Below are 143,607 nucleotides of genomic sequence, written 5' to 3'. Positions count from 1 at the left end.
ATGATTACATGAACTCCTCATCACGAGTACAACCAAGAAAGATTAAGTAATAACAAACTGGACTTCGATCTCTCCCTGGTTGTGTTTGAATCGTCGTTGGTGGGTCTCTTCAAATCCTGAAACTTAAAGAAGACGATGAAGCAGAGATAATCAGGCCTCAAACATCTACAATGGGCATCGTTAAATTGGTATTTACGCATGGTCATTCTCATACATGGTGCTACAAAGAAATTCAAGGCCAGAATCAGTACATACAAAATTAAGGTTATTAAAAAAGTAAGACAAAATTAAAATAAGAAATAAAACAGGAATAACTTTAAAAAAAAAAAAAAATGAGAAGTGAAGAAGGGTTGGCATGTGTTGAGCTCCCTTCACTACAAGTACGAAAATATGGAAGGAGGGCTCGTCTCCCAGGTCATGCAAACCCTTAGACTGCGCATGAAGAGAGCGCAGGCAAGGGGTATTCATGAACTGGCAGCCGTGTTTGCCGTCACATCCTTTCGAACTTGCAGTAGAAGAGAGCTCTCCATTTGAGCCTCACCAAATTAACCTTCTTAAAAGATTAGATTAGGTTATTTGTGTTTTTTTGTGTGTTTAGGTGAAGAGAAGAGGTGTTTATATAGGGTGAGGCATGAGTGTTTTAGATGTATTTTCAGACCTAGTCCAGTCCACTGAATTTGAAAGATGTAATTAATCTGTGGGGATTCTCTTCTTCTAATTAATTGGTGCAACGTTGCATACCATGGCGAAATTATTGCCGGTGAGCATCTTTCCTTTTCTGCTTTCCATTAAAAGACTAATATTCTTTAAATAAAAACAATATCTCTCTCTTCTTTTTATTTAGTTAATTACTATAAATTTCTCATCGAAATTAATTAAGAAAAAAGAGGTTACAAATGTAGAGGTGGTAATGATTTTAATCAGTAATGAATCAGATATTTAAATGACTAATAATATATATAATGAAGGGACGTTTTGATCAATTGAACGAATACAGAATCAAATATTAAGTGATTAATAAATAAAAGAAAAATTATAACTTAAATATGATATTTGATGAATATATGAATAAAATATTATAATTGTGAAACTAGCTATCAACTATTGACAGTTGCTTTCATAAACTTAATGAGTATGAAATGAATATAAAAAATAAACCAGATTGGGTGGCTGGGTGGGATGATAGGGACTTTTGGGTATATTACTCAAGAAGTCTTGAGTTTGATTCCCCTCGGTTACTAATATGAGAGGTCACTAGGGAGTTTATCCTGTCCCTATCTTTAGGAGGTGGTCAATGGGGGTTTACTCAGTTCCTAACTTTAGGACCATCTGAGACTACTAGAAGTGTATGCAAACTGGCCTGGACATCTCTGGTGACAAAATAACAATATTAATAATGAAAGAGTGAACGATAATAAACTACTTTGATCAAAATGAAATATGACTTCAAAACATTCGTTATTCGAATTACTTAGTAATTGTGAGTGACATCAACAAATTCTTTCAACTTTTAATTATTTTATATTAAGATATAATTCGAGATAAACGGAATCTGATCAGCTTTATGATTAAGTTGAAGAATCTTATATTTTTATTTAATTATTTTTTGAATATTAAAACATGAAACAAATAAATGGTAAGAAAATATTCGAGATGAGGTAATTTATTCTTAATAAAAGAATCGATTTCTATATACAACTTAGTTTATATTTTATAGAATAGATGATGGTCATAGACTCATAGTCATAGGATTAATGAGGAATCAGCATCCAGCAACTATCCGATTCTTCTCACAAAGAACCCACTTTTGAACAAATTAAGTGGGTCCTGGGCTCATGTCACTTTGATATTATCGGCTCTTACCATAAAATGAAAATAGCTCCATTCATATGTATAATCAATCTGCAAACAAATAATTGTTCTTTGAATCAGACAGTGTTGGAGTAAAATGAAGATGGGTTCAGGATTACGCTTCTGCGAGTAAAGAAGAGTGAAGAGATCCTTTTTATAAATAACAATATATATGATTATCTTTATATCCTGCGTTGTACATAATCAATTAACAATAGTAACTCATTTCCTCGTTATATCCCACAAGATTAATAATAAATTCAGATAAATTATTCAACTTCCTTGTAAAACGATTGTGCTGTTTCAATAATGGCTTTTGAATCATATCACAATATATCAAGCTTGACTTTATATATATGGTAATGGTACCACTTATATCCTGAATGTTGACCACAAAATCAAACCACGATAATGGCTAGATGAAGACTAAAATATTATTTGGAAAAGAAAGTGGAAATCATTGTTTATCTTTATCAAATAAACTATACATTTCGGTGCATAGCTTAATTCCTCTCACTAAAGAGATAAAAGGTAGAAACTAAATGAAAAAAATGTCTGTGGGGGCGACATCCCATTAAAAGCACCAAAATCTATATTTCAATACTAAGGAAGTTGGAGCAATATATATGAAATGGACTGGTCCATAACTCTCAGCAGAACTGGAACAAGCCGACCTTGTCAACCATCCGACCAGCTCAGTATGAGATTAGCGGCAACAGTCTTGTTTTCCTGTGGAAACAATTTTATAACATTATCTTAGCGTGATGAAATAGTAATGAATCCACATAAAGAAAGCCTAACAATGAAGGACAGAAAACTATAATGTTAATTTAACCAATCAATGCAGTTAAGTTTTGAGGATCTTGAAATCTTAAACAAAAAAATTGATTAATGATTTCACCAGACATGCAACTGAAAGTTCAGCCCCGGTAACAAAAATATATCCTTTGTGAAAAATCTGAAAGTAAATAAAAGCAAAAAAAGGTTAGAAGTATTGGAAACAAACGGAGCTCACTTCACTCCAATACCAAAAAGATCAAAGTAAACACGTCTCCCAGGTCATGCAAACCCTTAGCCTGTGCATCCCATGAATCTGCGCAGAGCCAGGGGTGTTCATGAACTAGCAGCCGTGATTTACTATCACCTCCTTTCAGAGTTGGAGTTAAGAGAGCTCCGTTCTAACTCTTAAAAACATTTTAACTACTATTAAACAAAACTCGACTTATAATAGAGCTGCAAGTACAAAACATATATGTAATACACTGATAAAGATAGAGAAACAAGTTTGTTTTGTGTTATGAGAGCTGGTGAACATGAGGGTCCTTTTATAGCCTCACATATGGGTTTTAGATGTAGTTTTGCTCGTTGGATGTGAAACGTATCAAAATATCTGATGGGATTTTCTTGCCAAAAATGGGTGAATGTTGCACAGCACATTGAAAATAGTGAAAGAACAATGATTTCAACAACATATATGATTATATGGCAACAAGCATGATGAAATCAGTGTTGATGAGGATTTTTACTTTTCAACTTCTTATAATAATCATAATTATTTTAATTATTAATTATCATAATAATTATAATAATATGTCAGAGAAAAAAGACTAATTATCAACTGTAATAGCAAATAACAAGTTTTGTTATACTAAGAGTTTATAGAAATTTGGTGTTTTTTGCTTAGTGGTACAGTACAATTTAACTTAAAATTAGGTCATAATTATAATGATCAAAATAGTTAATAATTAATAATTAATGATTAAAATAGTTAATTCATAATCATAACGAATAACGGTTAACAGTCATAATGATTATTTCATAATGTTAATAGTCATAATAGTTAATTTATAATAATAACGAATACCGGTTAACAGTCAAAATGATTACTTCATAATGTTAAAATCATGATAGTTAATTCATAATCATAATAAATAACGGTTAACTGTCATAATGTTAACAGTCATGATAATTAATTCATAGTCATAACGAACAATGGTTAACAGTCATAATTATTAATTCATAATCATAACGACTAACGGTTAACGGTCATAACAATTAATTCATAATCATAATAACTAAAAGTTAACTATCATAACAGTTAATTCATAATTATAACCAATAACGGTTAACGGTCATAATAGTAATTATTATGAAGATTTTCAATATTATTGGATAACAACTGATTTTATTTTTGTTGGTTTGATAACAAATTAATGATTAACAATATTATAACCTTGAATATCATAAACTCTTTTTTCTTCACATTATAAAAAATAAAAATAATTTAAAAAATGTAAAATTATTTCGAATATAAGATCCTTAAACTTGATTTGAAAAATCTCAATCAAACAATATATAATAATACTGTAATGACAACAAAAATAAATCATGGTCAACAATCGTCATATTAATTTTATTGCAATCTGTTAGAGAGTTGACAGTGATGTGGTTTTGTTAGCTTTCCCCACGTTAAGACAAGAAACAATTTTTTTTATAATATTCGGAATCACTATTTTATTTGTTTCCTAGTAAAGTGGAAATCCTTTTTATCATATATTGGTTTCTAGAAATATGCCCCGTTCATTGTATAATTAATAATGTTCTTAAACATGTATTCGAACAAATTTCCGGTTAGAAATTGAAAGGGACACCGCAACAAATAGAACAAAGAGCAATTCCAACACGACAAAGAAAATTTTTGAAGCCTCAGCGCTGTCATTCGTCGAATCAACCAGAGAATACACAGATGTTTTCATAAGTGATATATTCAACAAAACAAATTAAAATAAGAAAAATGAACAGATCGAGGGTATCATGTATGACTAATTGATTGCATCAACTCCTCATCACGAGTACAACCTAGAAAATTAAGTAATAACAAACTGGACTTCGATCTCTCCCTGGTTGTGTTTGAATCGTCACTCGTGGGTCTCTTCAAATTCTGAAACTTAAAGAAGACGATGAATTAGAGATAAGCAGGCCTCAAACATCTACAATGGCCATGGTTAAATTGGTATTTACCCTTGGTCATTCTCATACATGGTGCTACAAAGAAATTCAAGGCCAGAATCAGTACATACAAATATAGATCTTAACTAAGGTTATTAAAAAGTAAGAATAAAATTAAAATAAGAAAAACAGGAAAAACTTTAAAAAAAAAAAAAAAAAATGAGAAGCTAAAAAGGGTTGGCATGCGTTGAGCTCCCTTCACTACAAGTACGAAAATATGGAAGGCGGCCTCGTCTCCCAGGTCATGCAAACCCTTAGACTGCGCATGAAGAGAGCGCAGGCAGGGGGTACTCATGAACTGGCAGCCGTGTTTGCCGTCACCTCCTTTCGAACTTGCAGTGGAAGAGAGCTCTCCATTTGAGCCTCACCAAATTAATCCTCTCAATAGATTAGATTAGGTTATTTGTGTTTTGTTGTGTGTTTAGGTGAATAAAAGAGGTGTTTATGCTTTGTATAGGGTGAGGCATGAGTGTTTTAGATGTATTTTCAGACCTAGTCCAGTCCACTGAATTTGAAAGCTGTAAATACTAAAATATTTAATCTGTGGGTATTCTCTTCTTCCAATTATTTTGTGCAACGTTGCATACCATGGCGAAATTATTGCCGGTGAGCATCTTTCCTTTTCTGCTGTCATTTAATATTCTTTAATTAAAACAATATCTCTCTCTTCTTTTTATTTAGTTAATTACTATAAATTTCTCGTCGAAATTAATGAAGAAAAAAGAGGTTAAAAACTGTAGAGGTGGTGATGATTTTAATCAGTAATGAATCAGATATTTAAATGACTAGTAATATATATAATGGAGGGACGTTTTGATCAATTGAACGAATGCGAATCAAATGTTAAGTGATTAATAAATAAAAGAAAAAATATAATTTAAATCAGATAGTTGATGAATTGATGAATAAAATATTACAATTGTGTAGTAGCGACTGTAGGCAGCTGTGTTTTTTTTGTTTTCTTGTCTGTTTTTGCTGCCCCTCTACTGGGACTGGTTGTCTTTTTTGCAGGAGCCTGGATGGTTTTCTTTGTGCATATCAGGTTGCTTATTTTGAGCATAAGGATAGGTGTTCTTTCCTTTTGCTTTTTGTCCTGTCCAAGAGTTAGGAATGTGTATATTAATCTTTAAATAGTTACCAAGTTCCCCCCCCCCCCCCCCCACACCCCCCCCCCCCCCCCCCCCCAAAAAAAAAAAAAAAAAAAAAAACTACAATTGTGAGCTAGCTATCAACTATGGACGGTTGCTTTGATCAACTTAATGAGTATGAAATTATCAATATAAAAAATAAACCACTCTAAGTGGCTGGGTGAGGCAATAAGGATCCTTAGGTATATTACTCAAGATGTCTTAAATTAGATTCCTCACCATTGCTTATAGGGATGATCACTGTAAGATTTATCTGATCCATAACTTTAGGACCCTGCGGGGTTATTGGCTACTACGAGATTTATTCAATCCCTAACTTTAGAAGGTAACAAATGGAAGGTTTATCCGATCCCTAACTTTAGAACCCTGTGAGATTAATAAGTGTGCACAAGCTGACTCAAATTTCCCTGATCACCAAAATAATAATAATAATAATGAAAGAGTGGACAAAAATAAACTACTTTGATCAAAATAAAACATGAATTCAAAACATTCATTATTCGAATTACTTAATAATTGCGAGTGACATCAACTTTCAATTATTTTATATTAAGATATAATTTGAGATAAACAGTATATTTTCATCTGATTTTAGCTTTATGTTAATGAATAGTTAAAGAATCTTATATTTTTATTTGATTATTTAATGAATATTAAAACCTGAAACAAATAAATGGTAAGAAAATATTCGAAATGAGGTAATTTATTCTTAATAAAAGAATCGAGTTCTACATAACACAACTTATTTTATATTTTATAGAATAGATGATGGTCATAGTCATAGGATTAATAGGGAATCAGCATCCATCAACTATCCGATTCTTCCGACAAAGAATCCAATTTTGAACAAATTAAGTGGGTCATGGGCTCATGTCACTTTGATATTATCGGCTCTTACCATAAAAAGAAAATAGCTCCATTCCTATATAATCAATCTGCAGACAAATAATTGTCTTTAAATCAGACACTGTTGAAGTAAAATGAAGATGGGTTCAGGAGTAGGCTTATGCTAATAAAGAAGAGATCCTTTTTATAAATAACAATAGATATGATTATATTTATATCCCGCGTTGTACATAATCACTTAACAATAGTAACTCATTTCCTCGCTCTATCCACAGGATTAATAATAAATTCAAAAAAATTATTCAACTTCCTTGTAAAACGATTGGGCTGTTTCAATAATGCCTTTTGAATCATATCACAATCAAGCTTGACTATGTATATATGGTAATGGTACCACTTATATCCTGAATGTTGACCACAAAATCAAACCACGATAATGGGTAGATGAAGACTAAAATATTATTTGGAAAGGAAAGCGGAAATCGTTGTTTATCTTTATCAAATAAACTATACATTTCGGTGCATTGCTTATTCCTCTCACTACAGAGAAAAAAGGTAGAAACTAAATGAAAAAAAATGTCTGTGGGGGCGACATCCCATTAAAAGCACCAAAATCTATATTTCAATACTAAGGAAGTTGGAGCAATATATATGGAATGGACTGGTCCATAAACTCTCAGCAGAACTGGAACAAGCCGACTTTGTCAACCATCCGATCGGCTCAGTATGCAATCAGCGGCAACAGTCTTGTTTTCCTGTGGACACAATTTTATAACATTATCTTAGCGTGATGAAATAGTAATCAATCCACATAAAGAAAGCCTAACAATGAAGGATAGAAAACTATAATGTTAATTGATCGAGTCAATGCAATTAAGTTTTGAAGATTTTGAAATCTTAAACAAAAAATTGATTTAGGATTTCACCAGACATGCAACTGCAAGTTCAGCCCTGGTAACAAAAATATATCCTTTGTAAAAAATCTGAAAGCAAATAAAAGCAAAAAAGGGCTAGAAGTATTGTAAACAAACGGAGCTCACTTCACTCCAATACCAAAAAGATCAAAGTAAACACGTCTCCCAGGTCATGCAAACCCTTAGCCTGTGCATCCCATGAATCTGCGCAGAGCCAGGGGTGTTCATGAACTAGCAGCCGTGATTTACTATCACCTCCTTTCAGAGTTGGAGTTAAGAGAGCTCCGTTCTAACACTTAACACATTTTAACTACTATTAAACAAGACTCAACTTATAATAGAGCTGCAAGTACAAAACATATATGCAATACACTGTTACAAAGATAAAGAAACAAGTTTGTTTTGTGTTATGAGAGCTGGTGAACATGAGGGTCCTTTTATAGCCTCACATATGGGTTTTAGATGTAATTTTGCTTGTTGGATGTGAAACGTATCAAAATATCTGATGGGATTTTCTTGCCAAAAATTGGTGAATGTTGCACCGCACATTGAATTTAGTGAAAGAACAATGATTTCAACTACATATATGATTATATGGTAACAAGCATGATGAAATCAGTGTTGATGAGAATTTTCACTTTTCAGCTTCTTATAATAATCATAATTATTTTAATTATTAATTATCATAATAATTATAATAATAAGTCAAAGAACAAAGAATAATTATCAACTGTAATAGCAAAGACAATTTTTTGTTATACCAAGAGTTTATAGAAATTTTGTGTTTTGGCTTAGTGGCAAAGTATTATTATACAATTAACTTAAAATTAGTTCATAATTATAACGGTTATAATTGTTAATTAATAATCATAATAATTAATGATTAATGAGCATAATAATTAGTTCATAATCATAATGACTAATCGTTAATGACCATAATAGTTAATCATGATTAACAGTTATAATAATTACTTCATAATTATAATGACTAACGGTTAACAATACGACTAATTGTTAACAGTCATAATGATTACTTCATAATCTTAACGACTACCGGTTAACAGTCATAATAATTACTTCATAATCTTAACGACTAACGGTTAACAGTCATAATAGTTAATTCATAATCATGATAAATAACGGTTAACAGTCATGATGATTATTTCATAATCATAACCAATAACGGTTAATGGTCAAAATAATAATTATTAAGAGTTCCAATATTATTGGATAATAACTGATTTTTTTTTTTATAACAAATTAATGATTAACAATATTATAACCTTGAATATCATAATCTTTTTTTTCTTCACATTATAAAAAATAATAATAATTTTTAAAATGTACAATTATTTCAAATATAATATCCTTAAACTTGATTAAAAAATCTCAATCAAACAATATATAATAATAATAACAGCGAAAATAAATCATGGTCAACAAACATCATATTAATTTTATTGGAATTTATTAGACAGTGATGTGGTTTTGTTAGCTTCCTCATATTAACACAAGAAACAATTTTTTTTATAATGTTTGCAATCACTATTTTATTTTTTTCATAGTAAAGTGGAAATCCTTTTTATCATGTAATAGTTTCTAGAAGTATACCTCTTTCATTGTTTAATTAATAATATCTTCTTAAACACGTATTCGATCAAATTTACGGTTAGAAATTGAACGGGACACCGCAACAAATAGAATAAAGAGCAATTCCAACACGACAAAGAAAATGTTTGAAGCCTCAGCGCTGTCATTCGTCGAATTAACCAGAGAATACACAGATGTTTTCATAAGTGATATATTCAACAAAACAAATTAAAATCAGAAAAATGAACAGATCCAGGTATCATGTATATGATTACACGAACTCTTTCTCATCACGAGTACAACCTAGAAAATTAAGTAACAACAAACTAGACTTCGATCTCTCCCTGTTTGTGTTTGAATTGTCGCTTTTGGGTCTCCAAATCCTGAAACTTAAAGAAGACGATGAAGCAGAGATAATCAGGCCTCAAACATCCACAATGGGCATCGTTAAATTGGTATTTACGCTTCGTCATTCTCACACATGGTGCTACAAAGAAATACAAGGCCAGAATCAATACATACAAATATAGATCTTAATTAAGGTAATTAAAAAAGTAAGACAAAATTAAAATAAGAAATAAAACAGGAATAACTTAAAAAAAAAAAAAAAATGAGAAGTTAAAAAGGGTTGGCATGCGTTGAGCTCCCTTCACTACAAGTACGAAAATACGGAAGGCGGGCTCGTCTCCCAGGTCATGCAAACCCCTAGACTGCGCATGAAGAAAGCGCAGGCAGGGGGTATTCATGAACTGGCAGCCGTGTTTGCCGTCACCTCCTTTCGAACTTGCAGTAAAAGAGAGCTTTCCATTTGAGCCTCACCAAATTAACCCTCTTAATAGATTAGATTAGGTTATTTGTGTTTTGTTGTGTGTTTAGGTGAAGAAAAGAGGTGTTTATATAGGGTGAGGCATGAGTGTTTTAGATGTATTTTCAGACCTAGTCCAGTCCACTGAATTTGAAAGATGTTTAATACTAAATAATTAATCTGTGGGGATTCTCTTCTTCCAATTAATTGGTGCAACGTTGCATACCATGGCGAAATTATTGCCAGTTAGCATCTTTCCTTTTCTGCTTTCTAATATTCTTTAATTAAATCAATATCTCTCTCTTCTTTTTATTTAGTTAATTACTATAAATTTCTCGTCCAAATTAATTTAAGAAAAAAGAGGTTAAAAATTGCAGAGGTGGTGATGATTTTAATCAGTATGACTCAGATATTTAAACGACTAATAATATAATAATTCTCAATCTATATAAAATGGATGGACGTTTCGATCAATTTAACGAACACGAATCTAATATTTAAGTGATTAATAAATAAATTTGATGAATTGATGAATAAAATATTATAATTCTGAAACTAGCTATCAACTATGGATAGTTGCTTTGATCAAGTTAATGAGTATGAAATAAATATAAAAAATAAACCATCCTAGGTGAGACGATAGAGACTCTTGGGTATATTACTCAAGAGGTTTTAAGTTTGATTTCCCTCAGTTACTAATAAGGGTGACCATTAGAGGGTTTATCTGATCCCTAACTCTACGACCGAACGAGATTATGCTAATGGGGGTGACCACTACCGGGTTTATCCTATCCCTAACTTTAGGAGGTGACCACTACCGAGTTTATCCCATCCCTAACTTTAGGACCCTCCGGGATTGGTGGAAGTGCACACAAGCTGGCTTGGATGCCCTGGTGACAAAAAAAAATCTTTCAACTTTTAATTATTTTATATTAAGATATAATTTGAGATAAACAATATATTTTCGTCTGATTAGCTTTATAATTTTATATTTATGTTTATGAACAGTTGAAGAATCTTATATTTCTAGTTAATTATTTAATGAATATTAAAACCTGAAGCAAAAAAATGGTAAGAAAATATTCGAGATGAGGTAATTTATTCTTAATAAAAGAATCGAGCTCTATATAATACAACTTAGTTTATATTTTATAGAATAGATGATGGTCATAGTCAAGGATTGAGACACCAGCATCCATCAACTATCCGATTCTTCCGACAAAGAGTCCAATTTTGAACAATTAAGTGGGTCCTGGGCTCATGTCACTTTGATATTATCGGCTCTTTCCATAAAAAGAAATGAATCAGACAGTGTTGGAGTAAAATGAAAATGGGTTCAGGAGAGATCCTTTTATATATATGATTATATTTATCTCCCGCGTTGTACATAATCAATTAACAATGGTAACTCATTTCCTCACTCTATCCACAAGATTAATAATAAATTCAGATAAATTATTCAACTTCCTTGTAAAACGATTGAGCTGTTTCAATAATGCCTTTTGAATCATATCACAATTAAGCTTGACTTTGTAAATATGGTAATGGTACCACTTATATCCTGAATGTTGACCACAAAATCAAACAACGATAATGGGTAGAGGAAGACTAAAATATTATTTGGAAAGGAAAGTGAAAATCATTGTTTATCTTGATCAAATAAACTATACATTTCGGTGCATTGCTTAATCCCTCTCACTAGAAAGAAAAAAGGTAGGAACTAAATGAAAAAAATGTCTTGCGGCGACATCCCATTAAAAGCACCAAAATCTATATTTCAATAATAAGGAAGTTGAAGCAATATATCTTGGGAATGGACTAGTCCATAAACTTTCAGCAGAACTGGAACAGACAACTATGTCAACCATCCGACCGGCTCAATATGCGATTAGCGGCAACAATCTTGTTTTCCTGTGGAAACAACTTTAAAACATTATCTTAGCGTGATGAAATAGTAATGAATCGACATAAAGAAAGCCAAACAATGCAGGATAGAAAACTATAATGTTAATTTATCGAGTCAATGCAGTTAAGTCTTGAGGATCTTAAAATCTTAAACAAAAAATTGATTAATGATTTCACCAGACATGCAACTGCAAGTTCACCCCCATAACAAAATTATATTCTTTGTAAAAAATCTGAAAGTAAATAAAAGCTAAAAAAGGTTAGAATTATTGGGAACAAACGGAGCTCCCTTCACTCCAATACCAAAAAGATCAAAGTAAACACGTCTCCCAGGTCATGCAAACCCTTAGCCTGTGCATCTCATGAATGCGCACAGAGCCAGGGGTGTTCATGAACTAGCAGCCGTGCTTTACTATCACCTCCTTTCAGAGTTGGAGTTAAGAGAGCTCCGTTCAAACCATAACACATTTTAACTATAATTAAACAAAACTCAACTTATAATAGAGCTACAAGTACAAAACATATATATAATACACTGTTATACAGATCGAGAAACAAGTTTGTTTTGTGTTGTGAGAGGTGGTGAACATGAGGTTCCTTTTATAGCCTCACATATGGGTTTTAGATGTAATTTTGCTCGTTGGATGTGAAACATATCAAAATATCTGATGGGATTTTCTTGCCAAAAATTGGTGAATATTGCACCGCACATTAAAATTAGTGCTGATGATGGGTATCCTTTCGCAACTTTCCATTTATGAGTATTTATTGGTTGCCTTTAATATATTTATGAACAATTAAGTTGCTGCTAATCTCAGTTCCTGATTTTCTAGTATGCTGCTTGAATTGGCTCAGCCATTTGATTGGTGGATTTCTCCTTTGAACGAGACCATAGAGTTTTAAACTACTGAGTGGAATCGGTGTCATGTAATTATTCTCCACTTCATCAAGAAAAGATGCTTAAGATTTGAAAATTGTTTCACTTTAATGCGGGCCAACTTAAGCACCATTAAAAGGCATTTAATCAATAGTTATTAAAGTTTCACTCTCAAAGTTTGACCTAAAAACTAAAAAGAAAACCCTGAAACTTAAAAATATTTTTTTCCCAGAATTTTGCCCCGATTATATAACGGAGATTTGATATATCTGTTCAAACAAATGGGTGTCAACTAACTTAGTAAAATCTTCAATTATTTTGTAATAGAATCTGATTATACCTAACTTGCTTAGCGAAGTTAAAAGGAAAATAAAAAGGGAAGAAATCAAGCACAAAATTAGCATTACCATCAGAACGAGGAATTTGTACCAGATGCAGATGTTCTGTCACTTCACCAACAATATTAAAAAGGCAAAGTATTTATAGATTAATTAAATGTGCAATAAAACACTTTCTGTCAACCCAATTCGGTGATGGTGGATTGTGGGTCAGTGCTCACGTAAAAGTCTTTGATTAATAATATTGAAAATATTGTGAAGCCAACACGGGTAGTTTCATTTAAGTTAAATGAAGGAATCTTGGTCGTCAGATCAAGACAGATTCAAGGGTTGATATTTGCTAATATAGGCTTATATAAAACGAGTAGCAACAGTGTGGTTACAGTCGCATTTTTCTAATCTGTAACAGTTAGGGTTCATGCAAAATTAGAGAGCAATTAGGTTGGGTATTTTTGCTGAGGCTTTCTGGGAATAATCTGGGTAGATTAGAGAGGGTTGTGTTTCCTTCTTGAGGCTGGTTTAGTCCTCTGTTTCTTGCAGATTGTAGAGAGTTCGTTGAGCGAATAGGTCTGAGTAGAGTGTTGCTCTGTTTCGACAGATTGGGTGTATTCTTCTTGTAATTGTTGGATAATCTTTTAGTGCTGTGAGTATCCATATTTCGGAGCTCAACGTGGATGTAGTCTTTCCAATATTGGATAGACGAACCATGGTAAATTCGTGTCTTGATTGTGTGTGTATGTGTTTTGGTCTTGAATCTTGATTGTGGTTTGTTTGTGTTGCGAATTGATTAATTAGGCTTGGGTTATAACAGTGGTATAAGAGCCAAAGTTCTAAGGTGTATCTAGGTCTAGAAATCGATTAATTCTTGACGAATTCGAAAATTAGGGTTTGTCAGATTTTGGGGGTTTTTTCGATTTAAAGGTTCCTAGATCATTAAGACTTCGAATCTTGCTGAGTCTTGGGATTAATTCGTGAGATTAGGTTACAAACACAAGGGATCAATGAAATTCATGCAAAATCGAAATTAGGGTTTTGTTAGGATTTGGGCGTTTTTCGAATTTAAGGCTTCTAGAGCTTTAGGGCTTCGAATCATTCTGAATCTGGTCAAATTGGTTAGTCTGAGTTACAAACACGAGTCAGGGATAGAAATCTTGGTTATTGCCTAGGGGTTGTAGCAGTACTGTTCACTTTCGTCTTATTTGCTAAGTTTAAGGGTATCTCGGCTGGAAACCAGTAACTGCCTTAAAAACTGTCTGGCAGTACTTGGCGACCTCTGGTATAACAACGCCACATACACCTTAGACTATCCTGCCCTGCTGTTACAGTACGATGAGTGCTACCCGTATAAAGATCTCCCAATACGATGGGAAGATCGATTTCAACACATGGAAGAAAAAGATGAAGGCCCTCCTTTCACATAATAAGGTTGGGCTTGCTCTGGAGAAAGACACCACCAAGTGGTCTGAAGAGAAACTAAAAAAGAAGACTGAAGTTGACGAGGAAGCCTATAATCTAATCATAATGAACATGTCCGACGCAGTCCTGCGAAAGGTAGATGGCATGGAAACACCGCTCACACTCTAGGGTAAACTTGAATCCCTCTATTCCTTATGGTCTGCTCCTAACTTAGCATTTTTTAAAGGAGCTTTATTCTCTTATAAAATGGATGTTAGTAAGTCTGTAGAAGAAAACCTTGATGAGTTTCTTAAGATGACATTAGTGTTGAAAGGTACAGATGAGGAGTTAGGAGATTCTAGTTTAGCGATGATACTGTTAAATTCATTGCCTGATGAGTACTTAGTGGTGAAAAATGCTTTACAATACACTGGGACAGTTCCCAGTGTTGACCTGATTATAGCTGGCCTGAAATCTAGGGAATTAGAGTTGAAAATCCATAAAAGGAATGGAAATAACTTGTTTGTCAAAAGTAGGACAGATCCTGTACAACTAGGAAATGATAGTAACAAGAATTTCCAACAACACATGAACTCTAAGAATAAGAAAAAAGGGAAGAATAACAAGTCTAAGGGAGAAACTAGGAAGTGCTTTCACTGTAATAAACCAGACCACCTTAAGAAGAACTGCTATAATTGGATAAAGAAACAAAAACAGCACAATACAGAGAGTAATTTAGCTAGCACTGCACTAACATTGAAATTTCAAAGGCCCTCACTATTTCAAACCAAGCTAGCAATAAAGAATGGGTTCTAGATTCAGGATGCACCTTTCATATGAGCCCAAACATCCAATGGTTCCAGAACCTTAGGAAAGGAGAGTTAGAAACTATTTTCATGGGTAATAATCACTCTTGTAAGGTTCAAAGTATAGGAAACATAACCATTAGGTTAAATAATGGTAAAGTCATAATGTTAACCAGAGTAAGGTATATACCTGACCTTAAACGAAACCTGATTTCCTTAGGAACATTGGATGAAGCTGGATGTAGTTATAAGGTAGAAAAGGGGTCCATAGTTGTGTATAAGAATAATAAAATTTTGCTTGAAGGGGTCAAACAAAATGGGTTGTACATTTTGTGTGGTCAACATTGTGCATTCACTGTAAATTCTGCCTTATCATCTACTAATCTGACTGCTGCAGAGAAATGAAATTTGAGACTTGGCCACATAGGCTAAAAAGGTATGACAGTGTTAAGCCAGCAAGCTATTTTGGTAAGGAATCCATATCTGAATTAACTTTCTGTGAAGTTTGTGTGTTGGGAAAACAACACAGAATGAGTTTCCAAAAGGGAACTCAACTGGCTAAAAAAGGGTTGGATTATATGCATGCAGACCTTTGGGGTCCTAAAAGGGTTAGGACACATGGAGGGAATTGCTATTTCCTCTCCATAGTGGATGATTATAGCAGGAAGTTATGGGTGTACCTTCTTAGGTCCAAGGATGAAGCCTTAACTAAGTTTAAAGGCTAGAAAAACCTGGTTGAAAACCAAGTTAATAGGAAGGTGAAAACCTTTAGGATAAACAACGGCTTAGAATTCTGTAACCTGGAGTTTGACTCTTACTGTGTAGAAGAATGAATTTTGAGGCATAGGACAGTTAGGGGAACCCCTTCGCAGAATGGGGTTACTGAGAGAATGAATAGAACCCTTCTAGAGAGGGTTAGATGCCTCTTATTTACAGCTGGTCTACCAAAAACCTTTTGGAGGGAAGCACTAGGTACAGCAACCTATCTAATAAATAGAAGTCCTTCTAGCTCAATAGACTTTAAGTGCCCTGAAGAGAGGTGGTCAGGGAGGAGACCATCTCTTGAACACCTAAGAGTCTTTGGATGTGCTGCATATGCACATACCAGAGATGGAAAGTTAGAGCCAAGATCTCTTAAGTGTGTTTTTTTAGGATATCAAGAGGGAACTAAGGGTTATAGGCTATAGGAAAGGGCTGCCCCAAGGGTTAGGGTAATTCTTAGTAAGGATGTGATTTTCAATGAAACTGTTTTTCCTTGCAAATCTGGTACTAACAGTGCAGGTAGCTCACAAGAAGATTCTGAAACTTTTGGACAAACTGGGACAACTCAGTTTGAGGTGGAGCCTACAACAAATCCTGACCATTACATCCAAACAGATGAGACTGATCTACTTGAAGACCAGCCACAGCAAACTCAAGAGCAAGAGGATGAAGATAACCCTCCTGACAATGCTGAAGTGGATCAGCATGGTAATCTGGCCCAATACCAGTTAGCTAGAGACAGAGTCAAGAGGGAGATCAGACCTCCTACAAGGGACAGCTATGCTAACCTGATCTATACAGTACTCTTGGCTGGTTCAGAGGTACATCAATCAAAACCTAACACTTATGATGAGGCAATGAGCTCAAGGGATAAAAAAGAATGGGTGGCTGCTATGGAAGAGGAGATGGAGTCACTGCACTTAAACAACACCTGGACACTAGTTCCAAAGCCAAAGAATCAGAAGTTGGTGGAATGCAGATGGCTGTACAAACTGAAAGAAGGGATAAATGAATCTGATCCACCAAGATTCAAAGCAAGGTTAGTGGCTAAGGGCTTCACTCAGAGGGCAGGTATTGATTTCACTGAAATATTTTCTCCAGTAGTTAAATTTAAAACTATTAGAATCATGCTAGCAATTGTTGTTCAACATGACTTAGAGATAGAACAATTGGATGTTAAAACTGCTTTCTTGCATGGTGAATTGGATGAAAAAATATTCATGAGTCAACCCTTAAGTTTTAAGGATAAAAAACTGCCTGATTATGTATGCTTACTGAATAAATCCCTGTATGGACTTAAATAGTCCCCTAGACAATGGTATAAGAGGTTTGATGCATTCATAATAGGAAATGGATTCACTAGAAGCATGTATGACAACTGTTTCTATTTTGCCTGTATGAATAACATGCCAATTTATCTTCTGTTATATGTTGATGACATGTTAATTAATTAGTAAGTCCATGTCTCAAATTAATGTTTTAAAGGCCAAATTAAATACTAAATTTGACATGAAAGACTTAGGGAAGGCAAAGAAAATCCTAGGAATGATGATTGATAGAGAGAGAAGTGCAAATACCCTTAAACTCCATCAATCCTCATACTTACAGAAACTGGTTTCAAAATTTGGTATGGTTGAATCCAAAGCAGTGACAATGCCCTTAGCAAACCATTTCATACTTAGCAAGTCACAATCCCCAAAAACAGATTCGGATAGGCTGAAAATGGAGAATGTCCCTGATTCTAATGCCATAGGTTCTGTAATGTATCCCATGATATCCACCAGACCTGACTTAGCATATGCAATATCTCTATTAAGCAGGTTCATGTCAAATCCTGGAAATGAATATTGGAATGCTTTAAAATGGTTGTTGAGATACATTAATGGCACTGTTCAGATTGGTTTAATTTTCTGTAAAAGATATGCGTCACTTGATCTGGTTGGGTATGTAGATGCACATTTTGCAGGTGATCGGGACTCTAGGAAGTCCACAACTGCATATTACTTTACACTGGGAGGCAACTGTGTTAGCTGGAAAGCACAGTTGCAACCACTGGTTGCACTTTCCACTACTGAAGCACAGTACGTGGCAGTTTCAGATGCATTCAAGGAAGCAACATGGTTGTAAGGAATTCTGAAAGAAGCAGATTTGTGGAATGGCACAGCGACAGTTTACTCTGACAATCAGAGTGTCATCCACTTGAGTAAGAACCCGGTGTATCACGAACAAACAAAACATGTGGATGTCAGGCATCACTTCATCAGAGACCTGATTGCAAAAGGAGAAATCAATCTTCTGAAGGTACCTACTGAAGAGAATCCAGCAGACATGGGAACCAAAGTAGTGACCACAGCCAAGTTCAAGCACTGCTTGAACTTGCTTCACATCAGATAGACATTGTCTCTTAGAGCTAAGAAGAAATATGGGATAGCTTACTGCACTAAAAAGAAGTTCAGCAATGGAAAAGAAGAAAGGAAAATAAATGGAAGGAAGAGTGTTGGCTTCAAGGTGGAGACTAAAAATATTGTGAAGCCAAAACGAGGTCGTTTCATTTAAGTTAAGTAAAGGAATCCTGGTCGTCAGATCAAGACAGATCCAAGGGCTGATATTTGCTAATATGGGCATATATAACACGAGTAGCAACAGTGTGGTGACAACCGCATTTTTCTAATCTGTAACAATTAGGGTTCATGCAAAATTAGAGAGCAATTAGGTTAGGTATTTTTGCTGAGGCTTTATGGGAATAATCTGGGTAGATTAGAGAGGGTTGCGTTTCCTTCTTGAGGCTGGTTTAGTCCTCTGTTTCTTGCAGATTGTAGAGAGTTCGTTGAGCGAATAGGCCTGAGTAGAGTGTTGCTCTGTTTCGACAGATTGGGTGTATTCTTCTTGTAATTGTTAGATAATCTTTTAGTGTTGTGAGTATCCGTATTTTGGAGCTCAACGTGGATATAGTCTATCCAATATTGGATAGACGAACCTCAGTAAATTCGTGTTTCGATTGTGTGTGTGTGTTTTGGTCTTGAATCTTGATTGTGGTTTGTTTGTGTTGCCAATTGATTAATTAGGCTTGGGTTATAACAAATATTATGCTCACTTCTTTATTATACCTGGAAAGTATGATAACTATCCTAGTCACCAACTAAGTTCAACTGTTCAATTTCTGGTTTGCTTTTGGTTTTTAAAATCGTGCAATTAGATTAAGTACAATCTTGTGTATATTACATTATTTCTTTAAATGGGTCAAAAGCAACTTAATGCATCACACAAGCTTTTTATGCATTGCTCCTCTGAAATGATCCCCACAGAGACACGGAGCAAATATCAAGGACTTTAACAGGATCTGCACAACACAATCATTAGCAATGCCTTTGTCCCCTTGTAACCGTACTCTCGTTTTCAATTTTCCTATTTCTGAGTGGGTTGAAAATTTTCATGAATCAGTGAAAAATAACAGTCATGTGGGCGCGCTCATCATAGAGATGAATAGTAATTACTTGAGATTTCTGGCACAAATAGTGGACACAATCATACGGTGTTTTGAAAAAAAAAAATTGCACCTGGTGACCTCTGCTACGCAGAACAGCATGGTTTGGTGGGACGGAAATTCAAGATTACCAGTATGATTGTGTACATAAGAAACTGGAAGAGTTCGAACAAAAAATATTTGAAACATTGCACATTACAATCTCAGTAACTTGAATTCTCGACCGGAAAGTTAGTACTTCAAGTGAATCCATCATTCTTGACAAACTAAAAGGGACCTTTTGAGGGTTTTGCACGAGACTGCTGGCTCTCTAACCTTGCTTCTAGTAATTTTTCTTTAAGGGTACTCTCCTTTATCATCCGAGGCAATTTCAGAGAAGATTCAGATTTTTCAAAATCTGGGGATGTTAATTTTGACATCCACTTTTGGACGGGACTAGCATGACCTTTGTATAATGATTGAACACAAGCATCTTCCCTGATATCACTCTCAGGATGAATCTTATCGCCTTCAGATGACAAGGAATGACTTCTAATTAATTCATCAAGCACATGATTTGAGTCCATTCCACCCCGTTTGTTTTTGGTTTCCTGTAAACTTGCTTGGTTAAACCCACAGACATCTCCTTGTACTTCACCCGGTTGCCAATCTGAAAATTGGTTCTTTTTTCTGGCTGTATGTACGTTGGATTGAGCATGCAAACTGAGCAGGTTACGACCCTGAACTTTTTCCCTTGACCCAGACTTCTTCATGGAATTTGAATTTACCAATTCTTGAAGATGGCCTTTGATTTGTTTCCTTGCTGCACTATTGTCTAGCTCCAAACATTGTGAATCAGTATCACTTGAATATTCTTCATCAGCAACATCTTGAGGAGCACTTACAGCTTCGTTCAATGGAAAGGACTCTAAAGATTGACGATGTGAAAAGCTTTTCTTTAGCTCATTTGTAGACAGGTTACCATGTTTCCTTGATCCAGAGAAGCGTTTAGCATGAAGAAAGTTTTCTATATCAAGACTTAACTTGTCCACGATTGTATTCTTTTCTGCAAGATTATTTTGTGCTTCTGCTATCTTCATTTGCATCCGCTCATCAAGCCATGCTTCCGAAATATGAAGAATTAACCTGTCAGCATTTTCCATATGAACATGATCAGTCTCTGGCTTGTATCTTAGTGACCGCACCTCTTCTTCATAATTTCTAATTCCTTTGGCAAATTCATCGCACAAGTTCTCCAATAGAATCCTTGCTTTTCTCTCTCTTTCAAACTCTTTCAAAACATTAGAGAAAGAGGATTTCATTTTAGAAAGATCTCTAGCTAGCTTCCGGTGCAGGCTTTCCGAGTGTTTTCTTAATTTCCTCTCATCTTCAAGCTCATCTCTCACTGACTGAACAACAGCTTTGAGTCGATCTTGCTCCTTATTCTTCCTGATAAGTTTTTCCTCAGTAACTTGCTTCATCAAGTTATCCATTTCTTGCTCATTCGTTTCTTTCTCTTGTAGCAACTCTTTTATTTTGGCCCGAGAATGATCGAGTTCCATTTTCAAAGCTTTCACCAATGACATATTTGATACATGCTGTTCTTCAAGACTCCAGATTCGATTAAGAACCTTGAGCAATTCTGTGGATGTTTTAAGGTTAAAACTTGACCCACCCAGCTTATCCTTAAAATCTAACGAACTAGAGGGAGTGACTGCTGGGTTATAAGGAGCCACCTGCAAAGAGGGGAAACAAAAATCTTTGAAACCAGTATCAACTGAAACAGAGAATGGTGAACTTATAAGAATCCATCATGAAGATCATAATCTGAGTCTTCTGAGATGTATATTGTCTAGCGTTGTAACCAAAATCTTACATGGAAGATAAAAAAAGGAGTTTGATTTTCCAGTTTATTTCATAGGTATGAGAACAAAATGTCATGGTTTACAGATAAAAAGAGTTTTACAAAGATAAGTAGATGCTAATTTCACGATGGAGAAAATTCAATTTTCTAACATTGCCGGAGATAATATATCATAGAGATTATTAAGATAGATAAGTTTAGTTCTTCACCTGGATGGATTAAAATTGAACACATTTTAAAACCAAACCCATACTTCAATGACTTGAATTTATAGTCAAACCCAGAGGATCTTCAACTTCCGTCAAGTGTTTAAAAGAAAGCTATCTACACAACAATATGGAGAAAACAGACGCAGGTATTACCTCCAATGAGCTATCATAACTTGCAGGAGATACAGGCTGTAAAGCACAGCGATTCCTTTCAACTGATTGACGGTGTTGCATAAGTGATGTAGCAATATGCTTGCTCGAGCTACTCGCACTCTCTGGCTGGAATGAGTTTCAGGGTAATGATCAGTTCTAGGGAAAAAAGATTAAATTTCTATTCTTTCATCATTAGCAAACTCCAAGGACTATTTTAGACAGTTAATCAAAGTTCTAGATTCTAATGGTCACAGCCGCAGTGAAATCGTACACCACATACATAACACCTTTCTTTCAAAAACAAAGATGCTGCACTTTGTCTGCACAGACGATTTCTATTTTCCTAGATTAAGTTCTGCTTTTTGATCATATTCTGATGGTATCAAAGTAATAAACCTATAAAAGGAAGCTCAAAAATTAACAATGCTAAGAGATACATAGTGAATGTTGTTACACGGTCTCTGAATTGGTAATTTATGACCAGCAGAATTTTAAAACTCTCTACACAACAGAGTACTGAGAGACTTGGAGGAATGAATATGATAATTTTACTTCTGATTATCTTATCCACTCATTACTTCTTCCACTTCTATCTTATAACTCTTTTTTTTTTTTTTTTTTTTTTTTTTCCTTTTTTTCCGATTTGGATTGCTAAACACGCTATAAATGAATAAGCCTCCATTACTTTAAACCCATAATCCGTAAAGAAATATAGACATTATGAATCCAATTATGAAGAAATCCAGCTCCAACTGAAACCTTTGGATTTAAGATGTAATCCTACTCATGAAAGTAAAAATCTTTCTGCTGACAAACAAAAATGTGTTAGAACAGCAAATGATAAGACAAATCATCGAATACAAAAGAAAACAAGGAAAAGGGCAAAAATAGCACAGGTGACGCTGATTAAATCATCCAAGAATAAGTAGAATCCGAAAGATTAAAATTTAATAATACCCCCCAAAAAATAATAATAAATTAAGTGAGTTATGAAGCCCATCAATTTTAAAAATAAAAAGAAAGAGAGAAAAAAGTACCTGGTGAGGGAGAGTAGTAGGAGGGTGGTGAACCAGATGAGTTGGAAGATCAAAACCCTTGTGTTTGTTTTAAACTTGGCTTTGGCATTGAGGAAGTGAGAGGGGGTGGGGCTGAATCTCCCAGAGACTGGCACAAAGTTTTCTAGCAGAAACTGCTGATGTAGGATGATTAGTAACAAATTCTGAGCAATGGAGTTTTTTACATTTGGAGAGTAACTCAAGTCTCCAAGTGGGTGAAGGAGTAGAGGGGCCTGCTCTTTTCCTACCAAAATCCCGCGTTTCAACTTTTTCACCATTAATTCTTGCTTTTTTTCCCCTCTCTCCACTCTTTTTCTTTCTCTCCATATTCGTTCTCTCTATCACACATCAGTACTCACACAAACTCTCTCTCTCTCTCTCTCTCTCTCTTCAAATTTCAAATTGTGTGGACTTCTTTTTACTTTCTCATCGAGTACAATACTCATCCTTCCACCACAAAATATGGGTTCTTCTTCTTCCTCTCGAACAATCTGTTCACTCTCTGAAACTGAATCTCTAGGTAGGAGTTTATTCCTGTTTATAAAGTCGTCTTGGCTTCACTAACTTCAAATGTCAGAGTCAGCACTGCACAATTTTTGTGGTAAGTTTGAAACTTAAAATTTGCATAAAATGCATAGACCCACCTCCTCTTTGCCTCTTTCCATGCTACTCTATGTATATTTCCTTTGATTTAGGCATAGACTTAAGTATCACTTTATTTATAGAGTATAATGTAGCTTTAATTTTTCCCTTTGGAAGGATTAGAAGGGCGTTTTAACCATAACCATGCCAATTCAGATACGTAATGATTGCTTACTCAGATATTTCTTAAAAAAAAGATTTTATTGTTCAAAATAAAAGCTTTATTATTTCATGACCATGTGGCTTATAAATGTTGCATTGCATGACACCGACACGCAAACACAAACTCTTCGACACTGATTGGTTGTCCTCGTATTGCTGTTTTAAACACCTCCATCTATCAAATCTATGCCCAAATGAACAGACAACATTCGTCCAAATATCACAACTTCTACTCCTTGTTTATTATACTTGGTTAGGACAAATACTTTGCGTCAGTTTCCCTTTTTTTTTTTCAAGCATCCAGTAGAAATGTTATTATATTAGTGCATGATTTCAAATTCTACAATGCTTCTTCCTAAGAGTAAGAGGTCATATAAAATATATTATTCAAAAGTGTGCAGGTCAAGTGACAAAACATTTCTTATGTACTTGCCTACACTTTGTAATATATTAATTGTAATAAAATTTAAAAAAATGTTATAAATAACTGGATAAGAAATAATAGTCGTTACTAAGTGAAGTGCACGAGCATGAGAGCATACAAGGACCACAAACATGGAATCATGGACCACTTAAAAGTAGTTGCATCTTAATCAAAAGTGGTCCAGTCCAACATTCTTCCTTCCATAAACCATTAATATTTACTAAATCTCAAATAACTCATCTGCTCTACTCGTCCATTAATTCGTATTCACTCCCCTTATATTTATGTTCCGTCGGGCGTAAATTTCAGTTCTCTATGGTTGTCGCTGCAGTTTTTAACGGCTAGTGGGCCTTTTTTATTTATTGGGTTAAATCGCGTCCATTTATTCTTTTGAATGCCAATAATACATGGATCCCTAATTCTCCCACCAGGCCCTAAATTGACAAAAGTTGATTCTAGTTGCATGTGGTATGGGGAGTGTTGACAATCTCTATATCGAGTGAAAAAAATTATTAAAAAAATGCACATGTCTCATACTGCATGATATATAAAAATCAAGGGACATGTAAATTTGTGTATAATAATTAGGTTTGCGCACTGTTGCATGGATTTTTGGGTTCTCAAATTTTGATGGCGTGGTCCATGTCCATGATTGGAGCTTTTTATGCACATGAATTTTTATTGGGCTGCGGGCCTTGAGGAAAGATTTTGTTAGTGCTTGAATTACACATTGGGCTTGGGCTTGGACTGGACTTGTAGACTATTTTATGGATTCATAAACTGCTACTAAATACACCTTAATAAATTAAAAAGGGCCTGGGTACATTCAATAGCCCTCTTTAATATACTTTCGAACAAAAGGAAGACTGGACATGTCAGGCCCAATTGGACTACCCAAATATTATGAATCTGCTTTCTATTCAGACTCTAACCCCGCATATATTAGAGAAAATAGAACTTTAAGAAGAAGAAAATATCGAGCAATAAGAATGAAATCTAATTTGGTAACAGCAAAAAGGAAAGCCCAAATCAACTTTTCCAGCTCAATTAAAACGAAGAGTGTTCACCGATAATAACTTGAAATTTAGTATATTTATGGCCTCAAACAAAACCATTGAAAAGACATTAATCAATAGCCGAAAAGTAAAGTATATAACTTAAAAAACACCAGGAAAGGGAACGTAAATTGCAGATACAGGTAGGATGGGCATTTGGGACGGGCCCAAATGCTCAGCATCAAAACCGGTCATTGGGACCGGGCCCAAATGCTCAGCATCAAAACCCGGTCCTCTAGGAGAAGTAAAGTATATTAACTTAAAAAACACAGGAAAAGGAACGTAAATATGCAGATACAGGTAGAGCTGGGCATTTGGGACCGGGCCCAAAAGCCCAGCATCAAAACCCGGTCCTCTAGGAGACCTGGTCCAAAACGGGACCAGACCTAAGGAGGAGGGCCCGGGCCTCCACTAGGCCCTCCTCCAGGTCTGTGCCTGGGCCCAATTTTTTTTTGTATTTTTACCATTTTAGTCATTTGTAAAATTATTTAAAGCCCCTAAAATAAGTATAAATTAAATGACTAAAATAAAATTTACAAAATTTATTTTTTTTTTAAAAAAATTTTAACTTTTTAAACGTTGGCTGCTGCACCGGTCCACGAGCAGCCAACGGTTATAAACTTATAATTATTTATTAATTATAAGTTTTTTTTTATCCCCCCCCCCCCCCCCCCCCCCCCCCCCCCAACTACATTATAAATAACCCTAAAACCTTTAATTTTTTTCACACCAATCAATCTCTCATTCTTTCATTCTCTCAATCTCTCTACTCAAATCTCCAATCAATTTCTCATTCAATTTATATTTATAATTTATTCATATTATTTATTATATTATTCAAATTTTTTTATATTTTTCAAATCATCATAATTTCATATATTATTTAATTCTTTTCATTTTAATTATTATTATTTTATCATAAATTTATAATGTCTTCCCCAAATGAGTTTTAGTTCCATCCACCAAAGAAATTGAAGCGTTCAATCCATTTTCACCATTTCCTCCAAAGGAACCACTGTAATTCCACAACCACATTCGGTCGGGACGAGATGTAGCCAAACACATGCGAGCTGCGAGTCAACGGGCACGGACATAGCCCAACCCCCTGACCGTCAAAAGGGTCGTGTCTGATGTTTGGCGAACTTCACCAAATCAAAACGGCCAAAGACAAATGGGGGAGGGGGAAGAATCGTGTGTGATGTGTAATTTATGTGGAACTATTATTGGGGCTGAGAAGGAGACTTCGACGATGCGACGACACATAGAGAAGAAGCATCCCTAAATAAATGCATCTTCAAGCGGATCAGGTAGACAAATCAAACTCAACTTAATTTTATCCACATCCTCAACTCTCTCAACATGGCAATAAATAACACATGTTGCAGGAGAGAAATATCAAGATATATAGTTGCTACGGACTCTCCATTGTTTATGAAAATTCTTTTTTTAATATGGTTAAAACTGCATTTTGTCCAGCATATACCATGTTGGTTGAAGTAAAGTAGAAGAGATATACTAAAACTTTATAACAAAATAAATAATAACTTAAAAACGAATTTCAAAATTTTAGGAATATATCTATTGCACACATTAGACATATAGGCTTGTAGATCAAAAACCAATTTTTTAACTGTCACAGTACATTTCTGGATCATAATTGGGGTTTACAACAAAAATTGATAGGTTTTAAACCATTATATGAAAAAAATAGTGCTGAAACTATTTATTTTACAATTCTTGAAGTTTTGCAAGAATATTTATAAATGATAGAGTTATAACGCTAACGCTTGATAATGCAGCTGTTAACATCGCGACAATCTCTTCATTTGAAAAGATAGTGCTTGTCACATCATCAATTTGATAGTTAAGCAGGTTTAGATGCTATACATTCAAAGATGGAGAGGGTGCGTAGAGCTATGGATTTATCGTTGACGGTAGCAATAAAGATGGCAAGAGTACGTCAAATATGTAAGCAGAGGAGCCACGGTTGACCTTCGAAGTTATGTACAAGATGCCTATCCGTTGGAACTCTAGCTACTTGATTGTTAAAAAGCTTTGTCAACCGCGAAACAAATTACAGATTTCGTCAACCGGAAGAACAAATTACAAATTACAAATTACAATTACAGCTTTGTGAACTTTTTTATTCAGTTCTTAAAATTTTTATGATGCTACCATACATTAAGTGATATTTATTATCCAACTACTAATTTAGTGTTGGATATTTTAGTTCAAATTGCTAAAACTTTTGCTCAATATAGATATGATAACATTTTAATTGAAATTGTTTCAAGTATGGAAGAAAAATACAAGAGATATTGGTTAGATTTCCATTCTTATATGGATTAGGCCTTTTTCTAGATCCTAGGTTTAAATTATTCATAGTTAACGATGTAATTACGAGTTAGGCCATTATTTAGGACATGATTATACGTCTTATTTGACTGACTTTAAACACAAATTGGATAGGCTTTTTTCTTATATGAGAACAGGTACAATGGAAGTGGAAGTGGAAGTGGAATGGCTAGGAGAGGCGATCAGGACCTTGATGCAGCCCCCCTCAAGGATCGAGCAATGGGCGTGTGGAACGTGGCGGAAGCTCCAGCTCCAGCTCGTACATACATAGACCAAATGAGATGACTCGCTACCTACAGGTGGACTTGACCTTTAGACGATGAAGAAGCAACTTGACATGGATATTCTTCAATGATGGAACCAACATGAAAGTCGATTCCCATTAATCCCAAATGGCACGTGATATTTTATCTGTGCCGGTTTCTACAATTGCATCGAATCAAGTTTCAACGAGTGGTCGGATTGTTGAAGACAGAAGATGTTCTTTAACCGATGAGATGATTGAAGTGATAACGTGTTTATGGGATTAGACTCCATGCAGAAAGAAGACTACAACAGCACCCTGAAGATCCTGAACTACTCGAACTCTTTAGGAATACAGATTTGAATAATGTAACTAGTGTTGACGATGAAATTGAAGATGAATAATTTAATAAAAAAAAAATTATTTAATTGTTTATTTGTGAAGCGTGAATGTGAAATGTGAATATTACATTTATGTAAAAATTAAAATTAACTCTTAATTTATTATTTTTTAACATTAATTAAATTTTTAGAAACTTATAATCAACCCTAAAAAATACTAAAAACCCCTACAAAATTTTGTTTTGCCCCCAAAATAATAAATTTGAGGGGGGAAAAAAAATATCCAGACCCACGGGACCAGTCCTAGGACCGATCATGAGCCATGGGACAGTCGACCAGGCCTAAAGCCTGGTCGAGTCCTGGTTTTTCTTATGGGCTTGGGACCGGTCCCAGGCCCATGAGTGACTGGTCCCATTTGGGGCCAGTCCCAAATGGGCCCAGGCCTGGGTCCGCAAGGGACCAGTCCCTTGCCCACCTCTAGATACATGCATACAACTTGTCAATAGCTATCATTAGAGTTTCAAGACTTATGGCTCTTCTGCAGAGAATTAAAGTAGGGGATCCTTTTTTATCAATCTCAAGATTTTGCATTTTGTGCATAAATGATTCCTCCACCTTTCTATTGGCGCCACTTTTATTTGAGTAATGCTACAGTTACCGAAGAGTGTTACCAAATGACGTGACGAAATCCTGACCATTGATTCATTATAAGTTAATATTAATCAAAGTCATGATTTACCATGTCATTCGGTGCACAAATTCGGTGTGTAACTTTCGGTAACTCTATCATTGTTCCTTTTATTTGTTAAAGGTTCGTGTGGGGTATCTGAGAAGGGGACGTTTACAAAAGAGTAAAACGACATGTTCCCACCCAAGGTTTCACAAAACGACAAGTTTGTGGGGTATCTGAGAGAGTGACGTTTACGAAAGAGTAACGACACATGTTAGCACCCAAGGTTTCACAAAACGACAAGTTACCATCTTTGGTTTCATAAATTCTAGATTCTCACCCAAAAACCAACATCATTAAAGTTTTTTTAGGATCTGACACAAGTACGGAAGAACATTACCATATTGCCCTCAATAAATAAATTAATAAATTGTTCTTTAACTCCTACATATGACCCATCACCAAATTGCCCACAAAACACGACCAACGATGGAACTCCACAGCCCAACCAACAACTAGAAATCCCCAAGAAAACAACCAAAGCCATTGCGCTTCGGCGACGGCGTTGACCAAACAATCTACTAGAATCCAACCTTGAGAACGAAGCAAGAAGTGACGACGATGCAATCAATCCTAGCGGTGTCATGTCGGTGGTTTTTGCCGCCTTTTCGATGCCAAATCGCAGTCGTCACCTTCCTTGTTCATGAACAACCATAAACTGCAAAGCACTCCTGTTTACGCCGCTGATCTACCACCAAGACTTTAGTGCACTGCCCTTACAAAGCCAAATCGGACCACCTCAATCTAATGATAATCTACATAAGTTTAACTTTAATTGGGCCCTAATATTAGAAAGTTAATTACATGGAAAATATAATAATATTTCTTTTGTTGGTCCTGAAATCAAAAATGGGACTAACCCTATAGTTGCTCTTAGAGTAAGTGCCCTAGGCCAGTCCATTAGTGTAAAATTGATTTTGTAATAAATATTTATTTATCAATAAAAGGCATATTCTTGTATATCATGTAAATCATAGTTTATGTAATGTATATGCCCTCATGATGGTAGAGTCGTGACAAGGGTATCAACTATTTCAAATTTTGGTAGTGAGAACCCTATGTCCATGGTGGCCATTCTAAAAATGTACGTAGCCCCAGTATTATTCTGACCAAGGGCACAGATAATATAATAAGGTTATCATAGCGTTGAACGACCTTGTCGAAAGGCAGTGACTGATCTCACTGTCAAGGTTTGTTTCCGACAACTGATGCAACGCATAGGGTGCTTGCTAGAGGCAAGTTCATTGGACAGACCCATCAGAGGATTCCATATAGATGGTAACCCTGTCAAGGAATAAATTCTCTAACGGCTGGTGGTGCATGTGATCCTTAGACTTGAGATCACTGGAGCGCTTGTGCACCCAATTGGTGTAGTTTGACACTAGCCCAACGTAGTTCTATTCAGAGCTATCAATACGGTAGTGATGGCTCATTAGAAGTGTATCGAGACTATGATGGATCGACAAAGGATTCATCACTCCTCGGTACGGGGAGAAGTTATCTCATTGGGTAATTCAATAAATGGCAATGACACTAAATATGTAGTCACATTGGGATTGAGTTGATGTTCAATCCAATTTATTATTCTGGTCATTGGTCCATTAACTGAATACAAAACATGTCGAGGATATCGAGGTTGACATTATTTCTGTACCTCAGTCTCGATGAGATAACGGATGATGAAATTATTTGATTGCACGGAACCATACCGTTGACAGACTACGGTTTTGTTGAATAGATGTATCGGGTGGCCATGATGTCTTGCTAGGGGTCAATCTTGATCTGTGTATAGTGAGACGATTATTGTGTTAATCGCAATACTACACTGCCGATATGATGAGGAGCCTACGGGTCACAACTTAAATAATAATAAGAATCAATTGTGAGAAATGTATTTTTGTCTTTCAAGATGAAAATGTATTTTGGTAATCTTACAGTGCAATATAAATTTGCTGAGGTTGTTGCCTGTATTAATTTGAATATTACAATTAAATTAGTGAGATTATATTTAAATAATCTATGTATATATTTAAATGAATTTATTATTAATTAAATGTTAATATATTATTATATATTAATTGATTTTAATAATAAAAATAATTAATTAATTAAAATACCATAAATGGTGTGCTCGGTTGCAAGGGTGAATTAGGGTTGGAGCCCATGTCTATTCTTAAGTGGAATAGGGTTTTAATTCTGCACTACATGAGTGCAACTTAAAATTAAAACAATGAGAATTATCAATAATCAAAAACCCTAGCACCACTCTCTCTCTCTCTCTATCTCTCTCTCTCTCTCCTCTCTCTCTCTCTCTCACCGCTCACATTACACTCTTGTGTGAGAAGAAAAATTTTTCTTGTTTTCTTCTTGATTCTTTAAGCCTTGATTGTTTAGTAAAATAATCAAGGGTTCTGCGGATTATCTTCGTGTGGACTTGGTGAGTGTGATCCTACTTGGATCGGTTAGCGAAGAATCACGTGAACGTATCCAGGAAGAGTCGATAACAGTATCTGGTGATGATAGTCCAATGAACAGTATCATCTCCGAAGTCAGAGATATTTGGAGGAGCCTCCAAACGTCGGTATGAACTAAATCCTTATATGGATTGTTTTTAATACAGTTTTTTTTTACGTTTCAGTTTATGCATGAAAACGTTATAATTTGTATCGATCATGTTCATGTAATTGATCGATTCGTTTTAAATATTACGTTTTTCCATGCGCAAATCTGATCAGTTACTAACATGCATACTTGCATTGTGATTGACAGATTGAGGCTTGTCTTGGTGAATTGTATAAAACAATACTACATTAAATATGAATATGCTTATCTTTAAAGACATACAAATAATACGAACATTAAATTTTTGCAATTACATGAATAAATTATGAAAAAAATAAAATAAAGGGAATAATTTGAAAAAGGGCAGGGCGGGGGCCTACCATGATGGGTTTAGGTTTTATGACTTTTATCTTCTTCAATTTCATGAGCCAATCTACATAAAGTTGACCATGAACACGGTTGAAACCACTATTATATAAAATTAATCAAAAAATAAATATGGGAATGTGTTGGATGGAGTGAAATGCACAATTATTTAATGAAATGCATGGTGCATCGCATCTAGGTATATATTTTTGCATTAAGTATGATTTGATATTTCAAACCAACAAATATATCAGGAACCCATTTGTTCAATTTTCGTGGTAGAAATGTTACATCACTTTTAAAAATATTCATCTATCTATAGGTTTAGAGAGAGTGGAAATCTAACATTAATTAAAATGTGTCTCTATAATTCATCATACTTTTTAGCCAGTCAGGATTAATAGTAACTCTTTCTTTCTTTTTCTAAATAATTGAAGGGATGGAAAAGATATTTTTTTTATTTAACGCAACATATGAAAAGGGTGTTATTTTGAGAGACGAATAATGAATTAGGTTGGAAATGGAAGCGTTAAGTCATAGTAAAAAATAATTTTCTAATTTACTTATCAAGGGCAATATGGTAATAATAGATTCTATATTTGTGTCAACGTCTGAAATTGCTAACATTTCTCCATTCTCCTCAACTTGAAATCGAGTGGGAACTTGACATTTAGCTTTACCTTGGGTGGGAACATGTTGTTGCTCAATGTAAAAGTAAACCACGGGTCCACAGTAATGGAATTAGCTTTACCTTGGGTGGGAACATGTTTGCGCAATGTAAAAGTAAAACCACGTGTCCACACGTAATGGAAACTTTGGTTACCGTAGCCGCGTTTAAATTTAGAAGATAATTGTTTAGACTTTGACTTTCCTTGTGGACTTCCATTTTATACGCATCTTATGTTTTGGGCCAAACATTTTTCCGTTCTCCTCAAACTTGTAACCAGCGTTTTTAATTGACCTTAAATAGAATTTGTACTGAAATTAAAAGTGTTTAACCAAAAATTTGGATTGAAATAATTATAATTAGAAAAGAAAATCAATTTTTTTTTGTTAAATAAAAAATGCATAAAAATATTTAGGGCCTAAGCAATTTTTCAAGTCTCAGTTGTCTAGAGTTATGGTGGACGAACGGATCAGAATCTTTCAATAGCAATATGTCGATTAAATTTAGCCCAATGTATATTTGAAAAGTCTTTCGAAGACTACTCAATTGGAGGACTTTCTAACCTTCAAGACACGTTTAATAAATATTAATTAACAACCATAACTTGAGTGTACGGGCTAAAACGAAGGCATTGTTACATGCTAATCTATATAAGAATGTGTTTCTCAATGAATGTTCACCAAGCAGTAGACTACCACCTACCCAATGGCTCATCAATATCTGAACACTATAGCCCTATCTGCCTCATGCTAGCTGCCTTCATCAGCGGCTCTAATGCCGGTGTGATCTCCGTGTATGGGGTCAGAATGGAAATGAAGGAAGCATGCAGATGCTTGTGCCACTGGCAATTATGGAATTGTGAACATAGCTTTCTTATCCACCTTGGTAATGGCCAGACCCCGTCACTCAATCTCGCTGCGCACTGTGATCCTGCCTCTAATGGTTGCACTGGTTTGAGCTCCGACATTAAAGCTTGCCAGAACCAAGGAATTAGGTCTTGCTCTCTATTGGAGGTGGTTCAGGAGCTATTTGCTTTCCTCAGCTGATGATGCCAGGCATGCTCTATTATTATTATTTTTCATTGGTTAGCTCCTTATTGACAAATGAGAAATTAATTAATGTATTTAATGTCGTGCAGGCAAGTTGCGATTACTTGTGGGACAATTTTCTTGGTGGTCAGTAAGCTCACGTCCATTAGGTGACGCAGTTTTAGATGGTATTGATTTTGATATTGAGGGAGGCACTACACAGAAATGGGACGAACTGGCAAAGACCTTATAGGATTTAACCAGAAAGTGTATTATCAGCAGCTCCTCAATGTCCGTACCCTGATGCATGGGTGGGTGGTGCATTAAGACTGGACCTATTTGATTACATTTTGGTCCAATTCTATAACAAACATCCTTGTGAATATTCTGGTAACGGAGACAGCCTTAAGAACAGTTGGAATCAGTGGACATAAATCAACCTTCAAGCCAAGTATTTTTGGGACTGCCTGCGTCTCCTGAAGCAGCTGGGAGTGGTATATTGCTCCTGATGTGCTTAACTCTCAGATTTTACCGTCTATTAAGAACTCTTCAAACTATGGAGGTGTCATGCTTTGGTAAGGTATCATGACAAAGACTATAGCTCCGCTATTAAGCCAAACGTTTGTAAACTACTGCTTTTTCTTCTTCCACTTAATTTCGCTTAAACAAAAAGGTTCTACCTTAGTACTCTGATGATGTAATAATACTAAGGACTCCGAATTTCAATAAAATATACCACGCAAAGGATTCTATTATAAATAGTTAAAAGATCAATATCTATCAATCCCATGTTATAATGTGTTATCAACTTCTCTACAAGTAAGAATCCAAGAACATAAAAAGATGTTATCATCTACATAATACTTGCTCCTGTTATTCTTGCACGCAATATCAAATTAAGATTTCAAATTCGTAAACTTATACAAAGAGAATATTTTATGCATACTTAGATCATAAATAATAAAACAAAGACGAAGAGGATGTGTAAGGTAAACCAGAGAAATGGTTCCTTTCACATGTGACGGAATCCAGAAACAAGGTAATTACCTTGTTTCTTCCTTCGTGCATGTAGAAGTCAAGAAACGGGCACCCTTTTGTTTTCCGATTGGGAATTATGAGATGCATTATTAGCCACAATTATGTATTTCCTTGGTCCTAACATAACAACTTGCAGCCTACGGATTCGAAACATCTTTCTGACCTTGATTCAAAATGCGTATAAGAGGGATTCGTCCATAACCTTTTGCATATCAAGAACTTCATATTCTCAATCTGGTTTAAACATGGTTTCTCTTTCTCAACAATTTCATTTGCAATTCTCTCCTTCTAACATTACTTGCTTAGTTTCTATAAAACGCCGGAGTCATTGTGGATACTGGGGCCAAACTCACAACAACATGGCCACAGGAAATAAGAAATCGTAACATAGCTTTCCTCTCACAATTTGGCAATGGCCAAAAGCCGCAAATCAACTTAGCTGGTCACTGTAACCCAGCATTAAAGGTTGCCAAAGCGTGAGTACAGACATTAGATATTGCCAAAGCGAGGAATTAAGGTGCTGCTTTAATCGGAGGTGGTGCCGGCAGCTACTCCTTGTATCAGATGATGATGCTAGGAGTGTCGCAGCTTATTTATGGAACAACTCTTAGGGGGAAAATCAATTCGAGACCCACTTGGTGATGCCGTATTGGATGGTATAGATTTGACATTGAGATGGTAAGTGGTGCTCACTATCCTGCGCTTGCCATGGCTTTGTCGCAATACAGTCAAGGAGGAAAAAATATACTTGGGTGCAGCCCACAGTGTCCATTCCTGACCAATATCTCATGCATGCGGACTTAACGGGACTATTTGACTATGTCGGGTCCAGTTTTACAATGATCCTCCTGTGTGAGTTTAGCTCTAGCAGTCCAAACAACTTTCAGAACTCCTGGAACAAAGGACGTCGTCAATTAAGCTGGTAAATTCTTTGTGGGCTTCCAGCTTCGGCTTCTAGTGGAGTGCTAGCAGGTTATGTTTCACCAATGACCTCATACGCAAGTTAAAAATAAAAAGAAAGAGAGAAAAAGTACCTGGCGAGGGAGAATAGTAGGAGGGTGGTGAACCAGATGAGTTGGAAGATCAAAACCCTTGTGTTTGTTTTTAAAACTTGGCTTTGGCATTTGAGGAAGTGAGAGGCGGTGGGGCTGAATCTCCCAGAGACTGGCACAAAGTTTTCTAGCAGAAACTGCTGATGTAGGATGATTAGTAACAAATTCTTGAGCAATGGAGTTTTTTACATTTGGAGATGTAAACTCAAGTCTCCAAGTGGGTGAAGGAGTAGAGGGGCCTGCTCTTTTCCCTACCAAAATCCCGCGTTTCAACTTTTTCACCATTAATTCTTGCTTTTTTTCCCCTCTCGTCACTTCTTTTTCTTTTCTCTCCATATTTCCTTCTCTCTACTCACCACTCAGTACTCACACACAAACCCTCTCTCTCTCTCTTCAAATTTCAAATTGTGTCAGCTTCTTTTTACTTCTCATCGTGTACAATACTCATCTCTCTCCACCCCAAAATATGGGTTCTTCTTCTTCTCTCTCGAACAATCTGTTCACTCTCTGAGACTGAATCTCTAGGTAGGAGTTGTTTCCTGTTTATAAAGTCGTCTTTGGTTTCACTAACTTCAAATGTCAAGAGTCAGCACCGCACAATTTTTGTGGTTAGTTTGAAACTTAAAATTTGCATTAAAATGCATAGATCCACCTCCTCTTTGCCTCTTTCCATGCTACTCTATGCTATATTTCCTTTGATTTAGGCATAGACTTAAGTATCACTTTATTTATAAGAGTATAATTATAGCTTTAATTTTTCCCTTTGGAAGAATTAGAAGGGTATTAAACCTTAACCATGCCGATTCAGATATGCTAACCAATTTATTATACTTTGCGTCAGCTTCTCCCTCTTTTTTTTCAAGCATCAACGTAGAAATGTTATTTATATTATTGTATGATTTCAAATTCTTACAATGCTTCTTCCTAAGAGTAAGAGGTCATATAAAACAATATTTATTCAAAAGTGTGCAGGTCAAAGTGACAAAACATTTCTTATGTACTTGCCTACACTTTATGTAATATATTAATTGTAATAAAAATTAAAAAAAGTTGTAAATACATGGATAAGAATATAGTAGTCGTTACTATGTGAAGCCAAGTGCACGAGCACAAGAGCATACAAGGACCACAGCATGGAGTCATGGACCACTTAAAAGTAGTTGCATCTTATTCAAGAAGTGGTCCAGTCCAACATTCATTCCATCCATAAACCATTAATATTTACTAAATCCCACATAACTCATCTGCTCTACTCTTGTCCATTAATTCATATTCACTCACCTTATATTTCTGTTCCCATCGGGTGTAAATTTCAGTTCAATCTGTGACTATCGCTGCAATTTTTAAGGGCCAGTGTGGGCCTTTTTTTTATTTAATTGGGTTAACTCACGTCCATTTATTCTTCTGAATACCAATAATACATGGATCCCTAATTGTACCCGCTAGGCTCTAAATTGACAAAAGTTGATTCTAGTTGCATGTGATATGGGGAGTGTTGACAATCTCTATAACCGAGTGATAAAAAAATATTAAAAAAATGCACATGTCTCATACTTGCATGATATATAAAATTCAAGGGACAATGTAAATTTGTATGTATAATAATTAGGTTTCGCACATGTTGCATGGATTTTTGGGTTCTCAAATTTTGATGGCGTGGTCCATGTCCATGATTGGAGCTTTTTATGCACATGATGTTTTATTGGGCTGCGGGCCTTGAGGAAAGATTTTGTTAGTGCTTGAATTACACATTGGGCTTAGGCTTGGGCTGGACTTGTGGACTATTTTATGGATTCATAAACTGCTACTAAATACACCTTAATAAATTAAAAAGGGCCTGGGTTACATTCAATAGCCCTCTTTTAATAAACTTTCAAACAAAAGGAAGACTGGACATGTCAGGCCCAGTTGGACTACCCAAATATTATGAATCTGCTTTCTATTCAGACTCTAACCCCGCATATATTAGAGAAAATAGAACTTTAAGAAGAAGAAAATATCGAGCAATAATGAATGAAATCTAATTTGGTAACAGCAAAAAGGAAAGCCCAAATCAACTTTTCCAGCTCAATTAAAACGAAGAGTGTTCACCGATAATAACTTGAAATTTAGTATATTTATGGCCTCAAACAAAACCATTGAAAAGACATAAATCAATAGCCGAAAAGTAAAGTATATTAACTTAAAAAACACCAGGAAAGGGAACGTAAATATGCAGATACAGGTAGAGCTGGGCATTTGGGACCGGGCCCAAATGCTCAGCATCAAAACCCGGTCATTGGGACCGGGCCCAAATGCTCAGCATCAAAACCCGGTCCTCTAGGAGGAAGTAAAGTATATTAACTTAAAAAACACCAGGAAAAGGAACGTAAATATGCAGATACAGGTAGAGCTGGGCATTTGGGACCGGGCCCAAAAGCCCAGCATCAAAACCCGGTCCTCTAGGAGACCTGGTCCCAAAACGGGACCAGACCTAAGGAGGAGGGCCCGGGCCCTCCACTAGGCCCTCCTCCAAGGTCTGTGCCTGGGCCCAATTTTTTTTTGTATTTTACCATTTTAGTCATTTGTAAAATTATTTAAAGCCCCTAAAATAAGTATAAATTAAATGACTAAAATAAAATTTTACAAAATTTATTTTTTTTTTAAAAAAATTTTAACTTTTTATAACCGTTGGCTGCTGCCAACGGTCACAAGAGCAGCCAACGGTTATAAACTTATAATTATTTATTAATTATAAGTTTTTTTTTTTTTTTCCCCCCCCCCCCCCCCCAACTACATTATAAATAACCCTAAAACCTTTAATTTTTTTCACACCAATCAATCTCTCATTCTTTCATTCTCTCAATCTCTCTACTCCAAATCTCCAATCAATTTCTCATTCAATTTATATTTATAATTTATTCATATTATTTATTTATATTATTCAAATTTTTTTATATTTTTCAATATCATCATAATTTCATATTATTATTTAATTTCTTTTCATTTTAATTATTTATTATTTTATCATAAATTTATAATGTCTTCCCCAAATGAGTTTTACGTTCCATCCACCAAAGAAATTGAAGCGTTCAATCCATTTTCACCATTTCCTCCAAAGGAACCACTGTAATTCCACAACCACATTCGGTCGGGACGAGATGTAGCCAAACACATGCGAGCTGCGAGTCAACGGGCACGGACATAGCCCAACCCCCCTGACCGTCAAAGAGGGTCGTGTCTGATGTTTGGCGATACTTCACCAAATCAAAACGGCCAAAGACAAATGGGGAGGGGGAAGAATCGTGTGTGATGTGTAATTTATGTGGAACTATTATTGGGGCTGAGAAGGAGACTTCGACGATGCGACGACACATAGAGAAGAAGCATCCCTAAATAAATGCATCTTCAAGCGGATCAGGTAGACAAATTCAAACTCAACTTAATTTTAATCCACAATCCTCAACTCTCTCAACATGGCAATATAATACACATGTTGCAGGAGAGGAAATATCAAGATATATAGTTGCTACGGACTCTCCCATTTGTTTATCTGAAAATTCTTTTTTTGTTAATATGGTTAAAACTGCATTTTGTCCAGCATATACCACTGTTGGTAGAAGTACAAGTAGAAGAGATATACTAAAACTTTATAACAAAATAAATAATAAACTTAAAAACGAATTTCAAAATTTTAGGAATATATCTATTGCACTTACATTAGACATATAGGCTTGTAGATCAAAAACCAATTTTTTAACTGTCACAGTACATTTCTTGGATCATAATTGGGGTTTACAACAAAAATTGATAGGTTTTAAACCATTATATGAAAAACATAGTGCTGAAACTATTTATTTTACAATTCTTGAAGTTTTGCAAGAATATTTATTAACTGATAGAGTTATAACGCTAACGCTTGATAATGCAGCTGTTAACATCGCGACAATCTCTTCATTTGAAAAGATATGTGCTTGTCACATCATCAATTTGATAGTTAAAGCAGGTTTAGATGCTATACATTCAAAGATGGAGAGGGTGCGTAGAGCTATCGGATTTATCGTTGACGGTAGCAATAAAAGATGGCAAGAGTACGTCAAATATTGTAAGCAAGAGGAGCCACCGGTTCGACCTTCGAAGTTATGTACAGACATGCCTATCCGTTGGAACTCTAGCTACTTGATGTTGGAAAAAGCTTTGTCAACCGCGAAACAAATTACAGATTTCGTCAACCGGAAGAACAAATTACAAATTACAAATTACAAATTACAGCTTTGTGAACTTTTTTATTCAGTTCTTAAAATTTTTTATGATGCTACCAATACATTAAGTGATATTTATTATCCAACTACTAATTTAGTGTTGGATATTTTAGTTCAAATTGCTAAAACTTTTGCTCAATATAGATATGATAACATTTTAATTGAAATTGTTTCAAGTATGGAAGAAAAATACAAGAGATATTGGTTAGATATTCCATTCTTATATGGATTAGGCCTTTTTCTAGATCCTAGGTTTAAATTATTCATAGTTAACGATGTAATTACTGAGTTAGGCCATTATTTAGGACATGATTATACGTCTTATTTGACTGACTTTAAACACAAATTGGATAGGCTTTTTTCTTTATATGAGAACAGGTACAATGGAAGTGGAAGTGGAAGTGGAATGGCTAGGAGAGGCGATCAGGACCTTGATGCAGCCCCCCCTCAAGGATCGAGCAAGTGGGCGTATGTGGAACGTGGCGGAAGCTCCAGCTCCAGCTCGTACATACATAGACCAAATGAGATGACTCGCTACCTACAGGTGGACTTGACCTTTATGACGATGAAGAAGCAACTTGACATGGATATTCTTCAATGATGGAACCAACATGAAAGTCGATTCCCCATTATATCCCAAATGGCACGTGATATTTTATCTGTGCCGGTTTCTACAATTGCATCCGAATCAACGTTTTCAACGAGTGGTCGGATTGTTGAAGACAGAAGATGTTCTTTAACCGATGAGATGATTGAAGTGATAACGTGTTTATGGGATTAGACTCATGCAGAAAGAAGACTACAACAGCACCCTGAAGATCCTGAACTACTCGAACTCTTTAGGAATACAGATTTGAATAATGTAACTAGTGTTGACGATGAAATTGAAGATGAATAATTTAATAAAAAAAAAATTATTTAATTGTTTATTTGTGAAGCGTGAATGTGTGAAATGTGAATATTACATTTATGTTAAAAATTAAAATTAACTCTTAATTTATTATTTTTTAACATTAATTAAATTTTTAGAAACTTACTAATCAACCCCTAAAAAATACTAAAAACCCCCTACAAAATTTTGTTTTGCCCCCAAAATATAATAAAATTTGAGGGGGGAAAATAAAATTATCCAAGCCCCACGGGACCAGTCCTAGGACCGATCATGAGCCCATGGGACCAGTCCCGACCAGGCCTAAAGCCTGGTCCGAGTCCTGGTTTTTCTTATGGGCTTGGGACCGGTCCCAGGCCCATGAGTGACTGGTCCCATTTGGGGCCAGTCCCAAATGGGCCCAGGCCTGGGTCCGCAAGGGACCAGTCCCTTGCCCACCTCTAGATACATGCATACAACTTGTCAATAGCTATCATTTAGAGTTTCAAGAACTTATGGCTCTTCTGCAGAGAATTAAAGTAGGGGATCCTTTTTTATCAATCTCAAGATTTTGCATTTTGTGCATAAATTGATTCCTCCACATTTCTATTGGCGCCACTTTTATTTGAGTAATGCTACAGTTACCGAAGAGTGTGTACCAAATGACGTGACGAAATCCTGACCATTGATTCATTATAAGTTAATATTAATCAACAGTCATGATTTTACCATGTCATTCGGTGCACAAATTCGGTGTGTAACTTTCGGTAACTCTATCATTGTTCCTTTTATTTTGTTAAAGGTTCGTGTGGGGTATCTGAGAAGGTGACGTTTACAAAAGAGTAAACGACATGTTCCCACCCAAGGTTTCACAAAACGACAAGTTTGTGGGGTATCTGAGAGAGTGACGTTTACGAAAGAGTAAACGACATGTTAGCACCCAAGGTTTCACAAAACGACAAGTTACCATCTTTGGTTTCATAAATTCTAGATTCTCACCCAAAAACCAACATCATTAAAGTTTTTTTTAGGATCTGACACAAGTACGGAAGAACTATTACCATATTGCCCTCAATAAATAAATTAATAAATTGTTCTTTAACTCCTACATATGACCCATCACCAAATTGCCCACCAAAACACGACCAACGATGGAACTCCACAGCCCAAACCAACAACTAGAAATCCCCAAGAAAACCAACCAAAGCCATTGCGCTTCGGCGACGGCGTTGACCAAACTAAATCTACTAGAATCCAACCTTGAGAACGAAGCAAGAAGTGACGACGATGGCAATCAATCCTAGCGGTGTCATGTCGGTGGTTTTTGCCGCCTTTTCGATGCCAAATCGCAGTCGTCACCTTCCTTGTTCATGAACCAACCATAAACTGCAAAGCACTCCTGTTTACGCCGCTGATCTACCACCAAGACTTTAGTTGCACTGCCCTTCACAAAGCCAAATCGGACCACCTTCAATCTAATGATAATCTAACATAAGTTTAACTTTAATTGGGCCCTTAATATTAGAAAGAAAGTTAATTACATGGAAAATATAATAATATTTCTTTTGTTGGTCCTGAAATCAAAAAATGGGACCTAACCCTATAGTTGCTCTTAGAGTAAGTGCCCTAGAGCCAGTCAATTAGTGTAAAATTGATTTTGTAATAAATATTTATTTATCAATAAAAGGCATATTCTTGTATATCATGTAAATCATAGTTATATGTAATGATATATGCCCTCATGATGGTAGAGTCGTGACAAGGGTATCAACTATTTCAAATTTTGGTAGTGAGAACCCTATGTCACATATGGTGGCCATTCTAAAAATGTACGTAGCCCCAGTATTATTCTGACCAAGGGCACAGATAATATAATAAGGTTATCATAGCGTTGAACGACCTTGTCGAAAGGCAGTGACTGATCTCACTTGTCAAGGTTGTTTGCCGACAACCTGATGCAACGCATAGGTGCTTGCTAGAGGCAAGTTCATTGGACAGACCCATCAGAGGATTCCATATAGATGGTAACCCTAATGTCTAAGGAATAAATTCTCTAACGGCTGGTGGTGCATGTGATCCTTAGACTTGAGATCACTGGAGCGCCTTGTGCACCAATTGGTGTAGTTTGACACTAGCCCAACGTAGTTCTATTCAGAGCTATCAATACGGTAGTGATTGGCTACATTAAGAAGTGTATCGAGACTATGATGGATCGACAAAGGATTCATCACTCCTCGGTACGGGAGAAGTTATCTCATTGGGTAATTCAATAAATGGCAATGACACTAAATATGTAGTCACATTGGGATTGAGTTGATGTTCAATCCAATTTATTATTCTGGTCATTGGTCCATTAACTGAATACAAACATGTCGAGGATATCTGAGGTTGACATTATTTCTGTACCTCAGTCTCGATGAGATAACGGATGATGAAATTATTTGATTGCACGGTAACCATACCGTTGACAGACTACGGTTTTGTTGAATCCGAATGTATCGGGTGGCCATGATGTCTTGCTAGGGGTCAATCTTGATCTGTGTATAGTGAGACGATTAATTGGTGTTAATCGCAATACTACACACTGCCGATATGATGAGGAGCCTACGGGTCACACACTTAAATAATAATTTAAGAATCAATTTGTGAGAAATGTATTTTTGTCTTTCAAGATGAAAATGTATTTTGGTAATCTTACAGTGCAATTAAATTTGCTGAGGTTGTTGCCTGTATTTAATTTGAATATTACAATTAAATTAGTGAGATTATATTTAAATATATCTATGTATATATTTAAATGAATTATTATTATTAATTAAATGTTAATATATTATTATATATTAATTGATTTTAATAATAAAAATAATTAATTAATTAAAATACCATAAATGGTGTGCTCGGTTGCAAGGGTGAATTAGGGTTGGAGCCCATGTCTATTCTTAAGTGGAATAGGGTTTTAATTCTTGCACTACATGAGTGCAACTTAAAATTAAAACAAATGAGAATTATTCAATAATCAAAAACCCTAGCCACCATCTCTCTCTCTCTCTCTCTCTCTCTCTCTCTCTCTCTCTCTCTCTCTCTCTCACGCTCACATTACACTCTTGTGTGAAGAAGAAAATTTTTCTTGTTTTCTTTCTTGATTCTTTAAGCCCTTGATTGTTCTAGTAAAATAATCAAGGGTTCTGCGGATTATCTTCGTGTGGACTTTGGTGAGTGTGATCCTACATTGGATCGGTTAGCGAAGAATCACGTGAACAGTATCCAGTGAAGAGTCGATAAACAGTATCTGGTGAATAGTACCCAATGAACAGTATTCATATCCGAAGTCAGAGATATTTGGAGGAGCCTCCAAACGTCGGTATGAACTAAATCCTTATATGGATTTGTTTTTAATACAGTTTTATTTTACGTTTCAGTTTATGCATGAAAACGTTATAATTTGTATTCGGATCATGGTTCATGTAATTGATCGATTCGTTTTAAATATTACGTTTTTCCACTGCGCAAATCTGATCAGTTACTAACAATTGCATACTTGCATTGTGATTGACAGATTGAGGCTTGTCTTGGTGAATTGTATAAAACAATACATACATTAAATATGAATAATGCTTATCTTTAAAGACATACAAATAATACGAACATTAAATTTTTGCAATTTACATGAAATAAATTATGAAAATAAATAAAATAAAGTGAATAATTTGAAAAAGGGCAGGGCGGGGGCCTACCATGATGGGTTTAGGTTTTATGACTTTTATCTTCTTCAATTTCATGAGCCAATCTACATAAAAGTTGACCATGAACACGGTTGAAACCACTATTTATATATAAATTAATCAAAAAATAAATATGGGAATGTGTTGGATGGAGTGAAATGCACAATTATTTAATGAAATGCATGTGCCATCGCATCTAGGTAATATATTTTTGCATTAAGTATGATTTGATATTTTCCAAACCAACAAATTATATCACGGAACCCATTTGTTCAATTTTCTCGTGGTAGAAATGTTACATCACTTTTAAAAATATTCATCTATCTATAGGTTTAGAGAGAGTGGAAATCTTAACATTAATTAAAATGTGTCTCTATAATTCATCATACTTTTTAGCCCATGTCAGGAATTAATAGTAACTCTTTCTTTCTTTTTCTAAATAATTGAAGGGATGGAAAAGATATTTTTTTTATTTAACGCAACATATGAAAAGGGTGTTATTTTGAGAGACGAATAATTGAATTAGGTTGGAAATGGAAGCGTTAAGTCATAGTAAAAAATAATTTTCTAATTTACTTATCAAGGGCAATATGGTAATAATAGATTCTATATTTGTGTCAACGTCTGAAATTGCTAACATTTCTCCATTCTCCTCAAACTTGAAATCAGAAGTGGGAACTTGACATTTAGCTTTACCTTGGGTGGGAACATGTTGTTTGCTCCAATGTAAAAGTAAACCACGGGTCCACACGTAATGGAAATTAGCTTTACCTTGGGTGGGAACATGTTGTTTGCGCCAATGTAAAAGTAAAACCACGTGTCCACACGTAATGGAAACTTTGGTTACCGTAGCCGCGTTTAAATTTAGAAGATAAATTGTTTAGACTTTGACTTTCCTTGTGGACTTCCATTTTATACGCATCTTATGTTTTGGGCCAAACATTTTTCCGTTCTCCTCAAACTTGTAACCAGCTGTTTTTAATTGACCTTAAATAGAATTTGATACTGAAATTAAAAGTTGTTTAACCAAAAATTTGGATTCGAAATAATTATAATTAGAAAAGAAAATCAATTTTTTTTTTGTTTAAATAAAAAATGCATAAAAATATTTATGGGCCTAAGCAATTTTCTCAAGTCTCAGTTGTCTAGAGTTATGGTGGACGAACTGGATCAGAAATCTTTTCAATAGCAATATGTCTAGATTAAATTTAGCCCAATGTATATTTTGAAAAGTCTTTCGAAGACTACTCAATTGGAGGACTTTCTAACCTTCAAGACACGTTTAATAAAATATTAATTAAACAACCATAACTTGGAGTGTAAACTGGGCTAAAACGAAGGCATTGTTACATGCTAATCTATATAAGAATGTGTTTCTCAATGAATGTTCAACCAAGCAGTAGACTAGCCCACCTCACCACAATGGCTCATCAATATCTGAACACTATAGCCCTACTCTGCCTCATGCTAGCTGCCTTCATCAGCGGCTCTAATGCCGGTGTGATCTCCGTGTACTGGGGTCAGAATGGAAATGAAGGAAGCCTAGCAGATGCTTGTGCCACTGGCAATTATGGAATTGTGAACATAGCTTTCTTATCCACCTTTGGTAATGGCCAGACCCCGTCACTCAATCTCGCTGGCCACTGTGATCCTGCCTCTAATGGTTGCACTGGTTTGAGCTCCGACATTAAAGCTTGCCAGAACCAAGGAATTAAGGTCATGCTCTCTATTGGAGGTGGTTCAGGAAGCTATTTGCTTTCCTCAGCTGATGATGCCAGGCATGCTCTATTATTATTATTATTATTTTCATTGGTTAGCTCCTTATTGACAAATGAGAAATTAATTAATGTTATTTAATGCCGTGCAGGGAAGTTGCGAATTACTTGTGGAACAATTTTCTTGGTGGTCAATCAAGCTCACGTCCATTAGGTGACGCAGCTTTAGATGGTATTGATTTTGATATTGAGGGAGGCACTGCACAGAACTGGGACGAACTGGCTAAGGCCTTATCAGGATTTAACCAGAAAGTGTATTTATCAGCAGCTCCTCAATGTCCGTACCCTGATGCGTGGGTGGGTGGTGCATTAAGTACTGGCCTATTTGATTACATTTGGGTCCAATTCTATAACAACAATCCTTGTGAATATTCTGGTAACGGAGACAGCCTTAAGAGCAGTTGGAATCAGTGGACATCAAATCAACCTTCAAGCCAAGTATTTTTGGGACTGCCTGCGTCTCCTGAAGCAGCTGGGAGTGGCTATATTGCTCCTGATGTGCTTAACTCTCAGATTTTACCGTCTATTAAGACTTCTTCAAACTATGGAGGTGTCATGCTTTGGTCAAGGTATTATGACAAAGACTATAGCTCCGCTATTAAGCCAAACGTTTGATTAAACTACTGCTTTTTCTTCTTCGACTTAATTTCAGCTTAAACAAAAAGGTTCTACCTTAGTACTCTGATGATGTAATAATACTAAGGACTCCGAATTTTCAATAAAATTATACCACGCAAAGGATTCTATTATAAATAGTTAAAAAGATCAATTATCTATCAATCCCAATGTTATAACGTGTTATCAACTTCTCTACAAATTAAGAATTCCAAGAACATAAAAAGATGTTATCATCTACATAATACTCTGCTCCCGTTATTCTTGCACGCAATATCAAATTAAGATTTCAACTTCGTAAATTTATTACAAATGAGAATATTTTATGCATACTTAGATCATAAAGAATAAAAACACAGAGAAGAGGATGTGGTAACGTAAACCAGTGCCAGGAATCCAAAAACAGAGGTAATTACCTTGTTTTCTTCCTTCGTGCATGTAGAAGTCAAGAAACGGGCACCCTTTTGTTTTCCGATTGGTGGAATTATGAGATGCATTTATTTAGCCACAATTATTTATTTCCTTGGTCCCAACATAACAACTTGCAGCCTAACGGATTCAGAATTAGAAACATCTTTCTGACCTTGATTCAAAATGCGTATAAATCAAACGCCGGAGTCATTGTGGTGCTGCTTTCAATTGGAGGTGGTGCCGGCAGCTACTCCTTGTCATCAGATGATGATGATGCTAGGAGTGTCGCAGCTTATTTATGGAACAACTTTTTAGGGGGAAAATCGAATTCGAGACCACTTGGTGATGCCGTATTGGATGGTATAGATTTTGACATTGAGATGGGTAATGGTGCTCACTATCCTACGCTTGCCATGGCTTTGTCGGAACACAGTCAAGGAGGAAAGAAAATATACTTGGGTGCAGCTCCACAGTGTCCATTCCCTGACCAATATCTCAATGCAGCACTTACTACGGGACTGTTTGACTATGTCTGGGTCCAGTTTTACAATAATCCTCCTTGTGAGTTTAGCTCTAGCAGTCCAAACAACTTTCAGAACTCTTGGAACAAATGGACGTCGTCAATTAAAGCTGGTAAATTCTTTGTTGGGCTTCCAGCTTCGCCTTCTAGTGGAGATGCTAGCAATGGTTATGTTTCACCCAATGACCTCATATCGCAAGTTAAAAAATAAAAAAGAAAGAGAGAAAAAAGTACCTGGTGAGGGAGAGTAGTAGGAGGGTGGTGAACCAGATGAGTTGGAAGATCAAAACCCTTGTGTTTGTTTTTAAAACTTGGCTTTGGCATTTGAGGAAGTGAGAGGCGGTGGGGCTGAATCTCCCAGAGACTGGCACAAAGTTTTCTAGCAGAAACCGCTGACGTAGGATGATTAATAACAAATTCTTGAGCAATGGAGTTTTTTACAGTTGGAGATGTAAACTCAAGTCTCCAAGTGGGTGAAGGAGTAGAGGGGCCTGCTCTTTTCCCTACCAAAATCCCGCGTTTCAACTTTTTCACCATTAATTCTTGCTTTTTTTCCCCTCTCTCCACTTCTTTTTCTTTTCTCTCCATATTTCCTTCTCTCTACTCACCACTCAGTACTCACACACAAACTCTCTCTCTCTCTCTCTTAAAATTTCAAATTGTGTGAGCTTCTTTTTACTTTCTCATCGAGTACAATACTCATCTCTCTCCACCCCAAAATATGGGTTCTTCTTCTTCTCTCTCGAACAATCTGTTCACTCTCTGAAACTGAATCTCTAGGTAGGAGTTATTTCCTGTTTATAAAGTCGTCTTTGGCTTCACTAACTTCAAATGTCAGAGTCAGCACTGCACAATTTTTGTGGTAAGTTTGAAACTTAAAATTTGCATTAAAATGCATAGACCCACCTCCTCTTTGCCTCTTTCCATGCTACTCTATGCTATATTTCCTTTGATTTAGGCATAGACTTAAGTATCACTTTATTTATAAGAGTATAATTATGGCTTTAATTTTTCCCTTTGGAAATATTAAAAGGGTGTTAAACCATAACCATGCCAATTCAGATATGCTAACCAATTTACAAAAATTAGATACGTAATGATTGCTTACTCAGATATTTCTTGAAATAAAGATTTTATTTGTTCAAAATAAAAAGCTTTATTATTTCATAACCATGTGGCTTATAAATGGTTGCATGACACCGACACGCAAACACAAACTCTTCCGACACTGATTGGTTGTCCTCGTATTGCTGTTTTAAACACTCTCATATGCTCAAATGAACAGACAACATTTGTCCAAATATCACCTAACTTCTACTCCTTGTTTATTATACTTTGCGTCAGCTTCTCCCTCTTTTTTTTCAAGCATCAACGTAGAAATGTTATTTATATTAGTGTATGATTTCAAATTCTTACAATGCTTCTTCCTAAGAGTAAGAGGTCATATAAAACAATATTTATTCAAAAGTGTGCAGGTCAAAGTGACAAAACATTTCTTATGTACTTGCCTACACTTTATGTAATATATTAATTGTAATAAAATTTAAAAAATGTTATAAATACATGGATAAAAATATAGTAGTTGTTACTATGTGAAGCCAAGTGCACGAGCACAAGAGCATACAAGGACCACAACATGGAGTCATGGACCACTTAAAAGTAGTTGCATCTTAATCAAAAAGTGGTCCAGTCCAACATTCATTCCTCCCATAAACCATTAATATTTACTAAATCTCAAATAACTCATCTGCTCTACTCTTGTCCATTAATTCGTATTCACTCCCCTTATATTTATGTTCCCGTCGGGCGTAAATTTCAGTTCAATCTATGGTTGTCGCTGCAGTTTTTAACGGCTAGTGAGGGCCTTTTTTTATTTAATTGGGTTAACTCACGTCCATTTATTCTTTTGAATGCCAATAATACATGGATCCCTAATTCTACCCACCAGGCCCTAAATTGACAAAAGTTGATTCTAGTTGCATGTGATATGGGGAGTGTTGACAATCTCTATACCGAGTGATAAAAAATATTAAAAAAATGCACATGTCTCATACTTGCATGATATATAAAATTCAAGGGACAATGTAATTTGTATGTTTAATAATTAGGTTTCGCACATGTTGCATGGATTTTTGGGTTCTCAAATTTTGATGGCGTGCCATCCATGATTGGAGCTTTATGCACATGCAGTTATTGGGCTGCGGCCCCTCAAGCAGCCTCAGAAAGATTTTGTTAGTGATTGAATAACATATTGGGCTTGGGCTGGACTGTGGACTGTTTTATGGTTTATAAACCGCTACTAAATACACCTTAATAAATCAAAAGGGCCTGGTTACATTCAATAGCCCTCTTTTAATAAACTTTCAAACAAAAGGGACTGGACATGTCAGGCCCAGTTGGACTACCCAAATATTATGATCTGCTTCTATCCACACTCTAACCCCGCATAGATTAGAAAATAAAAAAAAACTTTGAGAAGAAGAAAATATCGAGCAATAATGAATGAAATCTAATTTGGTAACAGCAAAATGAAAGCCAAATCAACTTTTCCAGCTCATTAAAACGAAGAGTGTGAACCGATAACAACTTGAAATTTAGAATTTTATGCCCTCACAAAACCATTGAAACATAAATCAATAGCCGAAAGTAAAGTATATTAACTTAAAAAACACAGGAAAAGGAGCGTAAATATGCGATACAGGCATACAGTTGTCAGTAGCTGTCATTTAGAGTTCAAGAACTATGGCTCTTCTGCAGAGAATTAAAGTAGGGATCCTTTTGATCAATCTCAAGATTTGCATTTTGTGCATAAATTTATCCTCTACAATTCTATTGGCGCCACTTTTATTTTAGTTAAAGTCGTGTGGGGATCTGAGAGAGTACGTTTACGAAAATCCAGTTCGGCTTGGTTAGCTCACTTGTACAGTCTTTGGCTTGGTTATGACGATTAAGAAACTAGAATGGTCCAAAAAGGCCCATTATTTGCCGTATATCTTTCAAAAAAATATCTTCAGTTTGTAATTTATAGTTTATTTTATCGGTATGATTTTGTTTTTTTTTTTTGGTTGAGCACCCACTTATGGTATGGGTTGATCTCTGTGGACGACAGACCACATAAAGATTCTCCAATATTTTTTGTTTGTGTATATGTAGCTAACATAAATTTTGTAATATATTTGCATCTTGTACATTTCTTTAAATGGTATTGTAACCAAAAGAGCCCATCTCTGTTATGATTTTTGGTGCGGGGATTTGTTCGAGGAAGATGGTAGATACAATTTTTTTCATTTATTTGAGCTATTTTCTAAGAAATTTTTGTGTACGCTATGCACAAAAAGGTCAAGCAAGAAATTCCTTTTTGGGTTATTACAGGCAGCAGACAAATTAGTCTTTTCAATGGACCAAAACAAATAAAAAGTAGTGTACCTTGTGAATCCAATCCTTTAGGTAACATGATAGGATTCATTATTCATCCACGTGATATTTGTCATTTGATGTAAACCGACAAAGATTTTTATGGTAGCAGCTTCGCCTAAGCGCCGATTTGAGCAAGTACGTAACTCCACATTTAAAGTGGCACTGGGATCAAATATATTGTATATGTCCTGTATAAGTTACGCTGGCAAATAATGCTTGGTGTGGTCCGAGGTCCAGAAGATTGTGAAAAATCAAGCTGCTGGAAAAAACGACCTAGTTATAAAGTCCGTATCATGGCAGCCCATTTCCTAAAAGTTTTGACCTGAAACTTGCAGGGGTCTCTTCCTGGTAAAAAAGAAAGGTAGCAAATCTCTAGACTTTGATTTGGGGATGGCAATTTACCATATCTACAAATAGAAACAGCAAAACCACCATCCCCAAAACTTTCCTTGGAGGTCGAGAGACTTCTAGCCCTTTGGAAATCGCAAATGAAGTACCCTCCTACACTACTCTATAGACGTGAGAAACAGATGAATGTGCAGCTCTCAAAGGATTAATAGTATTCTCTTTGAGAAACCCGGAAATGAGGGTTACATGTTTCGCATTAAAAAACCAAATGTTGGTTAAAGTAATGAGAATGACTAAATGGGAACATTAGAGCAATTAAAACCGCAGTGGATAGAAATTAAAAGTAGAACTCTTCTGAAAGGACTATCTTCAATGTAAAAACAGTCACACTTGTATTCATGTATGTGGTATATCTCAATGCAAAGAATAATATTCCCATTGTGTATAGAATTTTTGGAACACAGATTTCTTGATAGCTGTTAATAGGAGTAAAACAAATTATAAAGGAAAATGAGGGAATTCCAGATAATTTTGTCAATACCACCAAATCAAATGAGGAACAAACTAAGGAGCAATCTCAAGCCTGGGTTCAAAGCAAAAACCAGTGAAGAGCTGAAGTGGGAACCTCTTAGTTACAGGACACTTCTGTGACCATCTCCAATGTTTCTGATTCATATCATAAACAAGAAGGGCAGGAGCTCCATAGCTCTGAATGTATATGAGATCATCCGTCCCACTGCTAGCAAAAACATCATCAAACTCCCCAAACCCTTGGAAAAACTTGTGGGGCATTCGGGCAACTTCTTGCCACTCCTTTCCATTCAAAACCCAGATCCCAATCCCTTTAATTATGTCAGGTCGATCTTGTTTACCAATTCCTCCCACCATTACCAGCTTCTCCTTCAGGTTCATCAAGCGACCACATGTGAGAGGGCAAGGTATTGGTATAAAACTCCTAATCAGCAAACCATGGGAAGATCGGCTAGACAGATTATACATAATCAAGCCATGGCGATTTTCTGGTGTTCCACCCCTTGTTGAGTATATCAAAAAGTATAGAATCCCATCACAGATCACACTCTCATCTCCACCTCTCCACCCGGTCAGCACCTCTGTCCAGGAGGCCACCCACATCATTGTTTCTGAATCATAAATATAAATTGNTTATGATTTTTGGTGCGGGGATTTGTTCGAGGAAGATGGTAGATACAATTTTTTTCATTTATTTGAGCTATTTTCTAAGAAATTTTTGTGTACGCTATGCACAAAAAGGTCAAGCAAGAAATTCTTTTTTGGGTTACTACAGGCAGCAGACAAATTAGTCTTTTCAATGGACCAAAACAAATAAAAAGTAGTGTACCTTGTGAATCCAATCCTTTAGGTAACATGATAGGATTCATTATTCATCCACGTGATATTTGTCATTTGATGTAAACCGACAAAGATTTTTATGGTAGCAGCTTCGCCTAAGCGCCGATTTGAGCAAGTACGTAACTCCACATTTAAAGTGGCACTGGGATCAAATATATTGTATATGTCCTGTATAAGTTACGCTGGCAAATAATGCTTGGTGTGGTCCGAGGTCCAGAAGATTGTGAAAAATCAAGCTGCTGGAAAAAACGACCTAGTTATAAAGTCCGTATCATGGCAGCCCATTTCCTAAAAGTTTTGACCTGAAACTTGCAGGGGTCTCTTCCTGGTAAAAAAGAAAGGTAGCAAATCTCTAGACTTTGATTTGGGGATGGCAATTTACCATATCTACAAATAGAAACAGCAAAACCACCATCCCCAAAACTTTCCTTGGAGGTCGAGAGACTTCTAGCCCTTTGGAAATCGCAAATGAAGTACCCTCCTACACTACTCTATAGACGTGAGAAACAGATGAATGTGCAGCTCTCAAAGGATTAATAGTATTCTCTTTGAGAAACCCGGAAATGAGGGTTACATGTTTCGCATTAAAAAACCAAATGTTGGTTAAAGTAATGAGAATGACTAAATGGGAACATTAGAGCAATTAAAACCGCAGTGGATAGAAATTAAAAGTAGAACTCTTCTGAAAGGACTATCTTCAATGTAAAAACAGTCACACTTGTATTCATGTATGTGGTATATCTCAATGCAAAGAATAATATTCCCATTGTGTATAGAATTTTTGGAACACAGATTTCTTGATAGCTGTTAATAGGAGTAAAACAAATTATAAAGGAAAATGAGGGAATTCCAGATAATTTTGTCAATACCACCAAATCAAATGAGGAACAAACTAAGGAGCAATCTCAAGCCTGGGTTCAAAGCAAAAACCAGTGAAGAGCTGAAGTGGGAACCTCTTAGTTACAGGACACTTCTGTGACCATCTCCAATGTTTCTGATTCATATCATAAACAAGAAGGGCAGGAGCTCCATAGCTCTGAATGTATATGAGATCATCCGTCCCACTGCTAGCAAAAACATCATCAAACTCCCCAAACCCTTGGAAAAACTTGTGGGGCATTCGGGCAACTTCTTGCCACTCCTTTCCATTCAAAACCCAGATCCCAATCCCTTTAATTATGTCAGGTCGATCTTGTTTACCAATTCCTCCCACCATTACCAGCTTCTCCTTCAGGTTCATCAAGCGACCACATGTGAGAGGGCAAGGTATTGGTATAAAACTCCTAATCAGCAAACCATGGGAAGATCGGCTAGACAGATTATACATAATCAAGCCATGGCGATTTTCTGGTGTTCCACCCCTTGTTGAGTATATCAAAAAGTATAGAATCCCATCACAGATCACACTCTCATCTCCACCTCTCCACCCGGTCAGCACCTCTGTCCAGGAGGCCACCCACATCATTGTTTCTGAATCATAAATATAAATTGACAGATCCCACTGGAAAAAATTTCCTGGGACTTGCTTAGACTTCACAATTGAGATAGTATAGCCATGTGATATTCTGTTCACTGAGAGTGCAAGGGCACTGTAATCAGAGAATTTCAAACCAGGGGGCTCCTCAAGCTTCTTGCAATCCTTGGTGATAGGGTTGCAGACATATAACTTACTTCTGCTGTCATTGTCCATGAAGCAAACCAAGCCACATGATGAAGCAATGAACCAAGTGGATGTCTCAATGCAGGGAAGTTCAATACCATACCACTTTCGAAGGATGGGATCAAAAGCATAACCAATTGGATCATCAGAGCTTGTAAACATAAAATACCAAGGCTTTTGTGATACAACATGTGAGAAGTTCCACAAAAACCTTTTCGAACTAATAATTTCATGCCATCTTTTACACACACAGCCTGCTCTGAATATGCTTGCTATTGGGAGATAAGCTATAATTCGTTCCAAAAGGTCATCAGGAAGGATTAAGTCAACAGAAACCCCAGAATCATCTTTATTAGCTTCGTCACTAAGCTCTAAGAATGAATCAAACTCACTAATTTCTCTTGCCTCATCAACGCAATCATTGATCCATGATGTTTCTCCCTCCATAATCTGGAGGAATCAAATGCAAAAGCCTTAGCAGAAAAATAAAATAAAAAAGCTCATTACTATCATCACCTGAAAATATATCCTTGGTCTATTCTATATACATGAAATAATCAAGAACACTTCAGAAAACATTATGTTACCAAAACAACTGACTTCAGACATAATAAACTGTGATTAATCGCAAACAGTTAAAACAGTATAGTGCATTAAGATCTAACAGTTATGCACGTTTCTGACCATCTTAAGTGTACCGAAACCTTGCTAAGTTGATAGTACAGGTAATAGAAGGTTAAAAGAAATGAATTAAAAGATGACACATACTCATCCAATGGGCTTGCAAAAAAAGAGAAATCAAACTTCAGATCTTATATGCAATTAGGATCAAATGTCTCCAGATGCATTAATAAGGAAAAGAACATATATATATATATATATATTATAATTATATATCATATATTATAATATAATATATATATATACCCTGCCATTAGAACATCAAATTTTACGCAGCACCGGAAATAAGGGCCAAATTGAGGATTGCAAACAATTGAGACTAACCCTCCTGAGTTTTTCAGATTAAGAGGATGTACGACTGCCATGCGCAGAATAAAACATACTACCCATAAATCCTAATAATGAGAACACCTAACCCATCTATAAGCCTTAAGAATATGATTGTAAAATCATTAATGAAAAAGACTCAGATATCACAGAAATCGACAAGTAGCTAGTAAAATAAGCCCTCAATATCAATTTGAGAAATGAGAAAAAATTCAGCCACCCTAATATCTTTTCAAATACACTTCACTAGATCTAACAAAAAGGAAATAAATCATATTCAGACATAACAACCATGTAGATGAAGTAAATGCATCCCAGGTATTGTACCCAGAACGAAAATTAAGACGCACAGAGTAACAACATACCCGCAGATATAATTGCCACCAAACTTCTGAAGGAGAGATATCAAACACATGAAACCAAGGACACACATGGCAATCTGAGAGGAGAAAAAGGAAATGCATATCACTAAATTTGTTACCAGAAATGGATAGAAAAGTATAAATAAGAAACACCATAAGCAGATATTTAACCAGATTTCAAGCCAAATGAGTCTATTAATCCAAAACAAGTAAACATTATATGTTAAACATCAACCCCAATAACAAAAATTGTTGAGTTTAGACAATAATAATGTGGTAAAGAGGAAGATTAGGCCACGCTTACAAATCAATCAAACATCAACCCCCACATACTAAACGCAAACGTAACCAACATAAGCACAAAACAGTCAACAAAAAAATACAAGCATTCCAAAAAAATGAAACAGAAAAAAGAAAAAAAAATGCCCAAAAGGAAACCCAAAAAAAAAAAAAAAAAAAAAACACAGTCCAATACCTCTTCAGAGTCTTCTCCACTGTCAGTGTTGAAATGGTACCCAAGTTTTTAATTTAACAGAGACAAAAATGGTGGAAACAACAACAATGGAAACAACAGACCAAAATCAAAGAAGTGGTTTATAGTATAACTGAGTAAAATAAATAATAAAAAGAGGAACATAGAAAAGATGATACGGAAGCGGAGTAAAAGTAAAATTTAGGTCAAATGAAAGATGGCGATGAAATGGGTCAGTCTAGATTTGGGTTTAAACATGGCCGAGTAACCCAGTGAGGAGAAGAGAGAGAGAGAGAGTTGTTTTTTCGTTTCTAAAATTTGGTTTGTTTTTTGATATCACAAAACGACAGGCAGGGAATGAAGTGAGGTGCGGTTTTCACTTTCTATGGCATGTATATTTAGGAGAGGGGAGGCGCGTGGCATTGGTTTTGGGTTTTTATTTGTTTGTTTATTTCCTTCTTTGTTTATAAATAGCATACGAAGAGCATGGGAGACTGGTTGTTTTTTTCACACAAGAGAAGAAGAAAATTGATTTATTTGGTGTAAAAATAAAATTAATAATGCTGTCTTACTCATCAACCCTTTTTTTTTTTTTTTTGAATTTAATGAATTTTTAAATTGCTATTGCATCCCATGTTGCTGTTCCCTTGAAGACTTTGTTTTCTTTACTTTTGGTATGTACTTGCTAACCTAAGAGGTTGCCTAATATACTTTACCTCCACTTCACATAAGTAAGACTAAAGACTAACCTTTCTTTTGTTCCTAAATTGCTTTCTAACATGGAAAGTGATCCTGGGCCTTGGTTGTCCTTTCGGTTTGTTGGGCCTTCTTTACCTCATTATTTCCTTCACTTTCACATGTCATTTTAATTTCTATTTGAATGAAACTATCACACACTTTAAAGATTGGTCTGTTGATTAAAAATGTTTATTTCATTTTTAAGTTTTTGATTTAAAACTGTGTTTAATAATTTAGATAATTAATATACGAAAACTGATCAATATTTTGATTAAAATATATTTATATATCAACTTCTTTGTTAAGTTTGATATCCAATATAGAGTCAAAACTTTTAAAAGAAAATTAATACTTTTTAGGTAGGCGGTCGCAATGTCCGCGAGATTAAGATCAAAGTCATAAGGTCGACCTAACCTGGCATAATTCAAGATATACTTGTCACAGGTATCGCAGGCATCAATGCCACCAATACAGAAGGTTGTCAACAAATGAAGCACTGTGATTAACACTTATAATAATGTAATCTCTTTCTCTTTATCGATGTGGGAAGAAGAAGCCTCCGTAAGATAAAACAAACCTAGAATAGTACAAGTCGTAGAAACACATGGAATAAATATTGAAACATTTAAAAATCTGACGCAGAATGCAAACAAAATAGATTGCAAATGATTTATATAATGTTGGCTTAAAAAGTCATGCCTATTAAAACTCATTTAATGTCTTCTTGTACCAATTGCCAAGCTCATATCTTCAAATATTCTTACCAACTCATATCTTATTTCAAGAAATGAATGGACGAGAGCCTTTTATATATCAGACAACTTGCAAAACATTCATTGCATTAAATGTTTAGGTGTATAAATTAGCACTCCTCTTCCCGAAGAAGAGACTGGGTTAAGATTTGAGCTTCATTTCATTCTCTCTGTAAACATGTATTTCTTCATCTTTGTATGCCTTACGGGCAAAATCATAGAAATAGTCAAAGATCAATAAATAACAGTAGATGTAGGACGCTTGTTGAGCATCCGAACCACTATAAAAACCTCTTGCCAATCTTTTATTATGTTTTCTGCAAATATATAATCTCAGCTCCATATTCAAATCTCATGGATCCATCATGCGTGATTCCTAACTTCGCTTAGCGCTTCTCACATGCGAATCGTTTTCGTCCAAATCAAGCGCCAACATATAATATAAAAAAAAATAGTATTATGCGTTGTATGAGCATGATCACAAATGACACAAAAGAGAAAAGAGAATATCAAAATTACAAAAATAAAAAGCAAGGAGCATTGACCTTTTAACGTTTGGGTTCAAAGTGGGAACACCACTATACAACTTCTTTCCACCAAGCACAGACCTTATGCACGTTAGTCATGTCTCACTTGTAATAGTTTAATTATAAAAATATAGCTTTATTGTCTTGTTATGTATAGATTTTGTTAAGGAAAACCCACCAAACCATTTGAAAATGATGTTCATGATCGATCAAAAAAATATTGCGTCTTTCTGAAACAATTAAAACTGAGTTTGGCCAAAACACCTAACAATAACATCACTCACAGACACAGTAAACGCTTATTCACGCCAAGTTAGTGGAGCAGAGACTGAGAGCAGTAACTACAGCTAACAGACAACACGTTTTTCATTTACTAAGCAATATTTTTAACACTCAATTTGTCAACGCCACCAATTTTTTTTTTTTTTTTTAAAAAATAATGCAACGTGAGTGGGAATTCAAACTTACGACCTTTTGATAATATATTGAATAGTCTCTATCAAACCACTCGATCATCCATAAATATTTAACATTAGCACTTTAAAAACATCATGAATGTTTCTAAATAATTTTATATTAATTTATCAAATTATGTGATACATTTTGATATGTGTGATTCAAAATGAATCTTGATATATATTAGAAATATGTGTAAACATCTAAAATATATTATGATTTGAATGAATCTAGTCTAGATTCAGTCCCATTGTCTTGATCATTTGCACGTAGTGAGTTGGAACAATTGAATTTAGAATTAAGTTTATGGGTAGTAGAGTTGCGAACTAGAAATTGAGTGGCAATTGGTGGTTGCCATGTGTTTGAAATGTACATTATCCATATCTATTAGTGTACATATTATATATGCCTTTCCTTTCTATTTAATTATTATTGATAAATTCAGGTCTCTTTCAGAATCATTAGTATAGGGTGTTTGTTTGGTTACAATTTCTTTGTAAATACTTGCAGTGCCTTTCAATACAATCAAGGGTCACGAAAAAGATATCCACGACAGGACTCAATACTCAATCACAAATACGTCTTCAATCCAACCAAAATTTTTGGCTGCCCAATCATTATCCTTCACTTCCAAGTTCCAACCCATATAATGGCCACTGAGACAAACCAAAATCACAGAACAAAAAGACAAAGTATGAATAAGCTTTGATATCAAAGATTTTTTCTTGTTATTGTAAATTTTGTTGGCACCTAATGGCAAGAGATGTGAGTGGTCATCATGTTCCTTCTATGCAGCAAGAATAGAAGGAAGAATTATATAACTTGGTGAATTATACATGGGTTGATGTAAGGGCCGGTATTTTAAATAATGCATCAGAAGCATAATTGATAACCTGCATATATGGCATTGAGTACATGATAATAATGGATCACGTGATTTACATCAATTAATTGCGGTTGTGTAGGGACGTAGCTCCAACAAATTATTTAGTATAGATGCATTAGTTCGGTTCTTGAGTATATAATTATCAGACTGAAAAAGCAGGAATTATAGAGAGCTGATAACTGATAAGTAGATCCAAGATTATACGACAAGCAAACAACACTCTATATGCATGGGGCCACTGGCACCATTTTTCCAATATATATCAATTATCCTTTGAAAATTATTAGAGCTAGGTTACACTGAAAAAACTGGGTCAGAAAACAAATCATGAACCCATCCTCAGAATATATTTAAACATAATTTGATAAGTTCAAAGAACACATCATAAGTCTATGGATGGACCCGATTTGATTGGGTTGTTCCTCTCATATTGATTTCGCGGTTAGAAAGCACAGCCCATTCTAGACTGTCAAATAGTAGGTACAGAAGGAGACCATTTATGTTTGTTAGAAAGTTACACGGCATCGCATCGGGTATTTAGAGATGTCAGGACTAATATTAGCCGTCAATTGATATGGTGTTGACGTGTGGGTAGACATAAATACACCGGCAAAATCATAACTATATTGTTTTATTTTGTTTGCAGTCAATGAAAGATGGGTATTGATGACATAATAAAAGATGTTAAATGTAAAATGTAAAAAGATGAAATGCAGAGAGTCGGCGTAAAACCCGGAGACAAAGGCAGTGGGGTGGGCAGAGCCGTTGCGTCAGATATCGTATCGTATGATATCGATCCTAAGAAATGCATTTGGTTGTGTGATATATGAGCAAGTACTTTGGCCTCTGAATGGGTCTTGACTCTTTAGTCTCTGATTTAATTTTATATTAATATTAAATATCGATGGGATCATAAATCAATCACGTCGTGCTCTGTGCTACTCCTACACAGATGACAGTGCTCTTGCTAATGGATCCCAATCCCATGGTCCTTGCTTTGTTTTACTTTTTCCTTCTCTTCTCTGCCTTTTAAACCCTTCTTCTAGTTTACATGGTCCCCATCCCCATATTTTTGGTCATCTGCTTTAACCCAAAGGTATTATCCTTGTGTTGTTTCTGTCAAATTTACTCACTTTAATCTTCGTGTCTAAATGTTTTGATGAGTTGATCACCAACCCACTCTTTGCAGACTAGAATCCTACAGATTTGAGTTACTACTATTAGATAGCTGGCATTTGATTGATGAAATGACCTTTATCAATGTTTCAATTCCGTTCCGCTTTTATTTGTCTGGTTCCCATATCGGTTGCATTATGTCTATCTGCAATATAGATGTCACCGATTTACTGACTCAGATAATTAATAGTTGGTAGCAAGAGATTGAGTTGGAGCACCCAAAACAGGTTCAAGATTCAAGAATGGTAAAAGGAGGTGGGTTAGCTGGGCCTTAGTGTAATTGGACCTAATCTTATGCTCAGACAACCCAAGGCCTGGCATTTAATCGTCTGGAAAGCAATGCTATAATATTTACTCAGACTCGTCCTAAGCCCCAACACAACAATTTTCAAGCCCCTTTAAAACAAATTTTACANACTTTGGCCTCTGAATGGGTCTTGACTCTTTAGTCTCTGATTTAATTTTATATTAATATTAAATATCGATGGGATCATAAATCAATCACGTCGTGCTCTGTGCTACTCCTACACAGATGACAGTGCTCTTGCTAATGGATCCCAATCCCATGGTCCTTGCTTTGTTTTACTTTTTCCTTCTCTTCTCTGCCTTTTAAACCCTTCTTCTAGTTTACATGGTCCCCATCCCCATATTTTTGGTCATCTGCTTTAACCCGAAGGTATTATCCTTGTGTTGTTTCTGTCAAATTTACTCACTTTAATCTTCGTGTCTAAATGTTTTGATGAGTTGATCACCAACCCACTCTTTGCAGACTAGAATCCTACAGATTTGAGTTACTACTATTAGATAGCTGGCATTTGATTGATGAAATGACCTTTATCAATGTTTCAATTCCGTTCCGCTTTTATTTGTCTGGTTCCCATATCGGTTGCATTATGTCTATCTGCAATATAGATGTCACCGATTTACTGACTCAGATAATTAATAGTTGGTAGCAAGAGATTGAGTTGGAGCACCCAAAACAGGTTCAAGATTCAAGAATGGTAAAAGGAGGTGGGTTAGCTGGGCCTTAGTGTAATTGGACCTAATCTTATGCTCAGACAACCCAAGGCCTGGCATTTAATCGTCTGGAAAGCAATGCTATAATATTTACTCAGACTCGTCCTAAGCCCCAACACAACAATTTTCAAGCCCCTTTAAAACAAATTTTAATAATTAATTTTACATAAACACCAAGCTTTCCCCAAAAAAAATAAAAAAATCCTTGCACCTTTTCTAATCTCCTACAGGTCTTTCCCTTCAAACTAGTCATCCTAACAAGTGCGAAAGAATTGAATCTGGGATTATTATTATTTATATATATATACCATCAGATCCTCTCATGGATTCTCCAAGCTTGTTAGCGTTGGATTATGATGATTAGAAAAGAGAAACTAAAGTATGTTCATTGTGATTATGCTCCGTATTTTGAAATGTATATAAATTGAAACACATTTAAAAAAATGTTAGTTTGTAACATCAGTCATTCCATTCCATTCCACATCCATATTCTGATTCTAATATACATGAAATCTAATTATTTATTCGACTCAGAACTGTATAATCCTTCTGGAACCAAAAGGTACAAAACCAAATTTCTTCTCTAATTCCTTCTTGGTTTCAGCTCGGTGGGTTTCAATGACCAAATATTTTGTAATGACTTAAAGCACAAGTCACAATACCACAAAAAACAGAGAGACGAGAGAGGGATATGATATACGAGAGAGGGATATGATATCGTCACCGTTAATCGGGATTAATCTAGTCATAAAACCCAAAATGTACGAATCAAATACAACAGATGAAATCTACCTTAAATCCATCCTTCATGGGATTGGGACCCGCACTTAACCATCCAAGTTCTGATCAGACGGACCGGAACAATTCTTCCTATTGATCAACATCCCGCACAACATACCTGCCGATATTGACCTCATTCGACGATGCTTTGGCGCCAAACCTGGGATGCCACTTCTATTCCACTCCTTCAACGCCGTTGATGATGTGGACGATGAAGAAGTCGTCGAATCACCATCGTCCGAACTAGGAGATCCAGCACAAGAAGAATTCTCCAAAGACTCAATTCTACTACAAACGGCATTAAGGTCATCAGCCATCGATTTCGATTTCCTCACCCATTGTCTCTTGCCTTTCTCACTCTCACCCATCAAGTCACGATATCCGATCGCATCACACTCGTTTAATCCCGCGAAAGCGGAGCCTTCCATAAGCATTGCACCAATATTAAGTACTCCCTGAACTCTTCCAGATGGACGGCGAATCTGAAGAGCCGTAAAGGATGGAGCTTTGGTGCTGTCGAAGAGGGGGATGTTGCTGATGAGAACACGGACACATCCGACGACGTGATCGCGAAGATAACCGGTGGAGTAGATCTCGAGTGAGACTGCCGAAGTTTCGGAGGACAGAAACTCCGGCGTCACTTTAAAGAGGAACTTGTCATTCCAGGTTGGGTTTTCACCTCCAACTCGGTCGACTTGGGTGCGGAGCTTGGTGGACGGGTTAACCCAGGCTAGGGCATATGTCTGCATTCGCTTGTTAGTAGAGGGCAACTTCAAACCTTGCGCAGAGATTAAGGTGATCTCTAGAAAATGAGATGCCATGTACTTTAAGCCCCTCTTTCTTGGATCTCTTTTCTTGTTTCTTGTTTCTGCGACCGTGATTTTACCAAGATTCAGAGATCTGAGGTGGACGGTTCTTACTGGAACCAAGAAAGGAAGAGTTAAGGCGGGTCATTGCGCCGCGTGGAGATTTCTAATGATTAAAATCTTGGTTTGTTATTCTGTTAAGGGACAGGGATGGAGAAGAAAGTTGTTTGCGGTAATTTCTATAAAATGATGGGAATCAACTTTGCGGTTATTAAAAATATTGTTCTGAAATCTCAGTTCACGTTAAGCAGTATTTATATAGACAAAGTACAAACAAACATGAAATTTCTTGTAGGGATTTTGATTAATTCCCAAAATACATTTTCCAGGCTGTCAAGGATGGCATGATCCATTTTTACTTTTAATTTTAAGGTTGCACCTGCATAACAAGGGTGAATACTTTCACGTTGCTGGTCAAAATGCGCTACAGAAGTTCAAGAATGTATCACAGTATTATATCGTAACATACCTTGGACAAGAAGCAAATACTACAACTATTAAAAGAAACATAAATTTTATTTTATACATACCAAACACATTACACGAATCAACCATACCGTCACTCACTCACGCCCATTACATGTTCCATATTACATATATATCACCAACTGTTTTTGATTTTGAGAAAGATATCGCATGCTTACATAGCAACACTAGCAGCCCTGTCCTTTGTGGAATTATTAAACAATTCGGTACCAGACGGTGTGTGTGGTGTTTTTTCTGTAGCGTCTTGTTCCATGTTTTTTGTTCCTGGACTCCAAATCTTTCACTTTTCCAGTTAAGTTGGATATCACAGTTAACTGCTCTTTTCCTGCATCTCTCTTAGTTTTGCATTCTCTTCTATCAACTTCTTATCTCTTTCCATTACAATGTCCTTTTCATCAGGAGATTTCTGGGATGTTGGTGCAGCAACAACAGCATCTTCTTTGGTGCTTTCAAACTCACAACGCAGTTCATCTTCCACTTTGTCTTCATCAATTAAATACTTCGCTTCCTCGCTTTGTGAGTCAAGAAGCACATCGTCTTCTTTCTTTCCATTTACTTCCGGCTCCCAAATTCGTTCTCTCTTTTCCTCGGACTCCTCAGTGACAACATTTTTAACTGCTGAATCAAGAGAGGGCGCATGATCAACATCTATCATTTCTTGACCTCTCTCTCCAACTATGGCCACTTCATCACTTTTTACTCCCTCTGCTATTGAAGACAATGGTTGAATTTCCTCTACTTCGGGTACTGCATTCACAGGCAATTCCTCCATCACCTTCACCAAATCTTCTGCTTCCATTAGAGCAGTTGTATTGGTTGCCATATTATATATCGCTTCACCATGGCATAAGGTCTCATCCTTCCCTGCCTCAGTCTGTTCGTGCTCCCCAAATGCAGAAACAACTGGCTCATCTTCAATTACGCCCAGAGGAAGTTCAGCCAACGGCACCGGCGCCAAAAACTGGATGCATGTATTTTATATGCATATATATAACAAGTACACTAATAGTAAAAAGTAATAAAATGATAAGTAGAATATCGTTTCCACGGGGATAATATTACTAAGTACCGATTTCTATAGTTTAAGTCTTAATTGAGACAATAATAAATTGAATTGATGGAAATTTAACAACTAAATACAAATTAATAACTAATAAATGATAAAAATGAAATAAAATACAAAACCCAAAATCCAAACAAATCAAATAGTACTAAAAAACGCTAGGGTGTTGATTTCACCTAGATTACACGCAAACCCAATTCATAGAATATATTACCCAAGTTCTAATTCCTTGATTGAAAATCAAATTTTCTAAGTTGTTTGGTACTCATTCTCAAGTTATACCACCCTACCTATTCCTATTAATCTTCGAACCCATAAATTGAAGTTTAACAGTTCAAGGTCTCTTAAGATTTGTAAAATTCTATAGATTGCGTTTATCTATTTCTAGTTTTCGCTCAATTTATAATATTTATCTCAAGAGGCACATATCACAAATCACTTCTCAGTCTTATTGTAAACAACACACATATGAATGGTGATCAAACATTCAAAAGTCATTAAGTAAAGAGATAAACACTCAATCATGAAATTAAAACTCAAAGTAAATCAATTCATATAAATTTGAATCATTGTATCAAGGTTACATCAAACCCTAACCAAACAACTCAGTTCATACTCAAAAACAAAACAAAATAACAAAAACAAGTTGAATCAAGGTTCATCATTGAAAAACAAGCAAAAGATGAAGAAATCTTCTTTAATTTGAAGCACAAATCTTCAATAATCTTCTTCTTCCAAGAGCTGCCTCTCAAATGATGAACCCAGACTCTTTTCCCTTCCTTTGCGTGTCAATTTATACCACTCTCACTTAAGGATGAAGCCCTATCAAGCCAAAACGCGTCGTTTTATTTTTTCATATCTGACTCAGTTTTGCTGCAACAAAGATCTTTTGGGCCAAATTTGAGTACAAAAACGTTTGAATGTGGAAAAATGTTAAACATAATAATTGTATCCCTTTCAAATATCTTTCTACTCATTCAAAAATCATCCCAATCCAAGGTCTACAACTCAAGTTATGACCAAAATATTGAAGTACATCCAAAGACCTTTTTTTTTCGGTTCCCAACATGTTGTTCATGACTTCAAGCAAAGTTTTCACCTTCTTCCAATCAAAATTAGGAAAAAATCCAAAACATGAAAGTTGTAGCTCGCTTCTTATCTTTCTATAGCTTCCAAATTCAGGTCATTCCGAGTTGTCAAGCTCAAATTATGTAATTTACGCTCAAAACTATCATTTATGCTCAAAATCATCGTTTAGGCCTGCAAAAAAAAAAAAATTTAATAGAATTAAATAGCAATTATGACCCAAATTGTATGAGAAGTATCCTAAATCCTATTGAAATTCAATGCAAAATCTAAGTGAAATCAACACCCTAGTGTTTTTTAGTACTATTTGATTTGTTTGGATTTTGGGTTATGTATTTTATTTTATTTTTATCATTTATTAGTTGTTAATTTGTATTTAGTTGTTAAATTTCCATCAATCCAATTTCCCTCTTCACTTAACCTATTATTTTTTTATGTAACTACCCTACAAGTCCAATGGACTAAGGGGTTTGCACAAACGTAGTAGGTACATCTCCTAGGACTCGAACATAGAACCCCCTGAGTATAACTAATCCCAGTGGCTAAAGGTTTTGCCATCCAATCATAAGAGGAGACGTAACTTAAGCTATTGTTCTTCTTATCTAAACTTTTAAGAAGAAATTAAATAATCACTGTACATTATAAACTATGATATATTATGTAAAAATAAATATACATAAAATTAGGTTGAGTTGATCAAATGCGAAATTGGATTTAGTTGAATGAGTAATGAAAATATGTATGCTATACAAAAAAATTAGTTGGGCTAACTTATCAACATACCATTATGATGGGCAAATTTGAGTCTTTAAAAGTATTAACTATAAATAAGTAAATGAAGGAGAGAATATGAATTAGGGTGATATTATTTTTACTAAAACAAGTTTTTCCTAGTAATTTTAATACAAAATTAATTTACTAATCCTCCCGAGTCCGAGTCCCCCTAGTAGTACAAGAGTAAGAGGAGGATCTAATATGGTTTCCTCAAGTTCGAGTCTCAACACTTGGTAATAGAGGTGGTCACTAGAGCTCTTACCTAGCCAGTAGTTCTAAGGTTCTGAGAGTTAGTTGATGTGTGTGCAAATTGATTGAGACGCCCCAGTCATAAAAAAAAAAAAAATTTACTAATGCTTGATTGAATGAAAATATAATAAAGCAAAAGTTTGGTTAAAAAATAATCTAAACATTGATGAGTGTATTTAGAAAAATAGATGTGAATAATATTTATTTTGAGTAGATATAACCCCATGAAGTCTCTAAAATTATAATCCACTATACTTTAGAGAAGCATTTGAGGTGAAAAGATTATTAGGTATAGCTTAACAAGTGGCTGCAATTATTTAGTGTGGTTCATAATATATATTAGGCTGCAAAGCTATGTAAACTTGTAAAGAGCAAACGACGTGTTCCCACCCAAGGTAAAGCCAAATAGCAAGTTCCCACCCTTGCTTTCATAAATTCTAGATTCCACCCTTAAAGTAACAAACAATTGATTAATATAACAGTCAAAGGTTAGAATGGTCATTCCAAATTAAACATTCAAACTGAAAATGACCAGCCACTAGAACCACCCCATACAGCCATCACCGCTACCGCAAACACCCACTAATTACAAACACTTCCAACCCAAATCAATAATCTATTAAACAATTTAATCACATAATACAAAATACATACTATCAATTAGTCATCAAAGAAAAAAGAAATAAGAAAAACGGGGAGGAAAGGAAAAAAAAGAGAGAAATCCACCGTTCAAAGGAGAGTTGCTTGGGAATTTTTACAAACAGGTGGAATGCAAAAATCTACAAAGCTTCGATCATCCTCCCCCAAATTCCATCAATCCTAGAAAACAAACTCAAAACACTTCTTAACCGATCCCAAACGACCTCCAAACAACACACAAACAATCTCCTTTCAAAATATTATCAAAGAAAACTCCAATCAACCCCAATCTCGCCGAAAAGCACAGCGCAAACGAATGGCAAATTTGTGCCGACAGGCGCCAGATAGTGAAGTGATTAAACCCCAAAAATCAAGCCACCAGTGGGGCGACAACGGTTGGGGGAGGGTGAGGGAGGCATAGGGGGCACCAAAAATGGTCTGGATGACAATGTTGTGGTCAGCAAATTGTGGATGAAATCGAGTGGGGTGGATGGGGGTTTGTAGAGGTAGAGGCGAAGAGGCAGTGGAAAGATTTGAGATGTGGGGTTATTTTATCATTCTACTAACTTGGAGGGTAAAAAAGAATTTTCAAATTTACTTATCAAGGGCAATATGGTAATAACAGATTCTATATTTGTGTCAACATCTAAAATTGCTAACATTTCTCCATTCTCCTCAAACTCGTAACCAGGAGTGGGAACTTGACATTTCGCTTTACCTTGGGTGGGAACATATCGTTTGCTCCTATGTAAAAGTAAAACCACGGGTCCACGAGTAATGGAAACTTTGGTTATTGTAGCCACGTTTAAAATTAGAAGATAAATCGTTTAGACTTTGACTTTCCTTGTGGACTTCTATTTTATAGGCATCTTGTGTTTTGGGGCCAAACATTTCTCTATTCTCCTCAAACTTGTAACCAGCTATTTTTAATTAACCTTCAATTGAATTTGCTACTGAAATTGAAAGTTGCTTAACCAAAAATTTGGATTCGAAATAATTATAATTAGAAAAGAAAATCAATTTTTTTTGTTTAAACAAAAAATGCATAAAAATATTTATGGGCCTAAGCAATTTTCTCAAGTCTCAGTTGTCTAGAGTTATGGTGGAGGAACTGGATCATAAATCTTGTCAATAGCAATACGTCCGGATTAAATTTAGTCCAATGTATATTTGAAAAGTCTTCTGAAGACTATTCAACTGGAGGGCTTTCTAACCTCCAAGACACGTTTAATAAAATATTAATTAAATCACCACAACTTGAAGTGTAAACTGGGCTAAAACGAAGGCATTGTTACATGCTAATCTATATAAGAATGTGTTTCTCAATGAATGTTCAACCAAGCAGTAGACTAGCCCACCACACCACAATGGCCCATCAATATCTGAACACTATAGCCCTACTCTACCTCATGCTAGCTGCCTTCGTCAACGGCTCTAATGCCGATGTGATCTCCGTGTCCTGGGGTCAGAATGGAAATGAAGGAAGCTTAGCAGATGCTTTTGCCACTGGCAATTATGGAATTGTGAACATAGCTTTCTTATCCACCTTTGGTAATGGCCAGACCCCGTCACTCAATCTCGCTGGCCACTGTGATCCTGCCTCTAATGGTTGCACTGGTTTGAGCTCCGACATTAAAGCTTGCCAGAACCAAGGAATTAAGGTCATGCTCTTTGTTGATGCTGAATTTTAACACCAACGACTCATAAGTACAAAATACTAAGCAGGCTTAGAGGTTACACGTCATGTAGAAATGTGTAGCAAGAGAGTAAATAAAATGCGGTTTTTAAAGTGGTTCGGATGCTCAAAAGTGATTCTTACGTCCACTGGTATTTTATTATTCTCTAACTATTTCTATGATATAGTCCGTAAGGCATACAAAGATGAGGAAATACTTTGCTTATATAGAGAAATAATGAAACTCAAATGTTTGCCTAGCTCTCATCTATTCAGCCCCCTTTTTTCGTGAAGAGAGGTGCCAATTTATACACCTTTAAGGTCAATGTAATGAGTGTTTTTGCAAGTTACCTTGACACATGGAGAGCTCTCATTCATCCTTATCTTAAAATGAGATAGGGTTAGTATAAAATATCTCTGAGACGGTATGAGCTTGACAGCTAGTACATTTTGTCTTTTAGACACTTGTTGAGCTGACATCAGCATGACTTTTTAGGCACAACAGAACCCCCCCAGTTTTTGGAGCACGTAATCGCGCTTCAAAAACTTAGGTTTTTGATATGAATGGCTGTCACACTATTAGAGGTGGAACAAATGGGTCGGGTTAGGCGGGTCAACCCTAACCCGACCAGCAATGAAGAGGGTTGAACCCGGACCACCAATATAAAATCCGGGTTGAACCCAACCCGGCAGCAACCCTCGGGCGGGCCGGGTTGCAAAATGGCAACCCACCAACCCAGCGGGTTGCTGTTTTGTCTCTTCTAAGAAGGACCGCAAACCCGTCGGGTTGACTGGGTTAGCTGTTGTCAACCCGGCAGGTTGGCTGTTACACACTAACGGTCAACCCGCTGGGTTGACCCGAACAGCCAACCCGACGAGTTGGCCAAAAAAAAATAAAAAATTTAATTTGTTTTTTCAAATTACCCCTTTACCTTTGAAATATAGTCGTTGGAAGGGTCTTTTTCGTCATTTTCCTTTCCCTTTTTTTTTTTTTCTGTAAATTGGCCCTAAACTCTCACATTTTTCTCGCAACTCAAATTCTCTCATTCTCTCATATTCTCTAATCTCTAATCTCTAATCTCTCAATTATTCATTTATTCTCTTAATCTCTTTGTTATCAATTTGCTCGTATTTTAATTTTTATTAGTTTTTGCAATTTTTAATTCATATTTCCAATTTTCCAAATTCCAAATTCCAATTTCCATATTCCAATTCTCTTTCTTTAATTTTTATTTCTTCTACATCAATTTTTTTTTTTCAACTACAATGGATAGATATTTCTCCCCCATCAATTACAATGATGAAGGAAACTACTATCCTAGTCTTAGTCCTGCTGATTTTACTAACATAAATGCAGGAGGAGATTCAAATAGTCCCGTTTTCCCATTCCCAGAATTCGATACACCTCAAAATATGCCCCCGATTCCAACAGCTCCCGGTGGTTTTAGAAGTCATCCTCGTCCAACTTTATCTCAAGCTGAGGCGGGTTCATCAACTGCCGTCGAAACCGAAGACAGACACATATCAAACTTTTGGGCGCATTTCAAAAAGTTTTACGAGACAGAAAATGGCGTTCAAGTCAAGAAAGCAAGATGCAAATACTGTGGAAATATTTATAAAGCTGATTCAGGTAATGGTACTAGTACTTTAAAAAGGCATGCTAATAAACATATTAATCAACATGGAAATAGATAAAGCAATCAAACTCAAATAACTAATATGGGTACTACTTAACGTTATAATTATGATGTATATATCGAACAGTTAGCTTTATATATTGCTGCAATTGATCAACCTATTAATATGACTGAAGATAAATATTTTGAAAGATTTGTTCAAAATTCATTTTTTCCAGGATTTAAAAGTTATTCTAAAACTACAACTAGAAATGATTTAATAAAATCGTTTAGAAAAATGAAATTAGAATTAAAAAATAAAATACATACTTATCATGTTAGTGTAGCTCTAACTGCTGATATTTGGAGTGGTAGAGCTAAATAAGATTATATTTGTATGACTAGTCATTATTTAGATAATGAATGTAAATTAAATAAATCTTTATTAGGATTTAGATTAATGGATGTTGATCATAGTGGTCAACAAATTTATAATAAAATTGTTGAAGTTTTAGAAGATTATGATATTGTTAGTAAAGTGATAAGTTTAACTTTAGATAATGCAAGTTCTAATAGTAAAGCTATAGATTATTTTCAAAGTAATTATCCTTTATATAATAATTTGAAGTTTTTTCACCAACGTTGTGCATGCCATGTTATTAATTTAATTGTGAAAAGTGGTATGAAAACAATTAAAGAAAATATTAATAGAATTAGAGATTGTTTAGCTTGGATTACTGGTAGTAATAAAAGAAATGCTGAATTTCAAGATGCTTGTATAAAATCAAATATGTCTCCTAGAACATTTGCATTAGACATGCATGTTAGATGGAATAGTACTTATTTAATGCTTGATTCATGTTTACCTTATGCTAATTTAATTAGTTATTTTGTAGCAAATAATAGAGGTCCTCATTATTTGGTAGAAAATGATTGACAAATAGCTAAAGTATTTCATTCTTTTCTTAAAAATTTTTACCAATCCACTTTACAACTTTCTGGTGTGTATTATCCTACTAGTCCATTGGTAATACATACAATTGTAAAAATTTCAGAGTTATTTACAAAAAACAAAAACAATGAAATTTTAATAGAACCAATAAAGGCAATTGAAATTTTTTTAAAAAAATATTTTAAACCCATTCCTTTTCTTTATTGTTTAGGTGCTATTTTTGATCCTAGAATTAAACAAGAAGGTTTAGAAAATGGTTTAGAAACATTATCTGAAAATTTACAAAACTTAGCATTTGTCAATCAAATAGGAGATGTAAAAAATTGTCTTGCAGAGGTATTTTTCCAATATGAAAACAGGTATGGGAACCCGCAAAGACACGAAATACAAAGGGAATTTTCAAATGAAGAAACAAATGAAGACTTCTACAGCTGGAGTGCATTTAGTAGGCCGAAGAGGAACCGAACCCGAAGCACAGGTGCAACCTCCTCTTCAGAAGCACCAACGGCAACAACGAATCTACTGGCCGCCCTGCAATCATAGAGTAACGAGCTTCAACAATATTTGAGAACTCCTAAAATGTTACCAACAATCCACAACAAAGAGCCAACTTTGATGTCTTGGAATATTGGAAAACCAGAAAATATATTTTTCCGGTATTATCAAGACTTGTCTTGGATGTTTTTGCTGTTCCAGTCTCAACCGTCTCATCCGAACAAACATTTACTGCAAGTGGAAGAATTTTAAATGAAAGGAGGACTAAACTTTCACAAAAAATGATTGAAGTCCTCACATGTCTTCGAGATTGGGAACGGTAGCGCCATCAAGGTCAATACGAGGTTGTCGACGATACTTTAATAGAATCATTTCAATTTTATAATATAGATGATACGAATGAGGGAGGTCCTAGTGAACCCCAAAATTAGTTGTTTTGTAAATTGTAACTTGTAAATTAATTGTCAATTATTGCACTCTTTTTTCTTTACCAAGTTTTTGTCCCATTGGGTTTTTCGTGGTAAGGTTTTTAACGAGGCAATAATTATTGTAATTTCTTATTTTATTTTTTAATAAATGAATAAATTTAATTTTTCTTATATTACAATTTTAATGTATTAAAATTGAATTAATATTTGGAATGTTAACCAAAAAAATTTTAATTTAATTTAATTATTGATATTTGAAAAGAAGTTAACTAAAAACAATTACATTTATTCATTTATAAATTGTTAATTATTCATTTGAAAAGTTAATTAAACATTTAAACCCTAAACAAAAAAAAAATCAAAAAAAAAAAAAAAATCAAAAAGAGGGTTAACCCAGCCCAACCCGCGGCCTAACCCAGCGGGTTAGGGTTGGCGGTCCAGGTTGGGCCAACCAATTCCCCAACATTGGCGGGCCTAACCTGGCCTGCCAATGTTGGCGAGCAGGTCAGGACCAACCCGCCACTTTGCGCAACCCGCAGTGGGTCGGGCCGGGCGGGCTACTTTTCCACCTCTACTGACACTATAGGTTGTAGTCTCAAACTAAAGAGCTCAAACTATGTTTGGCGCAATCGGGTGTTGAGAGCTAGGACTGTGATCTGAGAGCTTGGAGCGATCCGAAGCTAAGCGTGATCTAATAACTGACATGAAATGTCCAGTAGATGAATTCCTAGAGGGAGCTAACATCAGAAGCCCAAACGCCCGACTTAGAGGCCTTAAACGAATAAGCCAACTTAAACAACCATAACTTTTGATCTGGGAGGAGTTTTGGAGCCCGTAAGATATCCATGGAAAACTTGTTCCGAGCTTTACGTCGTGGCAATTAGAAAAGCCAATTGGGGTCACTTTCGGAGCCAAAATCCACCATTTTAGCATGTTTCGGGGCTTTTTTTAGTTTTCTACTCATTTTTTCTAACGCTAGGAGCTAGTTGCGATCTGAGAACTAGGAGCTGATCGCGATTTGAGAGCTAGGAGCTGATCGCGATCTGATAAGAGCTCGACTTGACAGTCTACGGCATGCGATTTGAGCGATCTGAACGATTTGATGCACACGATCTCAAGTAAACGAGCGAGCTTATGAGCTCAATCAGAGAGCATAAAGAGCTTGATCTGAGAACTCGAGAACTCTTTACGATCTGAGAGCTTGAGAGCTCTTTGCGATCTAAGAGTTTAAGGAGTTCAATCAAAAAACAAAAGAAGTTCGATCAAAAAGCGCGAAGCTTGATCTGAGAACAAAAAGTTCAATTAGAAAGCGTGGAGCTTGATCTGAGAACTCGAGATCAGTGATCTAAGCGCTCGAAAGCGCGATCTAAATTACCTAAACAAGTGATCTCAACTAGGGGTGTTCAAAAGAACCGGTTGGAACTAGAACCGACGAATACCCTGGGTTTGGTTTCGGTTCCTACCCAGAACCAATCGTCAATGGGGAACCGAAACCAGGAACCAGGAACCAAGACTAACATAAAATAAAATTAAATATTAGGGGGGTTAATAAAAACTTTTGTAGAAAAAGTAAAGTAAATAAATTTATATTTATAATTCATAACATTAAAAGTAAATTGGTTTGACTTTTGAGAATCTACCTTTACAAAGTAATGGAGTTTGTAATTTTGAATTTATAATTTGCAATTTTATTTTTGTTAACAAGTGCCAGGTGGGGGGGTATTTGTAAGTTTTTAAGGGTTTTTTTGCCATTTTAAAAACTTTTGGGGGGTCATTGTAATTTTATAGGGTACTCAGAACCAGAGCCAGAACCGTTGTTACAGGTTTTGGTTCTGGGTACCTAGGAACCGGAACCATCGGTTCTTATTCTGGTTCCAAATTTCAAGGAACTGTCAGTTCCGGTTCCAGTTCCGATGCCTTCAAAAGTATAGGGTACCCGAAACCGAACACCCCTAATCTCAACGATCTTGAACGCTTAATCTAGATAATATGAGTGTGCGATCTACGATATGGCCACGCGATCTGGGCAATGTGAACTCGTGATCTCAACGATCTTGAACGCGCGATCTAGATGATTTGAGCGCACCATCTGCGATCTGGCCACAAGATCTAGACGATCTAAAAGCGTGATCTCAACGATCTTGAACTCGCGATCTGGATGATCTGAGCGTCCGATCTGCAATCTGGCCACGCGATCTGGGCGATCTAAACGCGTGATCTCAACGATCTTGAACGTGTGATCCGGATGATCTGAGCTTGCGATCTGCGATCTAGCCACGTGATTTGGGCGATCTGAACGCGTGATCTCAACGATCTTGAACACGCGATCCAGATGATCTGAGCGTGCGATCTGAATGCGTGATCTCAACGATCTTGAACACGCGATCCAGATGATCTGAGCATGCACTCTGGCCACGCGATCTGGGCGATCTAAACGCGTGATCTCAATAATCTTGAACGCGCGATCCAGATGATCTAAGTGTGCGGTCTGACCACGCAATCGAAGAACTCTGATGCATGTGATCTGCGATCTGGCCACGTGATTGAAGGGCTCTGATGTGTGCAATTTGCGATTTGGCCACGCGATTAAAGAATTCTGATGCGTGCGATCTGCAATCTGGCCACGTAATCTGAGAACTCTAATGCATGCGATCTACGATCTGACCACGCAATTGGAAAACTCTGATGCGTGCGATCTGCGATCTGACCACGCCATCCGAGAACTTTTGATGCATGCGATCTACGATCTGGCCACGCGATCGGAGAACTCTGATGCGTGCGATCTATGATCTGGCCACGCAATCGGTGAACTCTGATGCGTGTGATCTGACCACGCCATCGGGGAACTCTGATATGTGGGATCTGCGATCTGACCACGCCATCTGAGAGCTTAGAAGTAGGTTTGAGACCTTCATGGGCCACCAAATTGTTGATGTTTGATTTTGACACCAACGACTCACACGTGCAAAATGCTAAGCGGGCTTAGAGGTTACATGTGATATGGAAATGTGTAGCAAAAGAGTAAATAAAAGGCAGTTTTTAAAGTGGTTCGGATGCTCAAAATCGATTCCTACGTCCACTAGTATTTTATTATTCTCTGACTATTTCTATGATATTACCTGTAAGACATACAAAGATGAAGAAATACTTTGCTTACAGAGAGAAATAATGAAGCTCAAATGTTTGCCTAGCTCTTATCTGCCCAACCCCCTCTTTTTGTGAAGAGAAGTGATAATTTATACACATTTGAGGTCAATATAACGAGTGTTTTTGTAAGTTGCCTTGACACATAGAGAGCTCTTATTCATCTTTATCTGAAAATGAGATAAGGTTGGTATAAAATATATCTGCGACAGTATGAGCTTGACAACTAATATACTTTATCTTTTAGTCACTTGTTGAACTGACAGCGTGACCTTTTAGACACAAATACTCTCCAGTGGAGGTGGTTCAGGAAGCTATTTGCTTTCCTCAGCTGATGATGCCAGGCATGCTCTGTTATTATTATTATTATTTTCATTGGTTAGCTCCTTATTGACAAATGAGAAATTAATTAATGTTTTTCAATGCCGTGCAGGCAAGTTGCGAATTACTTGTGGGACAATTTTCTTGATGGTCAATCAAGCTCACGTCCATTAGGTGACGCAGTTTTAGATGGTATTGATTTTGAAATTGAGGGAGGCACTACACAGAACTGGACGAACTGGCGAAGGCCTTATCAGGATTTAACCGGAAAGTGTATTTATCAGCAGCTCCTCAATGTCCGTACCCTGATGCATGGGTGGGTGGTGCATTAAGTACTGGCCTATTTGATTACATTTGGGTCCAATTCTATAATAACAATCCTTGTGAATATTCTGGTAGCGGAGACAGCCTTAAGAACGGTTGGAATCAGTGGACATCAAATCAACCTTTAAGCCTAGTATTTTTAGGACTGCCTGCGTCTCCTGAAGCAGCTGGGAGTGGCTATATTGCTCCTGATGTGCTTAACTCTCAGATTTTACCGTCTATTAAGAAATCTTCAAACTATGGCGGTGTCATGCTTTGGTCAAGGTATTATGACAACGACTATAGCTCCGCTATTAAGCCAAATGTTTGATTAAACTACTGCCTTTTCTTCTTCGACTTAATTTTAGCTTAAACAAAAAGTTCTACCTTAGTTTCGACTTAATTTTTGCTTAAACAAAAAGTTCTACCTTAGCTCTTGATGATGTAACAATACTAAGGACTCAGTTTTTTCAATAGAATTATATTTCACGCCAAGGATTCTTTTATAAATAGTTAAAAAGATTAATTATCTATCAATCCCAATATTATAATGTATTATCAACTTCTCTGTTTAGCAATACGTCCGGATTAAATTTAACCCAATGTATATTTTGAAAAGTCTTCCGAAGACTATTCAATTGGAGGACTTTCTAACCTCCAAGACACGTTTAATAAAATATTAATTAAACCACTGTAACTTGAAGTATTAACTGGGCTAAAACGAAAGCATTGTTACATGCTAGTCTATATAAGAACGTGTTTCTCAATAAATGTTCAACCAAGCAATATACTAGCCCACCACACTACAATGGCTCATCAATATCTGAACACTATAGGCCTACTCTGCCTCATGCTAGCTGCCGTCATCAGCGGCTCTAATGCCGGTGTGATCTCCGTGTACTGGGGTCAGAATGGAAATGAAGGAAGCTTAGCAGATGCTTGTGCCACTGGCAATTATGGAATTGTGAACATAGCTTTCTTATCCACCTTTGGTAATGGCCAGACCCCGTCACTCAATCTCGCTGGCCACTGTGATCCTGCCTCTAATGGTTGCACTGGTTTGAGCTCCGACATTAAAGCTTGCCAGAACCAAGGAATTAAGGTCATGCTCTTTGTTGATGCTGAATTTTAACACCAACGACTCATAAGTACAAAATACTAAGCAGGCTTAGAGGTTACACGTCATGTAGAAATGTGTAGCAAGAGAGTAAATAAAATGCGGTTTTTAAAGTGGTTCGGATGCTCAAAAGTGATTCTTACGTCCACTGGTATTTTATTATTCTCTAACTATTTCTATGATATAGTCCGTAAGGCATACAAAGATGAGGAAATACTTTGCTTATATAGAGAAATAATGAAACTCAAATGTTTGCCTAGCTCTCATCTATTCAGCCCCCTTTTTTCGTGAAGAGAGGTGCCAATTTATACACCTTTAAGGTCAATGTAATGAGTGTTTTTGCAAGTTACCTTGACACATGGAGAGCTCTCATTCATCCTTATCTTAAAATGAGATAGGGTTAGTATAAAATATCTCTGAGACGGTATGAGCTTGACAGCTAGTACATTTTGTCTTTTAGACACTTGTTGAGCTGACATCAGCATGACTTTTTAGGCACAACAGAACCCCCCCAGTTTTTGGAGCACGTAATCGCGCTTCAAAAACTTAGGTTTTTGATATGAATGGCTGTCACACTATTAGAGGTGGAACAAATGGGTCGGGTTAGGCGGGTCAACCCTAACCCGACCAGCAATGAAGAGGGTTGAACCCGGACCACCAATATAAAATCCGGGTTGAACCCAACCCGGCAGCAACCCTCGGGCGGGCCGGGTTGCAAAATGGCAACCCACCAACCCAGCGGGTTGCTGTTTTGTCTCTTCTAAGAAGGACCGCAAACCCGTCGGGTTGACTGGGTTAGCTGTTGTCAACCCGGCAGGTTGGCTGTTACACACTAACGGTCAACCCGCTGGGTTGACCCGAACAGCCAACCCGACGAGTTGGCCAAAAAAAAATAAAAAATTTAATTTGTTTTTTCAAATTACCCCTTTACCTTTGAAATATAGTCGTTGGAAGGGTCTTTTTCGTCATTTTCCTTTCCCTTTTTTTTTTTTTCTGTAAATTGGCCCTAAACTCTCACATTTTTCTCGCAACTCAAATTCTCTCATTCTCTCATATTCTCTAATCTCTAATCTCTAATCTCTCAATTATTCATTTATTCTCTTAATCTCTTTGTTATCAATTTGCTCGTATTTTAATTTTTATTAGTTTTTGCAATTTTTAATTCATATTTCCAATTTTCCAAATTCCAAATTCCAATTTCCATAGTTCCAATTCTCTTTCTTTAATTTTATTTCTTCTACCACAATTTTTTTTTTTACACTACAATGGATAGAATTTCCCCCCATCAATACAATGATGAAGGAAACTATACCTAGTCTTAGTCTGCTGATTTTACTAACATAAATGCAGGAGGAGATTCAAATAGTCCCGTTTTCCATTCCCAGAATTCGATAACACCTCAAAATATGCCCCCGATTCCAACAGCTCCGGTGGTTTTAGAAGTCATCCTCGTCCAACTTTATCTCAAGCTGAGGCGGGTTCATCAACTGCCGTCGAAACCGAAGACAGACACATATCAAACTTTGGGCGCATTTCAAAAGTTTTACGAGACAGAAAATGGCGTTCAAGTCAAGAAAGCAAGATGAAATACTGTGGAATATTTATAAAGTGATTCAGTAATGGTACTAGTACTTTAAAAGGCATGCTAATAAACATATTAATCAACATGGAAATAGATAAAGCAATCAAACTCAAATAACTAATATGGGTACTACTTAACGTTATATTATGATGTATATATCGAACCTTAGCTTTATATATTGCTGCAATTGATCAACCTATTAATATGACTGAAGATAAATATTTTGAAAGATTGTTAAAATTCTTTTTTCCAGGATTTAAAGTTTTCTAAAACTACAACTAGAAATGATTAATAAAATCGTTTAGAAAAATGAAATTAGAATTAAAAAATAAAATACATACTTATCATGTTAGTGTAGCTCTAACTGCTGATATTTGGAGTGGTAGAGCTAAATAAGATTATATTGTATGACTAGTCATATTTAGATAATGAATGTAAATTAAATAAATCTTTATTAGGATTTAGATTAAGGATGTGATCATAGTGGTCAACAAATAAAAAAATTGTTGAAGTTTTAGAAGATTATGATATGTAGTAAAGTGATAGTTTAACTTTAGATAATGAAGTTCTAATAGTAATGCTATAGATTTTTTCAAAGTAATTATCTTTATAAATAATTTGAAGTTTTTCACAACGTTGTGCCTGCCATATATTATTTAATTGTGAAAAGTGGTATGAAAAAAATTAAAGAAAATATTGATAGAATAGAGATTGTTTAGCTTGGATTACTGGTAGTAATAAAAGAAATGCTGAATTTCAAGATGCTTGTATAAAACAAATATGTCTCTAGAACATTTGCATTAGACATGCATGGTAGAGGATAGTACTTATTTAATGCTTGATTCATGTTTACCTTATGCTAATTTAATTAGTTATTTTGTAGCAAATAATAGAGGTCCTCATTATTTGGTGAAAATGATTGACAAATAGCTAAAGTATTATTCTTTTCTTAAAAATTTTTACCAATCACTTTACAACTTTTGGTGTGTTTATCCTACTAGTCCATTGGTAATACATACAATTGTAAAAATTTCAGAGTTATTTACAAAAAACAAAAACAATGAAATTTAATAGAACCAATAAAGGCAATTGAAATTTTAAAAAAATATTTTAAACCCATTCCTTTTCTTTATTGTTTAGGTGCTATTTTTGATCTAGAATTAAACAAGAAGGTTTAGAAAATGGTTTAGAAACATTATCTGAAAATTTACAAAACTTCATTTGTCAATCAAATAGGAGATGTAAAAATTGTCTTGCAGGGTATTTTTCCAATATGAAAACAGGTTGGGAACCCGCAAAGACACGAAATACAAAGGGAATTTTCAAATGAAGAAACAAATGAAGACTTCTACAGCTGGAGTGCATTTAGTAGGCCGAAGAGGAACCGAACCCGAAGCACAGGTGCAACCTCCTCTTAGAAGCACCAACGGCAAAAACGAATCTACTGGCGCCCTGCAATCATAGAGTAAGCGCTTACAATATTTGAGAACTCCTAAAATGTTACCAACAATCCAACAAAGAGCCAACTTTGATGTCTTGGATATTGGAAAACCAGAAAATATATTTTTCGGTATTATCAAGACTTGTCTTGGATGTTTTTGCTGTTCAGTCTAACGTCTCATCCGAACAAACATTTACTGCAAGTGGAAGAATTTTAAATGAAAGGAGGACTAAACTTTCACAAAAAATGATTGAAGTCCTCACAGTCTTCGAGATTGGGAACGGTAGCGCCATCAAGGTCAATACGAGGTTGTCGACGATACTTTAATGAATCATTTCAATTTTATAATATAGATGATACGAATGAGGGAGGTCCTAGTGAACCCAAAATTAGTTGTTTTGTAAATTGTAACTTGTAAATTAATTGTCAATTATTGCACTCTTTTTCTTTACCAAGTTTTTGTCCCATTGGGTTTTTCGTGGTAAGGTTTAACGAGGCAATAATATTGTAATTTCTTATTATTTTTAATAAATGAATAAATTTAATTTTTTTTATATTACATTTTAATGTATTAAATGAATTAATATTGGAATGTTAACAAAAAAATTTTAATTTAATTAATTATTGATATTGAAAAGAAGTTAACTAAAAACAATACATTATATTATAAATTGTTAATTATTCATTTGAAAAGTAATTAAACATTTAAACCCTAAAAAAAAAAAAAATCAAAAAAAAAAAAAATCAAAAGAGGGTTAACCCAGCCCAACCCGCGGCCTACCCCGCGGGTTAGGGTTGGCGGTCCAGGTTGGGCCAACCAATTCCCCAACATTGGCGGGCCTAACCGGCCTGCCAATGTTGGCGAGCAGGTCAGGACCAACCCGCCACTTTGCGCAACCGCAGGGGTCGGGCGGGCGGGCTATTTCCACCTCTACTGACAATATAGGTTGTAGTCTCAAACTAAAGAGCTCAAACTATGTTTGGCGCAATCGGGTGTTGAGAGCTAGGACTGTGATCTGAGAGCTTGGAGCGATCCGAAGCTAAGTGTCTAATAACTGACATGAAATGTCCAGTAGATGAATTCCTAGAGGGAGCTAACATCAGAAGCCCAAACGCCCGACTTAGAGGCTTAAACGAAAAGCCACTTAAAACACCATAACTTTTGATCTGGGAGGAGTTTTGGGCCCGTAAGATATCCATGGAAAACTTGTTCCGAGCTTTACGTCGTGGCAATTAGAAAAGCCAATTGGGGTCACTTTCGGAGCAAAATCCAATTTTAGCATGTTTCGGGGCTTTTTTTAGTTTTCTACTCATTTTTTCTAACGCGTAGAGCTAGTTGCGATCTGAGAACTAGGAGCTGATCGCGATTTGAGAGCTAGGAGCTGATCGCGATCTGATAAGAGCTCGACTTGACAGTCTACGGCATGCGTTTGAGCGATCTGAACGATTGATGCACACGATCTCAAGTAACGAGCGAGCTTATGAGCTCAATCAAGAGCATAAGAGTTGATCTGAGAACTCGAGAACTCTTTACGATCTGAGAGCTTGAGAGCTCTTTGCGATCTAAGAGTTTAAGGAGTTCAATCAAAAACAAAAGAAGTTCGATCAAAAAACGCGAAGCTTGATCTGAGAACAAAAAGTTCAAGAAAGCGTGGAGCTTGATCTGAGAACTCGAGATCAGTGACTAAGCGCTCGAAAGCGCGATCTAATTACCTAAACAAGTGATCAACTAGGGGTGTTCAAAAGAACCGGTTGGAACTAGAACCGACGAATACCCTGGTTTGGTTTCGGTTCCTACCCAGAACCAATCGTCAATGGGGAACCGAAACCAGGAACCAGGAACCAAGAAACATAAAATAAAATTAAATATTAGGGGGGTTAATAAAAACTTTTGTAGAAAAGTAATGTGAATATAAATTTATTTCATAACATTTAAAGTAAGTGGTTTGACTTTTGAGAATCTACCTTTACAAAGTAATGGAGTTTTGTAATTTTGAATTTATATTTGCAATTTTATTTTTGTTAACAAGTGCCAGGTGGGGGGGTATTTGTAAGTTTTTAAGGGTTTTTTTTGCCATTTTAAAACTTTTGGGGGGTCATTGTAATTTTATAGGGTACTCAGAACCAGACCAGAACCGTGTTACAGGTTTTGGTTCTGGGTACCTAGGAACCGGAACCATCGGTTCTTATTCTGGTTCCAAATTTCAAGGAACTGTCAGTTCCGGTTCCAGTTCCGATGCCTTCAAAAGTATAGGGTACCCGAAAACCGAACACCCCTAATCTCAACGATCTTGAACGCTTAATCTAGATAATATGAGTGTGCGATCTACGATAGGCCACGCGATCTGGGCAATGTGAACTCGTGATCTCAACGATTGAACGCGCGATCTAGATGATTGAGCGCACATCTGCGATCTGGCCACAAGATCTAGACGATCTAAAAGCGTGATCTCAACGATCTTGAACTCGCGATCTGGATGATCTGAGCGTCCGATCTGCAATCGGCCACGCGATCTGGGCGATCTAAACGGCGTATCACGATCTTGAACGTGTGATCCGGATGATCTGAGCTTGCGATCTGCGATCTAGCCACGTGATTTGGGCGATCTGAACGCGGGATCTAACGATCTTGAACACCGATCCAGATGATCTGAGCGTGCGACGAATGCTGATCAACGATCTTGAACACGCGATCAGAGATCTGAGCATCACTCTGGCCACGCGATCTGGGCGATCAAACGCGTGATCTCAATAATCTTGAACGCGCGATCAGATGATCTAAGTGTGCGGTCTGACCACGCATCGAAGAACTGATGCATGTGATCTGCGATCTGGCCACGTGATTGAAGGGCTTGATGTGTGCAATTTGCGATTTGGCCCAGCGATTAAGAATTCTGATGCGTGCGATCTGCAATTGCGCACGTAATTGAGAACTCTAATGCATGCGATCTACGATCTGACCACGCAATTGGAAAACTCTGATGCGTGCGATCTGCGATCTGACCAAGCCCCCGAGAACTTTTGATGCATGCGATCTACGATCTGGCCGCGATCGGAGAACCTGATGCGTGCGATCTATGATCTGGCCAGCAATCGGTGAACTCTGATGCGTGTGATCTGACCACGCCATCGGGAACTCTGATATGTGGGATCTGCGATCGACCAAGCCATCTGAGAGCTTAGAAGTAGGTTGAGACCTCAGGGCCCAAATTGTTGATGTTTGATTTGACACCAACGATCTACACGTGCAAAATGCTAACGGGCTTAGAGGTTACATGTGATATGGAAATGTGTAGCAAAAGAGTAATAAAAGGCAGTTTTTAAAGTGGGTTCGGATGCTCAAAATCGATTCCTACGTCCACTAGTATTTTATTATTCTCTGACTATTTCTATGATATTACCTGAAGACATACAAAGATGAAGAAATATTTGCTTACAGAGAGAAATAATGAAGTCAAATGTTTGTACCTAGCTCTTATCTGCCCAACCCTCTTTTTGTGAAGAGAAGTGATAATTTATACACATTGAGGTCAATATAACGAGTGTTTTTGTAAGTTGCCTTGCACATAGAGAGCTTTATTCATCTTATCTGAAAATGAGATAAGGTTGGTATAAAATATATCTGCGACAGTATGAGCTTGACAACTAATATACTTTATCTTTTAGTCACTTGTGAACTGACAGCGTGACCTTTTAGACACAAATATCCCAGTGGAGGTGGTTCAGGAAGCTATTTGCTTTCCTCAGCTGATGATGCCAGGCATGCTCTGTATTATTATTATTATTTTCATTGGTAGCTCCTTATTGACAAATGAGAAATTAATTAATGTTTTTCAATGCCGTGCAGGCAAGTTGCGAATTACTTGTGGGACAATTTTCTTGATGGTCAATCAAGCTCACGTCCATTAGGTGACGCAGTTTTAGATGGTATGATTTTGAAATTGAGGGAGGCACTACACCGAACTGGACGAAAGGCGAAGGCCTTATCAGGATTTAACCGGAAAGTGTATTTATCAGCAGCTCCTCAATGCCGTACCCTGATGCATGGGTGGGTGGTGCATTAAGTACTGCCTATTGATTACATTTGGGTCCAATTTCATAATAACAATCCTTGTGAATATTCTGGTAGGCGGAGACAGCCTTAAGAACGGTTGGAATCAGTGGACATAAATCAACCTTTAAGCCTAGTATTTTAGGACTGCCTGCGTCTCCTGAAGCAGCTGGGAGTGGCTAATTGCTCCTGATGTGCTTAACTCTCAGATTTTACCGTCTATTAAGAAACTTCAAACTATGGCGGTGTCATGCTTTGGTCAAGGTATTATGACAACGACTATAGCTCCGCTATTAAGCCAAAGTTTGATTAAACTACTGCCTTTTCTTCGTACTTAATTTTAGCTTAAACAAAAGTTCTACCTAGTTTCGACTTAATTTTTGCTTAAACAAAAAGTTCTACCTTAGCTCTTGATGATGTAACAAACTAAGGACTCAGTTTTTTCAATAGAATTATATTTCACGCAGGATTCTTTTATAAATAGTTAAAAAGATTAATATCTATCAATCCCAATATTATAATGTATCAACTCTCTGTTTGCAATACGTCCGGTTAAATTTACCCAATGTATATTTTGAAAAGTCTTTCGAAGACTATTCAATTGGAGGACTTTAACTCCAAGACACGTTTAATAAAATATTAATTAAACCACTGTAACTGAAGTATTACTGGGCTAAAACGAAAGCATTGTTACATGCTAGTTATATAGAACGGTTTCTCAATAAATGTTCAACCAAGCAATATACTAGCCCACACAATACAATGGCTCATCATATCTGAACACTATAGGCTACTCTGCCTCATGCTAGCTGCCGTATCAGCGGCTCTAATGCGGTGTGATCTCCGTGTACTGGGGTAGAATGGAAATGAAGGAAGCTTAGCAGATGCTTGTGCCACTGGCAATTATGGAATTGTGAACATAGCTTTCTTATCCACCTTTGGTAATGGCCAGACCCGTCACCAATCTCGCTGGCCACTGTGATCCTGCCTCTAATGGTTGCACTGGTTTGAGCTCCGACTTAAAGTTGCCAGAACCAAGGAATTAAGGTCATGCTTCTATTGGAGGTGGTTCGGAAGCTATTGCTTTCCTCAGCTGATGATGCCAGGCATGTTCTTATTATATTATTATTTCATTGGTTAGCTCCTTATGACAAATGAGAAATTAATTAATGTTATTTAATGCCGTGCAGGCAAGTTGCGAATTACTGTGGAACAATTTTCTTGGTGGTCAATCAAGCTACGTCCATTAGGTGACGCAGCTTTAGATGGTATGATTTTGTATTGAGGGAGGCACTGCACAGAAATGGGACGAATGGCTAAGGCCTTATCAGGATTTAACCAGAAAGTGTATTTATACGCAGCTCCTCAATGTCCGTACCCTGATGCGTGGGTGGGTGGTGCATTAAGTACTGGCCTATTTGATTACATTTGGGTCCAATTCTATAACAACAATCCTTGTGAATATTCTGGTAACGGAGACAGCCTTAAGAGCAGTTGGAATCAGTGGACATCAAATCAACCTTCAAGCCAAGTATTTTTGGGACTGCCTGCGTCTCCTGAAGCAGCTGGGAGTGGCTATTTGCTCTGATGTGCTTAACTCTCAGATTTACCGTCTATTAAGACTTCTTCAAACTATGGAGGTGTCATGCTTTGGTCAAGGTATTATGACAAAGACTATAGCTCCGCTATTAAGCCAAACGTTTGATTAAACTACTGCTTTTTCTTCTTCGACTTAATTTCAGCTTAAACAAAAAGGTTACCTTAGTACCTGATGATGTAATAATACTAAGGACTCCGAATTTTCAATAAAATATACCACGCAAAGGATTCTATTATAAATAGTTAAAAAGATCAATTATCTATCAATCCAATGTTATAATGTGTTATCACATTCTCTACAAATTAAGAATTCCAAGAACATAAAAAGATGTTATCATCTACATAATACTCTGCTCCCGTTATTCTTGCACGCAATATCAAATTAAGATTTCAACTTCGAAATTATTACAAATGAGAATATTTTATGCATACTTAGATCATAAAGAATAAAAACACAGAGAAGAGGATGTGGTAACGTAAACCAGTGCCAGGGATCCAAAAACAGAGGTAATTACCTGTTTTCTTCCTTCGTGCATGTGAAGTCAAGACGGGCACCCTTTTGTTTTCCGATTGGTGGAATTATAAGATGCATTATTTAGCCACAATTATTATTTCCTTGGTCCCAACATAACAACTTGCAGCCTAACGGATTCAGAATTGAAACATTTCTGACCTTGATTCAAAACGCGTATAAGAAGGGGTTCGTCCATGAACCTTTTCCATATCAAGAACTTCATATTCTCAATCTGGTTTAACATGGTTTCTTTTTTCAACAATTTCATTTGCAATTCTCTCCCTTCTAACGTTACTTGCTTTAGTTTCTAAATCAAACGCCGGAGTCATGTGGTATACTGGGGCCAAACGGGAATGAGGGCACACTCACATCAACATGTGCCACAGGAAATTACGAAATCGTTAACATAGCTTTCCTCTCACAATTTGGCAATGGCCAAAAGCCGCAAATCAACTTAGCTGGTCACTGTAACCCAGCATCAAATGGTTGCCAAAGCGTGAGTACAGACATTAGATATTGCCAAAGCGAGGAATTAAGGTGCTGCTTTCAACGAGGTGGTGCCGGCAGCTACTCTTGTCATCAGATGATGATGCTAGGAGTGTCGCAGCTATTTTATGGAACAACTTTTTAGGGGGAAACTCAATTCGAGACCACTTGGTGATGCCGTATTGGATGGTATAGATTTGACATTGAGATGGGTACTGGTGCTCACTATCCTGCGCTTGCCATGGCTTGTGTCGCAATACGGTCAAGGAGGAAAGAAATATACTTGGGTGCAGCTCCACAGTCCATTCCCTGACCAATCTCAATGCAGCACTTACTACGGGACTGTTTGACTATGTCTGGGTCCAGTTTACAATAATCTCCTGTGAGTTTAGCTCTAGCAGTCCAAACAACTTTCAGAACTCTGGAACAAATGGAGTGTCAATTAAAGCTGGTAAATTCTTTGTTGGGCTTCCAGCTTCGCCTTCTAGTGGAGATGCTAGCAATGGTTATGTTCACCCAATGACCCATATCGCAAGTGTTACCTTTTGTTAAGAAGTCTTCTAAATATGGAGGTTATCATTGGATGATATTAGATACGCTGACTGGCTATGGTTCTAAAGTCAAGAGCAGCGTTTGATTCTCTATGATACTCAATAAAGAACCCAATTTATTCTTCAAGGGTTTTAAGATACAATAATAAAATAAACTTCAGCTGCTAATTTTGTTCAATAAACAACAAAATAGAAATTTATTAAATATTATTGTTTAAGTTTAGCAAGTGATTTTGTCAACCCGAATGTGTGATTTACATTTCAGTCGACATTTTTTCTAATTTTTTTTTTTAAAAGAGTAATAAAAACCTGAAAATGTTTCCTGGTACAGTATCTCCTCTTCTCATAAGCATAAAGGGTTTAATCCAATTCGGTTCTTAAGTATTCCAAGAACATAATAAAGGAAAATAGCATGAAAGTTTTTTATATCATGGATGGAACTAGGAAGATCACCTTCATTCATTTTTAGTTGTCAAGCACTGACAAGCTAGCACTAATCAGGCGCGCTTTGTTATTGATCTTTACTTCATTATTTATTTCACCGTGATTAATAGCCATTACTTGTAAACTTCCTGTACTTTTGCTATCGCCTGTCAACAACCTATAGGAACTACCTCCATTAACTGTTAATCCATGACCGGAGTTCTCGAATCCCAAAGACACGTTGAGTTATATCTCCAACAAAAGAAGGGACATGAAGTGTTTACATTATAACAAAAGAAGATCATCCTGATTAGTTTCCACGGATCATGCAATAACTCTAGATTCTAGTGCGCATAAACATTTTTTCTACCTTATATTTTTTCTACTACCGTTTACTTTGACTTCTACACATTATCGTCCTTAGCTATCAGCCTTACGCCATCTGGTACCCACCTAAGTAGAATTGAATTTTTTAAGGACTTTGAATTCTCAAAATAAACTTGCTGGTAACTACTGAGTGCAAGATCGATGAGATACTGGGTCAGATTGGCTTAAATCATTCGTTTCAATGATTGGCAGAGAAAAAAGAAAAAGTTCATGATATATATCGTGTCATATATCAAGTAAGTTTTAACATACTTGGTGCTTTTGTTTCATAAAATTCAGTCTTGTTAAAGTAGTGTTGCATCTGATGAGAGAGTGAAATTCTTTCCCAGTGAAGACGTTTTCTTTCCACTCCACTAATGAAGTCTTCACCTCTCCACCCAGTGAAGGATACAATAGCGTGCCACTTTGAGATAAAGAATAGCAACGAAGTCTTAGCCAAAGTTTTCCACCGTCAACAAACAATCTATTTCTCCATAATGTTTTAATTTTCTTAACTCACGTGAGTTAAATTGCCAAAGCCAACACACAAAATGAAGTATCTTAACAAAAAAGAACTCGGGTCCCCCCTGCTCTCCTTCTTTTTTTTTTCCACGATTTTTCCAATTCTGTTGATGTTTGGACTAATCACGATTCAACAAGTTGATTGATAGTCCTTATAATACAATATAATTAAGGACACTTAACTGTATTTCTATCACTATCAGGAACCTTTCGTTACACTGGGAGAGAGGGGAAACCAACTTGTTTGGCTTGACTAACAGTAACGGGTGTAAAATATCTCTCAAAATCTCTATAAATAGGTTAATCTAGTAGGAACTTCCTCAATCTCATCAAAGTCTTAAGCTTTGCATTAAAACGTGGCTACAAAACTTTCCCCAGAACACGCAACCCTCTTCCTCTTGTTGCCGCTTGAGTTTGGCCTTTGAAACAAGAGGTAGAGGTATAGCAATTTAATGGGGGGCTCACTCACAGATACATGCGCCACTGGAAAATACAAAATCGTAAACATAGCATTCCTCTCAAAATTTGGCAGCGACCGAAAACCTAAAATTAACTTATAGCCGGTCACTGTGACCCAAATCATTGCCAAGACGTGAGTAAAGGCGTCCGTAACTGCCAAAACAAAGGGATCAAGGTGCTGCTCTTAATTGGAGGTGGTACCAACAGTTACTCTTTATCATCTGATGATGATGCCAGGAGTCTCGCGGACTATCTTTGGAACAACTTCTTGGGCGGACACTCAAATTCTAGACCACTCGGCGACGCCATATTGGATGGTATAGATTTTGATATCGAAGGAGGTGAACCTCACTATGCAGCACTCGCAAACGGATTGTCCGAGTACAGCAAACAGGGAAGAACAGTGTACTTAGCCGCAGCACCATAATTTTCTTTTCCGGATTATTGGCTGGGTAGTGCACTTTCCACAGGACTGTTTGATTATGTGTGGATTCAGTTTTATAACAATCCTCAATGTCAGTATACCTCCGGCAATGGTGACAAGTTTAACAATTCATGGAAACAGTGGACTTCATCTATATCAGCTGGTCAGTTCTTCATTGGACTTCTTGCTTCTTCAGCTACTGCTGGTAGCGGTTATATGCCACCCAATGAGCTCAAATCTTTTTACCTTTTGCTAAGGGTTCAGCTAAATATGGAGGTGTGATGGTGTGGAATACGTATAATGATGAGAAAACTGGGTATAGTTCTATAATCAGGGGAGCGTACGCCTGGGCCTACCCTAAGATTTGAAAAAAAAATTATTAATATACCGTCTATAAAAAATTATTAATTAATATATATACCCAGACCATCTTCATATTTTAAAAAAAATAAGAAATATTATACATACTGTATATCTAGGTCTACAAAAAAACTTATTATGTATATTCCAAGCTCACATCATATTAAAAGTTTAAAACTCTCTTTAGTGGTTTTCTACACAGCTTTACCTGTTTTTTATGATTTTATCCCAAAATTCTTTACTCTCTTTTTCTCTTTCTCATGTTATTCGCTCTTAAAATTTTTTAAAACTGAAATTGTTAAATTTTCACTACTCAAGGTGTCATAATTAGATCCGTTTTCTGTTTTATCGATTTTAGATATGTGCATTGTTCATTTCAATTTAGTTTATTTAAGGATTGAATCATTTTTTTTCTTTTTGAGGTTTTTTATTCTAATTTGAGAGAAAATGATATTAATCTTGTGAGTTTATTTTGTATTTTCTGTCTAAGAATGAATCTGCTTTCTCAAATTAAAACCTTAACTATATTTTAAAGGACGTTATTCTCCACCCTTCACCCACCACTTTTCTACATTTTAAACGTCACCGTTCAGTTGTTCAAAATTATTAAAAAAAATTGAGTTACTATCTATGTTTATACTAAAAAAAAATTTCCTCTTTTATTAATTCATATTAAAAGTCAACGTAACGTTGACTTAATTTAAGTTTTGATTGATTTTATCTTAATTAGGCTAAGTTTGATCAACGCTATGAAAATTTATATTGTAATATTTGAAAGCCAAAAATAAAAATATTAAAAGAAAGTTTTGTTCAAGGTTTACTCAAAATTTTGCTTCTCGTAGATTTATTCAAGTAAGAAAATATTATGTTATTGTATATTCTTTTTTCTCAGGTTCTTAATATTGTATTATTTTTTTAATTAAGGTTTAGTGATTTTTTAATGTTTTCACTAGTTATTTGGCAAATAATGGCGGAGCCGCAGAGGCCCCACCTGGACAAAAATCCTGGATCCGCCACTGTCTATAATCTAGAGTAGTGTTTCACCTCATCAATGTTGTGACTTGTGATAATAAGAATATGGATATGGATATAGAGGAGTGAGCATATGTCCTGGGTAGAATCAGAACCTATTCGAAATCGATACTGTGCGGATAGGTTCCAGTTCCATTTTTTTGGAACCGATACTGTGTGGTTTCGGTTCCGACATATGGAGGAACCAGAACCTAGGAAAAGAACCTAAAGCGGGTACCCAGTTTGGACCAGAGTATGGGTACCAGGTTTGGAACCTGCTTGGAATTGATGGCGGATATCCGAATTGGAACCTGTTTTGGAATATGGGCTGAAACAAAATATGTATAAAGAATATGGGGGGGGGGGTGGGTGGTCTAGTAATTTTACATATAAAAAAAATTAGTATAAAACGTCCTGGGTAGAATCCTGGATCCGCCACTGTCTATAATCTAGAGTAGTGTTTCACCTCATCGATGTTGTGACTTGTGATAATAATATATTGATAATGGATATAGAGGAGTGAGCATATGTCCTGGGTAGAATCAGAACCTATTCGAAATCGATACTGTGCGGATAGGTTCCAGTTCCATTTTTTTGGAACCTACTGTGTGTTTCGTTCCGACATATGAGGAACCAGAACCTAGGAAAGAACCTAAAGCGGGTACCCAATTTGGACCAGAGTATGGGTACCAGGTTTGGAACCTGCTTGGAATCGATGGCGGATATCCGAATTGGAACCTGTTTTGGAATATGGGCTGAAACAAAATATGTATAAAGAAATGGGGGGGTGGGTTGGGGTGGGGGGGCTTTGTTTCTAGTAATTTTACATATAAAAAATATTAGTATAAAACATTAGTAATTTAAGTACATTACTTAATTAAATAATTAGAAATTTAATTAATTAAAACATTACATTACAGTTAAATGATTACTTAATCAATAATAATTCCATTGTAAACATAAGTACAATACTCAATTAAATGATTAAAATTTTAATTAATTATAATATTATATTGTAGATTTATAATATAATTACTTAATTAATAATAACATTACATTATAGTCTGATTACTTAATTAATTATTACATTACATAATTAATTAATTAATTTACTTTAGTATATTTTATTAAAAATTTAATTAATTATAACATTAAATTATAGATTTATAGTATGGTTACTTAATTAATTATAACATTACATTATAGTATTATCACTTAATTAATTATAACATTACATAATTAAGTGATTACTTAATTAATTATAAATTTATAACATTGCATTATAAACATTATTAATCTACTACATTAGTACATTATTTAATTAAATGATTAGAAATTTAATTAGTTAAAACATTATATTATAGTTAAATAATTATTTAATTAATTATAACATTATATAATTAAATGATTACTTAATTAATTATACATTTATAACATTACATTATAAACATTAATAATTTACTACATTAGTACATTAATTAATTAAATCATTAAAAATTTAATTAATTAAAACATTATATTATAGTTAAATGATTACTTAATTAATTATAAATTTATAACATTACATTATAAATATTATTAATTTACTATATTAGTACATTACTTAATTAAATGATTAAAAATTTAATTCATTATAACATTATATTATAATTAAATATTAATGCATTATAAATACCTAATTATAACATTACGTTTATAAACATTAGTTATATCAAATAGACTATGCTCAATACCAGTATAAAATAAGGATAATAATGGCTTCGTTTGGTTGCATTTTGAGAATCTTACTTTTAGTATTCCTAAAAAAGTTAAATAGTAAAATACCCAAAAACTCTGGTTTTTTGGAATACTATTTTCAATATTATTCAACTTTTTTTAAACCCTCTAAATTTGTTAATTTAATTAAATATCCTTAAATATTTTTTAAAAAATTGCAAAAACACCCCAGCAATCTACATTTACCAGATTTCGGCCACCATCGTCGGAAAATGACTGGAATCTGGTAGGATGGCACACTACCGGCTGAATCTGGCCGGTAGTGCGTCGATCTAGCCTTTTCCGGCCAGATCCACGTTGACGACCAGATCTTTGGCCGTAACCAGTCGGTAACGACAGCCAACAAACGGTCGACGTTGACCATCAACGACAACCGTTTGTTGACTATCGTTGACAAGCAAATACGACCAGATCTGGCCGTCAATGGCCAGATCTATGCTAGATCTGGCCGGAAAAGGCCATATCGGCGCACGACCGACAAGATTTGGATCTTGTCGGTCATGCACCGATACGAAAAATCCGGCCACCCTCCGACGGTGGTGGCCAACTGTCCGTATTTGAGGGTGGGTTAGGGGTGTTTTTGTTAACTTTTAATGTTTTATTATAGGGGGTGCTTTGTAAATAAACAAACATAGGGGGTATTTTATTAATTTGTAAATCCTACATCGTAATACCCACTGAATTTAACTTTTTCTTAACTTTTTTAAAAAAACTTTTCCCCAAAACACAAAATTGTGAACCAAACGGAGCCAAGAGTCTCGTTAACACCTCTCACTGATACCTCTCACTAACCCTATATGGTAACTTGTAATTGACTTAGTTAGATGAGACCCATTATTAGACAGACATGATCCTTGTGATCTGACCAATTATGAGTCGACAAATGACGTTTGTGCGAAAATGTCTGTAAAAAGTGTTTGTGAAAGTAGTATTACTCGTGAAATAATGGGGGATATGTTGTAAATTTACTTTACAAACCCAAAGCAAAATACCCAATTCGATTAGGGCAAATCGAATTGGTATTATCTTAGTATCTCTTGATTCTCTTCTTCTCCATTCTCTCCTGTCTCCTCTCGATAGCCGTCGTTCGTCGTCAAAAAATCTGTCGTCTTCTTCTCCGGTGTTGCTTGAACTTCAACTGTTGATTCTCTGAGGGATACTACTCAGATTGAAGGTGCGTGATATGAAAGAATCTTAATATTATTCTCTCTCTTTTGGCGTTATTATGCTGCAATCTATATTTCTCTCTTTCCTTTTATTCTTTCTGTTCAGTTGCCTTTGTGTTGTGCTTGTGCTTATGGGGCTTCTCTTTTGGCCCCTCAAAACAATGGTAATCAAAAGGGATTAGTGATTTGTGAACTGGGTTTCATTTCTTTGAAGCAATTTCTCAAAATTATAATCCATAACCTTTAACTATAATCCACAGATATGTGAGCCATAATGCTATGTATGATTGTATTTTATAAATGTTTATATAACTAGACACCACAAATTGCAGCAGCTTGCAAGCTTGCGACTGCTGCAATTTGCAGCAGCAGCTTGTAGACTTGAGGTTGAGCCCAATTTAATTTCTAAAGCCCAAGCCCAACCTTGCCGACTTAAATTAGGTTAAAATTGAAAACCAAAAATAAAGCCCTAAAGAAACATATATAACTGTTCCCGGCTTTCTTCATCATCGGTTTTCTTACTGCACTCTTTTGCTTTCACCAATTCTCACTCGCTGCTAACGCAGGTGCAGACTTCTGTCACTTTCATATTTTATTCATTGTTGTCCAAGTAAACTTTCGTAGAGGAAATCACTGCTGTTGAGTTAGCCTTAAATCGAAAAGATGGGGAGAGCAAAAAAGGCTCCTAAATTTGCAGCCATGAAAAAGATCATCACCAAGAAAGCAATCAAAAAGTAAATTCTATTTTTATATTTCTTCTGTTTGTTTATTTTCTTGTAATTTTTATATTAATGTTGATTTTAATTTTACTTTTGTTCATTAATTTTGTTAGTTACAAGGAAGAGGTTTTGAATCCCAATAAGAAAGACCTTAGCAAGGAAAAGCTTCCAAGAAATGTGTAAGCCTCTAACTATTTTATGTAAAACAAAAATAGAAAATTTGTTTCATTTATCTTAATTAGTGCTTAAATTTTGTGTGTCAATTAGGCCAAATGTTTCCTCGGCGCTTTTCTTCAAACACAACACAGCCTTGGGGCCGCCTTACCGGGTCTTGGTGGATACCAACTTCATTAATTTATCCATCCAGAATAAAGTGGGTTCTTTACGTTGTTATTATTGTATTTTATTATAGCCCGATTTGTTTTTAATTTATGTTGAAAGTGCGTTTTAAGAGTTGATCGATATCGATTTTTAGATATACTCAACTTCTACTTGCTAGTTTTGTATTATTTTTATTTTGGAAATTACTGACTGTTTCGAAGTGTAAATTGCTGGTGCTTTGACTCGCTTAACTTGTGTTTTATTTTATAATTTTCTGCAGTTGGATCTAGAGAAGGGAATGATGGATTGCTTATACGCAAAATGTGAGTTTATAAAAAACCCGCACTTCAATTCTATTTTAATATGTGTGCCTACTGCTTTTTTTTGTCTTCTGAAGTTGAATAGCCGTGTTAGTTAAAACCTACAGGTTTTGAACTAGTAGCCGCAGATATTGTAAATTAGTAATGGATAACCATATGAATTGAATAAGTGATCTGTTAACATCTTGGTCTTATTCTCTTCTTGCTTGTATTTTCTCTACTTTTTTATTGAAAGGCACTCCTTGTATTACGGATTGTGTGATGGCGGAGCTTGAGAAGTTAGGTCAGAAGTACCGTGTAGCTCTGAGGTATGTTCCCTAGTGCTTTATTTATGGCACATTACAAGCAAGTTTTATGTTCAATTTTCTTCATTTAGACTTTGGTGTGAAAGGATTCTGACTATCAGCTGCATTTTACAATCTCTTCTTATTATATTTTAGGTGACGAGTTTTGAACTAGTTTTTTTTTTTCACTTCCTTTTCAATGATTTCTTTTAACAGGATTGCTAAGGATCCTCGTTTTGAGAGACTACCCTGTTCTCATAAAGGGACATATGCTGATGACTGTCTTGTTGATCGAGTTACTCAGGTACAAATGGCATCTATTGACTGCTGTATAAATTTTTATTGTGAAGTTATAGTCAGTGTAGTTTTGACGTACCTGTTTTGGACATTTTCTTTTGTCAAGTTGACTTTGATCAAAGATCTATTAGATTTTTTAGAAATATGAATGGCCTTGTTATGATAGTAAAGAGAGGTTAAAATTTAGTTGAGTAAGGATGCTGCAGTTTATTTTGTTTATAATGATAGCCAAATGAGAGCCACTTTTTGGTGTTTGAATATGGGTATCTTTCTACTCTAGTAACTTTTATTGTTATTTTCTGCACCTTACAAGAGTTCTTTGGAAACAGCACAAATGCTTCATTGTTGCAACCTGTGATAGAGATTTAAAGAGAAGGATTCGGAAGGTAAGGTCAACCTGTTGTAATTTGGCACTGAAATACTTGAAACTGAAACCCATCATATAAGGAAAAAATTATGTATTTGGCAGGTTCCTGGTGTACCAATTATGTACATTACTCAACATAAGTATTCAATTGAGCGCTTGCCAGAAGCAACAATTGGAGGAGGTAGGCTGAAGTCATAACTACGAATTTGTGTTGTATTGAAAAATTCATAAGTTGACTGCAATCTTGAATTTTAGAGAGAATAGTGACCATATTTTGAAAATCTAATTTGGTTGAAGGATGCAATTTCATCCTGTGATAACTTTGACCTTGTTTCATTGTTTGGTTATGTTTCTTCAATTGAATTTTTTATTTTTACCCCTTATATTTAATTTGACATTTACAAGTTGTACTTTGTTGCAGCCCCAAGGATCTAAAATGGCAGAATGGTCATTCAGCAATGCGGTATTTGTGGGTTCACATTTCTTCTGCTGATTCAAGGACTAGAGCTCCCTGATATATGTATCATTAATATCATTTTTGTCCTGCGACCACAGAAAGAATGTAACAGCATGGTTGTGCTTTAGTTTTGAATCAAAACAGTTGGAATCTTGAATGCTACATTTCTTTTTGTATTACGAGTGTTTTTAACCCAAGGTTATTGAGTCCTGGTAGTACAACTATGTCGAGGTTATTGCAGTGTATGATACCATTGCAGGAACTGTAATTGTAAGCTGAAACATCAGACTTTTAGTCAACGATAAATTACGGAATCTTATTGTTAATGGGAAAGAATTTGATATTCAATAACAGAGAGACAGCAAAATATGCCGACAATTTACATGGAAGGATTTGATAATAGAGAACAGAGAGCAATAAATAAATACAATTTCTAAGGAGCTAGAGTTATACAAATTCTTCATTGATGACTGTCTTTACAAATTCTCATGCCTTTTTCTTCCATTTGAATGTACCAACCCTGGAAAGGCATTTTAAAAAGAAGAAAAAAATGAAAAAGAAAATCGCTTGTATACATTTGGCATTTGTCAGCATCAAATGACCAGGACCGGAAGGACGCAGTTAGTTACATACGAACTAAGCAAACATGCACAACACATATTTGTGCATCCTTTCTGACAAAAAAATCGACCAGATGAGGGAGAATTCAAAAATTAAAGAATTATCTAATTAGAATCTACTTAGACGCCACAACCTTGAAAAATCAGTTTGCCACAGTTGAGTTTGAATCTTTTGTCTCCCCTTCAGGTGGGGGTTTCACATACTTACCTATTACCTTTTGGCGATTCCGTTTCTTCATCCTTGAAAGTTTATCCTTACTCTGTTGCTTCCTTTTCTCTTTCTGTCGATTTCGAAGGTTCCTCTCTCTCTCAATAATACCTTGCCATACAACCTCACCTGTTGATGGCCACAACCATCGTCGTGTAGGGTGGTCGGAATCTGTCTCTTCGGCCAAGTCCTCATCCATGCTCTTTAAAGTGGTGTATGAGAACCATTTCACCCACATTTTACCTCTTCGGCTCTTAAAGCTGTGGTGTTCTTGCATTGCACCAGTCTCATGGTTCACATATATCATCCGTCTACCACTGTGGTATGCCCAGACATTTACAAGTAGCTCAAGCAAACGTGAGTAACAATGTTTGTCCTGCAGAGCCACAAAAGTGAGACAAATAGCAAACGCTATTGATTTGGGGAAGAACGTCAAAGAGTTACAAATATAAAAACTAGCAATACTATATACCATTTTGATAAGACTTTTTGTGTTTTTTTCTTAAATACACTCAAATACAACAGGAAGTCATTTTATCGAAATTTTGGACCATAGACTGAGCTTTAGTATTTAAAGGATGAGTAATACATATACAACATTTCTCATACAATATGATGTGGCAAAAGATGATTGGGTGAAAGTTTATTTTTAATTTAAAATCAGTCAATCATCTTTGTCAAATCATGTTGTATAAAATTGTTGTATGTATAGTATTATGCTTAAAGGATGCCAGATTCCTTCAAATAAATCATAGTTAAATGGACCCTGGATGATAATGAAGTCTATTTACTGATTGGAAAAATACTGTTCTGTCAGAAAGCGCACAACTACTTGAAGTAGAAGCGCTGTACCTTTGACATACTCAGATAACAGTATCCATTTTGATGGTGCTCATCATACATTTGTGCATCTAAGGCATCCACAAACATCCTGCAATGAAGAAACAATATACAATTTAATATTCAATAACAAACATCCACAAACATCTTCTAACATGGGCACAGGCCTTATTGCAAGTATACTGAGATCCACAAGCAACCACAATTACCTTGAGAACATAACAAACTCTAGGAAGGACTTCGTTGGCAAAGCCCAACTCTGCATGACAGCCCATGTACCCCCATCTTCGGGCATGGGAGGTAAAACATTGAAATCATGCTTTATGCCGTACATTCTCTTGAGAGACTCAGAAAATGCATACCTTCAACCATTCATCAAACGGAGAAACCAAATCAAATATTCTTATAGGAGAGAGAAAATAAACTCAGAATTCAAATATAATTGTGCTTAATTAATTGATTAACTTCACAGCTCTTACTTGCAATTGCCGGCATTTATTGCATCACAAAACGACCAGAAATCCTGTTGTAAGGGGTTTCTTGAATCCATGTCCATACGAACCCAAAAGTAGAGTGTGTCACCATGTCTTCGCGTTTGAATAGCATTTAGCAATTCATTTTCAGCAATCCCAGACAATGATCCCTGTTTATACCCCGCAGACAAAAGAAAAAGAGCAACTTATTTCCAGCCCTAACAATACTTGGAAAATGGGGTGCAAAACTTGTGCAGTGACTTACTTTCTTTGATAGAAGATATCAAAAAGGTTTGATGTCACCAATTTCTATTTTTTGTTTGGAGATTCAAATTTCCATTAACGAGAGGAATTGTCAAACAGCTAAATGCAAACCACAGAGGTTATGACAATAGGAGGACAGGGACCATCTCCTGAAACTGTATGTCTATTGAATTAAATAAGTTACTCCATAAGTTTGGCATTTCAAAATGGAATGTCAATTTTGAACTTGTAACTAGGACAGTAATTGATACGATGCCAATAAGATAACCATGAACAAGGCTGCTGCCATTGACTAATCTATAGCGTAGCAAAAAGCTTCACACTCTTGTCAAAATTCATCCATATTAATAACTGTTTGAACCCATTTCCCTGACAAGATTAGTCTGCCAGGCCCATATTCAGGATTGATCACCAGTTGGTAAGCTCTGTTGATTGAATGTATTCTAATTTCCGATTAATATATAAAGGTAACTTAAAGCAGAGTTTAAAAGTAAAAATAACAAATGAACAACAGAAGAGATAGGGAGTAAGGTGAGACAAAGAACCACAAACCTTGCTTGCTGTTACTCTCCAAGACTGAAAACCAATCCAAGCATTTTTGTGCATACGATCAATCCGGTTTGCAATTGCGAAAAAGGCTCCGTATTCACCAAGGCTGTCTCGGTAGTAAGGATTGTTCAGAAGTGGCAGACGGGAGGATGCATCAACATCATCTGTTCCAGGTCTTCGGCCTTTGGTGGACTGAAAATATACAGCCCATGGATCCACATCAAATATGTAAAAAAGAATATTCTTTCATGCAGGTTCCAGTAAAATTTAGGGTTACACGTAATAGTATTAAAAGGGAAAAAGCATAAAAACCGTATAATAGTATAAAAAGGGGGATTAAAACTTTTCTATGATATATTTTTCCAAAGTAGAGAAAAGATTTAGATAACAGAGAATATACACATTTTCAACAATTAAAATGCAACTAACCAATCCAATGCCACGATAAAGCGATTTATGGTGCAGAAAAGGCCAGGTTCCTTCCCCAAAATAAGGTTCATAAATGCACAATGGTTGACCTGTCCTTTCAAGTTCACCTTCATCTCGTTCATGCAAATCATTTTTAGAACGATCAGCCCTTTTGGCACTTCGATACACTTCCTCCCATGTTCCATGAGATTGTTCGCTTCTATCTTTTAACTGCATTAAATTCCAGAAAATGTGAATTTCTAAACCAAATAACGGGGTCAGAAATTATTATTCTTTAGTCACCTTTCTCTTATTATATTCTTGATATCAACACATAGTTTTGTCCTCTAAAAAAGTAAAACAGAGAAAGAGTTGTCACTGCACAGAACAATTATTTACCTCTTCTTCCTCTCTCCTTTTTCTCATGTTAAATATCCCAAGTGATTTTTCTTCCTCCCAAATCTCATATGAAAATGAGTCATATGTTGCAGGCACAGTACCATAGCTCTCTCTTAGAGTAAGGTTCCACTGTCCCTCAACCTGCTTTAAAAATCTGTCACTTCTTGAGGCTCTTTCTTCATATGTTGAATTTGAAAAGGCTTCAAATAGTTGCCACTGCCATTCTTCCTTAAATTTGGGAGGAAGTTCTTTAATAGCCTTCGGCATCGCAACTTCTGATGGGAGCTTGAGAACATTTTCAAGCAGCAAACCATAACCTTCAATAGTTTCCAAAACCATCAGGTTCTTAACAGTACCTCTTCCTATTGAGGCAACATTGTGAGCCAGAGGTGATAACTTCCCATTTGCAATTACTTGCAACATAATTTGTGTCAGAACTCTTAAATTTTCTTTAGGAAAAAGATAGCCATTCACCCTGTCATCAACCTAATTGTTATAGCCAATGAGTTAGTATTTCATCAACAACAAAGTTTAAAAAAAAAAAAAAAAGAGAGAGAGAGAGAGAGAGAAGATGATTCATAAGAAAAGGGGGTGAGAAAATAAGTATTAGACAGATATTTACAACTCCCAGTTAGCTGCAGGAGCTGCTAATTATAAAATGTACAAAAGAAAGTGAGCTCAAAAATTTACGTCAACTTCTGACTGAACCATGTATCCCTTAGCCAATATCAAGTTTTAAATAGTGAATTTAGAAGAGTAGCTCTCCCTTTGAGCTTTTCAGGCTTGATGTGGGATTAAATATCAGAAAGTTACGAGACAGAAAAACCACAGAATAACCAAACCCAATACAAATCGACATTTTGATGCATGAGAAGCTATTACAGCAAAGAAGAGAAAATCTAATTAAAATCCAATACGCCATACAATCAAGAGCAGGATTAACTAGAAATATTTCAGAGAAATTAAAAAAACATCTAAATTTTAGTTGACTTCAGCTTATGAATTGTCCAGGAAACAAAAATCGGAAATAAGTAAAGGGACATGCCTACACACTGTTGGACTTGTATGCTTTTAAGTACCAAAGCATTTAAAATCAAAATTTTCATGGCAGGGAAGTATGCATTCATAAGTTCAACTTGTTAGCCACTTTGCTTAAACATTGAAGAATCAGAAGCATACATATTTCCTGATGTTGGAGAGGTCTGGGGCTATGATTGGTTTCCCAAAGCACATGGCTTTCATCAACATTACAGGAAAAGATTGCTCCTCAACAAAGGACCCGTATAGCACCACATCAGCCATGTTAAGAACACTATCAGCATCCTCTTCAACAACTATGTGCTTCACAATTCCTCTAGGATAATGCAGGTTAAAAGCAATGGCCTGAGGGACATAGAAGAAAAACTGGTTAACCAACTAGAAGATTAGAAAAGTAATCAACTTGAACCACAGTTTTGAACATATATAGTTGATGCCTAACCTCAATAGCTAAGCTGTAATTAACAGTTGAATCCCTGCTTAAAATCATGATCTTGATATGAGAATTTGATTCATTTTCCACTACAGAGTTAGGAAAAAGTGGCAATAAAGCCTGTAAAACAATGGCATGCTCCAGCCATAAACCCCTGTACAGAAATTGGCTTCCTACAATTGCAATGACAAGATCATCAGCACTATAGCCCATCTCGGCACGTATACTATTGTTGTACAAAGCCCGTTTGCTATCAGCTTTCCATGCTTCAGCAGGAGAACCCGGAATAACATAATAGTTTCCAGAATCAAATGTAGAGTACATTACCTGTAGAAAGCACAGAAAGAAATAAAATCATTGAAAATCAGGTCCTGACTTCAGCACCAATCTAATAAGAATGAGCCTTACGGATAACTACATTTGTACCAGATGATACATAGTTGCAATTGTCCTGAATACTAAAGGCCATGATATTGCCTTTAAAATGAGTAAGCACATAAAAAGATGTATCTAATCTGTGCATTTACATCCCCTGGCTCGAACTCAGAGACATCATAACACAGAAATGATTACTAAGAAGAAAAATTTAAACGCACAGGTGAAAATGTATATCCCTCACACCCCGTTCTGGAAAGTTGTATCCTTAAATATCATTTTAAAATGCTAAACACTGTGTACAACCAAACATCACCTAATGGTTATTACCGGCAAGACATAGTCAGGGAATAAAACAACAGTGGCACGGTTGAAAACTCTTTTCCAATAGCTCACAAGCTCAAGTTGCCCATTTGAAGCATACTGTCTAGAACGAATAGCGAGTGTTTTTTCATGGATGGTCCATATGAGAGGCAAAGACTTGAAAGGTTCCTGCATGAGACTGTAAGAAGTAAAATCAATGATGTTAACTGACTGATAACAATTAAACAAATAACTGAAGCACTGACAAATCCATTCCTGAAGTAAGGTCTAAAGTAATGGAGGCAAAAAGGTTGCATTTCCGTTGTAACAAATCAAGTTAATGACAAACTAGTGTATCTATAACTTCTACAACTTTTTAGGTCACAAACTGCAAAACAAATCCAATTTGCATCTAAAGGCATTATCCTTAGAGTCTAGACAACATAAGGAAAAGAAAAACTAGGATGCAGAAAATATAGATGAGGGAAGAAAAGCAAGGACCTTGAGAAGCCAATTTCGAAATTATATCTAGAGAAAACAAAATAAATATCTTACCGGGAAAAGATACCCTTGGCTTCAAGAGAGCTCACAAGTATGCCATCATAGCTGCAAAAAGGATACATCATCATGAAAAATAACCAAAAACCATTATATGCAGAGGTAACCATATGAAAAAAAAATGAATTGATCAAAGACTACAACGATTATGAGTAAGTAGTTCAACAGTTAAACATACTACCCTTCCACTTGCTGGAGTTAACAGACTTAACACGAAATATAAGAGACTAGTCAACATTAAAAACGTACTTCAGCCAATTTACAAAATACTCCATCTTGTCACGGGTTTGAATAATGGTAACTGGAACTCCTGTGTTTTTCCAGACTTCATATGCTGGACCATCTGCAAGGGAGTAAACCTGCCAAAAGAAACTAAAACGTATGTGATACTGAGAAAAATTGTTCATCCCATTATGTCTAATGCGGTGCATATAAGCATGATTAACTAACTGAAACTTCATCTTTTCTAAACCTTGAGGTAGGTCCATGACTACTTTAATTTGTTCATTTTTTGCACTTAATCAAGCAATTGAATCAAAAGAATATTAATTGACCAGAAGGATAGCCCAGATGAATAAAATTGAGGCTCAAGCAATCCAAAAATATCTTCACTTGACAACCACAAGTTAAGCTTAACAGAAGATGTAACATACAAATAACAATCCATTACTACCTGAATTGAATAACCAATCTCTCGCAATGCAATTGCAACTGTCACCATTAGCAATTGCTGTGGATCAACCAACAGATCCGCAAAAACCTTCAAGTAGAAATAAAAATCAAACGAACTATAAAACAAATAAAAATCCAAAACCAACAACAAAGCAAACCCATTAACACAGTATCTAAACTTGAGCTACTATAGAATACTGACCAATGCAAGCTGGGGCTTTCTGTATCCAAAACGGAGTTGAGTCCTATTAAAAACATTAGTCAAATTCAACTCTCTATTTTCGCTTTGAAATTTCTCCATAAGCTTTAAGGGCTTAAATGTAATGTCTTCTCCAAAATCCAACAGACCCATTTCTTTCAAGAACATCAAATCTGAAGGGACTACATCCGTTTCTTGCAATGAATCATCGGATTTATCCATTACTGAACCAGGTAAAAACATCTGAAAAATAACAACAAAGACCAAGAAGACAGCAACCGTGCCAATCCATTGTAAATAATCTAGCTTCTTGAAAAACAAGAAACGTGAAAATCTCGATCTGTGTCTCTGTAAAAAGGGGTGCCTCTCAGTTCTTGATGAAGAACGGCCAAGATTCTCTCTCTTGAATGGAAAGACCCCACTTTCTAAAGAACCCATTTACATTCCCATCAAATTTACAGAAAAAAGGAAAAAAGGAAAAAGGAAAAGAAAGAAGACGTTTCAACACAAACACATGCAAATCAAGAAAGAAAGAAGAATTAGAGTGGTAAAAAAGAGAAGTGGAAGTAAGAAAAGAATAAATTCAAATAAAGAAAGGAGAGTGTTTAAGCAGAAGAGAAAGAGAGTACAGGATGCTTGCTTTGCTTGTGAGCTGAGTAAAAGAATGGGCAGAGTTCATAGAGAGAGAGAGAAAGCGAGAAGAGATGGTTACTTAATGACGTGTCTTTGGTCTGCCTGTCTGTCTCTGTCCTTAATTTGTCAAAGAGGGTGACTTCTTATTAAGCTTTAAAGAGAAGGAGAATAATCTTAACGATAAATTTGGAAGAACTAACGCTTTTTATCAGATCTTCAAAATGGAAATTGGAAAATAATTTTAAAACGAAAGATACAGTCATCACCTAATTACCGTGGGCCTTTTTAAGTCCATGCAGCTTCTTAATATTTCAAATTAACAAATTTTCAAAGTGTCGGTTACATACACCCAGTAACTTCAATTTTCTCATCACATCATAATTTTCTTATCAATTTTAAAATATGATTGCTTGATAGGAGCGTAATAAATTATACACGTGGAGCTAAAATAATGGATGCATGAATGAAACGATACCTGATGTCATACGCATAATAATACTAAATAATAAAGTAAGAGAGGAAGGTGGTATTGTTGAAAACGAAAGAGGATAATTGCATATTAATTAAATTAAATAGAGAGCAAACGACATGTTCCCACGCAAAGATGAGTGAAATACAGGTTTCACCCCTTCGTTTCATTTATTCCAAATTCTCATTTTTAAAGTGATTCTATTAGTGATTGTGGAGCTCAGTCGAGTGCTATTACAAAACCATCCATGTATCATCTCATTCCAAACCACCCTATTCCAGTTTGGGCTTTTCGTTTTTTGCCCAACTTCTCAACCTTTTTTCAGTCGCCCTCTCCATCGGAAATCATCCCCCACCCAGCCATTCGACTCACTGGGCCGCCCTATCCAAAACCTCCATATTTCTCGACCCTGTTCATCGTTGATTGAAGGCCTTTTCCCTAGAATTTGGTTGAGTTAAATGATGATTGGGGTTATGGTGCTTGTGTTAGGGTCATGGTGTGGGTGGCGGGGTTTGTCAACAGGTTGGCATCAAAGGCTGGCCGAAAAGTCTCGCGACCATGGAAGACGAAAAGTCACAATTGGGAGTTGGTGTATGTTTTGTAGCGGCTGGGAGTTGGTGTGGGTTTTGCAGTGGCTGACAGTGGTGGGTTGGTGGTGATGGAATTGAGGATGGGTTGGGTTGTGAGAAAATTTTGGTAAAAAGACATAAATACCCTTTATTCCTTTAACCGTTCTATTAAATGATTTTTGGTTAATTTAAAGGTGGGAATGTGAAATTTATCAAAACCAGGGTGGGAACTGGTCTTTTCAATAAACCTTGGGTGGCTCTTAAATAAAATATCTGACAGCTTGTACAACCGATCTTCCAGCCTTTATCAGCTGTCAAATTTGATGGTACCATACTACCATTAATAACTCTCACTTATGCTGAATCAATATCCACATATGCCTCTACCTTCACTATACCGCCTAGCTAATTATACCACCCAATAATTAAATTTTAAATTTAGATATAAAACTATTTATTTCTACATATATTAAGAGTTTAATGTCCTCGGAGCTTATACTTCTGCTTATACCTTATCAAGTTTCTAAGTATTCATTTTATGGAATGGCTGAATTAACCTATTGTGAATATATAAAATTATGACACAAACTGATAAAAAAAAAGGTAATTTTGTCTCTCTGCTTTACTCCTTTAGTTGTACAACAACTTGATATCCACGCAGCACACGGTTGATTTTATACAACCGACAAAACAGCGTCTCACATAAATGTTGAAGCAAAATTTCTCCTAAAAGGAGGTTGAGGAGTCATGAGTCATGACATCTTCGAATGAGACAGTCGAGTTGAGCAACCCGGCTACAATCTGATTGGTTAAAACAAGTTGACTCAGATGCTTTTGCACACACCTTATGTAATGAATTCCGGCCCCTTCATTGCCAACCAATTTCAAGACATACGATCTATCTGACTTTTTGCAAACTTAAACCCCGCCAAAAATACAATTAAAAAACCCAGCAATTTCACTACTACATTTTCAGATTCCTCCCTTCGATTCCATGATGCCGGCTCATGAGCAGAAAGATGACCCCTCGGCAAGCTGAACTCCATCAAGGTTGACAAATAATGCCTTATTAATTCAGCAGAAAGAGATCATATGGTTACCCCCTTGTTATAACCTGCCTAATGGTGATTCCAGGGCGTGATCATCCACCAACCAGAGACTAAAATCACGGAAGCGTTTTATCTTTTTATCAAAACCTGTGATGTAATTATTATGTATGATTACATGCATCCCTTTAGTTTCTTGTACCCATGTCTGGTTCTTGAAGTATAGTCCTCCAGTTGGGAATGCTGCCTGGGGCAGCAGGTACAGATCCACCTACAGAAATAGCAGAAATGAACATTCATCAAATTAATCCAAACAACATATGTCTGAAGATACTTTTAAAATGTTATCCAGAAATCAGCTCATTATTTTTCATTATTTAGAGTACATCCAATGAGAAAATAGCAGAGGAAAATGAATATGTAGACTAAGCAAAGCCCCAAGGATCGTCATTCACAGAAGCCACCCATAACCAACTTAACACATTAGTACTTCCTCAAGCACGAGGACACCCTAATAGCAATGAAATTGATTTCCATGACACATGAAACCCAATAGACAAAAGGGAGTTTTGAAGCTAAAGCACTACTGATGGAATTAGCAGGTAGAGATATCAACAGTGCAAATAGTGTCATAATTCTCATTATTCAGGTGTCTAATGAGCTCCATAGTTTTTTTTTTTTTTTTTGGACAGATGTAACAAACTATTCCAAAGTATTCTGTTTGATCAAACAGAAGCCTTGGAAAATAAACATAACTAACAGTTCATGTCAATTATTAAGGCACAAATCCAAGCACATTTTTCGGCAAGGTTTTTAAAGGCCAAGATGCAGAACCAGGACCTCAGTTTTACAAAGTTTCAGGTGTGTGCCTTAAGGGTTAGAATAATCAAAAAAAACTTTACAGTCCTCTATTATTTGATTGAAAATAAAATGACAACAATCAACTTAGAAACATATTTCATTCATTAGGTTAAAATAAACAGATAAAAAGGTACAAATATAAGAACAAAGATCTAAGAATTTAAAATGATAATTTGGTACCACAATACTGACAAGAAGCCCAATAATACAAAGACCCAGCCCAAAGAATAAAGAATCGTAGGAGCATAACTAATTCTACAACTTGTAAAGAGTGAATTTCACTACTTCAACCCGTCTCAAGGAGGATGATGCCAAGAACTTAATCGTCTATGACTAAAACTTGTATAAGCCAAGAAATGGGATATGTACTTGGCACAAGTCAGGCTAAACCGCTATAGCCTGAAACATACTAATTTTCATCCACAAGCCTCAATTTTGGCAATCACCTTCTGGTAACTAAGCATTTTGACATGAATAAGGTTACTAAGGAGGCATGGCAAGAACAGACAAGGAACATACCTGCCCCGCTGTTCTATTCAGTGCCCAGTTAAACGCAGGCTGATCATTTGCTTTCTTTGCTTTGGACCATGGTTGAGCTTGAAGCTCTTCAATCCATTTCTTCATAACTACTTTCGCTCCATCAGTGGGCCTCATGAAAATCATGCAGCTACATATATAAGTGCGTCCCTTTTTCCCAGGAGGCGGCAAATCATGGGAGTGGTTGAGTGGCTTAACCTGGTTCCCCAAAGAGAGAAAAAGCATCAGTGAAAAAAAGAAGTTTATACTAGAAACGCAATGTCATGAGCTATGTATTACAAATACGGCATAGAATCAAAACTTCACCGAGAAAACATACAAAGGTAGTAGTAACTTTAGCGCACATACCGCAGCCATATCATCGGTGAAGTACACATCGTGATTTCCCTTTAAATATCGGAATGGATCTCCCAACCAGACCATATCAACATCATTGTACATAACATTATACCCAAGTTCCAATATGTGCAGCAGATGGCGAGGCCTTCGAGATGTAAAATTGAAGAATCCCTATACAGTAAAAACCAAAATCAACACCATTTCGATTTCACAAGCAGTTAACTCAATTAACTAACCCCTAAACCAACAATAAGGCAAAAGCAACTTGGTTGAGTAAAACACTGACAAAAACTGCTAATTATCAGCATTATAGCGATCAACAAAGGCCTGAACTATATAACACAGGATGAATAACAAACTAATCCAACTAAGAGTCAAATCAACAGTAGCTCAGATAATGTTTAACGCACACAAAGTTGTAAATGATTAAGAAACAGCAAAATCTTAAATCCTTTGTCTTTTAGTGTAGTCATAAAAGAAGATTTAACCTGAGAACCAAACTTATGCGCAGTTTGTGAATCGGGAGCGGGGGGAACGAGCACGGCGTGACCGGGCCATTTCTCGTTAACCTTATAAAGAGTGGCATAATCCTCTGCAATCACCAGAACTTTATCTTGGTGCTTTTGCCGGCTAATACTAATCAACCAGTTTTGCAGAAAAGGTAAGTAAGGTTGACTCACAGCACAAACAATCACAGTTCCGTTCTTGGCTACGAACGACACTGCTTGAGACAGAGTGTAATCGCGCCATTTGGCGAGAGAGGAGGTGGTGTTTGGGAACATGAATTGGGGCGTTCCAATCCAAGGAAGGATTACTCCGAGTAGGACTAAGAGAGTGAGTAAGACTAGAACGGTTGTTCGATTGAGAAGTGACATTGGTCTTTGGAAGGATATTGAATTCCGTGGAGAAACTGGGTAGGGATCTGATAACGGACTGTGTAACGGTCTTTGGTGAAGGAACTGAGACATTGTTGCAACTTATCAACAATAAGTTGTAATCAATTTCAGATTTCTCTGAAAGATTTTGTGTGATCTAAGACCCAAGGAAGTTCAGTAGTTCTTGAGTTCTGACCGAGTTGAGAGTTTTGAGTCTTTAAGATTGGATCTCTGATGATGGGTTCTCAATTTCGGTTTTAGGGTCGGGTCTGCTATGTTTTGTCCGACTTGAATGCATGGATCCAAAGTCGGATACACCCATGACACATTTATAATTATATATCTGCCCAATATCTTAAAATAAAACAATTGCTTCTCATCTAGCCCCAAATTCTTTTTATGTTTTTTAATCGGGATATCCAGGTCGGTTTGCACGTACATTAAATTTAACTGGCCAGACCTCCCAAGCTTACATTTAAAAAAATAACCCTGAAAATATTTTTGAATTTTTTTAATTTAGAAAAGCTAACATGGCACACTTAAAATTCATTAAACATGTAAAACGGGTTAAACTGAAAAGATTTAAACATATGTGGGTAAAATTGTAATTAACAAAATTTTATTTAAATTTTGAAATTTGAAAACGAGCCCCCACCCTTCAAAATCGCTTAATCGAGTCATATACCCAAAAAACGACCGACGAACACATTTCGTTTCTCTGCAATTTTTGGCGACGACAGTGCCTTAATTCTGGCAAATATTCGATCCTTAAGCTTCCTTACACAAAACCATGATTAGTTCACAAAGAGGAGGAAAACCCAACCCCACTCTGAATCCTAGACTCCTACGGCGCAAACAGTTCAAAGGTTATCAAAGAAGACCCTCCGGTGGATCATCTGATGAGTCAAGGTGGTCCAGAGGTAGAGGAGACAATGACGACACAAGAAAAGAGAGAAAAATCGGGAAATGGTTATGAAGAGGAGGACGCCGACGAGAATTCAAGCGAGGAGGAGGACGGCGGTGAAGAAATGTTTTATTCTTTGTTTTGAATTTGATGAGAAATTTGATTGATTTGAGCAAATTTAGGGGATATGTAGTTGGTTTTATTGTTATGATGGTTGTGGCTTTTTGTTGAGCAGTCGACGGGCATGGGGGGAATGACTTTGTTTGGGTTCCAGAGGATGGGGGAAGGCAAGGGAGGTTGTTTGTGGGAGGTTGGAGGATATTGCAGGGTAGCCCTCTAGCCCCCCTGTTCTGCAACCTCTTGCCATCCTCAGCCCTGCAACCTCGTGGAACCTGCCACAACAAGCTCTGTAGGGCTTGCATTGGTTTCCCCGGTCCTGTCGAGGCCAAAAACACTTACTCCCTGATGCCCTCGAAGGCCATATCCCCCAAATTGTCCACCTATTGGTTGTTTTGGTCTCTTTTTTTTTTTTTTTTTTTTGCTGATATTTAGTTTATATCGTTTGTGCAGATTTTGCAAAGCGTAAATTATAAAGACTATGGGTTGGAGATTGTAAGCGATAAGGTACCGTACTTCCCCGTAAGGGTGATAATTAGGTCGAGTTGGCAAATTTTTATGAGAATAATGGAGATTTTAAAGGAACAAAAGAAGGGTATGGACCAATTTAAAGAGAGTTGCTTCGGTCAATTTGTGAACATTGGAGAAAACTGGAAAACGACTTTCTAGGGGCAGGGAGTGCATTATATGTTGTTGCACTCAGTAAAAAGCCAAAAAAAAATAAATGAAATGTGGTTCGCAGTGGATGGGAAGCCACTATGGTTTGGGATGATGGAATATGCCCTTGTGACAGGTTTAAGATGCAGGGCATTTCCAGATGCGGAAAAGCAAGAGAGAATAAAAAAGAGTAGGGTAGCCGATAATTTGGCTAAAAAGGTTTTGGGGGGAAGGCGTTTATTATGGGACGTGATTTAGAGGAGAGGCTATGAGAAGCTGGGTTTACGTCTTCAGAGAAGTTCAAGATGTGTCTGGTATGGTTTGTTCATTCGATCCTAATGACTTCAGACTCAACAAAAGTCGTTAATATGGATTGGGTGAAGTTTGCAAGGAACATAGACTTTTTTAATGTTTATTCGTGGGGACGGGTATCATTTCAGCTAACCATGGACTCCCTGCAAGGAAAAGACATGGCATTAAAGCATCGCCAATCTGTTGAGTAGAATAAACCGAACACGTACAATTTATTGGGCTTCCCATGGGCCATGCAAGTAAATCTTAATAGCCTTTTTTTTTTTTTTTTTGTATAATATGTACTTTAATTATGATATGAATTGTTTTTTTACAATGTAGGCTTAGATGTATGAGGTCGTCTCTGTCCTGGCTAAGGCGGGGGGGAGGATGAAGACTTCCGATGAGCGACTGCAACCTAAACAACTAAATCAAAATCATTACCCAAACCCAATCCATTATTAAATCTTTGTAAGTTGAAATATAAAATGGAAAGTGGAGACACACATACCTAGACGAAATGTCAGGAGGAGGAGGAGGAGGATCTGTGGTGGAGAAGATGTTAATGGTGGGAAGAAGAAGATGTACAGGAAGGAGGAAGAAAAAGATGTAGACGAAGAAGAATATGATGTAGAGGAAACTTAGAAGAAACAACAACCAAGGGAGGGATGCGTTAATGGCGGGAGGAAGAAGAATAAGGTGTTTGGGTTTATTTGCAAGAATTTCGGCTCTTTGGGGACATATTGTAATTTTTAAAAGATTACACAATACTTCATTAATCCTAATTAATCATTAATCATGTTTAATTAACTTTAATCAATAATAAGGCTATTTACTTAACACTTTCAAACTACATGGCCTTTTAATTAAATTTGAACTTGATTTGACCTTTTAATAAAATGCTCTCGTACATTAAATTTAACTAGCTAGACCTCCCAAGTTTACATTTAAAAAAATGACCTTGAAAATATTTTTGAATTTTTTTTTAATTTAGAAACGCTGCCGTGGCACACTTAGGATTTATTAAACATGTAAAATGGGTTAAAATGAAAAGATTTAAAGATATGTGGGTAAAGTCATAATTAACGAAAGTTTGTTTGAATTTTGAAATTTGAAAACGAGCCCCCACCCTTCAAAATCGCTTAATCGAGCCATATACCCAAAAAACGACCGACGAACACATTTTGTTTCTCTGTGATTTTCGGCGACGACAGTGCCTTAATTCCGGCAAATATTCGATCCTTAAGCTTCCTTACACAAAATCATGGTTGACATTCACAAAGAAAAGGAAAACCGAACCCCACTCCGAATCCTAGACTCCGATGGTGCTAGCAGTTCAAAGGCTATCGAAGAAGACGCTATGATGGATCATCTGATGAGTCAAGGTGGTCCAGAGGCAGAGGAGACAACAGCGACACAAGAAAAGAGAGAAGAATCAGGAAATGGTTTTGAAAAGGAGGACACCAACTAGAATTCAGGCGAGGAGGAGGACAACGGTGAAGAAAGGGTACGTTTTTTACTTTTTGTTTTGAATTTGATGAGAAATTTGATTGATTTGAGCGAATTTGGGGGATATGTAGTTGGTTTTATTGTTATGATGGTTGTGGCTTTTTGTCGAGCAGTTGATGGGCATGGGGGGAGTGGTTTTATTTGGGTTCCAGAGGATGGGGGAAGGCAAGGGAAGTTGGAGGGCTGGGGATGGTAGGAGGTGGCGGAATAGGGGGGCTGGAGGGCTGCCCTGCATATTCTGCCATCCTCAACCCTCCAACCTCATGGAACCTGCCACAACAAGCTCTGTAAAGGCTTGCATTGGCTTCCCCGGTCCTGTCGAGGCCAAAAAAACCCACTCCGCGATGCCATTGAAGGCCATATCCCCCAAATTGTCAGCCTATTGGTTATTTGGTCTCTTTTTTCGCTGATATTTAGTTTATATCGTTTGTGCTGATTTTGCGAAGCATAAATTATAAAGACTATGAGTTGGAGATTGTAAGCGACAAGGTATCGTACTTCCCCGTAAATGTGACAATTGGGTCGAGTTGGGAAGTTTTTACGAGAATAATGGAGATTTTAAAGGAACAGAAGAAGGGTATGGACCAATTTAAAGAGAGTTGCTTCGATCATTTTGTAAACATCAGAGAAAACTAGAAAACGACTTTTTGGGGGCAGGGAGTGCATTATATGTTGTTGCACTCAGTAAAAAGCTAAAAAAAATAAAAATGAAATGTGGTTCGTAATGGATGGGAAGCCACTACGCTTTGGGATGATGGAATATGCCCTTGTGACAAGTTTAAGATGCGGGGCATTTCCAGATGCGGAAGAGCAGGAGAGAATAAAAAAGAGTAGGGCAGCCGATAACTTGGCTAAAAAGGTTTTGGGGGAAAGGCGTCTATTACGGGACGCGATTTAGAGGAAAGGCTAGGAGAAGCTAGGTTTAAAGCATGGCGTTAAAGCATTGCCAATCTGTTGAGAAGAATAGACCGAGCACGTACAATTTATTTGGCTTCCCATGGGCCATGCAGGTAAATATTGAGAGTTTTTTTTTTTTTTTTTTTTTATTATATGTGTTTTAATTATGATATGGACTGTTTTTTTACAATGTAGGCTTGGATATATGAGGTTATCCTTGTCCTAGCTAAGGCGGGGGGGAGGATGAAGACTTCCGATGAGCGACCGCAACCTAAACAACTAAATCAAAATCATAACCCTGACCCAATCCATCATTAAATCTTTGTAAGTCAAAATATAAAATGGAAAGGGGAGATACACATACCTGGAAAAAATGTCAGGAGGAGGATCTGTGGCGTAGAAGATGTTAATGGCAGAGGAAAAAGATAGTTTTAATGGTGAGAAGAAGAAGATGTACAGGAAGAAGAAGCTGTAGACAAAGAAGAAGATGCAGAAGAAGATGTAGACAAAGCTTAGAAGAAACAACAACCAGGGGAGGGATGCTTTAATGGCGGGAGGAAGAAGAAGAAGGTGTTTGGGTTTGTTTGCAAGAATTTTGGCTCTTTGGGGATATATTGTAATTTTTAAAAGATTACACAATACTTCATTAGTCATAATTAATCACTAATCATGTTTAATTAACCTTAATCAATAATGAGACTATTTATTTAACACTTTCAATCTATATAGTCTTTCAATTAAATTTGAACTTGATTTGGCCTTTTAATAAAATGCCCAAGGAACTGAGACATTGTTGAAACTTATCAACAATAAGTTGTAATCAATTTCAGATTTCTCTGAAAGATTTTGTGTGATCTAAGACCCAAGGAAGTTCAGTAGTTCTTGAGTTCTAACCGAGTTGAGAGTTTTGAGTCTTTGAGATTGGATCTTTGATGATGGGTTCTCAATTTCGGTTATAGGGTCGGGTCTTCTATGTTTTGTCCAACTTGAATGCATGGATCCAAACTCGGATACACACTACTTTTGCCTTTACGTAGAGCAGCTAGCTCCAGCTAGGTAAATTGAGTGATTGGCCATGACACATTTCAACAACACTACGGATACTTAAAAAATTGCACCGAAATTGTGTACCGGCCTAGGTGTACCAGTCGCGTGAATTTTTCTTCAATTTTTTTCTAGTGAACGGCCGTCCAAAAAATTTGGACGGCCGTTCACTCACATGGACCCCCGTCCATATTATATGGACGGGGGTCCATATACCAGGGACGGGCGTCCCCATTTAAAGGACGCCCATCCCTGAATAAAATACAATAAATTTTTTTTTATAAACATTAGGGACGGCCGTTCATCCGTTATGGACGACCGTCCCTTCATTTTGGACGAGCATCCGCAAATAAGGGACGCCCGTCCTTAACCAAAATATGAAAATAAAAAAAAATAAAAACTTTAGGGACGGCCGTCCATAAATTTTGGACGGCCGTCCCTTGCGTTGGGACGAGCGTCCATTCCTAATGGACTCCNGATGTATATAGGAGATTTATTTGTTGTATATAATGTTGTAATTGAATGTAATTGACACATTTTAGATTAATACAAAAGCAATTAAGTATTTCTCCCCACTTTTGAGTTTGAGTTTATTTAGTATTCTTGTTACATGGCATTGATGTGTTGATGCAATTAGATTGTCAAATTCAGGAGAAAATATGGAATTAATTTGTGTTAGTGACTTTAGTTTGTCAAAATTCAGGAGAAAAGCTGGAAAAAATATGTATTGCCCATGATCACTTAAGCGATATATAAGTGACTATATATATCACTTAAGCAACAAAGGGTTTTCTATAAAGGATCGCTTAAACGATCGTGCATTTAGACAGATGTTTATACTATCATGGACTTGATCGCTTAAGCGGTAAAGGGTAAAAGTAAAGAATCGCTTAAGCGAGACAATAAATCGCTTAAGTTATCGTGCATCAGGGCAGATCTTGATTCTGCCTCAGACTTGATCGCTTAAGCCACCAAGGGTAAAAACGAAGAATTGCTTAAGTGAAACTATAAATCGCTTAAGCGATCATGCATCTGGGTAGATCTTGATTCTGCCTTGGACATGATCTCTTAAGTGGTCTACAATCGGTTAAGCGATCAAGGGTAAAAGCGAAGAATCGCTTAAGTGAGACCGTAAATCGCTTACGCAATTGTGCATCTGGGCAGATCTTGATTTTGCCTAGAACTTGATCGCTTAAGCGACCAAGGGTAAAAACAAAGAATCGCTTAAGCAAGACTATAAATTGCTTAAGCAATCATGCATCTGGGTAGATCTTGATTCTGCCTTGGACTTGATTGCTTAAGCGACCAAGGGTAAAAGCGAAGAATCCCATAAGTGAGATCGTAAATTGCTTAAGTGATCATGCATTTGGGCAGGTACTGATTCTGCCCTGTACATGGTAGCTTAAGTGATCATTGATTGCTTAAGTGACGAAGGGTAAAAGTGAAGCTTTGCTTAAGTGATCTTGAGTCTTCCTCGTACGTGATCGCTTAAGCAACGGTACCAGATTGCTTAAGCGATGGTGCAAGATCGCTTAAGTGACTAAGGCTAAATACACAGGATCGCTTAAGCAAGAAATGAAATTTCTTAAGCGATCAAGTGTATTCGGATTATTTTTATTGCCTTTCACAAGATCGCTTAAGCGATTAAACTATCGCTTAAGCGATGAAAGCTTATCAACATTGAATTGCTTAAGCTATGACAGGATCACTTAAGCGATTCCTTTTATTTTTTTTTTGGAATAGGTTGTCCCATCTTAAGTGATGTTAATGTGAACTTCTGATGTTCAGAACACTACATGATTATTAACATTAATGTTAAGCGACATTTGTTAGTAACACTTATTAAGCCCAATTAAGAAGGATTATTTGTAACGTAATTCCATCAACACATATTAAGGTTACAACCGTATGATATATCATAGCATACTAGCGTGACACATTAGTAGAAACATACCTGATTTCATAAATATGGATGATGTATTTGAGAATAATTAGATTGAAATAAGCTTCAATTTTGACTGTACGATTAGTTCAGTGGACCATGATTTGTCTTATGTCAATTGATTTGATTATTTTTCAAAATTATANAGGTGGTATTGTTGAAAACGAAACAGGATAATTGCATATTAATTAAAATTAAATAGAGAGCAAACGACATGTTCCCACGCAAAGATGAGTGAAATAGCAAGTTTCACATCTTGGTTTCATTATTTCAGATTTTCACCCTTAAAATGACTCTGTTAATAATTGTGGAGCTCCGTCAAATGCTATTATAAAACTACCCATGTACCATCTCATTCCAAACCACCCTATTCCAGTTTGGGCTTTGCGTTTTCTGCCCAACTTCTCAGCCTTTTTTTGGTCGCCCTCTCCATCGAAAATCATCCCCTACCCATCCATTCGACTCACTGGGCCGCCCTCTCCAAAACCCCCATATTTCTCGACCTTGTTCACCGTTGATTGAAGGCCTTTTCCCTAGAATTTGGTTGAGTTAAATGATGATTAGGGTTATGGTGCTTGTGCCGGGGTTATGGTGTGGGTGGCGAGGTTTGTCAACGGGTTGGCATCGAAGGCTGGCCAAAAAGTCTCACGGCCGTGGAAGACTAAAAGTCGCAGTTGAGAGTTGGTGTATGTTTTGCAGCGGTTGGGAGTTGGTGTGGGTTTTGCAGTGGCTGACAGTGGTGGGTTGGTGGCGATGGCGATGGCGATGGAGTTGAGGATGAGTTGGGTTGTGAGAAAATTTTGGTAAAAAGACATAAATACCCTTTAACCGTTATATTAAATGATTTTTGGTTAATTTAAGGGTGGGAATGTGAAATTTATGAAACCAGGGGTGGGAACTGGTATTTTCAATAAACCTTGGGTGGCTCTTAAATAAAATATAAGACAGCTTGTACAACCGATCTTCCAGCCTTTTATCAGCTGTCAAATTTGATGGTACCATACTACCATTAATAACTTTCACTTATGCTGAATCAATATCCACATATGCCTCTACCTTCACTATACCACCTAGCTAATTATACCACCCAATAATTAAATTTTAAATTTAGATCTAAAACTATTTATTTCTACATATATTAACAGTTCAATGTCCTCGGAGCATATACTTCTGCTTATACATTATCAAGTTTCTAAGTATTCATTTTATGGAATGGCTGAATTAACCTATTGTGAATATATAAAATTATGACACAAACTGATAAAAAAAAAGGTAATTTTGTCTCTCTGCTTTACTCCTTTAGTTGTACAACAACTTGATATCCACGCAGCACACGGTTGATTTTATACAACCGACAAAACAGCGTCTCACATAAATGTTGAAGCAAAATTTCTCCTAAAAGGAGGTTGAGGAGTCATGAGTCATGACATCTTCGAATGAGACAGTCGAGTTGAGCAACCCGGCTACAATCTGATTGGTTAAAACAAGTTGACTCAGATGCTTTTGCACACACCTTATGTAATGAATTCCGGCCCCTTCATTGCCAACCAATTTCAAGACATACGATCTATCTGACTTTTTGCAAACTTAAACCCCGCCAAAAATACAATTAAAAAACCCAGCAATTTCACTACTACATTTTCAGATTCCTCCCTTCGATTCCATGATGCCGGCTCATGAGCAGAAAGATGACCCCTCGGCAAGCTGAACTCCATCAAGGTTGACAAATAATGCCTTATTAATTCAGCAGAAAGAGATCATATGGTTACCCCCTTGTTATAACCTGCCTAATGGTGATTCCAGGGCGTGATCATCCACCAACCAGAGACTAAAATCACGGAAGCGTTTTATCTTTTTATCAAAACCTGTGATGTAATTATTATGTATGATTACATGCATCCCTTTAGTTTCTTGTACCCATGTCTGGTTCTTGAAGTATAGTCCTCCAGTTGGGAATGCTGCCTGGGGCAGCAGGTACAGATCCACCTACAGAAATAGCAGAAATGAACATTCATCAAATTAATCCAAACAACATATGTCTGAAGATACTTTTAAAATGTTATCCAGAAATCAGCTCATTATTTTTCATTATTTAGAGTACATCCAATGAGAAAATAGCAGAGGAAAATGAATATGTAGACTAAGCAAAGCCCCAAGGATCGTCATTCACAGAAGCCACCCATAACCAACTTAACACATTAGTACTTCCTCAAGCACGAGGACACCCTAATAGCAATGAAATTGATTTCCATGACACATGAAACCCAATAGACAAAAGGGAGTTTTGAAGCTAAAGCACTACTGATGGAATTAGCAGGTAGAGATATCAACAGTGCAAATAGTGTCATAATTCTCATTATTCAGGTGTCTAATGAGCTCCATAGTTTTTTTTTTTTTTTTTGGACAGATGTAACAAACTATTCCAAAGTATTCTGTTTGATCAAACAGAAGCCTTGGAAAATAAACATAACTAACAGTTCATGTCAATTATTAAGGCACAAATCCAAGCACATTTTTCGGCAAGGTTTTTAAAGGCCAAGATGCAGAACCAGGACCTCAGTTTTACAAAGTTTCAGGTGTGTGCCTTAAGGGTTAGAATAATCAAAAAAAACTTTACAGTCCTCTATTATTTGATTGAAAATAAAATGACAACAATCAACTTAGAAACATATTTCATTCATTAGGTTAAAATAAACAGATAAAAAGGTACAAATATAAGAACAAAGATCTAAGAATTTAAAATGATAATTTGGTACCACAATACTGACAAGAAGCCCAATAATACAAAGACCCAGCCCAAAGAATAAAGAATCGTAGGAGCATAACTAATTCTACAACTTGTAAAGAGTGAATTTCACTACTTCAACCCGTCTCAAGGAGGATGATGCCAAGAACTTAATCGTCTATGACTAAAACTTGTATAAGCCAAGAAATGGGATATGTACTTGGCACAAGTCAGGCTAAACCGCTATAGCCTGAAACATACTAATTTTCATCCACAAGCCTCAATTTTGGCAATCACCTTCTGGTAACTAAGCATTTTGACATGAATAAGGTTACTAAGGAGGCATGGCAAGAACAGACAAGGAACATACCTGCCCCGCTGTTCTATTCAGTGCCCAGTTAAACGCAGGCTGATCATTTGCTTTCTTTGCTTTGGACCATGGTTGAGCTTGAAGCTCTTCAATCCATTTCTTCATAACTACTTTCGCTCCATCAGTGGGCCTCATGAAAATCATGCAGCTACATATATAAGTGCGTCCCTTTTTCCCAGGAGGCGGCAAATCATGGGAGTGGTTGAGTGGCTTAACCTGGTTCCCCAAAGAGAGAAAAAGCATCAGTGAAAAAAAGAAGTTTATACTAGAAACGCAATGTCATGAGCTATGTATTACAAATACGGCATAGAATCAAAACTTCACCGAGAAAACATACAAAGGTAGTAGTAACTTTAGCGCACATACCGCAGCCATATCATCGGTGAAGTACACATCGTGATTTCCCTTTAAATATCGGAATGGATCTCCCAACCAGACCATATCAACATCATTGTACATAACATTATACCCAAGTTCCAATATGTGCAGCAGATGGCGAGGCCTTCGAGATGTAAAATTGAAGAATCCCTATACAGTAAAAACCAAAATCAACACCATTTCGATTTCACAAGCAGTTAACTCAATTAACTAACCCCTAAACCAACAATAAGGCAAAAGCAACTTGGTTGAGTAAAACACTGACAAAAACTGCTAATTATCAGCATTATAGCGATCAACAAAGGCCTGAACTATATAACACAGGATGAATAACAAACTAATCCAACTAAGAGTCAAATCAACAGTAGCTCAGATAATGTTTAACGCACACAAAGTTGTAAATGATTAAGAAACAGCAAAATCTTAAATCCTTTGTCTTTTAGTGTAGTCATAAAAGAAGATTTAACCTGAGAACCAAACTTATGCGCAGTTTGTGAATCGGGAGCGGGGGGAACGAGCACGGCGTGACCGGGCCATTTCTCGTTAACCTTATAAAGAGTGGCATAATCCTCTGCAATCACCAGAACTTTATCTTGGTGCTTTTGCCGGCTAATACTAATCAACCAGTTTTGCAGAAAAGGTAAGTAAGGTTGACTCACAGCACAAACAATCACAGTTCCGTTCTTGGCTACGAACGACACTGCTTGAGACAGAGTGTAATCGCGCCATTTGGCGAGAGAGGAGGTGGTGTTTGGGAACATGAATTGGGGCGTTCCAATCCAAGGAAGGATTACTCCGAGTAGGACAAAGAGAGTGAGTAAGACTAGAAGGGTTGTTCGATTGAGAAGTGACATTGGTCTTTGGAAGGATATTGAATTCCGTGGAGAAACTGGGTAGGGATCTGATAACGGACTGTGTAACGGTCTTTGGTGAAGGAACTGAGACATTGTTGCAACTTATCAACGATAAGTTGTAATCAATTTCAGATTTCTCTGAAAGATTTTGTGTGATCTAAGACCCAAGGAAGTTCAGTAGTTCTTGAGTTCTGACCGAGTTGAGAGTTTTGAGTCCTTGAGATTGGATCTCTGATGATGGGTTCTCAATTTCGGTTTTAGGGTCGGGTCTTCTATGTTTTGTCCGACTTTAATGCATGGATCCAAAGTCGGATACACCCATGACACATTTATAATTATATATCTGCCCAATATCTTAAAATAAAACAATTGCTTCTGATCTAGCCCCAAATTCTTTTTATGTTTTTTAATCGGGATATCCAGGCCGGTTTGCACGTACATCAAATTTCATTGGCCAGACCTCCCAAGCTTACATTTAAAAAAATAACCCTGAAAATATTTTTGAATTTTTTTTAATTTAGAAAAGTTGACGTGGTACACTTAGGATTCATTAAACATGTAAAACGGGTTAAACCGAAAAGATTTAAACATATGTGGGTAAAATCATAATTAACAAAAGTTTGTTTAAATTTTGAAATTTGAAAACGAGCCCCCACCCTTCAAAATCGCTTAATCGAGCCATATACCCAAAAAACGACTGACGAACACATTTCGTTTCTCTGCAATTTCTGGCAACGACAGTGCCTTAATTCTGGCAAATATTCGATTCTTAAGCTTCCTTACACAAAACCATGGTTAGTTCACAAAGAGGAGGAAAACCCAACCTCACTCCGAATCCTAGACTCCTGTGGCGCAAACAGTTTAAAGGCTGTCGAAGAAGACCCTCTGATGGATCATCTGATGAGTCAAGGTGGTCCGGAGGCAGAGGAGACAACAGCGGCACAAGATAAAAGAGAAAAATCAGGAAATGGTTCTGTAGAGGAGGACGTCGACGAGAATTCAAGCGAGGAGGAGGACGGCGGTGAAGAAATTTGATTGATTTGAGCAAATGTAGGGGATATGTAGTTGGTTTTATTATTATGATGGTTGTGGCTTTTTGTTGAGCAGTTGACGGGCATGGGGGGAATGACTTTGTTTGGGTTCCAGAGGATGGGGGAAGGCAAGGGAGGTTGTTTGTGGGAGGTTGGAGGATATTGAAGGGCAACCCTCCAGCCCCCCTATTCTGCAACCTCTTGCCATCCTCAACCCTGCAACCTCGTGGAACCTGCCACAACAAGCTCTGTAGGGCTTGCATTGGCTTCCTCGGTCCTGTCGAGGCCAAAAACACTCACTCCCCGATGCCCTCGAAGGCCATATCCCCCAAATTGTCCGCTTATTGGTTGTTTTCGTCTCTTTTTTTTGCTGATATTTAGTTTATATCGTTAGTGCAGATTTTGCGAAGCGTAAATTATAAAGACTATAGGTTGGAGATTGTAAGTGATAAGATACCGTACTTCCCCATAAGGGTGACAATTAGGTCGAGTTGGCAAATTTTTATGAGAATAATGGAGATTTTAAAGGAACATAAGAAGGGTATGGACCAATTTAAGGAGAGTTGCTTTAGTCAATTTGTGAACATCGGAGAAAATTGGAAAACGACTTTCTGGGGGCAGGGAGTGCATCATATGTTGCTGCACTCAGTAAAAAGCCAAAAAAAAAAAAAAAAAAAAATGTGGTTCGCAGTGGATGGGAAGCCACTATGGTTTGGGATGATGGAATATGCCCTTGTGACAGGTTTAAGATGTGGGACATTTCCAAATGCGGAAGAGCAAGAGAGAATAAAAAAGAGTAGGGCAACTAATAACTTGGCTAAAAAGGTTTTGGGGGGAAGGCGTTTATTATGGGACACGATTTAAAGGAGAGGCTATGAGAAGCTGGGTTTACCTTTTCAGAGAGGTTCAAGATGTGTCTGGTATGGTTCGTTCATTCGATCCTAATGGCTTCAGACTCAACAAAAGTCATTAATATGGATTGGGTGAAGTTTGCAAGCAACGTAGACTTCTTTAATGTTTATCCATGGGGACGGGTACCATTTCAACTAACCATGGACTCCTTGCAAGGAAAAGACATGGCATTAAAGCATCGCCAATCTGTTGAGAAGAATAAACCGAACACGTACAATTTATTGGGCTTCCCATGGGCCATGCAAGTAAATCTTAATAGCTTTTTGTTTTTTATATATAATATGTATTTTAATTATGATATGGATTATTTTTTTACAATGTAGGCTTAGATGTATGAGGGCGTCCCTGTCCTGGCTAAGACGGGGGGGAGGATGAAGACTTCCGATGAGCGACTGCAACCTAAACAACTAAATCAAAATCATTACCCAAACCCAATCCATCATTAAATCTTTGTAAGTCAAAATATAAAATGGAAAGGGGAGATACACATACCTGGACGAAATGTCAAGAGGAGGAGGAGAATGAGGATCTGTGGTGTAGAAGATGTTAATGGCGGGAAGAAGAAGATGTAGACGAAGAAGAATAGGATGTAGACGAAGCTTAAAAGAAACAACAACCAGGGGAGGGATGCGTTAATGGCGGGAGGAAGAAGAAGAAGGTGTTTGGGTTTGTTTGCAAGAATTTCGGCTCTTTGGGGACATATTGTAATTTTTTAAAGATTACACAATACTTCATTAATCATAATTAATCATTAATCATGTTTAATTAACCTTAATCATGTTTAATTAATCTTAATCAATAATAAGGCTATTTACGTAACACTTTCAAACTACATGGCCTTTTAATTAAATTTGAACTTGATTTGGCCTTTTAATAAAATGCCCCTGTACATTAAATTTAACTGGCCAGATCTCCCAAGTTTACATTTAAAAAAATGACCCTGAAAATATTTTTGAATTTTTTTTAATTTAGAAAAGCTGGCGTGGCACACTTAGGATTTATTAAACATGTAAAACGGGTTAAACTGAAAAGATTTAAAGCTATGTGGGTAAAGTATAATTAACGGAAGTTTGTTTAAATTTTGAAATTTGAAAACGAGCCCCCACCCTTCAAAATCGCTTAATCGAGCCATATACCCAAAAAATGACCGACAAACACATTTCGTTTCTCTATGATTTTCGGCAACGACGGTGCCTTAATTCCGGCAAATATTTGATCCTTAAGCTTGCTTACACAAAATCATGGTTGACATTCACAAAGAGGAGGAAAACCCAACCCCACTCCGAATCCTAGACTCCAGTGGCACTAGTAGTTCAAAGGCTATCGAAGAAGACGCTACGATGGATCATCCGATGAGTCAAGGTGGTCCAGAGGTAGAGGAGACAACAGCGACACAAGAAAAGAGAGAAGAATCGGGAAATGGTTTTGAAAATGAGGACGCCAACTAGAATTCAGGCGAGGAGGAGGACAATGGTGAAGAAAGGGTACGTTTTTTACTTTTTGTTTTGAATTTGATGAGAAATTTGATTGATTTGAGCGAATTTGGGGGATATGTAGTTGGTTTTATTGTTATAATGGTTGTGGCTTTTTGTCGAGCAGTTGACGGGCATGGGAGGAGTGGCTTTGTTTGGGTTCCAGAGGATGGGGGAAGGCAAGGGAGGTTGGAGGGCTGGGGATGGCATGAGGTGGTGGAATAAAGAGTTTGGGGATGGCAGGAGGTGGCAGAATAGGGGGGCTGGAGGGCTGCCCTGCATATTCTGCCATCCTCAACCCTCCAACCTCATGGAACCTGCCACAACAAGCTCTGTAGGGCTTGCATTGGCTTCCCCGATCCTGTCAAGGTCAAAAAAACCCACTCCCCGATGCCATTAAAGGCCATATCCCCCAAATTGTTAGCCTATCGATTGTTTTGGTCTCTTTTTTTCGCTGATATTCAGTTTATTATTGTTTGTGCTGATTTTGCGAAGTGTAAATTACAAAGACTATGAGTTGGAGATTGTAAGCGATAAGGTACTGTACTTCCCCGTAAATGTGACAATTAGGTCGAGTTTGGAAGTTTTTACGAGAATAATGGAGATTTTAAAGGAACAGAAGAAGGGTATGGACCAATTTAAATAGAGTTGCTTCGGTCATTTTGTGAACATCGAAGAAAACTGGAAAATGACTTTCTGGGGGCAAGGAGTGCATTATATGTTGCTGCACTCAGTAAAAAGCTAAAAAAAAAAAAAAATGAAATGTGATTCGTAGTGGATGGGAAGCCACTACGATTTGGGATGATGGAATATGCCCTTGTGACAGATTTAAGATGCGGAGCATTTCCAAATGCGGAAGGGTAGGAGAGAATAAAAAAGAGTAGGGCAGCCGATAACTTGGCTAAAAAGGTTTTGGGGGGAAGGCGTCTATTATGGGACGCGATTTAGAGGAAAGACTAGGAGAAGCTAAGTTTAAAGCATGGCGTTAAAGCATCGCCAATCTGTTGAGAAGAATAGACCGAGCACATACAATTTATTTGGCTTCCCATGGGCCATGCAGGTAAATATTAAGAGTTTTTTGTTTTTTGTTTTTTTGTTTTTGTATTATATGTGTTTTAATTATGATATTGACTGTTTTTTTACAAGGTAGGCTTGGATGTATGAGGTTGTCCTTGTCCTGGCTAAGGCGGGGGGGAGGATGAAGACTTCCGATGAGCGACCGCAACCTAAACAACTAAATCAAAATCATAACCCTAACCCAATCCATCATTAAATATTTGTAAGTCGAAATATAAAATGGAAAGGGGAGATACACATACCTGGAAGAAATGTCAGGAGGAGGAGAAGGAAGAGGATCTGTGGCGTAGAAGATGTTAATGGCGGAGGAAAAAGATAGTTTTAATGGCAGGAAGAAGAAGATGTACAGGAAGAAGAAGATGTAGACGAAGAAGAAGATGCAGAAGAAGATGTAGACGAAGCTTAGAAGAAACAACAACCAGGGGAGGGATGCTTTAATGGCGGGAGGAAGAAGAAGAAGGTGTTTGGGTTTGTTTGCAAGAATTTTGGCTCTTTGGGGACATATTATAATTTTTAAAAGATTATATAATACTTCATTAGTCATAATTAATTACTAATCATGTTTAATTAACCTTAATCAATAATGAGACTATTTACTTAACACTTTCAAACTATATAGCCTTTTAATTAAATTTGAACTTGATTTATGTCTTAGAAACTGAGACATTGTTGCAACTTATCAACAATAAGTTGTAATCAATTTCAGATTTCTCTGAAAGATTTTGTGTGATCTAGGACCCAAGGAAGTTCAGTAGTTCTTGAGTTCTGACCGAGTTGAGAGTTTTGAGTCTTTGAGATTGGATCTTTGATGATGGGTTCTCAATTTCGGTTATAGGGTCGGGTCTTCTATGTTTTGTCCAACTTAATGCATGGATCCAAAGTCGGATACACACTACTTTTGCCTTTACGTAGACCAGCTGGCTCCAGCTAGGTAAATTGAGTGATTGCCCATGTCACATTTATAATTATATATTTTGCCCAGTATCTTAAAATAAAACAATTGCTTCTATCTAGCCCTAAATTCTTTTTATTTTTTTTAATCGGAATATCTAAATCAGTCTAGAAACCCAATATTTCTTATAACTCACAAATATGGTAAATAATCCCATAGTTATTTAAACTCATAAAATCAATAATAAGAAAACAAACATTCTTGATCACTAAGCCAACCCGACTTGCATTATACTTTTTATGGGTAGCAAAAACTGCAAATCATTTCACTTCTGGCCTAGTTAAGTAGTTATTCAATAATAAGGTCCACAATCAAGAATCATTTTCACTGGCCAAACGCGATACCAGGAATCAGGATGCAAATACAGCATTGGTAAGCGACTTTTGATTGTAATATTTGTTGGCTTATATCATTACTGGGGCTTATTCATATTTCCTTTCATGTTCTAAACAGAAACGAAAACTACGCAATTGTAAGAAGAAAATATGCTTTTACTCATCCAGTATTATCATTAAGCATAATCAACATAACCTATTTCATTCTCAAATGTACATGTCATGACAATGATAAAAGTTAAGTAAACTGCACAACTAAATTTCAACAAATCATTTACCAGGGTCACAATTATGCGAGCAGTCATCTTAATCATCTTTCATTATGAGAGTTTATACACAATTTGCTCAATTATTAAGCCACCAAGAGAGAAATGTTGGAGTAGAAGAAACTATGATTACAAGCAATTCATTATCAACAAGCATAGGAGATGATTAATGGCAGCTCCACTAAGTGTCATCTTGGTCTTGCCCTCAATTAAGGATTCATGAGACATAACCGGCCTTCAGCTTTGCTGTTTTCTGTTTAACAAAGAAAGCTGATAGCATACTTTTGCTGCGAGCAGGAGCACGTACAATGTCACGCCTTGAGTTGTCAAACGACCTAAACGCTGTTAAAGCTTTGGTACCCTCTGATGTATCCTGTAAGAGAGAACATTTATGTTATGCTTCTATTTTTCCTCAAGCATCATTATGACACAAGTCAAGCATTGAAAGACAACCATAGTTCAGACTAGAACAAGCAACAAATACTCAAAATCATCATGCACATACAACTGTTACCAGAGAGAGGCCCAGCAATAATAACAGTCAATTATGACCCTAACATTAACCAACAAAACACATGATCCGAAAAATATGCACAAAAACTCAACAAAAATCTTGTTTTAGAAAACATGAAAACATTATTTTGATAATACTCTTATTCTTTCACATGATATACAACCCATAAGAAACACGACAATTGACAATTAGTCTCTCACGCGCATGCAAGTGTGCACAAATTCACACAAAATTTTAAATAGTTAGATGTGCACAGTGTGATCCTATTAACTCATAAAGAACTCAATTAACCCACTGCATTCTACATATCCATAAAAAATGCTTCACACTTACTGAGTACAGTTATCATAGTCATTGGATATACCAATGATGGTAATTTCAAGCATCCATCAGATATCAATATAGATGTAGTCTATAAGCAAACCACCAAATAATTTCAGCCACTAAAGGGGGCACAGGATCATTGAAGAACAGTAAAAGATAATCACAACTTTAGTTATTTTCACACTTATCTAAAATGAGTAGCAACATAGTGCTTATGCAGATCCGCTGCGATTAAAAATTTCCCCAGCGCTACCATCCCCAGTGTTCAGAAGATTGTTCTGCCTAGCGCTAGGGAGAACCAATCCACAACCTATATTTACCAACCCAGACCCTTCAGAAACTGCAGAAATGAACTGCAGTTTGCAATAACACTCTTAATTTGGCCATTCAAATATCTCCTGCCTAGAATGATTGAGATTATGAATTGTTGTGGTTTAATACCAATAATGGTAGTCATTTTGATAACCAACTACTTGACACGATAATCTATTAGCTCATTACTTGGGCATTGTGATACAATCATATCTTCATGCCTATATTAAGGATCTTAAGTCCCATTCCTATTATCCACTTCACTTGGAATCACTGTTTATAAGTCCCATGTGTAAACAAAATTCCCAGGAGATATATTTGAGGGGGGAAAACAAGAGTGAGGAGAAAACAAAGAGTAAGGTATTATGAATGAACATGTCTGTCACACCAGCAAAAAGCTTATACATATTGAAATTTTAGACAATTCACACAAACATCATGTTGAATATGGAAAGAAGCATAAACAGACAAGCCTCTCAATTAGAAGAATGTTGGGCATGTCTGTTTTCTTGTTGATTTTGACATTACCCTTCGTGCAACACCGACAGCTGCACTAGATGCAGGACCTCCACCTGATACTTGAGCAGAGATAGCAGAGGACTTTGTCCGTATATTCTGTTCATCACCTGCACCAATAAGAGTTTGCAATATCAGATCTTATCTCTAAAATGAATTATAAACCAACAGCTAAATTGCGAGCATTAAATTAATAAAATGAGATAGCATTCTTGTTATACATACCCAAAAGATGGAAAACTCCAGAATCTTTCGGGTCTTTAGGGCTACAAAATAAGCAAACATCAAAAAATTTAATGCCTCATAAAAGTATCACCAGCATGGTTTATGTAAATTGAGAAGTAATTATTGTTCTGACCGGGAATAACTTTATACTAACCTTGCCGTAGCATTTTGAGTCCTCTTCAAGCTAGATTTAGTTTCAGAGGCTAAATGCCAGGAAAGAGTTTTTGAAGCAGCGATACCTAGATGTAATGCAATTAGAAAGTGATACAACACTCAAAAACTGAACAAGAAAAAACGTCAAACCGCTACAAAAAGTTGAATCCTCTCAGAACACCCTTATACCTGAAGGCTGAAGACGTGTTTGAAAATGACTTTGTCTAGCATCAGTCTGTATACGTGGACTAAAATGTACCTTCTTGTTTACAGAATCTAGTTTGAATTGTCAAAGCAAATGAGGAGAGAAACAAGAAAGTTATGAGAAAAATAAATGTCCACAATCACATCAATTAGCATTTCTAAATGATACTGATAATAGCTAATCTTACTTGGCAAAATGTAGTGCTCATGGTGTCTTGGGATGAAGGCTAATAACTGCTGCTGCCGAAGACCTTCCTTGTTTGTGTAGGTTTGACATGTAAGAAGTTGCTATTATGAACAGAATACATAGGTTTGGTTCAGGTCAATCCATTTCAAACCTGTTATGAAAAAACATAAATCACTCGGACAAGGGAAAAAAATATTTACCTGGTTCAAACAAGAAAATTTTAGCTCCATGGTAGAGATATCAGACGATTGCTGCTCAAGAAGGTCAGTCAACTTGAAAGCCACAGTGCCAAGGTGATCAACAGCATTCACAAGGGCTCGTACAGCATAATCTTTCAGGTTATCCAGTACCCTAATACATGATGTCACAATAACTTCGACTTAGAGAGGAGAAAGGATGCATCAGATACAAACACAATGAGCTACAAGCATGCAAATTATTGCAATGTTATTTAGCAGACAATTCCACGCAAACCAAAGACAATGGTACAAGCCTTGTGCATACTCCTTAAAGTAGGATCCCAGTAAACCAATTATACACACTGTGTCTTCACCAAACCAATCCTTTTCTAATCACATTCATTTTTATTTGCAACATATGTAACATCCATCATTCAGGCAAGTACCAACAAGGAATCTTGGAAAGGGGTTATCGGTTGGATCTTGTGTTTATGGTAGTGAAGCCAAATCAGGTACCCTACTTTAACAGCAATACATTGTGGCTATATATATGCCTTCACACCAAATTGATAATAATCAATTCATGCAGTGACCACATCAGGGAAAATTAAATGAAGACAAACAAGTAAACTTACATCTGTTTCTGCTCACTATGGAAATAAGACTTTTCACAATATTCTGCAGCTGAATAAAGTTGAGGTCTTAAGTTCTTGAGCTCCTGTAAGGACAACAATATAAGAACCAAACTTATATCAAAGCCAAATCAGCCGTCATGTCTTATATTCAAATCAGTCAAGCAATAATTATTGAAAAGCAAATGACAAGAAAATTACTTAGCAAGCAAAAGCACATAAATCCAGTGAGAAAAGAGAACAAATAATGCCATCAAACGGTCGCAAGTAGGAGTAGGAGATGAAACTTATTCAGCTTAATATTTTACTGTCTTATTTAAATAATAAAAATAAAATCCTTCATTACTCATCCTAAGAGAGATATATAGCAAAAGGTCACTCTTAAAATAGACCCAGATGTCAGGTACATGTCATTTTCTATGAGGCACGATTGCGCGAAGCTATGTATGCTTGCAAGGTAATTATTTCCTTCACCGAGTTTAAGTCATTATGAATCACAGCAAAAAATTCACCACTTTGAAGTAAAATCAATGGTCTTAATTGAAAAGGCTTACATTTCGGCTCCTAATTAAGTAGTTAAATTTTCAGTCCTAAGTTTCTCTTAATTAATACTAAAGAAATACCATGAGGAACAAAATTCCTCAGCAATAAAACAAAGTCAACTAACACAAGAAACGCATCTCCTCAGTAACCATACCAAACAGCAAAAACAAATCAATCAATCAAAAACCAAGCCAACATCAGATCTGCTTCCAAAATTTGTACTAATAAATACACAAAAACTTGAGAATTGAACCTGCAAAGCTTTGACGAAGCTTTTACTACGCTCCATGGACACCTCATCGAACGTCATGGCTCGACTCTCCAGTCTCGTTTGCTCCAGTACTTCCATATCTCAGCTGTTTGAACAAACCCTAGAGTTTAAAGCATAAAACTACAAAAATGCAAGAGATATCGAATATTACAATACTAATAGTTTGATTTGTGATTAGGTTTTGGTGTGATGGTTAAACAAATCAAATAAAAAAGAAAGAAAGAATGAGTGCAGTAGAAGCGATCCTGAAGTGGGAATTGATATTTATTTGGTTTGGAGTTGGAGTTAATAGAAAGGGAAAATGACTCTTTGATAGAAATGTATTTATTAGGGAGAGTGTTTATTGTGGTAGTTGACACACTTCTCAGAGACGGTGGTTTCTGAAATCTAATACTGTATAAAATAACTAACAACAATACTCGCTTTCGCTTCGGAATATTTATTCATAAAGACCAAATTGCCCTAATGTAGGGTCTAGTCAACCGGAGAGTCAACTGTCAGCTGTATCTAGGTGGTGTTTATCTGAGTTTATGAAAATTAGCTTATAAGCTAAAATTAACTTATAAGCATTTGAAATTTTAAGTAATTACATGTTTGGTTAAAGTACTTATAAGTGACTGATAAGTAATTGACGTGTTTGGTAAAATGTGGCTTATAAGTACATTTTATTATAAAATTACTAAAAAGGGTACTATATTAAACAAGGGCATACTATGAAATTTTAAAATTAAATAAGGATAATGTGGTAATATACTTGGTCAAACTAGCTTATAAGCAAAGTGCTTATAAGCCAAAAAAAAATAAGTACCTTCCCCCCAACTTATTTTTTTTTTTGGCTTATAAACTCAACTTATAAGCTCAAAAAAATTATAAACAAACAGGTCAGCTTAATTTTAGAGCTTATAAACAAGTTTGACCAGCTTATAAGCTTAGACAAACACCAACCTAATCTCATCCACCTCAGCCTTTGGTTCCACTCGATGAAATCACATAATTTTGTTTTGTTTTTTTTTTTTTTTTTTTTGAAAAATTAGAAAGTAAAAACATTTATATTTATAATTGAGTTTGCAAAGTGCGGGTGGCGCGTAGCCGATGGAACTAGACAACCGCAGAAGAAAATAATACATACTTGTGAAGGATGTTTTGAAGTTGCATGGCGTGGCACACAGCATAAATCATGGAATAATATTAGTCATAAATTCATTATAATGGAGTAACTAAGTCATGGGACCTTTTCCTTTGGAAAATTAGAAAGATCGGTGGCGTTGATGGACAAGATCACACCAAGACACATCAAAAAAATTTGTTTTCAGTTATCCTCCACTCTCTTTCCTTCATTTACAGTGTTGTCTTTGCAAAATTTTGGTCATGATGAGTTGCTCATTGGAGTGGAGTTGGAAGTGGCACCAAAATGAGATCAAAACACAATCATGTTAATGATTCTGGGTGGCCCATTGGAGCCCAAAATCTGCGGTCAATTAAAAACTATTTCTTACGGAAGCAGAGAACCACGTATTAGACAGCTCATGAACATCAAAAATATGCTTCTTACGGAAGGAAGCATAATTGTCCAAATAAATTACAAATATGAATATTTTACTCCCAACGTTGATCTACATCTGGACGGGATGTAAGAGTTTAACTCTAGTTTCCTTGATTTAGTGTTTATATATAAATGCATACATATAACTTTGTATTTATACATAAAAATTCATACATATATCTGACAAAATACATGGTACACAAGTAGTACAACTTACACTTAAACTCCCACTGTACAATATTTACACAACTCTTATACAAATACTGTCCGCATTTTAAAACTAATAACAGCAAGGAGGGTTAATACAGTGCATGTTTGCTAATGTTTATCATAGTACTCAATTCAACATGAGCCTGAGTCAACTGAGGTTACAGACAGTAATCTATACTGAGTTATCAGACAGCAGAAATGATGCCAACTTCAAGCTCAGGAAGACTCAACCATAGTATGACATATACCAAAACTGGAAAAAGAACTCTTAACTTCTATCACAAGATGAAATTTCAAAATAGGTAGGTTTTGGGGTAGAGGAGCAACCGATAGATTGGATTAATTCTTCCACAGCAAGTACACGGAACTTCGGTGGTGAATTGAGAGCGATGTTGTCAACACGATGCTCAAAGATCTTCCCATTCTTGTCAAGTTTGTACTCAGAAGTGCCATCAAATCGTCCACGACTCTCCCAAGGAACACGTGGGATGCCATGGACAGTCCAACGAACCATTATGATATTCTCCATGGGCTGCCAAACACTGACTACGTCAAGCCACAATGCCCTGAAAAATATCCTGCCTTGGAATCGCAATGCCCAGAAAATTGATTTATAGTTCTCAATGCCCATAAAAGTATTCACTGGATCTTTAAATACAATATCATCCCTAGATAGAAAACAACGTAACATTAGCACAATATTCAACAGGAGGGCATATGATTTGATAAGACGCAGTAAAAAGCATATTAACAACATCAGATGTTCAACGTTTCAAAATATCACTAGCTAATATATATATATATATATATATATATAAAAGCAGACCCGATAATTTAATAAATTGAAACTAGATGACCAGCAAAACTCTAGATGAGCATCATTCTCGCACACAAAGAGATAAGAAAAACGGCATATCATTTCATCTAGGTTATTCGGCATGCCAAGATGCACTACTTAGCTCATCCTTCAACCAAATGTATACAATTACAAGATTTATACACTTACAAAGAAACCATCAAACGTGGTCCACTATCACACACTGAGCAATTATCTAAACGACCACCTAAAGATCCTTAATTTGACCACCATAACCGATCTCCAAGTATCTAAAAATAGAATAAAAAAATGATGTGACACAATAGAAGACAACCTAACTTCGAAGACATAGATTAGCTATCTTGAATTCTTGTTCAGCCAAAGCCATGATTAAAATCTGATGGCATATAATTACATTTATCATCAGAATCATACATAGTTTTAAAAATCAATCACAAACATTTGAAACTGCGATCACAAGTACTCATTAATTATTCCACTTCAACTCCTGAATGTAATGTTAATCATCGTCATAACCATACAAACATTGTTGAAGGCAAAAGTTCATTGCTCATAATTTACAGAACGAATAATTTAGAGGAAAAATAATTCAATTAAACCTGTAAATATCGAAACTGAGCTCTCTATAGAAGAGCGCCGGAAACTCTTCTCTTAGAGTCCGAATCGCATAACCCATGTTCACATAGTAATTCTGCTTCTCTTCTTCTTCTTTGCTCGGCTTCACAGGAGCTGAATACTGTCCGTACAACCTAACATTTTTATCCAATCCCGAAACCCTAACCCTAGCCCGAGAACCAATTTTCTGATTATTGCTCAAACTAGCAAGATTCTTGTAATTTCTAGAATTAAGGTTAGGATTAAAGAAGATCTTGGGAGAGATTTCTGGGGAAGAGACGAGAAAGGCCATTGAAAAAGTAATTGGGTTGAAACTTGGGGTGCACGAAGGTGAAATTAGAGGGAATATAAAAAAAGGAAAAATTGAAATAAGTTTTTTTTTTTTAATTTAATTATTCTTTTAGGCTTTAGCAACTGAGAATGAGAGGAGATTAGGAGATAGGAAAAAATCTGTTTGGATAATTGGAATTATCGGGGTTGATTGAAATTAAAAAATATCTGATTGGTGGCTGGGGTATGCTAAAGTTCTTACACCGTAGCTTGGAATATTCCCATTTAAGGCTTCGTTTGTTTGCTTTGACCTTTTACTAAGTAGTCAGTAGCAGTAGCAAATCTTTTTTTATTTGTTTAAAGAGTAAACGAACTGTTCCCGCCCAAAGATCAATGAAATGGTATATGTTTCCACCTATGGTTTCAATTATTCCAAATCCCCCCACCCTTAAATTAACAAAAATAGTTTAATATAACGGTTAAGGGGTATTTAAGTTTTTTATCTTAAAATAATAAATCCTATCCATCTCAAAATTTTCTGCAAACCCAACCTTTCCTCTCCGCCTCTGCCTCTGCCTCCAACTCCACCACCAAGACCAATAACTTCAACCTACAACACGAATACACTTCAAAATCCCAACAAACTGCATTCAATCTTCAATCCACAACACAAATACACTTCAAAATCCCAACAAACTGCGTTCAATCAACTTCTTTAATCAAATCTCAACAGGAAAAACAAACCCTGTCGCGTGAAGGTGCCCGAGACGTGTTCGACGGCGGCTGGGGGGTGAGGTTGACCGGGGGTGCAGGAGGACGAGAGTGGGAGATACGGGTAGAGGAGGCACAACGGCCTTCTCCGTGTGCACAGGCGTCGCGCAAACTGTCATTCGCGAATGGGTTTTGCGGCGACTGGTGGATGGTGTTTGCGGCGGCAAAGGAAAGGTGGTGGGGCTGGTTTTGGGTGGGGTTGTTGCAAAGGAACTTCAAAAGTCGCCGGTTGCGACGGGAGTAGCGAAGGAAGTGCGACGGTGCGTCGATGAGGCGGGAGTGGCGAAGGAATTTCAAAACGGGTGTCTTCACTTTTGGTTGCTTTAATTTGATTTTTGGAGTTGTTTAGGAGTGATTTCGTTGGAGTTTTTGTTTGTAGTTTGTTTGGCTACTGATTGGAGTTGATTTGTTGAATTTTGGGAGATTAGATTGTTGAAAAAAGGGTCATTTTCCACTCACCCATTGACACCCACCATCTGTTTGTAAAAAAGCCCCACAACGGCGGCGGCAGTGGCAGTGAAGATGAGGAGGGGGAGATGAAGGAGAAGAAGGGAGGGTAGTTTGGTAATTATACCTCTATATATACAGAGTTTACAGACTCTGTTACTTTAAGGGTGGGGATCTGAAATAAATGAAACTAGAAGTGGAAACTTGTTTTTTCGCCCATCTTTGGGTGGGAACATATCGTTTGCTCTTATTTAAAAAAAATACAGCCTTTTATCTTAGGGAGAACGACTTACACGTACCCAAGGTTTATCGTAACGACAAATTGGTACCCAAAAAGTTTTGAAATGACAAATAGGTATTTTCCGTCATGTTCTGTTAGGGATTTCTGTTTATTACTGTTTATTAATAGTGAAAAGACTAAAATGCCCTTAAAAGTTTGAATTTTAGTTTTTTATAAATTTAAAAATTTCTAAAAAACCCCCTAAGTTTACAAATTTAACTAAATACCCCAATATATAAAAATTTTGTAAAATAACAAAAACACCCCCGCCACCCGCAGTGCCAGATTCCGGCCACCACCGCCGGAATCTGGCTGGAAAGTTGCGTTACGACACAGACCCGTCGGATCTATGTCGTAACACGTCGATCTAGCCTTTTCCGGCCAGATCCGTGGCTGATCTGGCCGGAAAAGGCCAGATCTACGGCTAGATCTGGCCGTCGACGCCGCCAAACTCCATCTGCGGAATCGACGGCCAGATCTGGTAGTAGATCTGGCCTTTTCCGGCTAGATCAGCCACGGATCTGGTCAGAAAAGGCCAGATCGGCACGCTACGACACAGATCTGACGGATCTGTGTCGTAATGCAGTTTTTCGGCTAGATTCCGGCGATGGTGGCCGGAATCTGGCACTAGGGTGGTGGGGGTGTTTTTGTCATTTAACAAACTTTTTATATATGGGGGTGTTTAATTAAATTAGCAAACCTAGGAGGTTTTTTAGAAATTTTTAAATTTATAAAAAACTAAAATTGAAACTTTGAAGGGTATTTTAGTCTTTTCACTATTAATAAACAAAAATCACTAACATAACATGACGGAAGGTATTTATTTGTCGTTTCAAAACCTTTTGGGTACTAACTTGTCGTTACGATAAACCTTGGGTATGCACAAGTCGTTCAACCTTTATCTTATCTTGAAAAAGGCTGTAACATTACCAATGTGCCTCTAATGGTTGTGCTTGTGACATGTGACATGGACAGTTACACGATAAAAAGCTTAAAGTTAAGATGTTGGGCCTGCTTTCTTGTGCTTGCGATGTAGAAACTTGACATGATAAAAGCACAAGTTAGGAGGATATGCGGCCTGATGTTTGGTCCTTCTTGTTCTTGCTTTCCTTTCTAATATAATTAATGAATTTTCCTTGTAATTAGTTTTAAACTAACACTCTTCTGTTTATAAAATAATGCTATGTTCTAACTTTGAAGCTTAACTTATATTATGTTGAATGATGTGGGCAAACCTACAGGCCATCCTGATTCATACAGTAATGTTTGCACACGGTTCAGCTTTGGCATAAAATTTAGCCGAACTAAAGGCATCAACATCAAGGTGATGATATCAATTGGAGGAAGATGGAGGAGTTACTCTAGCAAGAAAAACTCATTGTCAAATATGAGGTTCAAATTACGAATCTAAGATCGTCCTAGGGAGATTTGGGGATGAGATTTGTCTCTATTGTACAGATCATAATAGGTTATAGTTTTTTCATAGATAGCGATAATCAAAATTAAATTTTATTACTTCAAATATTTGTATGCCAAAAGAACTTCTTGAAGCACAGTTTTCATACGGCCCAATTTGAGACAATTTCTTCCATCGACGGCCATATTTAGAAATTACTCCACCTAATAGAAGTAGACAAAACTTTTAATTAGATGAACTCCTCTTCATTTAGCATGAAGAAGATCAAGCAAGATGGCTTCTGAAATCAAAATACCACCAAATCATTCAATCTTGTCGACCAGACTTAGCTGACTAGTTTCACTGCATTTCTCATGACTGCAGCTTCAGAAAGATCACCATTTTCAAAAAGAAGGAGACCTTAGAAGAGGCTACCTCAAATTCAGACAATGGGCTGATGGAGTAACTTAGATAAGAACCTGGAAGTTGAAACGGAATCTAGCTAATAGCTACCGTTGTAGACACAGCAATTTAAGTCTGCAAATAAATCTCGCCATGAAACTTGGGGCATCATCTGGATATTATTTGAACATGGATAGTTCAGGTTCAATTCTACAAGAAGTGTTCTTTCAAAGCAAACCTGTAGAAGTGTATCACAATGTATATGACCCAGTAAAACTTCTGTAGTTCTCTCCCAAATTTTTCTTGGAAAATCTACACATTCAGATTAAGTCACCCCTGCTTTAAGAGAAGACAAAGTATTTGGTCTCCCTTGTTGAGTCTTCAAACAAAAAGATTAATGACACCTCTATGTTAACAGTGGAATCTATGACTTAAATGGCAATTAGCTTCTCTGGTTTTCCCTGGCAAACTCTCCCATGGCAATTATAACAATCAATAATATAATCTTTCAACCAAATTGTTAAGAAAATTTCCTAATAAAATAGTAAGAAAAATACATACTCTGCAAGTTGGCAGGATAATATATTTCTTCTCATAGATTAATGATAATCCCTACAAAAGGAAAATCTGCAGAAGTAGCACATACATCTGCAGTACTTATGAGGTTTATAATAAAGTAAAAACATAAAAAATTAAACAAAAAACGAAAGGAAAAAACCCAATTGATATGAAATATAATATCCATTTAGAAATCAAAAGCTCGAAAGAAATACTAATTTATCTTCCTAAATAGGCCGTCGAGGAAGAAGCCAAAACCAAGGACAATAAAAAAAATAAAATTCATGACTGGCCTTCATAAAAAAATTCAGCCATGAGTATTAACAGCTTCCCAAAGCAAATTTTTGGGGACAGGATTGGAGAGGTCTCGAGCCTGGAGGGCAGCAGTCCTGAGAGTCCTAATGGTCCATACATTAGCCTCCCAGAAGGACAAACTCCTGTAAGGCAAATTGTGCTTCTTGCAAAGATCCTTCACCACTGGTGAAACCTTCCTCAGCTGGCACCTTGGCAACCTTGGAAACAAATGATGTTCAAGCTGAAACTGCAAACCACCATGGAACCAATCCATCCAAGACGAGCACGCGATATCCAATGTCCCACTTGTTTGCTTCTCAAACCAGTCATTGCCAGTAGGAGGCCCAAGATACACATTCGCAGCAAAATGGTTCAAACAAAATTGAACATGTTGGATGGATGTAACAGCAAAACTGGCAAGAACAAACATCACCCTCTCTGGCCAATTTGGTAGACATGAAACAAGAAGAGGGAACCAAGTCCAAAAGACAAGAGTTCCCAGTATGTTCAAGCCTCTATCAGGGATCTGACGCTTTGAAAGCAATAATAAAATTGTCTGTAAATACAAATTAACCCTTGCAACACACATCACCGGGTAAAAAGTCCAATGCTGGTAACTAACAAGAAACCTAGCAATGGGATCAAACATCAATTTTCGGCCATAAAAGCAAGATGTGATTGAATTAAACAAACGTGAAGATACAGCAAAAACTGGTATATGTTGAAGATCGGGGTCATAATCAAGACTGTTGCAGGCAATATGGTGAGCGTTATGGGTCCACTTCCACCAAGCAATACTAATCCCAGTTAAACAATTTCCAGCAATAAGTTGAGCGATTTTGTTATAAACCGGAGTTGTCATAACCTGGTAGTGCCCAGAATCATGTCCCACATAAGCACTTTGAATCCAAAGAAATCCCAACAACATAGCAGAACCCAGATGAGCCAAGACACTTTCACAACACAATACGCCATAAAGAACAACAGCAAACATAATGGCAACAGATGTAAGAGCATACAGTGCCACATGATTTTTCTTTTCAAACATACCCTGTTTAGCAAGCTCTGCAGCAAGTCTTCTGTAATCTTTGGACACCTCAGATACCTTAAAATCTTTGAGATAATACCCAGTGAAGAATCTGTCAAGATGTTTCCAAGCCGTACCAGGATGATACGCGATAAAGGCATCCGTAACATCCTGCCCAGCCAAATTCAGAAGCGGTATATCGCCGCCAGGATGTTCCTTTGCCCAATGTGTGACATCGTACACCTTGCCCCGGATAGAGATCCACAGATCTTGAGGCTTGCTATGCTCTTTAAGCTCTTCGACCGAAATGAATTTTTTCTCGGCCTCCATTCAGGCGAAACAAACTGAGAAAAATGAAAATAAAATAAAGAAGCGGAGAGAGAAACAAATCAAATCGAGAAATCCCTCTCAACCTGACTTATTTTTCTAATGGATAGTTTTCTTTATGAAAAACCAAACAGTTGAGCAGAGATTCAGGATTTTGATTTGTTTTTGGTTTTTGAGTTTGAGATCTCTTTTTCCCTCTCCGAGTTTGCTTGGCTCTGCTCTACTTGAATTTATGTTATTCCGGGGCCTTTTACAGCTACACATACTGTCGGTTAAATGGTCTTTTTATCCTACCTGGACACGTTATGGTGAATCTGTGGTTATTATTTTATTTTATTTTATTTTTCTTTTGAGAAAACTCAACTCAACGGCTACAATTGACTATTGTGGGGGTCCAGTTAGTTAGTGTATATACGTTTCAAGATATTTTTGGAGAACTTACCCCAAAAAAAAAAAAGAAAAAAAATAGATATTTTTGGAGAGCAGTGATTGCCTGCATGTGATTCGTGGACGGAGGTACTAGAGTTGTTGTGGTTGTGGCATTGCCAGACAATATTATTAAATTTCTCTCTTGTTTCTTGAAATAATATAAGCCTTTAGTATTTTCTAAAATGTTTTTCATTTTAAATTAAAATATTTATTTTAAATTAACCGACTTTTTTGGTTGCTATGATATGATATTTTTTTCCTTCTTTTTCTTTTGTTTTAAAATAAAATAAAAACAAAATTAGGTTGTTGAAGTCCGAATTATGTCAACATAAGTTTGAGATAGAAGGAAATTGATAGCAATTGAGTTTTGATTCTGATTTCTGACCCTGCATCCTAGTAGCGGAAAGAGTCAGCTTAATTACACACCATTCATATTATTCTTATATTCTACAAGTAGAAGTATAACCCAATTTGTAATTGCTCCATCAATTATCGAATCCAATGATCCGAAATATATTAAAACTGAGTCCAAGAAATAAACGTTTCTTAACATAGTGATTAATGTCCCTTACTCCCTTAACTTTAGTAGTTGGCAAATAAACGGGGACCATTTGGCGGAAGATAAAAAGAGTACGTATAAATATCTTAACGCGTTTCCTTGATTTCAACATAAAAATTATATTTTTAGTTGTGCATTAAATATATAAAATTTTGGAACTTCCAAATACTTACACTAAGTTAAACCTTTCCCATACCTTATTCGTGATAAGTAAGTAAAAGCAACCGACAAGTCACGCAAGTTGCAGCTGTCATAGAGATGATGGAAAGAATTTCTACCCAACAAGTTTGAGTATTTACACATACGGTCAATTTATATTCGGGAACTACTTCATAAATTAAAATAAATCAAGTAAATTATTTCTGGAATAAATTTTAATATCTCAGCTCAGGTGAACGTGGGCACTTTCTAAACAAAACTTAAATTTATTTATTTATTTTTAAAGAATCCTAACATTGCAAAAATACACTCATTGATAATGGTGCATTTCAAGCAATTGTCACATGTCAGGTTCTATTCTCTAAATACGAATATTGCATTTATACGGCAACTTTCTTGCCATCTGTTTTTAACGTCTCTCTCTCTCTTTATTTTATATTATACTTTTTAATATTTCATGTTCCTCCACTTCAATTATTATACTATATTATGCCGGATAGGAGAATATGATGGTTGCACAACTCAAGAGAAACGGCCGACATACTTTTGATGTAACATTAACTTTAACGGTGCTCATATGTATGTTTGTTAGTTTTCTTTAACGTAAAAAGTCGTTCATACTTTATATCTCTATTTATCATCTCTAACTTTTCGCTTTGTTTGAAAGCTAATTAAAGTTTAACACATTTTATTCCCTTTTTTTAACCTTGATGGTAATCATTTGGTCCGTTTGACTCATTATTCTGATTTTTTTAGAATAATATTTTAAAAAAAGTAAAATTGATTGGGTATTACGATGTAGGATTTGGAAATAAACAAAAATACCTCCCTATGTTTGTGTATTTACTAAACACTCCTATAATAAAATGTTAAAAATTAACAAAAACAACCCTAACCTACCCATTAAATACGGACAGTCGGCTACCACTGCCGGAGGGTAGTCGGAGTCGCTGTATCAACGCACGACCAACTGGATCTGGTCGGTTGTACGCCGATATAGCCTTTTTCGGTCAAATTCATAGAGGATCTGGCTATTGACGGCCAGATCTGACCGCATTTGATCGTCAACGACAGTCAAAGATACGACCGTCGTTGATGATCTTGGCCGTTCATTGACGACTGGTTACATCTAAAGATCTGACCGTTGATGGTCAGATTCAGCCGGTAGTGCGCTATTTTACCAAATTCAGGCTAACTTTCGATGGTGGTGATTGAAATCTGATAAATGCGGGTTATTATTTATTAAGGTGTTTTTGTCGATTTTTAAAATTTTTTTTTTGTTTAATTAAATTAACAAATTTAGGAGGTTTAAAAGAAATTGAATAATATAAAATAATATTTTGAGAATAAGATAATAAATGTGTATTTTAGATAAAATAGGGAATAGAATACTACAAATTTCTCTAGCAAACGGAGCCCTGAAATTTCAGACGAAATTATTCTCATGGGATGGTGAAATCATTTATGTTTCGCATATCCAAGTATGTACTTATAACTCCATCATTAAATATCATCAATTGGGACAGGGGGAAG

At 36.3% G+C, this 143,607-nt stretch overlaps 13 protein-coding genes and 4 pseudogenes across 16 annotated transcripts; 8 read left to right on the top strand and 9 right to left on the bottom strand.

The window, feature by feature from the left end:
• Window positions 1-19,892: 19,892 nt before the first annotated feature.
• LOC116137080 (uncharacterized protein At5g41620-like) lies at window positions 19,893-35,992 on the bottom strand. The gene is made up of 3 exons (XM_031422769.1): window positions 35,639-35,992; window positions 21,936-22,061; window positions 19,893-21,445 (listed from the first exon to the last, which is right to left on the bottom strand). The coding sequence occupies exons 1-3, from the start codon at window positions 35,990-35,992 to the stop codon at window positions 19,997-19,999; spliced, it is 1,929 nt and encodes a 642-aa protein (XP_031278629.1). The 3' UTR covers window positions 19,893-19,996.
• LOC116137081 lies at window positions 33,467-34,145 on the top strand (annotated as a pseudogene).
• Window positions 35,993-45,856: 9,864 nt separating the features above from the next.
• On the top strand, window positions 45,857-47,042 carry LOC116136975 (acidic endochitinase-like). The gene is made up of 2 exons (XM_031422662.1): window positions 45,857-46,265; window positions 46,355-47,042. The coding sequence occupies exons 1-2, from the start codon at window positions 45,868-45,870 to the stop codon at window positions 46,875-46,877; spliced, it is 921 nt and encodes a 306-aa protein (XP_031278522.1). The 5' UTR covers window positions 45,857-45,867; the 3' UTR covers window positions 46,878-47,042.
• Window positions 47,043-47,368: 326 nt separating this feature from the next.
• LOC116136994 (hevamine-A-like) lies at window positions 47,369-48,038 on the top strand. Its single transcript, XM_031422678.1, has one exon. The coding sequence runs from the start codon at window positions 47,369-47,371 to the stop codon at window positions 48,017-48,019; it is 651 nt and encodes a 216-aa protein (XP_031278538.1). The 3' UTR covers window positions 48,020-48,038.
• A 3,844-nt stretch (window positions 48,039-51,882) lies between these two features.
• Window positions 51,883-55,437, bottom strand: LOC116136971 (F-box/kelch-repeat protein At3g61590). 3 transcript variants are annotated; one of them, XM_031422659.1, is made up of 2 exons: window positions 54,358-55,437; window positions 51,883-52,658 (listed from the first exon to the last, which is right to left on the bottom strand). In XM_031422659.1, the coding sequence occupies exons 1-2, from the start codon at window positions 55,049-55,051 to the stop codon at window positions 52,138-52,140; spliced, it is 1,215 nt and encodes a 404-aa protein (XP_031278519.1). In that variant the 5' UTR covers window positions 55,052-55,437; the 3' UTR covers window positions 51,883-52,137. The 3 variants fall into 3 exon arrangements, with proteins under 3 accessions (XP_031278519.1, XP_031278520.1, XP_031278518.1); XM_031422660.1 differs by having other exon boundaries at window positions 51,883-52,701; window positions 54,401-55,436; XM_031422658.1 differs by lacking the exon at window positions 51,883-52,658 and having other exon boundaries at window positions 53,586-55,434.
• Window positions 55,438-62,478: 7,041 nt separating this feature from the next.
• On the bottom strand, window positions 62,479-63,775 carry LOC116136974. Its single transcript, XM_031422661.1, has one exon. The coding sequence runs from the start codon at window positions 63,597-63,599 to the stop codon at window positions 62,826-62,828; it is 774 nt and encodes a 257-aa protein (XP_031278521.1). The 5' UTR covers window positions 63,600-63,775; the 3' UTR covers window positions 62,479-62,825.
• A 5,533-nt stretch (window positions 63,776-69,308) lies between these two features.
• LOC116136973 lies at window positions 69,309-77,206 on the top strand (annotated as a pseudogene).
• Window positions 77,207-77,683: 477 nt separating this feature from the next.
• On the top strand, window positions 77,684-78,007 carry LOC116136993 (acidic endochitinase-like). The gene has a single exon (XM_031422677.1). The coding sequence runs from the start codon at window positions 77,684-77,686 to the stop codon at window positions 78,005-78,007; it is 324 nt and encodes a 107-aa protein (XP_031278537.1).
• Window positions 78,008-84,851: 6,844 nt separating this feature from the next.
• On the top strand, window positions 84,852-88,302 carry LOC116136992 (annotated as a pseudogene).
• A 1,677-nt stretch (window positions 88,303-89,979) lies between these two features.
• LOC116136991 lies at window positions 89,980-90,778 on the top strand (annotated as a pseudogene).
• Window positions 90,779-95,197: 4,419 nt separating this feature from the next.
• LOC116136939 (rRNA-processing protein FCF1 homolog) lies at window positions 95,198-97,839 on the top strand. Its single transcript, XM_031422621.1, has 9 exons — window positions 95,198-95,457; window positions 95,556-95,621; window positions 95,710-95,815; window positions 96,044-96,086; window positions 96,319-96,391; window positions 96,584-96,671; window positions 96,994-97,050; window positions 97,134-97,212; window positions 97,453-97,839. The coding sequence occupies exons 1-9, from the start codon at window positions 95,387-95,389 to the stop codon at window positions 97,464-97,466; spliced, it is 597 nt and encodes a 198-aa protein (XP_031278481.1). The 5' UTR covers window positions 95,198-95,386; the 3' UTR covers window positions 97,467-97,839.
• Window positions 97,840-97,888: 49 nt separating this feature from the next.
• Window positions 97,889-105,516, bottom strand: LOC116136938. Of its 2 annotated transcripts, XM_031422618.1 has the most exons (14): window positions 104,831-105,516; window positions 104,630-104,716; window positions 104,206-104,315; window positions 103,954-104,004; window positions 103,426-103,597; window positions 102,730-103,047; window positions 102,429-102,632; window positions 101,250-101,735; window positions 100,872-101,081; window positions 100,446-100,634; window positions 99,636-99,799; window positions 99,366-99,518; window positions 99,169-99,247; window positions 97,889-98,692 (listed from the first exon to the last, which is right to left on the bottom strand). In XM_031422618.1, exons 1-14 carry the CDS (start codon window positions 105,263-105,265, stop codon window positions 98,252-98,254), a joined length of 3,099 nt encoding a protein of 1,032 aa, XP_031278478.1. In that variant the 5' UTR covers window positions 105,266-105,516; the 3' UTR covers window positions 97,889-98,251. The 2 variants fall into 2 exon arrangements, with proteins under 2 accessions (XP_031278478.1, XP_031278479.1); XM_031422619.1 differs by lacking the exon at window positions 104,831-105,516 and having other exon boundaries at window positions 104,206-104,328; window positions 104,630-104,708.
• A 1,575-nt stretch (window positions 105,517-107,091) lies between these two features.
• On the bottom strand, window positions 107,092-110,361 carry LOC116136989 (UDP-D-xylose:L-fucose alpha-1,3-D-xylosyltransferase MGP4-like). Its single transcript, XM_031422674.1, has 4 exons — window positions 109,770-110,361; window positions 109,291-109,452; window positions 108,925-109,140; window positions 107,092-107,815 (listed from the first exon to the last, which is right to left on the bottom strand). The coding sequence occupies exons 1-4, from the start codon at window positions 110,247-110,249 to the stop codon at window positions 107,606-107,608; spliced, it is 1,068 nt and encodes a 355-aa protein (XP_031278534.1). The 5' UTR covers window positions 110,250-110,361; the 3' UTR covers window positions 107,092-107,605.
• An 8,418-nt stretch (window positions 110,362-118,779) lies between these two features.
• On the bottom strand, window positions 118,780-121,947 carry LOC116137006 (UDP-D-xylose:L-fucose alpha-1,3-D-xylosyltransferase MGP4-like). Its single transcript, XM_031422688.1, has 4 exons — window positions 121,458-121,947; window positions 120,979-121,140; window positions 120,613-120,828; window positions 118,780-119,503 (listed from the first exon to the last, which is right to left on the bottom strand). The coding sequence occupies exons 1-4, from the start codon at window positions 121,935-121,937 to the stop codon at window positions 119,294-119,296; spliced, it is 1,068 nt and encodes a 355-aa protein (XP_031278548.1). The 5' UTR covers window positions 121,938-121,947; the 3' UTR covers window positions 118,780-119,293.
• Window positions 121,948-127,788: 5,841 nt separating this feature from the next.
• LOC116137171 (protein ABIL1) lies at window positions 127,789-132,330 on the bottom strand. The gene is made up of 9 exons (XM_031422859.1): window positions 131,932-132,330; window positions 131,139-131,221; window positions 130,525-130,675; window positions 130,326-130,425; window positions 130,123-130,209; window positions 129,935-130,019; window positions 129,781-129,821; window positions 129,568-129,665; window positions 127,789-128,262 (listed from the first exon to the last, which is right to left on the bottom strand). Exons 1-9 carry the CDS (start codon window positions 132,025-132,027, stop codon window positions 128,107-128,109), a joined length of 897 nt encoding a protein of 298 aa, XP_031278719.1. The 5' UTR covers window positions 132,028-132,330; the 3' UTR covers window positions 127,789-128,106.
• A 1,283-nt stretch (window positions 132,331-133,613) lies between these two features.
• LOC116137029 lies at window positions 133,614-135,638 on the bottom strand. Its single transcript, XM_031422713.1, has 2 exons — window positions 135,140-135,638; window positions 133,614-134,370 (listed from the first exon to the last, which is right to left on the bottom strand). Exons 1-2 carry the CDS (start codon window positions 135,445-135,447, stop codon window positions 133,971-133,973), a joined length of 708 nt encoding a protein of 235 aa, XP_031278573.1. The 5' UTR covers window positions 135,448-135,638; the 3' UTR covers window positions 133,614-133,970.
• A 3,652-nt stretch (window positions 135,639-139,290) lies between these two features.
• LOC116136963 (delta(8)-fatty-acid desaturase 2) lies at window positions 139,291-141,167 on the bottom strand. The gene has a single exon (XM_031422649.1). It carries the CDS (start codon window positions 140,928-140,930, stop codon window positions 139,587-139,589), a length of 1,344 nt encoding a protein of 447 aa, XP_031278509.1. The 5' UTR covers window positions 140,931-141,167; the 3' UTR covers window positions 139,291-139,586.
• Between the last annotated feature and the right edge of the window lie 2,440 nt (window positions 141,168-143,607).

This window comes from Pistacia vera, unplaced genomic scaffold, assembly GCF_008641045.1.
Source record: "Pistacia vera cultivar Batoury unplaced genomic scaffold, PisVer_v2 Contig320, whole genome shotgun sequence".
Classification (NCBI taxonomy): Eukaryota; Viridiplantae; Streptophyta; class Magnoliopsida; order Sapindales; family Anacardiaceae; genus Pistacia; species Pistacia vera.
Note: the sequence above shows the minus strand (reverse complement) of the source record. Positions and strands in the feature narration are given on the sequence as shown.

What these genes read in the sequence shown, in the direction of transcription:
- LOC116136938 (XM_031422618.1), bottom strand. Translation starts at nt 105,265, where the DNA reads ATGGGTTCTTTAGAAAGTGGGGTCTTTCCATTCAAGAGAGAGAATCTT. An exon ending in TCCCTGACTATGTCTTGCCG is followed by an intron (nt 103,048 to 103,425) that starts GTAATAACCATT and finishes TGCTTTCTACAG; the next exon opens with GTAATGTACTCTACATTTGA. An exon ending in GTTATCTGAGTATGTCAAAG is followed by an intron (nt 98,693 to 99,168) that starts GTACAGCGCTTC and finishes GTGGCTCTGCAG; the next exon opens with GACAAACATTGTTACTCACG.
- LOC116136975 (XM_031422662.1), top strand. Translation starts at nt 45,868, where the DNA reads ATGAATGTTCAACCAAGCAGTAGACTAGCCCACCTCACCACAATGGCT. An exon ending in TCCTCAGCTGATGATGCCAG is followed by an intron (nt 46,266 to 46,354) that starts GCATGCTCTATT and finishes AATGCCGTGCAG; the next exon opens with GGAAGTTGCGAATTACTTGT.
- LOC116136974 (XM_031422661.1), bottom strand. Translation starts at nt 63,599, where the DNA reads ATGGCATCTCATTTTCTAGAGATCACCTTAATCTCTGCGCAAGGTTTG.
- LOC116137029 (XM_031422713.1), bottom strand. Translation starts at nt 135,447, where the DNA reads ATGGCCTTTCTCGTCTCTTCCCCAGAAATCTCTCCCAAGATCTTCTTT. An exon ending in CTCAGTTTCGATATTTACAG is followed by an intron (nt 134,371 to 135,139) that starts GTTTAATTGAAT and finishes TTTTCTATCTAG; the next exon opens with GGATGATATTGTATTTAAAG.
- LOC116136939 (XM_031422621.1), top strand. Translation starts at nt 95,387, where the DNA reads ATGGGGAGAGCAAAAAAGGCTCCTAAATTTGCAGCCATGAAAAAGATC. An exon ending in GAAAAGCTTCCAAGAAATGT is followed by an intron (nt 95,622 to 95,709) that starts GTAAGCCTCTAA and finishes TGTGTCAATTAG; the next exon opens with GCCAAATGTTTCCTCGGCGC. An exon ending in AAGTACCGTGTAGCTCTGAG is followed by an intron (nt 96,392 to 96,583) that starts GTATGTTCCCTA and finishes TTCTTTTAACAG; the next exon opens with GATTGCTAAGGATCCTCGTT.
- LOC116136993 (XM_031422677.1), top strand. Translation starts at nt 77,684, where the DNA reads ATGGCTCATCAATATCTGAACACTATAGGCCTACTCTGCCTCATGCTA.
- LOC116137080 (XM_031422769.1), bottom strand. Translation starts at nt 35,992, where the DNA reads ATGGAGAGAAAAGAAAAAGAAGTGACGAGAGGGGAAAAAAAGCAAGAA. An exon ending in CTACTATTCTCCCTCGCCAG is followed by an intron (nt 22,062 to 35,638) that starts GTACTTTTTCTC and finishes AACTCATTCCAG; the next exon opens with CCAGAGAGTGCGAGTAGCTC. An exon ending in GTTATGATAGCTCATTGGAG is followed by an intron (nt 21,446 to 21,935) that starts GTAATACCTGCG and finishes CCCTCTTTGCAG; the next exon opens with GTGGCTCCTTATAACCCAGC.
- LOC116136963 (XM_031422649.1), bottom strand. Translation starts at nt 140,930, where the DNA reads ATGGAGGCCGAGAAAAAATTCATTTCGGTCGAAGAGCTTAAAGAGCAT.
- LOC116136989 (XM_031422674.1), bottom strand. Translation starts at nt 110,249, where the DNA reads ATGTCTCAGTTCCTTCACCAAAGACCGTTACACAGTCCGTTATCAGAT. An exon ending in CGCATAAGTTTGGTTCTCAG is followed by an intron (nt 109,453 to 109,769) that starts GTTAAATCTTCT and finishes TTTACTGTATAG; the next exon opens with GGATTCTTCAATTTTACATC. An exon ending in TGAATAGAACAGCGGGGCAG is followed by an intron (nt 107,816 to 108,924) that starts GTATGTTCCTTG and finishes CTATTTCTGTAG; the next exon opens with GTGGATCTGTACCTGCTGCC.
- LOC116136994 (XM_031422678.1), top strand. Translation starts at nt 47,369, where the DNA reads ATGCATTTATTTAGCCACAATTATTTATTTCCTTGGTCCCAACATAAC.
- LOC116136971 (XM_031422659.1), bottom strand. Translation starts at nt 55,051, where the DNA reads ATGGAGGGAGAAACATCATGGATCAATGATTGCGTTGATGAGGCAAGA. An exon ending in GACCGGGTGGAGAGGTGGAG is followed by an intron (nt 52,659 to 54,357) that starts ATGAGAGTGTGA and finishes GGAGAGGTGGAG; the next exon opens with ATGAGAGTGTGATCTGTGAT.
- LOC116137171 (XM_031422859.1), bottom strand. Translation starts at nt 132,027, where the DNA reads ATGGAAGTACTGGAGCAAACGAGACTGGAGAGTCGAGCCATGACGTTC. An exon ending in CATAGTGAGCAGAAACAGAT is followed by an intron (nt 130,676 to 131,138) that starts GTAAGTTTACTT and finishes ATCATGTATTAG; the next exon opens with GGTACTGGATAACCTGAAAG. An exon ending in AACACGTCTTCAGCCTTCAG is followed by an intron (nt 130,020 to 130,122) that starts GTATAAGGGTGT and finishes CATTACATCTAG; the next exon opens with GTATCGCTGCTTCAAAAACT.
- LOC116137006 (XM_031422688.1), bottom strand. Translation starts at nt 121,937, where the DNA reads ATGTCTCAGTTCCTTCACCAAAGACCGTTACACAGTCCGTTATCAGAT. An exon ending in CGCATAAGTTTGGTTCTCAG is followed by an intron (nt 121,141 to 121,457) that starts GTTAAATCTTCT and finishes TTTACTGTATAG; the next exon opens with GGATTCTTCAATTTTACATC. An exon ending in TCACCGATGATATGGCTGCG is followed by an intron (nt 120,829 to 120,978) that starts GTATGTGCGCTA and finishes TTGGGGAACCAG; the next exon opens with GTTAAGCCACTCAACCACTC.